General features: G+C 48.0%; 3 protein-coding genes, 1 long non-coding RNA gene and 2 other non-coding genes across 7 annotated transcripts; 2 read left to right on the top strand and 4 right to left on the bottom strand.

Annotated features, from left to right (window-relative positions):
• Positions 1 to 16,020: 16,020 nt before the first annotated feature.
• On the bottom strand, positions 16,021 to 16,092 carry TRNAG-UCC (transfer RNA glycine (anticodon UCC)). Its single transcript has one exon. It is a non-coding gene; the product is annotated as a tRNA-Gly (tRNA).
• A 3,348-nt stretch (positions 16,093 to 19,440) lies between these two features.
• On the bottom strand, positions 19,441 to 19,513 carry TRNAR-CCG (transfer RNA arginine (anticodon CCG)). The gene has a single exon. It is a non-coding gene; the product is annotated as a tRNA-Arg (tRNA).
• Positions 19,514 to 24,735: 5,222 nt separating this feature from the next.
• LOC149359469 (RNA-binding protein 4B-like) lies at positions 24,736 to 49,816 on the top strand. Its single transcript, XM_089569054.1, has 6 exons — positions 24,736 to 24,876; positions 44,765 to 44,787; positions 45,587 to 45,787; positions 47,232 to 47,335; positions 47,444 to 47,502; positions 49,601 to 49,816. Exons 2-5 carry the CDS (start codon positions 44,785 to 44,787, stop codon positions 47,499 to 47,501), a joined length of 366 nt encoding a protein of 121 aa, XP_089425180.1. The 5' UTR covers positions 24,736 to 24,876; positions 44,765 to 44,784; the 3' UTR covers position 47,502; positions 49,601 to 49,816.
• Positions 31,689 to 33,674, bottom strand: LOC149359470 (endothelin-converting enzyme 1-like). Its single transcript, XM_089575288.1, has one exon. The coding sequence runs from the start codon at positions 33,672 to 33,674 to the stop codon at positions 31,689 to 31,691; it is 1,986 nt and encodes a 661-aa protein (XP_089431414.1).
• Positions 49,817 to 53,596: 3,780 nt separating the features above from the next.
• Positions 53,597 to 120,778, bottom strand: LOC149359467 (sodium- and chloride-dependent GABA transporter 1-like). 2 transcript variants are annotated; one of them, XM_089571681.1, is made up of 12 exons: positions 120,348 to 120,778; positions 77,101 to 77,232; positions 76,260 to 76,494; positions 75,048 to 75,180; positions 67,400 to 67,534; positions 66,595 to 66,698; positions 65,977 to 66,101; positions 63,796 to 64,040; positions 63,018 to 63,120; positions 62,819 to 62,919; positions 61,032 to 61,202; positions 53,597 to 59,231 (listed from the first exon to the last, which is right to left on the bottom strand). In XM_089571681.1, exons 1-12 carry the CDS (start codon positions 120,676 to 120,678, stop codon positions 59,100 to 59,102), a joined length of 1,947 nt encoding a protein of 648 aa, XP_089427807.1. In that variant the 5' UTR covers positions 120,679 to 120,778; the 3' UTR covers positions 53,597 to 59,099. The 2 variants fall into 2 exon arrangements, with proteins under 2 accessions (XP_089427807.1, XP_089427808.1); XM_089571682.1 differs by lacking the exon at positions 120,348 to 120,778 and adding an exon at positions 81,975 to 84,863.
• LOC149359468 (uncharacterized) lies at positions 96,619 to 99,859 on the top strand. The gene is made up of 3 exons (XR_016288782.1): positions 96,619 to 96,801; positions 97,918 to 98,162; positions 99,256 to 99,859. It is a non-coding gene; the product is annotated as an uncharacterized LOC149359468 (long non-coding RNA).
• Positions 120,779 to 130,709: the final 9,931 nt, after the last annotated feature.

The following is a 130,709-nucleotide window of genomic DNA, read 5'->3' as shown; positions in this document are numbered from 1 at the left end:
AGCTGGTAGTGTAGCTGGTGGTGGTGCTTGTGGTTAGACTTGTGGTGATGCATCGGTCATACAATCCAAACCAATCCAATCCCATCCAATCCAATCCATTCCAATCCAATTCAATCCACTCCAATCCAATCCAATGCAATCATCTGCTATCCAATCCAATGTAATCTACTGTAATGTAATGTAATCTAATCCAATCCAATTCAATCCACTCCTATCCACTGCAATCCAATCCAGTCCAGTCCAATCTAATCCAATCCAGTCCAATCGAGTTCAATCTAATCCAATGTAATCCAAAGTAATCCAATCTAATCCAATCCAAACCAATCCAATCCCATCCCATTCAATCCAATCCATTCCATTCCAATGCAATCCAATCCAATTCAATCCAATTCATTCCACTCCGATCCAATCCAATCCACTTCAATCCATTCCAATCCAATCCTATCCAATCCAATCCAATCTAATGTAATCCAATCTAATGCAATCAAGGTCAAATGAAGGTCAATGGTGGTCACCGCCGCGGCACGATGGTGGTCACCGCGCAAAGTGCAAGTAGTATTGCTTTCGCAATAAAATAAAAACATCCTTCTCGAGAGGGGCTTGTGCACGTCACATAACATCAGTAAGCCAATGAGACGACAGTTCCTGCATTTTGTTTTCGGGCGATTCTGCCGGATGATGATGATGATGATGATGTCCTCGGGCTGCCGGATGCTGGCAGTATAGGCACTTCCTCGTTTTTGACAGACGCATCGGCGTTGCTCCTTAGCGCGTGGTCACGCGATCGGGCCAGAGAAGAAGAGGATTCTTGCACGAGCTGCACGCTCTGTGGTTGTCCCTAGGGCCAACGCCTCGCTCCCCTAAGAGAACGCCGACGGCCACCTTCAGGATTCCTCACTGCCCTCTTAGTTTTCGTCGGGTCCTGCGGGCATGACTAAGAAGACGAAAGGAGAGAAGCCGGCTGCCGGTGACAAGAAAGGCGGTCGCCGCAAGGAGCGTTCGACCAAGACCGATTCGGAGCCAGCTAACCCTAGCACCGGCAAGAGCGAGAAGGCAACGGATCCCTCCGGCCCCCTGTCTACCACTACTGGTCTCGGGGCTGAGGGCGCCAACGCCGGTGAGGAGACGGCAGCTTCGCCGGGGCAAACCCAAAAGACGCTGCCCACGACCACAGCAACGACCACAGCCGAGGCCTCGGCACAAGCGAAGCAATCTGGTAGCGAGGAGCCAGAATTGCCAGGAGACCGGCCCGCAAGTGACGCTGCGCCCGTGCGTCCGCCGCGGATTGTGAAACAGTTGAGGGGCGCCGGGACCACGTCGCCCCTGCTCTCCAGCCCGGCCGGCTCGGTCGCACCGTCACCTAAGTCCCCGGGCTCGCCTGCCTCGCCATCAGGCAGGGAACCTGGGCCTCAAGCGTCTGGTGCTCGCAGCGACGCGGCTCGCGCCAAGTCCCCTGCGGCGTCTTTCGAGGCGGACAAAGCAAAATCTCCCCTTTCATCCGTCGCATCTCCGGCCACCAAAGCGCTCCGAGGAGCGGCGACAATCGTGAGTGAGCCGCGCACGCCGTACGTGTTAAGGCTGGTTCACATGCAAGCGACTGAGCGATTGAGCGGCGCGTCGCAGCGAAAATTTCCAACTTGTTGGAACCTCGCCGCTCATCGCAGCGACGACTCAAAACAGGTTTTTCCGTCGCGGTGACAGGATTCGCTAGCATTTCCGCTTGCATGTGAAACAGGCTTCAGGTCTCTCTCTAATGGCGTCATCTTAGTAAGCAGTTCCAAAAGCTGCAGTATGCCGAAAGTATGCCCACGAAATAAAAAGCACTGCCGACTAAAATATTGAGGGAGCACATATGCTACGATGTCGGTATCGTAGCCTATAGCACTACTAAGGCTGAACTCTGAAGTATGCAGGAATACACACTTCCAATGAAGTGCTTAGGAACATTTGTCGGCTCACTTGTGCGAATCGTCTCCTTTCTGGGGTGGTGGAATTCAGGTCGGCTTTTCATAACTTCATGCTTTCTCGGCCATTTTATTCGCATTCAGCTTGTTAATTCACTTACGATGAATTAGGCCTTGGTACGTTCCGACCTAAGTGACCTGAGCTGGAGACCGTGGTTAGCACATATATTCCTGGCAGCTGGAGACCGTACTTAACACCTATATTCCTGGCGTCCTGTAAGTAGGACGGATTTTTGAAGCGAAAAGCTAGGCTCCTCAACATTCGCATGAGCCGTATCCCCGGACCGACGTCACGCATCCCTCGGACTGACGTCACGCATGGCGCAGGCTACTGCGCATGCGCGCCGCCGCTTCTCCTCCTCGCCACCGTTTGCCCTTTCGCAGCAGCCGTGCGCATTTGAAAGGAGAGGTATATAATGCGCGCTTGCCCATAGAACAGGCGCAGACACTCGCCATGGAAGGTGGTGGTGGTAGTGTGACACTTTTATTAGAACATCCTTTCTATTAGGCGTTCAGTACATCCTGGGCCAAGGCGACGAGGGCACGTTGCAGCCTGAGATCCAAGGAGGCGAGCCAGATGGGCCACGGTGGTGGTGGGGGGAAAAGATAGGCGGGGGACTGGAAGGCTGCGTGGCACTGTGTAAGGCAGTGTTCTATTTCTGCATATGTGTGTGGACAGTTTGGGCACTGAGGTGTGGAAGTGTGCCGGTATAGACGCCATGGAAGGAGAACAAGAAGCAACAGACAGTGCGCCAGGAAACTGTCATATCTCGGCGTACACCCGAACTGCGGCGTAAGGGAAGGAAAATCAAAAGAAAATTGGTTTTAAGGAAAGGAAACGGCGCCTGTCTCTCTCATATCTCGGTGCACACCCGAACCGCGCCGTAAGGGCCTTAAGGAAAATTAAATGAAATGAAAATTGGTTTTAAGGAGAGTAAATGCCTCTCTCTCATATCTTGGTGTACATCCGAAAGGAGTGACGTCACACGCGGCACAAATTAAAAAAACAAAAACAAATGGCAAGCAGTGCGCCAGGAAACACACACACATCTCGGTGGACACCGCGCCGTAAGAGAAGGAAAATGAAAAGAAAATTGGTTTTAAGGAAAGGAAACGGCGCCTGTGTCATATTTCGGTGGACACCTGAACCGCGCCGTAAGGGCCTTGAGGAAAATGAAATGAAATGAAAATTGCTTTTAGGGAAAGCAAATGCCTGTCTCTCATATGTTGGTGTACACCCGAAAGGAATGCACACCACAGTACATGTCTCTAAAGCAACCTTCTAAGACAGCACCGTATCCACTACACGCGCGGCTCCTCCTCCGCCTTGCCGCAGCTTTTAGCTTCGAGATATCCAGGCTTAACCTTAGCTAAGCCAAAGCGATTTTTTTTTGCGCACTAACTGTAAAAGATCAGTGTGTTTAAGCTCGCGCTCGCTAGCGTATGTTAAAAATGTAAAATTTTATTGTACAAGGTTGTATGCGGAGGGGGGAGACCTCTTTAAAGGACTCACCTACTATCTGTACAAGGGTTGTGTTGTGTGCGTTCAGTTTTCCGAGTTGTGCGCGTTCAGAAAGATGCCAGACTTCTCTGGAAGCCATTTTTGAAATTCGACTCCATCGACTACATTCCAGCATTCCAGTTCTGCAAGAAAAACAAATCGCCTTTGCTCGTTGTCATGAGGAAACCACCGCGCATGAAAACAAATGTGATTTTAAAGTGGATGTCAAATATTTGAAGCTTTACCACACGTAACAGTTAGCGAATTTGCCTAGTATCCTACATTTCAGGACGGCTTAAATGTCGATGTTGAGGCCATCAATAAAAATTATTTCTTAACTGCTAAGTGAAATAAACATTTTATACCGAAAAAATTGCTGTTTTTTTTTTCGCATTTCTAAAGTTTCAGCATATATATGGGTCAAGTGTCGCAGGTAGTACTGCTTTAAATATCCTTTATCAATTATTTTTTTTTAGTAGGCGAGCCCCCAGCTACGAAGATTAAAGGCAAGTGTTTTCTAGGTACAGTAATAAGACACTGAAAGAGTAGCGGACAATATATTCATCAGCAGTAGTTGAGCCAAACAGCCAAAGAACATCTCGCTCATTTTCACCGACCACACGAAGATTATCCCTTCCAACCACTTTAGGGGGCTGTCAATGAAACACGGAGCACGCATTCTCGAACCATCCACACGCAGTCACTTTTAGAAGGCAAGTCCAAACCCGCCGTGCTTAGGTCTGCGGCAACGACTACCGATAGCGATGCTGGAAACTCTGCAAGTGCAGTTTTACAAAGTAAGCGACATGCAGCGGTGCCGGTGCTGGCGAGAGGCTGTATCGCTGAGTACTGCGACCCATAGAAAAAATTCAGGGGGGCACTTTGTTCACCTAAAGTGCGGTGAGGCGAAAGCCTTAAACGCGGTGTTGCTGCTTGTGTCACTGATGCGTTGTTAAGATGTTAGGCTTCGCCACTGAGTGAAACGCCACAGCGTCTTGAAACGCTGCCAGGGAGTCCACAGAACGCCATCTCCCGTTCGGTTGCACGCCTTGCTCGTCGGTAAATTGGTTTTTGAGGAAAGGAAATTATCTGTCTCGCATATTTGGGTGGACACCTAAACCTCGCCGTAATGGGAAGGACGGAAGATGGGAGTGAACGAAGACGCCGTATTCACTAGGCGCGCCTTTTTTCATTCCAAACCATCGAGCTGGCATGGCGGAGTAGTTAGCATGCTCGTCTCGCACTCCGGAGACCGGGGTTCGATTCCCGAACTCGACCAATTTCCTACTCAGTTTAATTTATTTATCTGGCCTGAATACAAGGGTTAATTAGGCTAATTGGGTAATTAAGCAATTAACTAAACTCAGTCCCACTTGGAGCATCACTATACGATCCCTTTAATTGATTGCATGGTTACTATAATAGCCAAAGTACAATTGGCCCCGTTGGAAATTCGTGCACTGTGACGTCACGACCGTTTCGACCAATTGAAAAGCGTGACATTTCTGTCGACAACTCCTGCTTACAACGATGAGGCATTAAAGGCTTCCGCCTTAATATGTGCAAGCAAAAGTTACCAAACCAAGTATGTTGAAGTTGGCAGAGTACGGATAAAGTGTTGACGCTCCTTCAACCTACATCTTGAAACGCTACGTGAAAAATTTGTAACCTGATTTTTAACTGCAGTGCCGGCCTGCCAACCACTAGATTGTATGGTAGCACTGAAGGTGCCATCAAAACCTTGAAAATGAAAATGTGGAGGCGCTGAAGCAACCCCATTATTAACCGATGAAGCAGGGATTGAAGAATTCGTGGGTACATTACGCGCTAATACGTGAGGAAAGCAAAGTTAAACGTCACACGACTTACGGAGCAAAGAAAAAGATTGCCGACGAGCGACATGCGGTGTACAGAGAGGGTAGCTATTATGGAACTGCCTCAGTCAACCGCGGCACTGCGAACGGCCGCTTGAAACAGTCGCACACAGTATACGAACGTTATTGGTTGGTTGCGGCTGAGAGAAGGATGAAAAGTAAAAGTGCACGGGCCTGCGAACTGGCTCAAGCCGAGCCACCACCGCTGCCACGAGCAGATAGGAGAGAGTTGGAAGATAAGAGGACAGAGTACAAGAGAGAGAGTAAAGACGCGCGTCGCAACAACTGCGTCCGCCGGAACGGACGCTGGCTGAAAAAACAGATACACGGCCGCAGCCCGAAGGCTGCAAACCGAATCGCCTTGAAGCACTTGATAAGTGATTTTAGTGCACTCTGATGCAGGGGACAGCGCGCATATTTATTAATTAAAGCACCAACAAAAGCAGTTGCATTTTAAACACCCGGCAGAGTTCCCGCAGGAAGATGAGGAGTAAATTTCAGGGAGTGCAATGAGCCGCACCCGTGGTGGTTGTCTGAAGCCGTTCCAGAAGTGGCGCCTCGACGACACACCTCGGATAGGTGCGTCTGTCTCAAGATGCTGGGCAGTGATCAACAAACGTTCATAATTTCTGCTCATTGGATGGATGGATAAAATTTATTTTAGAAAAGGAGGCGGAGGTTTTCGTGGCTTAAGGTGGTCAGGGCCCTGACGACCTCCATGTCTCGCTCCGTGGCCCAGCGTTGCACGAACCAGTCTCAGATGAGCAACGCGGCCTCCCACTGCTCGAGATCAGCGAGCTGCTCTACGGGGCAGTCCCACAAAATATGCGGTATGTTGGCTCAGGTGCCACGCTGTTTGCATAGGAGTGTGGGGAGACTGGTACAAGGCAGTATACTGGGCCAGGGTTACGGAGCGAGTGGGTCTGGAGCTGCCGCCATGTGACCTCCTGCTGGCGGTGTGCTCCAATTTCTGCCCATACCAACACAACGCAGAGAGGGTTCAGGCATGAAGCGCAGGCAACACATGTTCCCTCCTCTTTCCCCTGATGCCCACTAACTTCACACCTTCTGCGATGTGGCTGATAATGATTAGCAGTCTATCCGTCTGCGAGAGTAGAGGTTAGCATGAAATGGGCTGTAGGAAAGGTGTACGGTATTGCATAGTGATAGTCGTTTCCGGAGCCTCCATCCTCAGCCACTTTTCTTTTGTTAGCTTTGCTTCATTCGAAACCTTTTCGACGTGGGTGGGGACCGGCGAGAAAATTAATTTGGAGGAAATGAAAGGACCCGCCACGGTGGCTAAGTTGTTAGGGCCCTCGGCTATTGATCCGCAGTTCTCCGTATAGAACCCGGCCCCGGAGGCCGCGTTTCGATGGAGGCCACGCGCAAAAGGCGCCCGTGTGCTATGGGATGTCAGTGCACGTTGAAGATCCCCAAGTTGTTGAAATTATTCCGGAGCCCCTCAACTACAGCACCTCTCTTTGCTCTTTCACTCCCACCTTCCTCCCTTCCCTTACGGCGCGGTTCGGCTGTCCGCCAAGATATGTGAGACAGTTGCTGCGTCATTTCCTTTCCTCAAAGCCAGTTTTCATTTTCATCGAAATCAAAATCGCAAGCGCGTCACAAAAGCCTACGAGTTAAACACGCAGTGCGAGTGGCTGTACCGATGGTTGGGTGGTCTGCGAGGTGGAGCTAATATGTTGGTGCCGGAGCCAGCGGTTCAAATCCCGCTCGCAGATATATGTATGGCAAGTCTTTCCTCCGCTTTCTTTCATTCCAACTGAGAAGTTCGGAGTGTTTCGGTTAAGTTCGGCTTCATACTCTTCTCCTGGTTCGGCTTCATGTTCTCCTTCAACTTCAGATGCTCGGCCGAGTTTCCCGAGAATGGAAGCTTGAAGCATTTCATGCCTGACAACTGTGTTTATGCTAGTGGCATAAAGTATGTAGTCGTCCCGCACGCGCAAATAACCGACCGATGTAATAAACAATGAAAACAGAGAAACCTGATCCCACCGATGTTAGCTACTCTTTGGAAAATACTCTCGCTTCGCAGCTGTCACCACGTGGTGAGCGGCCTTGACTGTCAAGCTCTTTCAGTACTTCTAAGCGACGTATATCACTTTTTCCAGGAACTACGCAACATAAACCCCGCAAAATTTTATAAATTTAGGGATTTTAATAGATCTTTCGAGTTATAAGTTGCAGACTAGTTTCACTTCAAACAGGTAGGTAGATAAAAACTTTACTGATGAACCAAGTACGGGAAGGAAGTAGGGGAGGTTTGGTTGGCTTGGTTCTTAATCCCAATTGGCGGCCATCAGTCCATGACTTCTGGTGACCTTCTCCGCCCATTCCACCAGCCACTTCAAATAAAATCAGATCACACACGGCGAATAGTCGCTCCTCAATGGAGCCTATATAACCATATCTCCTGGACAACACTGGAAGATGTCCCAGCTGATTGTTTTACCCTAGCAATAAATACCCTTCTTTTTTCATTTACAACAGCACCCCTTGAAGACTAAAAGGTGCCAAAGTATTCATTTCTCCTTCTGAAAAATATACCTTAAAGGCTTACCGTGCTTCCCCTAGGCAAAGGGTGAAATCGATAAATGCTCGAAAATCCATTGAAGAGCTTTTAAATAGACTTTCGGTGTTGCGTGCGAACGTTTCTCGCCCCTTAGAAGCAACCACATCAAGAACCACGAGCTTTAATTCAGCCCTTGTAGAGAGTGAGAGAGAAAACTTTGTTGTCAGCAATACGTTGGTGATGTTCTTTGGTACTTTAGCCGCTCCAGGTGGCCGGCAGTTTTGAGACTGTCGGCGACCTCCTTCGCTCTTGCCGTGGCCCTGGACTGAACGTCCGGGTCCGGGCTAGCGGGAACAGCTTCCCATTTTTCAAGCGTGGAAGATGTGACTAGATCTGCCGGAGGCGGATCATCCGTGCAGTCCCAGATTATGTAGTCTAAGGTGGCAGGCTCGCCGCACAGCTGACAGTACGGATTTACCAAATCTGGAAAGATATTGGAATATGTCCACGGGTTTGTCTGCGACCGCGTTTTCAGTCGCCTCCATGTGGTAGCCTGTTCGCGGCTGAGCGAAACGTGCGAAGAAGGCAGGCTCGCTCTAAGCTGCCTGTAATAATTTGTTATAGCCTGATATCTAATTAGCGTCTCACCACTTGGGGCACCAGGGTCCAAGACCCCCTCACCGGCTCAGCTGACAAAACCTCGAGCATACTGGTGAGCGGCCTCGTTCCCTGGAACAGCCGCATGGGCTGGGACCCACACCAGATCCACTTCCTTCCTATTGTTTGGCATCGTAGGAAGAATTTTGTACGCAGTGGCAGAGATACGTCCCCTCGCGAAGTTGCGAAGGGCTGTTTTGGAGTCACTGAGAATTTTGCTGGTGCCTTCTTGAACGATCCCTAGTGCTATTGCAGCCTCTTCGGCGTCTTTCACTCGGTCCGTGACCATCGTAGCCGCTACCCTGCGGGAGATGCTAACCGCGCTCACAGCGAAAGCGTCTTTGCCTGTAATGTTATAATGGGCTGCATCAACATACACGGCACTATCGTCCCCTAGGTAATTTTTGCTTAACGTCTTCGCCCTGGCCCTCCTCCGGTTGTCGTGACGGTCCGCTTGCATGTCCTTGGGGATAGGTCTGATCCGACTGCGTTCGCGCATCTCTGTCGGTAAATTTACCTGGCCTGAAGGGTCCTTGCCCTCTATGCCTAATCTTCTCAAAATGTAGAGCCCCGTATCTGTCTTCCTGAGCCGCTGCTCTTGCGATGCAAGTTGCGCCTCAGTCAGCTCTTCGAGGGTGTTATGGATCCCAAGAGACAGAAGTCTCGCGGTGGACGTGTTTCTGGGGGGGCCGAGAGCCGCCTTGTACGCCTGCCTTATCAGGCAGTTCAGCTTTTCACTCTCTGCTCTTTTGAGATCCAGGTAAGGGGTAGCGTACACGAGCCGACTGACGACCAAAGCCTGAACCAGCCGACATGTGTCGCGCTCTCTCATGCCTAGTAGCCGAGCCGCCACGCGCTTAATGAGCCGTATGGTCTGCTGGACCGAGGTCGTCAACCTGTCCAGCGTTACTTTGTGGCATCTGTTGGATTGTATATAGTTGGGTCGGGGAGTCCGAGCCAGGACATCGCACAGTACACGGGCCTCTAGAGAAATTCTAGAGGCCCGTGTACTGTGCGATGTCACTGCACGTTAAAGAACCCCAGGTGGTCGAAATTTCCGGAGCCCTTCACTACGGCGTCTCTCATAGCCTGAGTCGCTTTGGGACGTTAAACCCCATAAACCAAACCAAACCGTTTTAAACCGAACGCTTAGGAAGCGCTGCATAACATCTCGAGCTCCGCCAACTAGCTATCGCATCATCCATACATGTTATGAATAGCATGAACACGGCCCGACATAATGACAAGGCTCTCATTTTTTTTTTTTAGAGCGCAGCTCTTTCGCGCCCGTTTCTGCGTTTTGCGGCGTCACCGTCGCTGTTGTCTGTTTTAACCAGCAGTGGACACCTTAGTCACGCTTTAAGCTGCGAAACCAATGGAGCGGGAGCTTGGAAAGCAGAGGGTAAAATTTGCAAATTGGATTTTAAGCAAAGAGAATGGAGCAGTATCTGTCTCACACATCTCGATGGACACCTGAACCAGAGGGAAGGCGCATAACTGCCCTCTTGGACACCTCAGCCATGTTGTAGGCTGCGTAGCGGTAGTGACAGATGCGCGCTGCGTGCGTTGGCATTAACATTGTGTCAGAAACGCGGCGCTGAAGCCATAGGCCGTCGGCGTTCGTTGTGTTCATTGGCGTCGGCGTTGACAACGTTTTACATTCCGATCATTTTAAGAAAAGGGAGTGCGCATAAGTGGCTCCCTGGGTCATTGGACGCCTGAATCGCGCTTATAGGTACGTGGGGTGATGAGAGAGAGAGATGTGGGCTGTATGTGTTAGTGCTGACGACGGGGAGCGAACACTCGCGATCAACCATTAACTGCCACTTACTTGCCTGGGTGGCAGGGTGGTGGTGGTGGTGAAAAACTTTAATCAAAGAGAGATTGAGGGTTAAAAAAAAAATAAAAATAACCCTGCTGCATGGTCGGTATCCTTAGTCCGGGACACCGCACGACGAGGCCCCGTCTCGCGCCCGCTTGACCAGAGCCCTTTGGGACTCCAGTTGAGGAGGGCAGTCTCCCATGCCTCTCGGGTGGGAGTGGGGGAGGGGGAAGGTGAGGATTCTGAGTACATGCCCACACCATGTGAAAGATATCGCAGATCTCTCCCCAGTGCGGGCAGCGCCCATCTGTGTTCGGATCGAAGTGTTTTGCTATTGCAGGACAGAGAAGGGTTCCTGTCTGCAGGCGCCGCAGAGTTCGCTCCTCCGCCTTACTCAGCCCCTTGGCAGGTGCCGGGTAGAGACGGTGGCTGTCGCAATAATAAATTAGGATTTCGCGGAACCGCAGAAGGGTTTATGAGCTTCTGAGCCATGAGAGCTAGGATGAGGAGCCCGGTGTGTGAGTGCTCGGGCGGCCGCATCAGCGGCCTCATTGCCTCGTAGACCCTGGTGGCCAGGAGCCCAGATCACTTCTGTGCGAGTTGGATCGGCGAGAGCACGTCTTAGAATTTGCGAGGCCAGAGGTGATATTTCGCCTGCAAGATAATGTTCACAGGCCCGGCGAGAGTCTGTGATAACCGTTTTCGATTTTGGATCGGCGGCAGCGAGAGCTATTGCGACTTCCTCCGCTCGTGTTGAATTTGGGGCCCGAAAAGATAGCCCATCGACATTCATTCCCCGGTGGACTACGGCAGCCGTGAAGAATCCCGCGGGCGACAGGGTGGATGGGGACTTTAATGTAGATATAAAGACAAATAGGAATTTCTTACCACTTAAGCGGGACAGCATCCCGTTCCTCTCGCTCGTAACGCCTGCCACGGCTTTAACAACGTCGCAAAATACTTGCACAGACCTCGTCTTTGGGTCAAGGACTGTTAGTGGAGTGTTTCTTGAAGAAGGATTATGTGTTAAAAATAAGTTGTCTGTAATTGTACATACATGTATTGCGCGAATTCTTCGCCTCGATCTCCCGAAAAGCTGGAACAGCTGATGAGCAGCGCTCAAATTTCCGATTACGTAGTAAGGCAATCGTCGGAAATTTTTATTGCGTAAGCAATACCGCGCCAGGTTTCGAGCCGTCTCGTAGCTCCCGGCGGTGGCCACGGTTGACCTTTAGCCGCACCGAGGTCAAAGAGATGGAGATGGAGTGCCGTTGCCATAGCAACCGTTTCAGCGTTACGGCGTCACTACATAAAAAATGTGTCGAGGTTGGGAATCGAACCAGGGCCTTTGGCATTTGAACCGGAGACCCTGGACAGGCCTTTGCCGTGCAGTGGGCGTAGTCAGGCTGTTGATGATGATGACGACGACGTCTGGTAGGGTAGTAATAACCAAAAATAACCTTTGGTTAGCGTTCCTGTTTTCACTTCTTTTTCCTTTGAGAGTATTTCATAACTCTCGTCTAAGCGAACGTTCTTGCTGTTTTCCACTTTCCAGCTCAGGTCACCTGCGATCTCCGCTGCTTCGGCCGACCAAGACGCAAAGAAAAGAAAGGTGGGCCTAGTCGTGGCAGCCGCTGTGGTCGCCGTTGGTGCCATCGCACTCATGGCTTTAGTGGCAGAAGTTCATTTGGGCAAGAAGTATAAGAAATACTGCGACTCAGAGGACTGCATCTCCCACGTCGACATGCTCACTGCCAAACTGGACGGGAACATCGACCCGTGCGAAGACTTCTCAGCATACGTCTGTTCAGCGTGGACGCGGTCGGCCGAGTACAGAGAGCAGGTGAAAACGCCCTTAGATGCCATGCTGTACGCTCGACTTATCGGCTTCAGCGCGATGCTCGCCGAAGGAACGCAGAAGCTTCCAGTAGGCAACAAAGCGCTTGCCATGTACGAATCCTGCATGAGCTCCGACACCACGAAAGGGGCCGACCTGGACAACTTCCGACGTCTTATGAGGGCAATCGGGCTCAGCTGGCCGGAACAACCCGCAGCCAACGTCAGCGCCCTGGGAACGTTGCTCGCGATGGCGTACAAGTGGCAGCTGCCATTATGGATGTCGATCACAGAACCAGTCACGAGAGACACAGAGAAGTGGCGGCTGCAGATCAAACCAGGGCATTACATATCCATTCTGCGAAACCAGTACGAAAACGTCAGGAGCGGTGGCGGATACACACATTACTGGCAGGGGTACTACAATGCGTTTCGCACCAACTCCACGCGACCCTTAGACGAACCCTCGATCGAAGCCGTTGCAGACGCGGAAGGTGCTATTCTAGAAAACCTGAAAAGCTCTTTCGTTTCACTAAAAAAAATTCCCGGCGTGATCCAATTCGCCTCTATCGGCAACTACACCGCTCCTCTCTCTACTAAAGCGTGGCTGGAACAGTTGAACCTGCACCTGGATTTAACACCGCCAGTGCTTCCGGACCACCAAGTCATCACAAGCGACACTGGTTTCCTCACTACAATAGGAACCCTGTTTGCGAATTACACCGGCCAAAGGCTTCTCAGCCAGTTGTCTTGGTCATTCGTCCAGCTGTACGCGCCCATCTCGAGCCCACAACTTCACGTGGTGCGCTTTGGTGATCCCTGGAAAGCGGACCTGTACAGGCCCATCTTTTGCGCCCACCACGTCGAAGAGACGTTCAAGCTGCTCGTCTTTGCACTCGATTATGTGTCACGCCTAACGCGACAAGACGAACTTGTTGTGAACATGGGCTACACCAGCCTCATTATGACACTGCTGAGTATGCTCAACAGCTCCACGTGGCTTGACACTGAGAGCCAGAAGCACGCCGGAAGCAAGGTGTCTTCCGTGCAAGCCCTTCTGTGGCCTTCATCGAGCGCGATAGTTAGTGAAACTCTGGAGGAGCGGTACAGTGACTACCCAACCAAGGAAGAAACGTTTGGGGACTACTGGGTAAATGCCCGCTTTGCAATATCAAAGCACAACAGAACAGATTGGTTCGAGGCGGCCCAGTCCCTGCCGATGAACGTTCCACCTGCTGACTTCGAGTATGACTACGTTCTTAACAACATTGAAATACCGATCGGAATTGTAAGCAGTCCTTTGTACTACAGAAGTGGAACAAAGGCCATGTTTTATGCTGGGCTTGGATTCCAGATGGCTTTAGAAATACTAAATGCACTGGACAAGGAGGGACTCCGTTGGAACAGCGCTGGAGAGCCCGTCACTTCCATACTGTCCGAGGAGTCGATGAAAACCTTCCAGTCTAAGGACAGCTGCCTACAAGACGAGGGCTTTGAGAGCATATTTCCCGAACTTCCAGCGGTGGAGCTCGCCTACTCTGCCATGACACGCGCCATTCAGTCCGACAAAGAAGCTCTCCCCGCTGAAGGCTTGTCAGAAGATAAAATATTCTTCATGACCATATGCTATATGATGTGTAGATCAACGACAACTCCGGACACCATCGATACTTGCGGCAAAGTTGTTCGCAACTCGCAGGCTTTCCAAAACACCTTTATGTGTGGCAACGGTACAAAAATGAACCCGACGAAAAAATGTGTTTTTTTTACGTGATTTTTCCTTGACGTTTCGAGGCTTCAGAGACGGATTACTATCATCGTATTAATTTTTAAGGGCACTGGGAATGATCGCCCACTCTTGCTTCATTTCCTTATAGCTGTTTATTTTTTGTCTGTTTTCTCTGAGATTTTTCTGTTTAATTTATTGTTGTCTCAACCCTCCGATTTGTATCTTCGGATGTTTCTCTGAGAGCGTTTGCCTTTAATTTTTCTGGCTTTGGTTTTAAGGACTCGTGTCTTACCCAGTGGAGCCCTCACAATAATTTTTTTCACGCGGATATTTTGCTTCAGCTAGTGGCAGTTTCTGCAACTTTACTTGCTTTGCGAAAAATGTATGTTAGTTACGCCTAGTTTTGTGCGTTTCTTGAGATATGCGAAGCATGACTGTAACTAACGCATCCTCAGTGATTGACTGGCATTTTGTCAGTTTTCATTTTATTCAGCTCTTGTGTGCACCTTCAGCAAAAGAAGTAACAACCAGCGTAATGAAGTGGCCACCCTACCATCACAGCCTGTGGTTCGAAAGTTTACGCCTGGACATTATTTCGCGCATTATTTTCTAAAGCGGTGTGGCACGGCGTGTGATCCGTTTATGTACTGAGTGCGTGCGCCTTGTGGTAACACTGTTTTGCTAGCCACAGAGGAGCCCGCGATAGTTACATCGCCTTCCGTTGCAAACAACGAAACCATTTTGTGAGATAAGTGAAGCTGAAGCACTGAAGACGTGGTGTATCATCTGCTGATGTATTGTAACTGTTCTGCCTGTGCTGACTCTCGTGCACATTTGCAAGACGTCTAGGAACCCTCGAGAGCAATATATTGTTCGGTACTGAAATCAAAATGGGTTGATTGAAAGCATGTGACACTGAAAGGGGCGAAATGTTAACTTTTTTCGTTGACGATCCATATGGTTCATGAAAAAGTCACATTTCTTGTCCTACACAAAGACAGCTAATTTGTTTTGTCCTGCAAAAATGACCACAAAAAAACCTGAATTAAGCAAAATATAAGATTTCTGCCCGGATTTGAGCTCAGATATCGTTGAAAATAATAAATGAGCACTAATATCAAATCACATTTGCTGGAAATGATCCTAAGAACACTCAAGAAAGCAAAACCCCACGAAGCAGAATAATAACGCCCACAGTTTTTAACGCACTAAAACACAGCCAAAAACTTTCAGAAATGAAAATGGCGCAGTAACTATCACATCTTGGTATGCACCTCAACCGTGCCTAAGGGAAGATGACTTGATTGGATTTATTGGGGTTGAACGTCCGAAAGCGACTCGCGCTATGAGGGACGCCGTAGTGAAGGGTTCCGGAAATTTCGACCACCTGGGGTTCTTTAATGCGCTCTAGCATCACACAGTACACGGGCATCTGGAATTTCGCCTCCATCGAAATTCAGCCGCCGCGGCCGGGATCGAATTCGAACCCGCGTCTTTCGGGCCAGCAGCCGAGCGCCGTAACCACTGGCTCAGTGGAGAAGGAAGGAAGAAGGAGAGAAGAGATGAAGGGAGTGAAATAAGAAATGAAGAAAGAGGTTCCGTAGTAGAGGGCTCCGAAATAATTTCAGCCACCCGGGAATCTTTCACGTGCACTGACATCATACAGCCCAGAAGCGCCTTTTGCGGCCGCGGCGGCCCGGGTTCGAACACGGGTACTCCGGCTCAGTAGCCGAGCGCTTTACCAAGCCACAGCGGCAGGTAGTTTTAACCAGGCGATGCGCGGATTATGCTACCCGGAAGGAAAACAAAGATAGAAAAAGGAAGGAAAAAAGCAACGAGAAATCTCTGAGGGATGGTGAGAAACTAGTTGCAGCGAAAATGGCCGGCTGATAGAAGAAAGGGTTGGTAAAGAAAAAGTTATCCATATTGTGTGTTCCCGCCACGTCCGAAAGGCAATCACTTTATGGAGAGCTAAACGCTGAGCAAAAAGCAAGAAATTGTGAGAAATTTTGCTCGCCAGGACCGGCACCGGCTCGCATTGCGCTATCCCCATCTTAGGGAAAAGAGTAGCACCTTGAAACTTTTTTATATACAAAAAAAAAATATATGCGTCGGCCGGGAATCGAACCCGGGTCAACTGCTTGGAAGGCAGCTATGCTAACCACTATACCACCGACGTTTTTTTTTTTTTTTTTTTTTTTTATTTATTGCCTGACTTCACACACACAAATACACAAATACACACATACAAATACACAAATACAAATACAGTACACAAATACACTTACAGAGCGCAATGAGCAATAATTAACAACACTATCCGCCCGGGGGTGCGTGGCTTCGTCATATTAAAACTCCTTAAGCGTCACCAAAGGCTCGACTCTTTCGAGCCACTCGGGAGCTTCAGGAGCAAGTTTCTGAACTTCAATATACTTATGCATGCACTCCCGAAAATAGATCCGTGCTGGCCGTGCATCAGGATCGCAATGATATCCTGCCATTCTGGAGCGCCAAATACAATGGAGGCCCATTAGCATAATGAGGTCGAATGGTGTCCCATCCTCACTCTCTACAGGCAAGTACCGGATACCATGAGCGTCGAGCGGAAATTCCTTTTTTAAAGTCCGTTGCAAGATGTCCCAAAAGTATACCCCCTCCCAACAGTGCAAAAAAACGTGGTCTATTGTTTCTGGTTGTTTACAAATTAAACAATGTGATCCCCAAGGTAGAAATAACTGCTTCCTTTCCAAGAATTCCTTTACTGGTAGTGTTCCGGTATGTAATTTAAAGAAAAAAGTTTTTGCACTTGGCGGCACCTGCATCGCCTTCACACGCTTAAGTACGTCGCGTCCCTGGCCTCCATTGTATAAGGCCCTGTACATAGGTTGTGGAAGAACTACATCGCACAAATCTTTATACAACTTTTTCCTGCTAACAGAAGATAAATATTCATACGAAAATCGAACCGACAAGAATCGAACACTCGCGACAACCTCTCTAAAGTAACCAAAAATACGTCCCGAGAAACTTTCGGTTGTGACAACAAAGTCCGGCAGTGCATTTCCGAGCCTTAATTGGCACACAGTGCGCAAAAACGGATCGCTTACATCGCGCACAAAACAAAATCTGCTTACAATCTGCCGCAGAAATAAGTGTCCCAGACTCAGGCCGCCATCCTTCACCCGCCTAAACAAATTGGTCCGGCTGCAGCGTTCCCAGTCCGCAGCCCACACAAAAACGGCAAAGATCCGGTGCAGTCTCTGTACGTTCATCCTTGCACAATGCAACACTTGCATCACATACCACAGCCTAGACATAAAAAACAGATTGCACACTGTGGCCCTTGCGAAAATTGAAAGGTGTCGCCCTTTCCACCTTTCCACCTTTTCACGCGTGGCTTGCGTCTGTGCTTTCCAGTACGAATCGCTATCGCGATAACCGTCCAGTGGAACGCCTAAGTACTTTACTGGGGTCGTCACCCAGGACACGTTTGCAAAATTGCCGGGCTTCGTTGGCCATTCTCCGTGCCAAAGCCCCAGGGACTTTGACCAATTCACTTTACTACCGGTGATCGTGGTGAATTCTTTTACGCATGCCACGGCCTCGGTTATACCTTCCCGGTTCACTGTGAACACCGCGACATCATCCGCATAAGCCAGCAGCTTAACTTCTGCTGCCTGTAGCTGGAATCCTCGAATTTTTTCACTTTCTATGATATTCAAACACAACGCTTCAATGTAAATGCAGAACAGAAGAGGGCTGAGGGGACAACCCTGGCGCACCGAACGCTGCAGGCTAATGGGGGCCCCCAAACTCTTATTTACAATTAATCTTGTCGTGCAGCTCCGGTACGCCAAGGCCACTCCCTCGCAAATAATGGACCCTAAATTCACATGGTCGAGTATGCAGAACAGGATATCGTGCGAAACACAATCGAATGCCTTCTCAAGATCTAGCTGAAGTATGGCTACACAGCTATTTGTGTAATCACAACATTCCAGCACACACCTCGCTTTATGAATATTGGAAACAATAGAGCGTCCCTTGATCCCACACGTCTGGTGGGGACCGACTATATCCTGAATTACTGACTGTAGTCTACGGGCTAAAATCTTCATGAAAACTTTATAATCCACGTTTGTGAGGGCGATAGGACGATATGCTGTGACCTGCTTTAACTTTTCTGCGTCATCAGATTTAGGGATTAGCACTGTATGTGATTTACCATAAGACGGGGGCAATTCATTTTCTTTGTAGGCTTCGTTAAAAACTGCTGTCAGTACTGGCACTATTTCGTGTTTATATGCTTTGTAAAAAGCGGCGCTTAACCCATCAGGTCCAGGAGATTTTCCCAGGTTCAAATTTTCTATCGCTTGCTCGACCTCTGACGCAGTTATCGACAGCTCCAGCCTTTCTTTCTGTTCGTCATCTAATCGCGGCAAAGCGCCAAGAAACTTTTCCTTGAATGCGCTCACATCCACTTCTTGCTTTGCAAACAGCGCCTGATAATATTCAAGAAATGCCTGCTGGATATGCCCGCTTTCTCCAGATAACGCCCCGCCCCATTCAATCTGTTCAATGTGGTTTCGTTGAGCATGCGTTTTTTCCATTCCTAGCGCTCGTTTTGAAGGTGTCTCCCCATCAGCTATATCTTGCGCCCTAGCCCGCACCAGTGCGCCACGATAGCGTTCTTCGTCAAAGAGTTCAATCTTATTTTTTATTTTCCTAATGTCATCCATCCATTTTCCAGGCTCTTCGCTTTCTCTTTCGAGAAGTCTAGCTAGTAAAGATCTTAAATTGTCCTCCTCACGCTTCTCCTCTTGTCGTATGCAGCTTGACCTTTCAATTGCTGCTATTTTTATTTGTTGTTTGCAAAGTTCCCACTGCTGCCATGCCCGCGGTTTTCGAGCGTTCTACGGCACAGTGAAAAAGTAGCTGCAGCCCCTAGAAAAAAAAGTATAAAGAACACAGCTATGCTATGCTTGTTGCGTCCATAGGTTGTGTCTCCCCGCCGTGTCCTGAACGCTGCAGCAACCTCTATTGCTTTCGCGACTGCTAAACGCTGAGCCAGAATCCAAAACTTGTGCTTTCTACGAACTGCCGGCATCTCAGGAGGTCGCCAACAAGTCAGGCAGACATCGTGGAAATAAGCTGACATTTTGTGTAGCCATCTATTTTGGAAGTGTAGCCCACACAAAACATAGACCACGCCCTCCTCTCGGTGTAGTACAATGTATTATGCGGCTTGGTAAATATATTGAAGTAAAAGTAAAGTATTGTATGTAGTACCGTACACAAGAGAGTGCAATTTATAATCCCACGAGCAGCGTGGAATTTGTGGTCAGAATAGTACCTCCGGGCCGTTGCCTGATAAGCAGTCAATTAAACAAAAGGGTCGTGAACACGACAGGTTATGGGGCGCTCGCGCTGAGGCGCTAGCGGCTAAAAACAGAAGGAAAAGGAAGTTATATGTGCGCAAAACCACAAATAATAAAGTACGATAGAAAAAAAAAAGCAACGATAAATCCGCCCCTGGTGGGACTTGAACCCACAATCTTTGGTTCCGGAGACCAACGCCTTATCCATTAGGCCACAGGAGCACAAGTTGAACATGTGCGTTAAATAGTATATCAATGCGGTTGCACAGTTCTTTCGCAATGTTTGTAGGGCGCAATATTCGATTTTTGTGATATATCTCTAAGCTTCCACCGATGCACCACAGACTCACTATAACGCAGAACAGACAGCCAAAAGGCTGCCTGTTTTCTTTTTACTGAGCTAGCCGCCAACAATAATTTGTATTACTGCAGCAAATGCTCGCTAAGTCCCAGCTGTCGTCTCTGACAGCTGTGCTTTATTATTGAAAGTTTACTTGGGCAGGATTAGTTACCGTAAACGAAGAATTCATGTGTAATCTGGCGGCGTGAATCCGGATACGTGGCTCATAAATCCTCGAATGCAAGCTGGCTCGCGAGTTACATCTCATTCAACAGGGATACCTCCACGTAAATGAATGTCGCTCCATAAAACGATGAAAATGACAACTCTACGCACAAACCAGTAGCGGTAGCACCAATTTGTGAAGAAATGAGCAGGTCATTTCGGGATATTCCTGCTTAGAATTTAACGACGGCATTCAAAAGCAATTCCACAACTGCAAAGGAGCTAGCGCCACCTTCCGGGATTATTTATAAGCTATTCAAAATGAAGCGAGGTCGCGTCGCTTGGCGTCGCGGCAGTCGCGCTTGAGTGGCGCCCAAGAGTGGCGCCCATGTAGAGGATACGAAATAAAAAAGTGCATGGGAAGACAGCGGCTCTTACGAACAAAAAAGAGTAGCCTCCAACTCTCGGCTGTGTCGTACTGTTGGCCGGACTAAAGATTTTACTGTCGTTCACACAATTCTACTCATACGAGATCTAGATCCAGATGTGATGTATACATCTCTCTGTCCCGACCTTTGCGCTGTTTTAAGCATAAATGTTCAGCAAGCCTGATTCGCTACACTTGAGATCCGAGCTACGGGTGAGATCCGAACACAATTCCTCCATTAGGCACTCACTTTGCAGGGCTTATAGTCAGCGCATATCGCTGTATCGCAGTTACAAGCTGCCTTGCGTGGTCTATGAATGGTCTACACGTTCACGCATAGGACGGCGTCAAAGATCTTTTTCAACATTATGTACAGCGCGAAAAACGAAGACAGGGGAAGAAACACGCAAACAAACAAGCGCTGACTATCAACTGAAATTTTATTAGGAAAAACTCGTGCTTTTAAAGGCCTCAACCCAGCACGCGCAGGCGCACAAAGCATGAAACAACAGAAACAGCAAACCAAACCACACGTGCGCATTAGCCTTATTGCACTGCAGCAGTACTCTCAAGATATTCCAGTTCCACCTGGTGTAACGCCACCGAAGGTTTTGCAACGCATGGAATGCGCGATGTGGCGATCAGATACGCATCTACTATTTCCCGGCACTTCTGATTCATTTACCTGAAGACAACGCCAGCACGCCCCAAATCAGGAGTTGAAGCCTTTATAAGCACGAGTTTTCCTAATAAAATTTCAGTTGATAGTCAGCGCTTGTTTGTTTGCGTGTTTCTTCCCCTGTCTTCGTTTTTCGCGCTGTACATAATGTTGAACGTTCACCAACTCGCCCAGTTTTCGCTTCTTTTTCAAAATGATGACAGCTGTACAGATGAGTATGCTTGTTTGAAAGCTCCTTGACGCTTAGTCAAATAATGAGCGAATTACGAATGAGAAGCATCGCATAACAAGCAGCAAGCAGCATTCCAAGAAATGTGAGCATGCTTTAGTCTATCAGCATTACATTTAAGGCTAGTTGGTTATTAGCAAAGTTTAGTACTAGGCTGATACAGACTACAAAGATGCACCGCTTCACCTTGTCATCAGCACATGCTTGTGCTTAGTAAGAATCACCGAGACAAAGAGCTGATCCTAAATAGAGCTGTAGCATATATAATAGAGACGTTTGAATTCGATTGTCATGAGTTCAGAGGCATGTACCCCTAAGTGGGGTTAAGGAGAGGCAGATGAACTCAACAAACGGAACGGCACTTGCAAATGGAACTCAGTCGAAATGAAACAGGTGGTGTTTGATCAATGGAACATTCTTCGATGATCCACTTTGTGGCGCTAGTAACAGCCAGTCTTCGATTGCAGTTTAGCTAATACAAACTAAAGTCTGGTAAAAGCTTTGCTAATAGTTCGGCATACCGGATGTTTAACCGATGTTCTGCAGTTTTGGAAAATGTTTTTTTTTTTAATTAGAAGAACACTCTTTTAGCATTGTGAGCTGTGTGTGGATCAGAACACATCAAAGACATCCTAACGAGTAGGCTGGTTAACTAATGTTGAATTACTGTTAGTCTATGACTAGTAGTCTCGCTATTTATTGAGAGATGTGTATTCAACCAAAGTATTACCCGTATCAGTTGTTAGAATTGCGAAAAATAGTCACCCTTGGCGCTGTGGCCCAACAAAGTTTGGCTATTTCGACAAGTTACGTGCACTGGATAGATTGTTTTGTCTGAGAGCTTTTCGAAAGCACATGTATTTTGGCGAGATCTAGGCAGCATTTGTTCGGCCACATCACGCAGAGCATTTTCGAAAATTTAGAAACAGATACGGGTACTACTGACGGTGGACTGCACGCATCTCAATCAATATGGTGACCAACAGTAATAGTTGAAAGTGTTCAAATAGTTCAAAGTGTATTTGAAGCCATCCTTCCTTTGCATGCACACAGTTACAACTGAGCACTTAGCCCTGGAGAATATGGCTTGTTTGCTTGCCTAAAAGGATAAAGTTGGTTAAAGCAGTGATGGCGATGGCATAGCGGTGCATTCAAGTTAGTAAATATGTGAAAGTGGTCTAGTTCGTATTGCATAATTGATCCCACTTAGTGCTCTGCTTTGAGTGACACACTGCTGAAGTTGATAATAGTACTTCGAAGTGCACCCTCACCCCAACAATGTCTTTGAAGCCTTCGCATATTTAAAAAAAAAATGCCGCCACCGTCTGCAAGACGTTGAAGTAACGAGCATTAGCTAGTTCTTTTCCGCGTGCCGCCGGCGCGCCTACTGGCTGATGCGGGTCACGTGACTTCGCGTTGCCATCTCCCTTCCAAGCGCGCTGGCGGAATACATGCCTTCTGCGTGAGTTCCTTTTTTCCGTCTGTTCGTAGACGCGTAAATGCGAGAAATTCCAAGGCGTCATGCCTGGCCGCTGTGCCTTTGGGTTCAGCAACTGGACTGAGTCAGGAAAAGCGTTTTTCTGCATCTCTGAAGGAAAACAATGATCGGCAACGATCTCGGGGCGACTTCGGAATCTGTTACTTGCTGTACTGATCCCAAATTTCCTCCCGAACTTGTGCAAAACGTCGTTGTTTGCTTCCAATGGGCCTTAGAAATGCGCTCCTTTTATTTCTCACCTTACCATGCCTATTCAAATCGTTAATTTTGAATGTTCCCGAAAATTGGTCCATTTTGTGTGATCTATTTTCGAAACCCTCCATGGGGGTGCACATTGCACGTGCTCAAGTCTACAGTAAGCATCATGGCGTCTTAGATCTGCCGGAATATTCAACGAAGAGGGCGTATGCTTGTCCGAGTAGCCACGAGCGTAAGACAGTAGTGCGCGTTCACAACAGTATGTATCTGGCTACCTCTACGCAGCAGAAACCTGAGGAGGAGGCAGTCTCCACGGTCCACGCAGGATGGCGACGCACGGCAACACGACGCCAACTTTCTTCGCATTGCCGCAATGGATGCGGTCGTAGAGTCGCACCGGCGAAGCCACGTACAGCGGAATTTTCCATTAACCGAAGCGTTCATGTTCTTACAAAGCCGCGGCAGCGTGCTGTTGTCACGTCTTGCCTCGGCCGGAATCTAGTTGTTGCAGGGCTGTCAGTAGGAACGACACGCTAGAACGACCGCGAGAGAAGTAAAGATGGAAGCCGGTAGACCTGAGTGAGCCCAAGAAACATACGTTAAGCAAGGTGGAAAGCAAACTTTCGTATTGGCAGCGTACTGGAATTTCTAATGGGGCAGCAAGTCAGGAATCCACTCATGGCGTTTGAGACACGGACCTTCCCTCGCACCACTTTCAAGCGAAAAATAAAAATCGAGAGGAGGATGTGCTGGGTGCAAGAACGGTTGACTTGTACTTAGCAGGACATCTGAGCAGCGTCTACAAACAGTCAGGGTGCGAATGAGTATACTCACAGGCTGAAATACTACCTCATGCGCCACGGAGAGGAGGTAACAAAGCCTAACGGTGCGGAAATGTTTGAGTAACTATGAATTTTAGATTTTTCGTCCTTACCTTCAGCGTGTGTGTATGTGTGTGTGTGTGTGTGTGTCATTTTTTCTTTCTACTCTCATGCGCTACCCGAAACAGCTGCCATTTCGGGTGGGGGCAATGCCCCTGTTACAACAAATAAACTATAGTTGCGTATTCTAAACTGCAAACTCAGTGTTACCGCGCAATAAAGGTGAGATGAAAAAAAATCATACCGTCTTCAAAGAGCAGTTTTTGAGTTAGTACTAAAACTCAAACCACGGAGTTCATACCCAATTTGATCAATATAATCATTTTCAACAACAGAGCGCAAAGAGAAGCATTGAAAGGCCTCCTTTACACAGAAATTCACTGGAAAACCTGGTTATTGTGCTTTTCAGCGCAATAACCAGCACAATAACCACTGAAAACACTTGGCAGCGCACGGAAAATGAACGCTTGCTTCGGAACGTTTTGAGAAAACCGCATGTGTTATCGTATCAATGCACGGCTTCCATAACCTTACGCTATGTCTTTGACGCTCAGGAAATACAATTATTTGAGATTTGAAAACTTGGTGCGCACCCCTGCGACGACTATGCGAGTGGCAACGTTTATGGCCCCACCACGATGGCCTCAGCTAAGTTGGCTCTGTATCTATCTATCTATCCATCCAGCCTCCTTTGCTCTCTCCCATTTTAGCTTTCCTCTCCAACCCCTTTTAAAGCGTCCACCATACTGCTGGTAGAGGATCTTCCAAGGCCGGGATCTGGGCAGCAACCTCTTCGCCACTATAGGAAGGGAACCGAAGTCGCAGACATGCAACTTCTTTTTTTTTCCAACAGATGAAGCACAGCCACCTCCTGACTACGCATGCGCAGTAGCAATATGCTATTTATTTCCGATTCGATCTGTGGCGTTATCCGATGACAGCGTACGTGGAGTGGGAGCGTGGGTGTTCCTGACGCATGTCGCGAAGAGGGAAAGGATGACAGGATGCGAGTAGAGGAGGTTGGATGAGGAGGATCGCACGCAAAACCCGGCCGCATACCCGCGACTGGGCTGTCTTTCTTCGGGCTTTCTGCGCTGCGTCGACCACAGCTTCGCCAACCCTCGTGGCCGGTGCAACGCAGGGCCTCAGCCGTCCGTCCCCGTTCACCGTGAGTTCATCGTACTAGTGGGCAACTGCGTCTTGTAGCTGACGAGGAAGCAGTACGTATGCAAAACGACGTCCTGTTGTCCTCTACTGCGAGTCAGTAAGTTTATACTGGGTCTTCTTTGGTGCTCTCGTAACGTCTGGCTGCAAGCGAGAGTTACTTTAAAGGGATCCTGAGAGCAAACATTAGTTGACCCGTATCTTTGGGGTACCGCGTTCTAATCACAGATACCACTCTCTCAGAAAACGGAGCTGTTATGAGATAATCATCATCGTCATCAGCCTGACTGCGCGCATGCAGGGCAAAGGCACCCATGTCTCTCCAATTAATCCTGTTCGTTGCCAACTGCGCCCACCGTATCCCCGCAAACTTCTTAGTCTCATCCGCCCACCTAACCTTCTGCCGTGCCCGGCTACCCTTACTTTCTCTTGGAATCCACTCCGTTAGCCTTAAGGACCAGCGGTTATCTTGAATGCCTTCGCATTACATGCCCTGCCCAAGCCCATTCCTTCCTCTTGATTTCGTGTAGGATGGCATTAACCCGCGTTTGTTCACTCACGCACTCTGCCCGCTTCCGATCTCTTAACGTTACACCTATCATTGTTCTTTCCATGGCTCGCCGCGTTGTCTTTAAGCTGACCCCTGTTCGTTAGCCTCCACGAAGGAGAGGTGAGTACCGGTAAGATACACCTGTTGTATACTTTTCTCTTGAGGGATACTGGTAAACTACCATTCATAATCTGAGAGAGCATGCCATATGCGCTCCACCCCATTCTTATTTTTCTTTATTACCCTCTCATGATCCGGATCAGCGGCCACTACCTGCCCTAAGTAGACGTATTCCCTTACCACTTCCAGCACCTCGCTACCAATTGTCAATAGCTGTTAAGTTGAAATCCTGGTTGAAGTCAAGAGGAAGAAGTGGGCTTGGGCAGGGCATGTAATGCGAAAACAAGATAACCGCTGGTCCTTAAGGGTAACGGAGTGGATTCCAAGAGAAGGCAAGTGTAGCAGGGTGCGGCAGAAAGTTAGGTGGGCGGATGAGATTAAGAAATTTGCGGGGATACAGTGGCCGTAACTGGCGAAGGGCAGGGTTCATTGGAGAGACGTGGGAGAGGCCTTTGCCCTGCAGTGGGCGTAGTCAAGCTGATGATGATGATGATGACAGGTGGCGCCGTCACCGGCCGGTTTCGCAAGTAAACTCTGCGGGCGGACAATCAGTTCATTTTCGGGTGCTGATCCCAGAGGCTACGCTACACTGCCATTCACTTCAACGCGGTGGCAACCCGTCCTTTTCGGCAAGGACGTCACGAGTTTGAATCGGCCCTGCAGCGGGAAGATTTTTTAATTCAGCTTCCTCATCTACAAATGCGTCTTAATTTGCTGCCGGACAGGCGTAAATATAGCCGGGAATAGCCAGAGTATCTATTTTTACTGAAAACAGTAATTGAATTAATGTATACTCAGTGTCCTTCAACGCTATACTCTGTTACAAATGTTTACAGAAGCGATGCACATGGAGTGCTTCAGTATAGAACCGCCTTGTTGCTGACAGATGCGTTGCAATGCGGAAGGTAACCGCGCATCACGCTTCGCGTGCATTAGGTTAAAGTGGACGATATCTGATTGCCTGCGCAGTGCCCTATACGCACGCAGTTGACTCCGCTGAGAATGGGCTCGAAACATGCGGTTTTTGCGCCGCAACATACCAGGACATGGTGCTGAACGTTCCTGCTCTTCGTCTTTACAAATACGAAGTTCTGCAACATACCCTGCTACTCAAGGGGACGCACAGTAATGACGCATATACGCGTATTTATGGCTAGCGCAGTGTATAAAATTTGTTTGCACAAATGCGGACAGAAATATATGGAGCACGATTCGGCGGTCTCAGTGCGCTGATGGTTTACCTAAGAAAAGTTAGCAGATGCCTGATACTTATGCAAGTAAACAAACTTTTTATTTCCTTTATGGAACACGTGTGAGAGAAGCACTGGAACACCGAGACGTTGTCCGCATTATCGAGTTACAAACAACATACTGCAATTACGTATGGTTATCGCAGGAGTAACATATATTAAGAGGTTGCGCTGATACACAAACTTCCTCAAGAACTCTTGATCGCGTCCGAAAACTCGTTCAGTGATAAAGTCGCGTATTTATGGGTATATTGTCTCCTACTTTCAGTTCTGAAACGGAGAAAAAGTATTTTAGCATGTCAGGGGCGGAATAATCATTGAATGATAACTGCTAGTCGATGGCGCGATTGCAAGCTAATAAAGATCATAGCTGTGAGGCGTCATCACATGAATTGTGGAAATCTACGTGACTACTAAGGGGCGGGCATGTACTGTGCTATCGTGGATTGGAGGACAGGCGAGAACTGGGTGTGGGATTCCTCATCAGTCAGGATACAGCTGACAACATAGAGGAGTTCACTAGTATTAACGAGAGGGTGGCAGCTATCGTAGTTAGGCTTAATAAGAGGTGCAGGCCTACGCGCCTACATCCAGCCATGGTGACCAGATCGTTGATGATTTCTACGAAGACGTTGAATCGGCCATGAACAAAGTAAAATCACAGTACATTGTACTGGCGGGCGACTTCATTTCGAAAGTAGGCAAGAAGAACGCCGGAGATCAGGTTGTAGGCTACTATGGCATAGGCTCCAGGAATCGCAGGAGGGAGTTATTAGTAGAGTACGCAGAGAGAAATAATTTATGTATCATGAATACCTTCTTCCGAAAACGAGAGAACACGAAGTAGACGTGGAAGAGCCCTAATGGTAAGAATAAAAATGAAATAGACTCCATTCTATGCGCTTATACCTGGTATCGTGCAGGATGTGGAGGTCCTCGGAAACGTGCGTTGTAGCGACCACAGGATGGTAAGGTCTCAAAATAGCAGAGACTTGAAAAAGGAACGGAAGAAACCAATAAAGCGGAAGCCCATTAGCGAGTTATCGGTGAGATGGAAAGTAGTGGAATTCAGGATAGCGCTGCTGAACAGATATTCGGCTTTAACTGAGGACGACGACCTTAGTGTTCAAGCAATGAACGATAATCTCGCAGCTATCATTACGGAGTGCGCTGTAGAAGGAGGAAGTAGGATGGTTCGACAGGATACCGTCAAGCTATCTCAGAAGACGAAAGATCTGAATAAGAAACACCATAGTATGAGAGCGTCTAACCCTACAGACAGAATAGAACTGTCTGTGTTATCATTAATAAATAAGCGCAAGGTAGCCAACATAATAAAGTTTGATATGGAAAGAATCGAGCATGCTCTAAAGAACGGAGGTAGCCTAAAGGCGGTGAAGAGGAAACTAGACATAAGCAAAAACCAGATCTATGCATTAAGAGACGAAGAGGGCAATGCCATCACCAATATGGATCAGATAGTTAAAGTAGCCGAAAAGTTCTACACAAGTCTGTACAGTAGCCAATGTAATCAGAACGTTAATGAGAGACAGTAGCGCACAGCAATGGGACGTCTCGCCAGTAACGAATGAGGAAGTAAAGAAAGCTTTAGGAGCAATGCAAACGGGGAAAGCCGCTGGTGAGGGTCAGGTAACAGCAGATCTGTTGAAGGACGCAGGAGTGATTGTGCTAGAAAAACTGGCCAGCTAGTATACGCAATGCCTTACGAACTCCAGCATACCAGAAGCTTGAAATTAAGTACGCTAACGTTATTCTAATTCACAAGAAAGGAGACGTCAAGGACTTGAAAACTTACACACCAATCAGCTTACTGTCCATTGTCTACAAGGTATTTGCTAAGGTAATCGCTAATAGAATCAGAGAGAGAGAGAAAGGTGGTAGAGGAACGGCAGGGAGGTTAACGAGAAGAATGTTCCTATTGGCTACAATGCACTGGGCGAGAGGGATGAAGGAGAAGTAAAAGGATAAGAGGAAGTAGATCAATGCGGTCCGTAGCAAGCGCGACAGGCAATGACACATGCACTGAAAGTCAGAGGCCGCCGCAGCGGTAGCCTGCACAACTTTAGGGCTGCCGAGCGCTTCGACCTGAGTAGAACTCATCGACAGTCCTCCATCACTAACACAAGGCAGCTTTAGACTTCAATCATCCAAATGATCAGGCAGGCTTTTGTAAATGATACTCGACAGTAGATTATATTCGTAGTATAAATCAGGAGGTAGAGAATTGCGTAGAATATAACCAACCCCTGTATATAGCCTTCATTGATTACAAGAAAGCATTTGACTCAGTGGAAACCTCAGCAGTCAGACATAGCGGAATAACGGCGTAGAAGATTCTTATGTGAAAATACAGCAAGATATTTATAACGATGGATAATACCTTAGTAATCTGCGATTCACTGATCTCATTGTCTTGCTAAGTCAATCAGGAGATGAACTGCAAAAAATGAGATAGGCAGAGAGGAACGGTGGGTTTAAACATTAACATGCAGAGAACCAAAGTAATGTTCAACAGTATCGCAAAGGAACAGCAGTTGACATTTGGCAGTGAGTTGCTGGAAGTGGTAAGGGAATACGTCTACTTCGGGCAGGTAGTAGCCGCTGAGCCGGATCCTGAGAGAGAAATAACTAGAAGAATAAGAATGGGATGGAGCGCATATGGCAGGTTCTCTCAGATCATGAATGATAGTTTACGAATAACCCTCAAGAGAAAAGTATACAACAGCTGCATCATACCAGTACTCTCCTATTGGGCAGAAAAGCGGAGGCTTGGTACGAGGGTTCAACTTAACTTAAGGACAATACAGCGAGCTATGGAAAGAAAAATGATAGGTGCAACTTTAAGAGATCGGAAGCGGGCAGAGTGGGCGAGTGAAGAAACGCGGGTTAGTGACATCCTAGTCGAAATCAAGAGGAAGAAGTGGGCTTGGGCAGGGCATTCAAGATAACCGCTGGTCCTTAAGGCTAACGAAGAGGATTCGAAGAGAACGCAAGCGTAGCAGGGGACGGCAGAAAGTTATGTGGGCGGTTGAGATTAAGAAGTTTGTGGGGATACAGTGGCCGCAGCTGGCAAAGGACAGGGTTAATTGGAGAGAAGTGGGAGAGGACTTTGCCCTTCAACGGGCGTAGCCAGGCTGATGATGATGATGACGTGACGACGTGATACACTTGGCATCTAGTCGCCGACCTTTGTCCGAATCGCAACAGTTGGCACACTGCAGAGGACGAGGATGCCGCGGGTTCACGCGATAGACAATTGGCTAAATTTTCAACTCCGAGGAGCACTTGCGACCAGCAAAAGTTATTATTGACTCTGTAGCAACACACACTCCAGGCATCTCGCGCGAACAGAGGTATACAGAAGTAACCCCCCCCTCCTGCATCCTGGAATTCCTTCAAAATTTCTTGGGCGGTAGATGACGGGTCCACTCCACGTACAATGCCTTTAGTGCACTCAAGCTGTTGCGGAATGAAGGCTTTAACAGGAATAAAAGTTAATCTATTACACGTGAGCAGATCTGACACACACTCAATGTTTGCCGACTTGCAAACAATACCACGCCTCTAGAAAGGTCGCCGTTCAAAGATGTTTAGATAGTGATTCATCAGACCTTTGAGTTGTTGCTGGATTGTTTTAGGATTCTTCATTTTCAGTATTACATCACCTAACGGTACCAGCGCCACTGGAATTGCATCGACACCATTCTTTGCAAACGAAATCAGAGGCAAGCTTTCGACCGGCAGGCTGGCGAACCAATAAGCTGCCGATCAGCCACCCGGGGAGGTGAGATACATGCCTACAAACAGCGCGACGGCAGCCTCACATTACCCAAATCTGCGGAGCTACCCTGAAACCTGACCAAAAACCCCCGAACGTGGAACTGCCTCACCAAAAAGAAACGCCCGGCACCACCAGGAAACGAAGCAGGCATGCCAGACAGGGACACGTCACCTTCTTCGTAGGTCAAACATCAGCTTATGCAACAGAACAGTTTCCTTGTTTACGGGAGGGAATTTCATTAACACATCAGTGGAGGACACACCATGGCCTTTAGGTGCTCGTCAGTTATGCAACACAACTGTTTTTAAGGGAGGGAACTTAACTAATACATCAGTAGACGGCACATCATGGCTTTAATGTGCGCGTCACATACGCAGCAGAACAGTTTCTTTGTTTACAGGGAGGGGGCCAACTTCACTAAGAATAACTGAGGGTTGCACTGCAGTCAGCGCATAGCCTGACGCTGCCTAAGAGAACTACTGCTCGCAGGAGCTTGCCCATACATCCTATTACGCACCCACAAATAAGAGCGACCGAAAGTTCTGGCATCTGCGAGAATTCAAGGTCCAGGGGCCGCTACAGTGTAGTGAATCTTTAATTGCCCAGAGTTTTGGTGGTTTACAGCGCGTACACGCAAAAACAGAACTGATGAGATCGCAGTCAGTCACTTGGGGTTCATTAAAAACAAACTTTCGCAGATCTGTCACCCGTCATAATCACCGCGCAGGCATGTAGCTAGGCCTAACTGACATACATTATCCGACCGCTGGAAAAATTCCACCAACTGCAGCTAAACGTTCGCTTGAAATAATTTTGGCCATGCGGTTCCCGGCATAGCACAAATGTCTCTCACGACTTCAGGTAAGTGCAAACCCAGACCCATCAAAGTCGCAAGCTCTCACAAACAAAAATACCAAAATACGTGTAATTGTTACAGTCATTTAGGCGTAAGCACACCTCGAAACGTTACGACAGAGTCAAGTAATAAGGCAGACAAGTAAATGCAATGTGAAGAGGCGGTCGCTCCCGAAGCACATCAAAATGGGCACGACACTACAGTAAACCCCATGTAATGCATCCGTCCGCAGGATACATCAAGTTAAAAAAACGCATTTTTTCGTTGGGTTCATTTTTGTGCCATTGTGGCATCTGAAGGTCTTTTGGAATGCCAGCGAATTACGTACAATCTTGTCACAAGCGTTGTAAGAATCATGGGCTGTCGTTGATGTGCACATCATATAGCATATGGTCATGAAGAATACTTTTTCTTCTGACAAGCCTTCGACAGTAAGAGCTTTGTGGTCGGACTGAATGGCGCGCATCATGGCAGAGTAGGCGACCTCCACTGCTGGCACTTCGGGAAATATGCTTTCAATGCCCTCATCTCTCAGGCAGTTGTCCTTGGCCTCGAAGGTTTTCATCGAACCCTCGGACAGTATGGAAGTGACGGGCTCTCCGTCACTGTCCCAACGAAGTCCCTCCTTGTCCAGTGCATTTAGTATTTCTAAAGCCATCTGGAAACCAAGCCCACCGTAGAACATTGCCCTCGTTCCACTCCGGTAGTACAAAGGCCTGTTTACTATGGCGATTGGTATCTCGATGTTGTTAAGAACGTAGTCGTACTCAAAATCAGCTGGTGGAAGGTTCATCGGCAGTCCCTGTACGGCATGGAACTCGTCTGTTCTGTTGTGTTTCGCCATTGCAAAGCGGGCTTTTATCCAGTAGTCTCCAAACGTTTCTTCCTTGGTTGGATAGCCACTGTACATCTCCTCGAGAGCACCACCGTCGAACCAGTGAGGTGAAGGCCAGATAATTGCCTGCACGGATTTTACCTTGCTTGCGGCGTGCTCCCGGCTCTCCAAGTCCAGCCAGGAACTGCTGTTGAGCATAATCAGCAATGTAGAAATGAGGCTGCTGTAACCCGTGTTCACAACAAGTTCGTCTTGTCGCGTTAGGCGTGACACATAATCGAGCGCAAAGGCGAGCAATTTGAATGTCTCTTCGACGTGGTGGGCACAAAAGATTGGTCTGTACAGGTCCGCTTTCCAGCGATCACCAAATCGCACCACGTGAAGTTGTGGGCTGGAGATGGGAGCATACAGTTGGACGAAAGACCAAGACAACTGGCTGAGAAGCCTTTGGCTGGTGTAATTCGCAAACAGGGCTCCTATTGTAGCGAGGAATCCGGTGTCGCTTGTGATGACTTGGTGGTCCGGAAGCACTGGCGGTGTTAATTCCAGGTGAAGGTTCAACTGTTCCAACCACGCGTCAGAAGAGAGAGGAGCAGTGTAGTTGCCGATAGAGGCGAATGGGATCACGGCGGGAATTTTTTTAAGTGACACGAAAGAGCTCTTCAGGTTTTCTAGAATAGCACCTTCCGCGTCTGCAACGGCTTCGATCGAGGGTTCGTCTAAAGGTTGCGTGGAGTTGGTGCGAAACGCATTGTAGTATCCTTGCCAGTATTCCGTGTATCCGCCTCCGCTCCTGACGTTTTCGTACTGGTTTCGCAGTGCAGTTATGTGATGCCCTGGTTTGATCTGCAGCCGCCATTTTGCCGTGTCCCTCGTGATCGGTACTGTAACCGACATCCATAATGGCAACTGCCACTTGTACGCCATCGCGAGCAACGTTCCTAGGGCGCTGACGTTGTCTGCGGGTTGTTCCGGCCAGCTGAGCCCGATTGCCTTCATAAGACGCCGAAAGTTGTCCAGGTTGGTCACATCCGTGGTTCCGAAGCTCATGCACGATTCGTACATGGCAAGCGCTTTTTCGCCTGCTGGAAGTTTCTTCGTTCCTTCGACGAGCATTGCGCTGAAGCGGATGAATCGAGCGTACAGCAGGGCATCTATGGGCGCCTTCACGTGCTCTCTGTATTCGACCGACTGCGCCCATGCTGAGCAGACGTATGCTGAGAAGTCTTCGCACGGGTCGATGTTCCCGTCCAGTTTGGCAGTGAGCATGTTGAAGTGGGACACGCAGTCCTCCGAGCCACAGTATTCCTTGGGCCTCCTGCTGAACTGAACTTCGGCCGCTAAAGCCATGAGTGCGATGGCGCCAACGGCGATTACGAGAACTACCATGGCCACAGCCACCTTCTTTCTCCATGCGTCGTGTTCGGACGTAAACAGGTACGTCACAGGGGACCTGAGCTGGAATGGAAAGATAGTAAGAACGTTTACTTGGACGCGTGTCTTGAAATACTGCCAAACGAAAACGAAAGCAAAGGAGGAACACTAAACAAATGTTGTTTTTTCTGCCAGAAGAGACGAAATGTCGTTAAATCTTAGTTTTCATTGTGAAATACTTATATTAGCAAAAGAAAAAAGCTCGACGATCGCTGCCTGCCTACTAGCCTTGGCTCCCCTAAAATTTTCTGCACCTGGAAGTTGCGGTATACTGAGGTTACCGTTCATTCATTCATTCATTCATTCATTCATTCATTCATTCATTCATTCATTCATTCATTTATTGTACCCTTAAAGGCCCTTTTCGGGCATTACATAAGGGGGGGGGAACAGTTGAAATACAAAGTAAAGAGAATAACAATGTTAATACAGTAAAATACAACACAATGCAATGCAAGAAGAATAAAAAAAAAAGAACTGGAGTACACTAGGAAATGTTAAAATGCAGTTCTAATCAATACATGGTGGCGGATAGGCTAAAGGAAAAGAGCTGAGAGTTGTTGCACGCCGTGCTTATGCGTCTCGCAGTGCAACATACGTTATGCAGTAACTAGTGGGTGGCAGGCAGCATGATATGCAGCATCACCCTTATACTACAGCTGAGTCCAACAGAAGGCAATTCGAAGCACGGCGCTATCGAGCTATCTGTTTATACAACAATCCTCCGAGCGCAAAAAGAACTCGAATAGAAATAGTGTAGCTAAAAACCAAATCGAGAACGAATCTAATATTTCAGCCATTGTTACCTATACTTGTGAGAATATTTGTACAAACGAGCAGTCGTGCAAAACACTGACGCGCCGATGAAGAGCTTGCAGTACGGCGCTCTAACTCGTGGAGTAAAGCTACAGCTGTTAAATTAAGACATGAAAGTAGTCTCCACTAAAAGGTGCCAAGAAGGAGTCAGTAGATATCGAGAGGTGCGCTTATTCGAATTTTACGAATAGTGAATCGATTATCGTTTAATTCGACTCGCTGAACGAATTAATTAGTGCATGTTCACAACTATTTCACTGCTCAAACCGTTCCCAAGTTTCGAATAGCTTTCGAATAATTACCACCAAGTTAGGCCCGTCGTGGTTTCGTTTGAAGAGTATTTCAAAAACAGTGCTCGCTCCTACACTGCACAGCATTGTGGCGCCATCTCTCCGTGCGGGAATGATGGTTCGGCGCCGCGACGCGGTCCATTTGGGTGGCGGCATTCGTAATGCTCATACATAAGGCTTTCAAGATTGGGCGACGCGACAGAGGTTTAGAGAGAGGTTTAGCAAGCCCTGTCTTCATGCCAGATATCGGAGGCGGTGGCTCAAACTCTTGTCGACTGATATTTGGCGCTAGACTGTTCGCTGTCATTAAAATATAATAAACGGCAATTTTTTTATAAATATGACGATAGCAGCAGAATTAATAAACAGACTTCGTGTTGCGTGTCCCCTAGTGGAAATCATTGTTGCTGCTTTCTTCAGATATATTTTTCATTCCACGACTTACCGCGCCGCCACAAGGGCTTCGCTGTTTAGTTTGAATATTCCTAAGTTCTTACGCATTTTCGCACAAGTATAGCGAATATAATCGCACAAAAATTCGATTCGTATTCGGTGCAGTTTTTGACTGCACTATTCATATTCGATTCGGGTTCGGAAAAGTACTAATTTCACACCCCTAAGAATATTAGCTCTATAATCATAAGATTATACATACAGGAAAATTAGGTTTTGATGTTGATGATGAAGAGAGTAAACTAGAGCTGGACGTCAGGACGCGAGGCGGGCGACAGCTACGTATGAGCCATGGCATTCGTGATCGGACATCAAAGCAGGGTTTGCTAAACATGCTTGAGATCTACCGCGTCCTACATTTTCAAACCATTTCCAACGCCGCCACACGTATTGGCCGCGTCGGGACGCTGGACGCTTCATCCCGCGCATAGAATATGGTACGTGGTGACGGTGTGTATGGACCCTGTATTTCGAACAGACGTCTTCAAAAATACGGTGGGCCATATTCTAACCAGGAAAAATATTCCAAGTTTTTAAAACATATTCGATTCGTTTCGAATAACTTCGACCATACATTTGGTTCGTCCCAGTAGTCGAACAGAAGGATATTAACGCGATGTCATTGAGGAGCACGTTTCTCAGAAAAACCGGCTTTGTCGTCGGCACCATTGGCGTCTTTTACAGTGAGCGGAAACTCCACGAAAAACCCCCAGAGAATCAACCTAGGAGGGAGGTGAGCCGCCTAGGTTACGTAACTTGTGACGTCAGCATAACTTGCCCAACGGATTGTGAGCAAACTCCGCAGCATGGCAGGTGGCAGTTAAATTAACGACTGATCGCGGGAGGTCGCTCGGGAAGAGCAACCTGTAACGCACAAGCACCTGCGGGGACAGCAAACGTCATCGCAGGGCAGTGGCGCATAGCTCAACCGCTGCACCACTGTGCCAAGAGTAGTATGAGAACTCCCAGCTATGAAAGTGGAGAATTCATAAATTTTGCAACAGGCTACACAACGAGTACAACGAGCAAAGAGTGACACAAAGATGGCGCTGAACTTACAACTCTGTTTTATTGGGAAAAAGCACGCATCTTTGTATACAATCCAGGAATCTACGAACATACGCACCGTCAGTCAAAACGTCGCACCTAAACGTGCCTACCACGAATAAAATCACCACAAATCAAAGGTGCGTTCCCAGAGGCATTATCTACTGTGCAGCAGGCTCATTTCCTTAGCTGTTATAGCTATGAAGCACTGACACACACATTTTTCTTTCTAATAATGTGGAATGCATCGGCCAGTTCCCTAGTGCGCATGTCCGTGTGCCCATACAACAACTCTGTATCTGCAAAAAACGGACTGCATTGACACGTGAAGCAGTGCTTGGCTAAATTAGTTTCCATCTTTCCTAATGAGTTAGCATGTTCCATTAGCCTCACATTACCACATCGGCCAGTCTGGCCTATGTAGGTGCGGCCACAGGAAAGAGGCGTTTGATAAACCACACCCTTGCTACACGGAACGTATCCCTTTACATGTTTAAGGTGACATCTGTTCCTCCTGCGTCCTTCGAATATCCTTTGAACGGCCGCGCCTATCTTTTCTAGTTTGTTAGGGGCTGAAAAAAGGACATCCACATCGTGCTTAGCACCCACTCTCTTTGGCCTATGCAATAGGGCGTGCACATATGGCATGACAACCACTTGCTTGCGTTCTTTTGACGCCCTTCGCCGTTCCTAGCCATTCTCCGATGACTTCAACGTGCGGGTAACTTTGTCTGCGCTCGACACAAGAACAGAGTCGGGATAGCCCGATTCTTTGCACCTCTTAGCTTGTGTTGCCAGGCTACTTCCTATTTGGTGAGGACAGGACCTCTTAACTGCCATGGTTAAACAGCTTTTTACTATCCCTGTTTTTACCAGCTTGGAGTGAAATGACTTATAGTTCAATAGTGGCTATTCGCTTCTAGGGGAATACTGCCAGCAAATATTGGTCGCGTGAACTGTCAGTTTTAAATCAAGGAACTGGAAGATGCCTTCCTGTGGGACTTCATGGGTGAATTTCAATCCCGCACCATTTCTTGTAAAGACGTCAAGGACCCTTGTCACATCTTCACCTTTGAGGGACTCGGCAATCACTAGAAAATCGTCTACATATCGGAAGATTATGAAACCATTTCCGACGAGATCACCCTCTATTTTCTTATCAACTTGGCTTAAGAAAATATTGCTGAGGACAGGGGCTACCCGTGACCCTATGCACACTCCGGACTTTTGCATGAAAACTTTATCGTCCCACACGACATAAATACTGTTGAGGTAAAACGAAAGCAATTCTAAAAAAGACGCAGTTGTGATCCCGCAGTTATTTTGGAACTGGCATTCATCGTTGTCACCCTCAATACATATTCTTATATATTTCATGAGTTGGCTACGCGGGAGTGAATAATACATATCAACCACATCTACACTGAAACAAGGGAGTGGTGCAGGTCGGTTATCCAAGAAGAACTTAGTCACAACTTCCGAGTTCTGTATCTGGAAAGGGTCTGTTATCATTAAGGAGGACAAATGTGTTGATAGGAAAGAAGACAACGAATTACCATGAGTTGTGCTCTGAAACGATAGCTATGAATGGTGTGGCTGACAATAAAATTTCCAGCACTGAGACCTCAGCTTTTTTCACCCTCTTAACCAAGCCTTCAAGGCTGAACCTTTGTAATAATTCTTCAGCCTTCGGCTTACACCTCGTCGGGTCCCTTCTAACTCTCTTGAAATTCGTTAGCATGGCGCCATTAGCCTTACTAGCGAATTTGTTTTCAGATAATACGACAAAGAACCCTTCTTTAACAGACTTCACAACGCGCAAGCGATTGTCACACAGGTAGTTGACTATGGAGCGAAGCTGATTGCGCTGCTCTCTAGTCCGGCCACTACTAGCAACAGCATCAACATAGTAAAAAGTTGTTTAACCATGGCAGTTAAGAGGTCCTGTCCTCACCAAATGGGAAGTACCCTGGCAACAAAAGTTAAGAGGTGCAAAGAATCAGGCTATCCCGACTCTGTTCTTGTGTCGAGCGCAGACAAAGTTACCCGCACGTTGAAGTCATCGGAGCATGGCTTGGAGCGGCGAAGTGCGTCAAAAGAACGCAAGCAAGTGGTTGTCATGCCATATGTGCACGCCCTATTGCATAGGCCAAAGAGAGTGGGTGCTAAGCACGATGTGGATGTCCTTTTTTCAGCCCCTAACAAACTAGAAAAGATAGGCGCGGCCGTTCAAAGGATATTCGAAGGACGCAGGAGGAACAGATGTCACCTTAAACATGTAAAGAGATACGTTCCGTGTAGCAAGGGTGTGGTTTATCAAACACCTCTTTCCTGTGGCCGCACCTACATAGGCCAGACTGGCCGATGTGTTAATGTGAGGCCAATGGAACATGCTAATTCATTAGGAAAGATGGAAACTAATTTAGCCAAGCACTGCTTCGCGTGTCAATGCAGTCCGTTTTTTGCAGATACAGAGGTGTTGTATCGGCACACGGACATGCGCACTAGGGAACTGGCTGAGGCATTCCACATTATTAGAAAGAAACATGTGTGTGTCAGTGCTTCATCTGTAGCTATAACAGCTAAGGGAATGAGCCTGCTGCACAGTAGATAATGCCTCGGGGAACGCACCTTTGATTTGTGGTGATTTTGTCCGTGGTAGGCACGTTTAGGTGCGACGTTTTTACTGACGGTGCGTATGTTCGTAGATTCCTGGATTGTATAAAAAAGATGCGTGTTTTTTTCCAATAAAACAGAGTTGTAAGTTCAGCGCCATCTTTGTGCCACTCTTTGCTCATTGTCCTCGTAGTGTAGCGCTGTTGCAAAAGTTATGAATCGGTACCAACTTGCCCAGACTTCCATTATTCTGCACGTGGGGAATGAACAGTTCTGCGTATATGGACATTGTTACGTTACCTTAAGGCGGAGCTTAAGTGCCCCCCAGATTTCTGGACTCGCTATTCAAAATATTCGAATATTCGCACACCCCTAACCTTTGGCCACACCAGTTGCAATACTCCGATTGGCAGCCTGACTCTTCCGTATGGCCATCGCACACAGGCAAGCCGGAGGCGGCGCCGGCAAGCAGCGGCAATTAAAAACTGCCGCCGTTTGTCGTCATTGTAGAGTTATAGCATAGCGCGATCAGCTACCGTGATCCGCTGGCGCGTGGCTCCACTGCGCATGGGCATACCTCCCTCAGGGCGCCAGATGACGCTTGGTGCAGGCTAGCTGCGGGGTGCCTCGATATAACGGCGGCGCTGGCATCGTGGCACCCACCCGTGACACGTCGGGACCAACCAGCGCTTGCGCACTGACGCTGCGCGGAGGCGGGTCACATTAGCCGACCGCGGCTCGCGCTATGCTATAACTTTTTTAATATCTGAAGTGGTGAAATATATTGCTTGCTTTATCTTGTAATTTACTTGTCAGAAGACCACATCTGGGCATTGCCGCTGCATTAATTGCCGTGATTTAGTTGCCGGGCACCAGCACGGCTATCAACCATACCGCAGTTTATCGTACAGAGTTTATTTTACTGCGGACAGGCAGCGCGACGATCTGAAAACCTTCCAGTTTTGCTGAATCGGACCGCTGCATTTTAACGCATGGACACAACGAGGTGCCTCGACAGTCTGGTAAATTAGTCTAGTGTTAGAGCTAAAGCTACGGAGTACTTCTTCCGGCGCAAGAGGTGCCGCCCTCGGGATCTACGTATCTCTCAGTAACCTGCTAGCGTCCGATTAGTATGACACCAAGTGGGCTTCGGCCGCGTGGGTCTTGGTGTGGGTACTCCGATGGGGTGGAAAGCGGTAATGTGGAGCACCTATCGATGTTACCTTTTGTCTAACGTAAGGGCGGTACTATAGGTATTATGCTGCTTACTATCCTCAGTGGACTATGCGCGAAATTAATAATCACTTGCTCGTACAAACAGTTCGGCCAGGCCAAGTGTTCGCCAATATACTTTTCACGAGCAGAAATGAAAATTGCACTTTTTTTTCTGTTGCGAAGGAACGCTGCTGAAAGACATATTTGGCTTTCTTTTTTTTTTACAATAGAGCGTTTGTAAGCACGCAATCGGAAGCGTTTATATCGGCACATTTCAATGATAACGAGTTCTAACAGCTGAATACCGGTACGCGATGTTACCAGCGAGGTAGCATAAAACACTCCTGCGTGTTTTAGTCGTCAGAAAATTTTCTATTGTGCGGGCATACTTGGCATACCGCAGCTTTTGAGTCTGCTACGATGGCGCCTTCGAGGTAAGGATCCAAGACCGCTGCATGGGCGGCTCACTCACTATTGTCGCAGCCTCTGTGATCGCTTTTGTCGCCGGGGAGAGATCGGCTAAGGCAGAAGTTTTGACCGTGGCTCTTCCGTCCGTCCCGGGGTCCGCGCCGCCGCGGCCGCCGCGGCCGCCAGTCGATTCCAGCCGCTGCTGCTGTCCGCTGCCTTGTACGGGGCCTCCTTGCGGTTCTGGCTTCGAACCGGCAGAACACTTGTCTTTTGCCGAAGCCGCCCCGGTGACAGTCGCTGCTGGGATCGTGTCCTGCGTCTTTTGGGTTTGTCCCGGCGAACCCGCTATCTCCTCGCGGACTTTGGCACCGTCAGCTCCGGGACTGGTAGTGGTCAACAGGGGGCTGGTGGGATCCGCTCCTTGCTCGCTCTTGCCGACGCTATTAGCTGCCTCCGAATCCGTCTTGCTCGGGCGCTTCCTGAGGTCATTGTCTTTCTTGTTGGCCCGTTTCTCACCTCTCGGCTTCTTAGCCATGTCCGCTGGCCCTCAGCAAGAAATGAGAGGGCAATGAGTCCCGCTGAAGATGGCAACCGGAGTTCCCTTCAGGCAGCGAGGCGTCGTTCTTGCGTACAGAATCACAGAGCGTGCGGCGCATGCGAGAATCTTCTTCTTCTCTGATCTGAACGCGCGGCCACGCTCTGTGGGTAATGCCGATGATGCCTGGTGAGAATAAAAGCTCGGGCATAGCAAAGGAGGCCCGGGAGGCCCGACTAACCGGCCCCTATCCGAGGACTAGCTCATGCTGGGGGACAAGACGCGGCGAATGGCCCACGACCTCCTGGACTAATTGGACAACGTCCGCCTTGGGCGAACACTCTTGCATGCTTATTTGGGCAAAAAACTTTATTACTACTACTATAAGCAAACAAAAAATGAGAAAGAGTGACGAAATATGGTACAGTCGAAACGCAATATATCGATCTCTTAGGAGATCACGAAACAGCTGGATATATCAATAATTAGATATATAAAAATAGCGATAAACAAGCATGCCTGTAGCCTAGAAGCAAAAACAAACTTCCACTGACCGCAGAGAGGCGCGTCCATCAGCGACGTGCCACCCGCAGGCTTGCTGGCAGCGTACAAATCGCCATGCGTTGGTATAGGCCTAACCTTCTTAGGAAAGAAGCCGCTGCGGACGATTCTTTGGAACTAGCCACTGCCTGTGATAAGGAGCCTAATCCTTTTTTCAGTACACTACAAATCGAATAATCACTAATGAAAGTTAAGGCATAGTTGACTGCCCCAACGTATCCTGCAGCGAAGCAAACCAGACGAGAGCCGCCGCTGTAGATTTTAGTTAGGTTGGCTTCACCGCACGAACGCAATGTGGCGCGGAAAATTTGTGCAAGAGATCGAAGGCCACCCTCAAGCGCACGCCACCTTCACCTTGCCACACGGTTTCACAGCTCTAGCGCTGCCACCAAGAGCCCAGGGCTCCGCACTGTCATACGCTGAAGAAAAAGAAAAGGAGAAAAATTCGCAGTAGGCGCGCTTTGTCGGCTCAGTTGGACTAATCCGGGTAGTAAGAAGAAGACGAATAAGTTATGTGCATAGCACTAACACACACTCTATGCCATTGCATAAATCTTCCGTGCCGTCCGCCGGTTCATTTTACACTGAGAGAGCGGGAGCACCGCCTGCACTGGCAGCCGCCGAAACCAGAAGGCCTGTCATGGCGGCATGATCATGTGGCCACGTAGGCGGCACCTATGAAGGAAAGAAAGAATTGAGGAGAGTGTGTTAACGCGACAGCGTTTAAGGCCCTGCTGTCCAGGAAATCCGTTGTCGCTGTCGGCATTGTGAGCGAAAAATAACGAGCATTGCTCTGGGAGGTGATGTCCATAGAGCATCCTAGGAGGCAGGTTGGCTACCTACGTCACGTGGCCCTGCAGCGTCATCCCAACCTGGCCATTGAATAGTGAGTAAACTGCCCACCATGGCAGGTGGCAGTTAAATCAATCATTAGCCGATCAAGAAGAGCAGGCATTTCGTTTCAGTAACCTAAACCAATCATGTCCTAAGAAAAGTTGACTCTCTGACCCCTGTTCGTGAGGATGATTAGCAAATATTTAAACAGAATGCGGCAAACTTTTTTCATGCAATCGAGAACTCCTTGTGTTTACATCTATAAAGCTGCCCGTTCAATTCGTCGTATATACGCTACCAGGCATACCTTTGAACCGTGCAAAACTGGGAAACATATCAAGAAAATATAAAAGCGACCCAGGTTCCCCTGATGGCAGCACCTGCCATCGCAGGGCAGTGGCACATTCCTTAACCGTTGCGCCATTGAGCCTGGAGTGGTATGAGGGCTCCCAGGGACATATGAGTGTGGAGTTTATAATGACGTCCAATTCCGCATATATGGGCTCATTAACGCTGTAGCGTAATACCCTTATGGCGGAGCTAATGTGTCCCCTTCAAGTTTTTTTTTAATTGATTTTCTTTGCACGTGCAATCTCTCAAATGGTTGTAGTACATCGCAGAGGCTCCCATGGCCAGAGGCCTCCCTTGGCGCCAGCAACAAGACTGACGACACAGTGCTTTCCTTGAACCTTCTTCTTGGAAAATATGGGGACAACGACCACAAAGTTTCTCATATGTGGGGGAAGGCATAAGCCTTAATTGTGCCTGTGACTGAACAAAACCCAGCACATGGATTTGAGAACAAAGGTATCATTTCAGGTATATACTAACAGGCGCATATGTTTAACCGGCCTTACGAGGGTGATAGGGTTGGGGTTTGAGCATTTAACAGGGTTTAATGCTTCGTTATACGAGGGTCGTTTGATAAGTGTGGTAAAAATACAAGAGATGGCGCTACAGTTGTGTTTTCTTCTAGGTGGCGAGTGAGAAGCACATTTCATATGACGTCAGAACACGTTTAGGCTTGTGCCGGCAATTAGTAAGCTTTCGACAGCCATTGGCGTAGACCTGTGTGGTGATTGATTCCCGCCAAAATGGGAAATTTCGAATTTCGAGCAGTGATCAAACATTTTAATTTAAAACAGTGGACGGCTGCTCAAATTAAAGCCGACTTGAGCGAAGTTCATGGACACTCTGCACCATCACTAAAGACAATTCACTACTGGATAAATGAATTCAAACATGGCCGAACTTCGACGCAAGATGAAGCACGTCCTGGGCATCCAGTGCAGGTCACCACGCCAGAAATGGTATCGAAAATTCATGGAATTGTCATAAAAGACCGCCGAGTGAAAGTACCCGAGATAGCTGAAATTGTAGGCATCTCAGCAGAGAGTGTTCCCAATATTCTTCATGACAAATTGGAGATGAAGAAGGTCTGTGTACGTTGGGTGCCGCGATTGCTGACGATCGACCAAAGGCGCATCAGGACAGACATCTCGAAGGCGTGTTTATCGGCGCTTGATCACAATCCTCAGGACTTTTGGCCAAGGTTTGTGACAACTAAGGAGACGTGGGGGCATCATCACACTGCAGAGTCTAAACAGCAGTCACAGCAATGGACTGGGCCTGATGAAGGTGCGCCAAAAAAGGCAAAGACTGTTTGTTCAGCCGGAAAGGTGACGGCGACCGTCTCTTGGGATTCACGTGGAGTAATCTTTGTAGACCACTTGCAAAACAGCAAAACTATAACAGGACCATATTATGCGACAGTCCTAGACAACTGAAAAAAGAATTGCGCACTAAATTACCTGGGTTAGCACGGAAAAAAGTCCTTTCACCAAGACGATGCTCCACCCCACATATCCCTTGTTGCAATGGCCACATTGCACGAGTTACGCTTCGAGGTTATACCTCATCCACCATATTCTCCGGATTTGGCCCCATGCGACTTTTTCCTTTTCCCAAACCTAAAGAATTGGCTGGGTGGAAAGAAATTTTCTTCAGGTGATAAGTTGTCTCAGTCGTGAATGACTACTTCAAGGGCATCGCACCGTTCTTTTTTTTTCTGAGGCAATGAAAAAATTGGAGCAGCCCTGGAAAAAGTGCGTGGAATTGGAAGGGGAGTATGCTGAAAAATAAAATATTGTTTTCAGCAAACCTGCTATCTTTAACTTCGTTTCACCACACTTATCAAACGACCCTCGTATAGCAGCCACAATCGCACAGTGGGCCTTTATAGCTAATAATGTTTTCTTTCTTTTTTTCAGGCACTGCTGAAGTAAACGCAATGGTGAGTTGCGATCTTTATCGTGTTGGTCTTGCTTTATCATTCGTCGAGATACCCTTTTCTTTATATGGTCGACACGACTCGAGACCTTTGTGAGTTCGGATCCCGCGGAGGCCGCAAGTTTGGATCCCACCGGTGGCATGTGGTTGTTTTTCTTCTGCTTTCTAATCAATTATCTTTAAGCGATGAAATAATTACGCTATTAATATTCCATTCATCAACGCAACAAAAAAAAATGGCTGTGATTTAGCTCTGGCTAAACCTGGAGGATTGCGAAAGACACATCTGCTCGTAGCCATATATGGTTACGTAAGCTATGTTGCCCACAGTATCGCCGTTTCGCGTGATTCTGCACGACCATACTGCGCATGCGCGTGGAGCAAGTGTCGTCACTACGCACAGCTAGCGTGCCGGCGCCCCCGGCACGCTAGCTGTGCGCCGCTACAGCGCATCGGAGAGGAGAGAGAGAGAGGCGATGGAGAGCGCGCGGCAGCAGCGGCGGCCCCTGCCCGCTGGCTATGCGCCGCTACTGCGCATGAGTAACTGGCGAGCGCGGCGGCGGCACCTCTGAACCACCTGCGCAGCGACGGCGGTAGCGCGCCAGTTGTGTGCCGAGTGACGTCACTGCTCCTCACGCATGCGCAGTATGGCCTTTCCTCGGCTCCGCGAAATGACTCGGGGACTAGCTTAGTGTTGCTTTTGCAACAAAAAATTCCCATATGCTCCTTGGTTTCGGTGACTGTTGGCGTGCTTCATGTATGTCGTACCGATAACCTCTTTTCCTCTTCCTCGTCTGTTCCAGGGCAAGCTGTTCGTCGGAAATCTGCCTCCGGACTGCGACAGGGACTCGCTTATAAAGCTGTTCTCCAAGTACGGCACAGTGGAGGAGTGCGACATCATCAAAAACCACGCCTTCGTGCACATGAGTACCGTCGACGAAGCAGCCGCCGCCCTTGTCGGTCTGAAATACGCCACATTCATGGACCGCATAATAAGGGTTACGGTGAGCGAACCGCACCTTCGCAGCATACTCTGGGACATGAAGCGTTTTAGAGCGAAAGATCTATCACTATTGGTGCCTCCCAAGGTCAGTCTTGACGCGCGTTTGACCTTGACTCCCCGGAGCGCAGGCTAACCACGTGACCCGCCAAGCAGAGGCGCACCTTGCGCGACACAGGCAGAAGGAAAAGCAGGGTCGCACAGCTGGCTGCTAAGCTAGGCAAGATGCCACTGGGAACCGTGGCCTACACTGATGCCGCGGTAGGCACGCTAGGAGACACCGTCTCCGTAGCCGTCGGAACCACAGGCAGAACGTTAGGCGTTGTAAGACACCTTGACTTAAAACCCGTTGTGGCGGAGGAGGTTGCAATAGCGATCGCTCTAACTCAGCCAGGTACTAAATACGTAGTAAGCGACTGCAAAGCCGCAATTACAAATTACAGCAAGGGACACATCCACGAAATGGCGGCTAAATATCTAAAAGACTTCACCCCAGCCCACAATATTATAATCATCTGGACCCCAGCCCACTCAGGTCTGGTTGGAAACGAGGCCGCCCACAGGCTCGCCCGCTCCTCTTTACCCCGGGAAGCCGTGGACAACACCTCATACGAATTCAGCACTAAAGAGGAAATCAGCACCTTTAATTGCATCACAAACAATCAGAAAAAGAGCAAAATGATCTATCCTCCCCCGTATAGATCGCTTAGCTCGGCTGAGGCCTATGACTGGGGAAGACCCCAAGCTAGAAACTTCGCATCCCCGCTTTGGAGGAGCTGGACAGGAGGTGACACGAGGGAGGATGTGGAGGTGTGCGAGTTCTGCGGGCATACCACTACACCCGAACACATACTATGGAGATGCCCCAGTGCCCCAGGATATGGCAGAATTAATAATGCAGAGGAATGGGAGACCATACTCAGAAGTGGCCACCTTAGCATACAACGATACGCGACTCGCCTGGTAGCAGAAGCTGCGCGACTATATCGTTGCTAGTCTTCCAGATGCGACGCTGCCCCTCCCCGGACGCCTGCGTGCGGACCCGGAGGGGCACAGGTCTTCTGGCGGAAATAGTTTCTTCACCATGACCTCACCGCCTTGCGCGCGCTCGCCGGCTCCGCCGCTGTGATACCACGTGATTAGGAGAGGGCAGGCAGGAAGAGGCATAGCTGCGCTTCACCATTGTCATACAATACCACGTAACTAGGAGAGGGTGTAACAGTTGCTACGTCGGCGATTTCTCCTTCAGTTTCGCGATGGATGAGGCGCGCGCCGAATTGAGCTCGCTGTTATAGCTCGCCGAGAAGGTGTATTGCAGAGCGAGCTAAACGAGCCGCTGAAACCGAGGAGCAAAGAGGAGCCAGACTTGCGAAGTAATCGGAATAGAGCTTTCGCTCTCCATAACTAGGTTCAATAAAGTTAAACCTAACCAATTTTTTTTTTCGCAGGTGTCTAAAAGCAAGCTGCGACGGGCTCCAGGCATGGGAACGCAAGGCCGTTGCTTCCGCTGTGGTGCCCTCGGTCACTGGTACAAGGACTGCCCAGAGGCTAAGTATGGACGCAAGCAGTCTGAGCTCCCATTTGCTTTGATTACTTAACCATTCGGCTGCTTGTTAAGTCATGTTACTTTTCCAAGCGTTCAATGCATTTCTTTCACCAGGTTTTCCCGTCACTTCCGCGGTTTGCACCGTTTTCGTGGCCTGGCTGGATGCAGATAAGGCAAGTTGCTGGAAGGGAAGAGTTAAAAGCAGGGTATCATCATCATCATCATCGTCATATGTATTTCAATGTGCGGTACATTTCATACATGAGGTTATTAGTATTACAGGAGCAGGGGGGGGGGGGGGTAGTTGCTGTGGCTGAACGCGCAGGCATGGCCGTGATGTCCATTCCAGGAGCTCTGGAATGAAATACCTCGGTGGAAAATTAAGTTATGCACTCATCCAAGCCAGTCATTCCAGGTCCCTAGACGTGGCATAGGACATGGGTGGCGTGGCGAGGCACATGTTTTTCAGTGATCGGTGTGACACATTTGTCTAATTTTAGGGTCATTTTCATCGACAGATTAAATAGGCTGGAATGTTGGCTTGGTTAAATAGCTGTGATTCTAGATGGTTAGTAAACATGTCGCATTTTAGACGTTTTCAACGCAGTATACAAGCAACTTGTAGGGAGATACTTTTCCTCTCGTCTAAACGATTATGGTGTCCTTACAAGCACGGTAAAACATGAAATCCCTTGAGTGAACTAGTGCAGAAGTCTGCTGTTTAGCAATTAAAAACACGAGTTCATTTGTTGTAACTAACTAGTGCTTCACGATATTGCTTATGGAATATTTATAGCGTTATCGATATTTGTCTGAGTAATCGGGATTCAGGACAGGGTTAATTTGAGTGACATGAGAGAGGTCTTTGCCCTGCAGCGGGCGCAGTCAAGCTGATGATGATGAATCGGGATTCAGAAGTCTATTTTTTTCCCACGCACAATTTTTTTTACAGCAGTGTTGCTGGCGGATTGACTCGTGTATGACAAAACAACTTTACCTTATTTGTTGGATGGCAATCTGTATTCTTCGAGAGGATTTAAAGTGGTACTATAAATAGAATTTCGTCGAACCATCGCCCACTTGAAGGTCCCTAGACCATACGCATTGCTTTTTCCAGCGAAAAGCGTCTTCATTATGGCCGTATGCATAATCCCGCCCTTCCAATGAATGAACGAGCAATTCTAAGGATCTGTATTAAAAAAATAAATGTAGGTGAATGTCCTGTGGCACTCGTCCGCTTGTCTCCGATCATGTTACTTTGTTTCAGCTAACTGTACGGGCAGTTATGTAAGCCAGCGCACTCCACCTCAAGCCAACATGACAATATCATAAGCAAAATATATTAAGGAGTATAGACGCCTAATATTGGTGGCATGTTTTCTTGTTTGCAGTGATGCGTATGACATTACCATATATGGATCCCCGCGTGGTATGCACCTGCGACCGTTGAATAATTTATAATCGAATTTCCTCTCATGCTTCTCGGTTTCGGTTTGAACAGCTCTATGACGTCAAGGTTGCATTTAGGTCATATGAGGCACGCGAAAACTGCAGTATAATTTAATATAATATAATATAAAACTCGAATGACAACGAATGAAGAAGCATAGATTATATTGAATTTTTTTTTCAAGTTTCACGTTACCTCTACGGAACTTTGACGTCACAAAACTATTTAAACCGAAACGGCACGACAGAATAATTCGATTATAAATTATGCATCTATCGTAGGCAAATACCAGGTGCCGATCCATTTATAGTATGTCTTACACATCACTGCAATGAAGTAAACTTGCCGGCAAAATTAGTTGCGTATACTCCTTTAAGTCACACAAGCAGTTCACGACAGCGCCATTGTCGGCAGGGGTTTTCTTGATTGCTGCGTTTCATAGACCAATGAAAACCTGAAGTCCCTAATTATGCCTTATACAGCTTAACGAGGGAAGTACACCCTCATCCGGAAATAACTTCGTTGCCCGTCGAGTATGATTCACCCCTCAATGCGCCCTCATAGGCACTCATGTATTTGCTGCTGTTATTTTTATCATATTTGCGGATCTATGTACAGGATATCTGCTTCTTACGAAGTTACTGATGTTCCCTCTTCCTGCCCCAGATCTGTCGAACTCTCCGATGATTCTTCAGAAACAAGTCCAATTATTTTATAGTTTAAACACAGGCTGTTATAGCGTTCTTGCCTCACGAAAACACCACATGAAAACTCATTATTTTGTGTGCCATGCACTAATGGATGTGTGTGTATTGTTCCAGGCCCAAGGAATTGCGGATACATGTGCTGAAAGGTGGCGCTGTAACGTCGAAATGGGTCAAGTTTTCAATTCCCTCTGGAAATTTGTAACAGAACAACCCTTTTCTACTCTACAAAGCGCACCACCTCGCTACTGCTTCAACACTCTCCTTTGCTCCTGCAAGAAGTCATGCTACAGTTTATCCCTGCATACGTAATAAAACATGCAATGCAGCTGCCCAACGCCTCTCGGCTGACTTAATTATTACATGAGCATCCATTATCGCGCACCGAATTGTGCGGATACTGATGGGACTTAATTTCTAGCATTAGTTTCGATGGAAGACAATAGACGGTTCTCATTTGTGAAGCTCAGTTCGTTTCAAAGCTGAACAAAGTTCGAACCGTTCGTTCAAAGATGCTCGCCGTCCGCACGCAATGCTTTATCTGCTGTTCCACGTGCCCACCAGCGTCGGAGCTCTGAACTCGGTTTGACCTTTGAACTTTTGCCCGATTTCGCCAGTGCACCTGGCGTTCAAGTTCGTGGACCAGGACACGTGTACTGGCGCGAACTGTCTTAATTAAATAGAGTACGGTAGTTCACACATCAGAACCAATTTCTGGTTCCATCTACACAAAAACAATGTCGTCTGTACAAAAACAACTTACAAAAACAAAGTGTATATCTGGTGTATCGATTCTGTATCAGATATGCTGAAACGTTGCGATCTGGAGCTGTTAGAAACGCGACGAGAAAAACAACGACTGAAATTGTTTTTTTCAGGTAACTAGGAATCAAACCAAAGTCAACAACGAAACGTATATTCACCCTCCTCTAAAACGCAGCACGCGTTTGAACCACAATGCCACAATACAGTCTTATCATGTACGCCTAGATGGCTTCCAAAACTTTTTGTTCCTTTTTGTATTGACTTGTAAAATGGCCTTCCGGACTGCGCTGTAACAACACAGAATGTCAAAGAGTTTGGGAGTTTTTTTATTTAGAATTGTACTATAGGCAACGAGAGAAGTAATAATTTATTGTATCTCTAATATTGCTTTCATATTTTTTTTTAATCGTTGCTGTTTCTGTCTTGATGCTTTGACCATGTTTTGGAATGCTGTATTGTCGGTATCTAAAATACTTTTTTTTTTTCACAATTCCCCTCCTGTAATGGTTCTGAAGTGAGGGCTAGAGTATTCCTAAATAATTAAATTAGCCGAGTCGCTTCAGCTGCAGAAATAGAGATCGATTTCCTGCACAGCCAACTATTTCGCGCATGGCAACTTTTGATTTCAGCTTTGAGTACGGTATACTTGAAGCCATTTCTTCTATATATCTCGTAAAATTTTGCTATGATTTTTAGTAAAAATCAGTAACATGTTTTCTAAAATCCGGGACTGTGCCCGTCTCCGTGCGCCTACGTCGCTAATTTTAATGTTTTGTACGTTACAATTCAAGCTTTGCAGTAAAGTTTTATTATCTTAGTTTTATTAAATTTATTTTAGAAAACTTACAGTGCATAAATTCCGCATGCTTCAGATAATCTGCGAAATGCTACTAGCGGCACTTACCCTCAGCAATGCATTACGAGCCTTGCCTTCCCTGGAACATCGCATGTCATATACTTCGTCTGTCCTCGAAAAGGGAATGCCCATTTTCTTTTTTTTTTCTGCCCTCCGCACAACGGCAGAGAAGTGGGTGAGTCACAGTCGCCACCCAGCGCGATAGGGGGAGTCGGACAGCGGAGAATTTTAGGGTGTCTTGCTGTCCGCTCGCCTCGGCTGGCCATCGAAGCACCCTGGAGGATTTCGAGAAACGGGAAAGGTCAAACCCCTCCAGAAGCGCGTACGAAAGGTCGCATCCCATTGTGCACGTTCTTGCGGCGAGGCGGGCGCACGCGGGCGGCGACGAGCCATCACAATCCGCGTCGCGTGGCTTTTGTCCCACCTCGTCGACAGCTTGAGCTGCAGACACGAATGACCGCTTATTAGCATGAGTCAACCTCAGCTCACATGACACACGAGAGGCGTGCGTTGTACGACAGCTGGTCTCTCCGTCTACTGTGATGACAGTTTGTGAGGGACGGCGCCGAATAGATGGGCCTTTAAGATTGCTTTTCCTCGAACCTGGGTTTGCCTGAGGTTGAAACAAGTGGCACCCGTGGGAAAGCGAGTGTTCGCGAAGCTCACGCGGGAGGAAAGAGGGTACTCAGATTAGTACTGGAGAGCGTACATACTCGTATAGTGTTGGTCTAGATGACTTATCTTCTTTTCCCAATCATTGATTTGCTGTGTTTTCCTTTCCCAATAGTTGATTGGTTATGTTTTCTTTTTTCCCCCATAATTTATTGGGTGGATGTTTGTGAATTTACCTAAATGGTTGTCTCAAGCAAGGGCGGGGACATAGGGTTTAAAACCAGCAGTTTCGGTGGAGACCTAGGGCTGGTTTCGTCAGGTAAAACTACGAGTGAGTCAAATGTAAATAAGTTTTCTCCTTGCTTGTATCTTTCTTTGTTTTATCAGTTGTTAATAAAAAGTTAACCTCTCCAGAAATGTCCTCGAGCAACGTGATTGAGCAATATCGAATCTAAAGAACAAGCATCCTTTAGCCATCAGAGGGAAAATCAACTAGAATGGAAAACACCCGGTTGCTTCGGATTCATGCAATCTCTACATTGCTGGTCAGTTAATATTTGCCAGTTACATATTGGTCAATTAACATTGGTGGGGGGTTGAGACCCCTGTGACTTTAAGCACTGCACAAACTGCATGCGCAGCCTCGTTATTTTGTTAGAGAACTTCGCTTATTACCGATTCGCCACTTTCACTGTATGTATAAGCTTGTCCTCATGATATCCGTTTGGAGGTGAGTGAGTTGCATGTATAGGTTGTGCTGTATTAATAGAACTCAAGTGTTACCCGCGTTGTTGGCTCTTGCAAAGCATTGACTGAGTTATACACTCAGTATATATACGCCACAATTGGCGTGCCTGCACGCTCTTTCAAGGTTACCTTACCATATTTCTGAGAAAGTCGCACTGCATTGCTTAAATTTTCAATCAAGGTTATTCCAATGTTGGTTTGTAACACTTCATAAACATTAGAAAAAAAGACATTAAGAGTAGTGTATTAAAATTTGACCAAACAAAATAGTAACATTGTTGTAATGTATATGTAGTGTCTATAATAATAATAATCAATAGTACGACGAAAATATGTCTGGTCAGGCAGTGAGTTAAAGGAAAAAGAATACGGTCACTAACCAAGTCAAGAAATTTTTGAGACATTTATGTAGTTTCTGTGCTAAGTGGGGCAGCACACCAGGACTGCCTACCGCGACACAAAAACCAGTTGCCTACGGCCTGGTCCGGTGTGCTCAGTTTGCCTTTCGCACCCAATCACGCTCCATGCTTCCCTCGTCACGTTGTTTCACGCTGTCTTCGTGTTGCTATAAATAGCACTGCCAGCAGATGTCCAGGGGACCGCGTAGCTAACGCAGCTCAATTTCTTCCTGGTTAGGTCGCGCAGCGATGCGGCTTTAGGCTCGAAAGAGGGCCGTGTGGGAGTGGCGCGGCGTGGCGTATAGTTAGATATATTGATTATTTCGCTGGAAGGAAGTTCTTTAATTGAGTAGAATGCTGCTATAATATAGAACACGACTTTCAAGATTTGTGACGATTCGATACGGCCTGTCATTCGACGTATCCGAAATCTCGTACATTTTGTTTTTGACAGCACTTCTTAAGTTTGGTTCTAACAGCCTACTCGTGCATGCGGACACATGTAGCTGACACCATGTCTTTATATTGCAGCAAGTGTAGCACATGTAACTACAGATACTAATGGGCCTTTTTGTATGTTTGAAATATTTGTGATATTCCCAAACATTAAAACATTAAAAAGCTCAAAGGTGATTATTTTGTATAACTAAGGATATCTGATGCTGTTATCTGGTACCAGCAAAAGCATCAGCACTGCATTCAAAGACCTGCAGTTGAAACATCACAGTGAAACGCTTCTTTTCACATTGCAATTTTATTTCTATTTGGGTGAACTACAAGGGATGTACATTGTGTGCCTTGGGACTGAAGATACAAGTAGTGCAAAATAATGTACCAGTTCACAAGATGGGTTCCTCCAAGAAATGCCTATATTCACAGAGGAAAGCCAACTGCAATTGAATTTCAAAGGTGCTAGCATAAATTATTAGCCTAAAACAACACATCTTGCTAGATCAATTCATCATGCATGCACAGTGCACTGACTATCAAGTAACAAGTAACACTTTTTGTCTGACTAGCCAGTGTGTGGTACACCTGTGCAGTCTATAATAGCACCGCAAATATTTCCTTGAAAACTATATAACTTTTATGTACTTTTCAACTGCACAAGTAAACAGAGATCTGATACTATTGATCTGGCCCTGTCAACAGTGGCACTATAATGCACTTCTTTAGCTGCAGGACATATGCTTACTTCCCAATGAGCACTGAAACTCCCGTGGACGTTTTGGACATCTCTGGGACGTCCAAGGAAGTTTCAGTGCCCATTGGGGTCAGCAGGCCATGGCTGCCATCTCTCACACTTCATGCCTATGACAGTTCCAAACAACAAAAATTTGCAACTCATGTTGGCCAACCTGCAACCTAATTTGTCAGACCACCAAGTCATACCTTTCTGATTAGTGAGCTCTGCATGAATTAAGAACTGTACCACTCCAACGAATGCATGGCAACGAGGTTGCACGTTCTTTATAATGCTTCTCTGTTTTACAAAGTTTTGTGTGGTTGTTCTCAGTGAACATGAAAATGTTTTCGGACACATGTTGCGTTTGACATCACAAGTTCATTTTGGGACTTCAGCAAGGATTATCACATTTCTACAAGCCACAGAATATTACAGTTGTTCATGACTGCACACTGTGCTGTACTTGGCGTTGAAGACTACAAACAAATCGCAAATGGTGCGCTTCTACCAGCCTCTTTTAGTAAATAGTGTGCAGAATGAATGTAAGGAGGGTTTCCGATCATAGAAACAATTTTTGAAGTGAGCATTAAGGAATTAGGGGCCAGTTTCTTTCTACTTCAGGGCTTTTGTTTACCTTTACTTTAAATGCAGATAAGGTGATTCAAAGCACCATGTCCTATGTCTGCACAGCAGACTTAGCACACTTGTCAGATGCTTATCACCCTGGAGACTAGGGACAGATACAAGCATCTGAAGATGCCAGCTCTTCATGTAGTTCAGATGTAAATTTACATCCCAAGACCATACCCATCTGTAAAGCTTATTGTTTTACAGAAAAGGACACAAAATTCATTTCAACCACATACTCTCCCTGGCGAAAATCTTTCCCAGCCCAAATGGTTTATGGAACAATTTCCAGTTGGTTCCAGTTGGAACCAACTGGGTCCCAGTTGGTTCCAACTGGAACCAGCTGGGAATTGTTCCATAAACCAGTTGAGGTGAGAAAGATAGCTCTCAGCAGTCTAGCCCTTAATATGCACTCTATCTCAGCCTGCAAGCCTTTGTGCACTTCACTTACATTGCAATACAATATCAAATCCTGAAACTTTTGCTCAGCAGCTGAACACCATAGTCACTGAACCATCATGACTGGTCGTGAATAACTATAGAGTCATCGCTGAATAATGCTGGCAAACATGCTTTACCATTTTTGCTTACAGTTCTCGTCTGTGTGCCCATCTGTTGTGTGTTATCGAACAATTCAGCAAGCACCTTTTCACATGTCACACACCAAGCTAAACAGTACAAAGTTAATATGGTGTCCTCCTTGTTTACCAAAATACTTAACACTGTTTACTTTTTTAGTCTTCGTCAATTACATCCAAGGCACTGTCCCTACTTGACACTTCAGCTTACTAGAGCACAAACAGGTACATGTACGACTTATATACAAATGTTGCTATGTACAGAGTATCCCACTCAGAGTTCACAGTGGACAGAAGTGAGCAGAAACAGTCAGACGTCACTTGAATGCACTGCACTTTAGAGGCGATGAACTGATCAGAGGTGATTCAGACAATCATAGCTGAATGTATTGTAATATGTGGCAAGCATTTCAGGGTAAATACTTCTACGGCTTGTTTTTATAGACCCTTAAATGTGTACCTAGACTGTTCAACCAACCCACTGATGCCAAGCCAAAACCAGTGTACATATAAACAAAGAATCTGGGAAGCAAGTTCTTTCTCTGAACACGGTAATCAACAAGATAAGATTTTTCAGCACTGTTTCTGTCCTTCGGGAGCAAAAATACTCGTGCATAATATCGCCCAAAATAAGACTAAAAAGCCAAGTTATCTTTTAGCACACGCATGAAATAGTACAGTGCTTCTGTATTGCCTGTTCTTGGGATAAAATACAAACGGATTTTCCAGGGAATTTTGCCCTAACAGGTAATATATAGACGCCCATGGAAACATACATGCTGTAGCTATGTCGCAAAGCTATGTGACTGCATTCTTTGAGGGTATTATATGCTCGAGTAAAATCTGTACTCAGATGCCACCGGTGAAGTTCATTCAAGTGATGTGCTACTGTTCAGGGAAATGCATACAAAACTGGAAAAAAGAAAATAAAAAGCAGTGAGGATTGTCACACAAATGAAAATGCAGACTTATATTCCAGGAATACATGTGTTGACCATTCTAATGTCAATTCGTTGGTCACAGCGTTTTTCACAGCAGTGCAAGTTGAATGCAAAAATAAAACTCGTGCGCGTGAATGGTTCATGAATAACAAATATGTCTTTACCACTATTAATAAAAATGATCAAAGATTAATATTTACAACATGTTCCTCATATTACCCCTGTTTGTTGCGTTCTCTTGCAATTATCTTAATGAGTCCATGAGCGCACACAAGAATTTGCATGAGGAACTGTCTTGAAATGCTGTACTGCATTATAAATGGTCACGACCGAACACTCCAACTCTGAAATACTACCTGCAAGCCAAAGCATTTTAGCAGTATTCAAACTTTAGTACGGCTGCTGGTTTCAAGTGGAAAACATGAATATGATTGCTATTGTAGACAAAGGCCCAATTTTACTCACACATTAGCATCATTTTCTTGGTATATATTTAATCTACACAAATGCCAGGAGATTCATTGGTACTCTGGCAGCTAGCTATCTAAATTTTTCGTACTGCCTTGTGTCAAGAACAAGAATTTATTTAACATAATTATGTCCCCACTTTCAGCGGACTGAATGGCTATCATGATACAGGCAATTTTCCAATAAATCTGTCTGAAGTGCATGTGCTCATGATATAATCATCCAGAGCCATTATTCTTTCCTGCATACTTTCTTTAAGTGCACTACCTGCAAGACAGAAGGAATACGTTGAACATTCTCTTGCCCACCTTTCCTAGAACAGGCAGAAATAAGTTTCGATACAACACTAAAGAAAAACAAAATTCTCCACGCTGTCCATACACATTCATGCACGCAGAGGTGCATGTTACGTGAGTTGGTGATAACTTTTCCATGCTATTTACATGTCATATACAGATGCTCCACAGGACAACAGTGATGAAAAGAAAATGTAATTCTCACAATTAGTACTTTCCTGTGACAATGCAAATCTGTCTGAAAGGATGGCTGACAGTTAATGTAACTTGAGCAATCAAGTGAAATATATTGCAGTGTTGGCTTTTTTTAGTTTTGGACCTGAACGGTAGTTGAATTTTGCTGCTGACAACAAATAGTAAGTATGTCAGATGCAATGTGCATGATATTCAGGTATGCAAACGTTCATGCATTAAACACTTTTGCATTGCTGATTGTCTCCCTTTAGCAACAGGTGAAAAGCAACAAATGAGGCATATATATCTGTTTTAGCAGCTGCTAATGCGTAGCAGAGATTCATCCATGGAATGGCAGACATAATCAGCACCACATAGGATTTGTAGAAATACTGCTGTCCTGTGTCACGACAACATAAATTTCGCTAGAAATATTGAGATGGAAGCATATCCTTGGATTTCGAGAAAAATCTAGAAGCGCATGCACATTTTACGCATGAAAGAAGGAAAACGCTGCAGCACAATTTAACATGACCCAACCAAACAGTGTCCCAGAGCAGCCTTGGATTTTGCCCACAGAGAGGAATGTAACTCTCTTCCCGAGAAACCTAGGCGTAAATTCTTATCAGCACAAGCAGTATTTGAGCTTTTATCATTGCTTCACAGCCTCAAAGAGTGGCAGCGTCGCATACTTTGGAGGAATAATCACAACTTGCGATGTGAGCTGTGAGTGCGCACAAAGTTCTCTAGCTACTAATCGACACAATCTACTTGCCGACACTACAGTATCACAATGACAACTGGAAACCTGGAGTGATGCAGGACATTACTGTGGAAACTACGTGGCATAACAACAACAATGACAATGTGGCTATTGTTGTCTTTTAATCCCCCAGGCCCTTGGTAATCCAGGCTTATCACATCACGGCCACAATGCATGTCTGCTGCACTGCTGCATTTTGGGTCACTTGCGACATGCTAGGTGCAAACAAATTTACGCTGTGACCCCTGCCATCACTGCCAGCAGTTTCTGCCCCTGTATCGACCGCAGTGGAAGACCAGCTTCTAGTCAAGCTGACAGCACATGACAACAGCCAGGGGCAGGGAAGCACGATAGCTAAATGTTTTATTATATTATGGAAGCAAATTCAACAGATTTGGCCACCACATTCTCGCTGGTTAGACAATTTTCCTCACCATCACCTTTCCACATGCCCTATGCGAGAGCAGCATGTGGGATAATAGCATGCAGCATGTTGTTTTAGTACTGCTGCTTTGCAGTCAAACATTGGTGGCCCTCTCTGTGCACACATTACAGAATGGTGCGGCAATCACAAGGAACAACATTGTTGTGTCGCAGACCTTGAGATGGCTGAACTCTTTGGTTGTTGGAATCAGTGCCTACCACTGCAATGACAGTCTTCATTGATTCTTCGGTTTTGCTTCAAAATAGCAGCATACTCCCACTACCCCCCCTGTCACGGAACATCATCTATGACAGAAATAAAACTGTTCCGGATCCTACTACACTAACCACGAGACGGGGTATTCTAAAACCGTAAACAACAATCGATCGGCGTTGTTGTCATCTATGGTGGCAGCAAGTGATCGAATGCCTATTGCTGCACCCTGGGGCGAGAGTGGCCCTTGGTTAAGCACACGAGTTGCTTCTTCGGAAGGACTGGAACGGGCCGCGAACCGGTGTTTGTTGTTGGTTTTGTATCCGTTACACGTGTTTGGCGAATTTCAGAAGGACAAGAAGAAAAATAAGGGTGGCGAAGAAAAAAAAAAGAGAGAATAAGGTGAAGAGAAGACAGCGTGTTCTCGCCGAACCAACAGGCAGAGAAACAAGCCGCTGTCAAGTTTCGCCAAACCGGTTCTCGACCCCGCCTTTCCGCACGTTGTAGGGTTGTCGCAAACAAGTCAACTGAGGTTCAGACCAAGAAACTGGTGGCGTGGTGACTGTGATCAGGACTTTTCCTGCAGCAGCACTCGCACTATGTTGGTGGGCGGCTCTAAGGCCAGGCTTTCATCCGAGGTGGGGCTGCCTTCCTGGACCTTGCGTGGCACAACCTGTGGGGTCACTCCTTTCTTGATGCGCTGCAAAAAGAACAGCAAGAGGCTGCATTATAGCAACTTGGTTTTTGCAGTGTAAGCTACACTACGCTGGTTGGAAGGAGCTTCGCGTGCCCTCTGCATCGACCATACTGCGCATGCGCGGCAGCCGCGTGACGTCACGAGAGGCGCATCTGCGTCGCCCTCGCCGCCGGCGCGCGGGCTCCTCTCCGACGCTCCGCCGGTCGGCGCATTCCAGAGCCGTGACGTCACAGCCACGTGCGCCCGCCGCTGCGCTTACGACGGCCGCGCGCTACTGCGCATGCGCGAGGAGGGCGCACCGTGCGTATACAATGCGCGGGACATGCGGTTGATGCAGTGCGCTCTACATGGAAGTTAAAGAAAGTCGAGCCACTGCCAGTCGGCGGAGAAGACTGGAAAACCTCAACTCAGACCCCGAGGTCGTCGCTTGGCAGTTAGCCGCTTACGCTTTGTATATCCTCATAGCAGAGCTAAGCCACTGGCATTTTTTTTTTGCTCTCTTCAAGCTGTGAGCGCCACTAAAATACGGTCGCAGTGCAAGGGAACAGAGCTTGTCGAGAGGAGATTTCACATTGCTGCTGACCACATGCCACACGCATTAAAATTAATTCCATCTAATTATTGTTCCCAGTAGTTGATTGCATGGCTTTTTATGATTCTGTTAACATTTGTCCAGCGGCAAAAAGCCAATTTATGGCTGAAAAAATTAAATTTTAAAACTTGCCCAACACTTAGTTCAAAGTTGTCCACTAAGAGAACAATTGGTTGCTGCCATTTTGAAGTGAATGGCAGCATGGCATAGCCTCTGGGATCCACAGAAGAAGTTTGATGTTGACACATGCAATTTACTTGCAAAATCAGCCGGTGATGGCAACACTTGTTTTTCATATTTTGGTCTTTTCTAATATATTAAAGCTTCAGTTGTAGTGAGAGCGGTCTTTTTGTCGCTAAGACTGCTTTAGTCTATTGATACAGGTCAACTTCAATTTGTCCTCACTGTGTCTGTATGAACTACACATTTTTACCATTTATCAAAACAAAAAATTGAAGCCACAAACCGACAAAGGTCAACTTCAGTTTGTCCTCACTGTGTCTGTATGAACTACACATTTTTACCATTTATCAAAACAGAAAAATTGAAGCCACAAACCGACAAGTTCAGTTTTTTGCGCTTTGTCATGGCCCAACTGCTTTTCCAAATAATGCAACACATGAGATGCTGTGATGAACAGTCATCTCAGATCTTCCGCTAAGATATGATAAAAAGGTGCTAGTTATTGCAGCCTACAAGCAAAGGCACACACAGGACTCTCCATATAGGGGGTGGCCAAAGTTCATGGCAGCACTCGTTCCTTGTCTTCTGGGTAGCACCCTTCCGTATGTATATATTGCCTATGCCTACAAGTTCCTTGGTAGCTTGTTTGGAAAGTATCTGTCTGGACAAACTATACTGAAATGTAGAATGCACTGGTAGGCAAGTGTTGCTAGCACGTTTTTTTTTTCTGGAACAGATAAAAAGCTGAGCAATATAGGCAGGCTAACAACTGAACCTCACCACATACTGGGGGGAAATTCTTTATATAAGTAAGAAGTCAAGCAAAGGAATCGCACACAGAATCTCAGCTCAATGTATGACGGCTTTTTTTAATGCTCACACTTGAGCACTGGCTACATTAGTGCACATTCAGATGCAGTGATGAATTAATATGTCCGTGGCCCTATGTACATCACTCGCATAAATGTGAACCTGTCTTCCTTCACTGCATGGAGAAGCAAACAACGCCAGTACACATTTGCACACACCTCAAGGAGGGTTCCTGAGCTGTTCCAGAGGTAGTAGATGGCATAGGTTGGAATCCAGATGATGGAAGCCAGTGCCATGCCCCAGCCGATCATCTCACCCCACCAGGGGTAAACATAGTGGTCAGAGTACATCACCGGCTCAGGCACAGCTATGTAGAACACCAGCATACCCTGTGAAAGAGCAAGAGCTTAACTGCTTAGATTCTCTGGTCAGTAATTGCAAAATGAGTGCAATATAGCAAGTAATAAATAACAAAAAGACACAACAGAGCCTTGCTATGTGCCTTCTACTACTATCCTGCAGTTGCACGCAGGACAATAGCACTTCATATGGTGACACCTGACACACTACAGGCTTAAGGAAATTCATTGCAGCGAAAAGGAGCCTCCTACATCTGAGTGAAAGTACATCCAGATAAAATTGGCGACAAATAATGGATTTGCAGATTTCATAAATTCTTTCACAAATGTAGAGTCATTACAGTCTTTTGTTGGCAGCTACAAAGTGTCAATTTTTAGTATGTTTACTTGCACATACAGTTCTTTCCACAAATATATCCATCAAAACCAACTTTGCTATAAAAACCAAAGAGGGTCCAGAGCTCTTATAATTGCCTATGTTGGGGGACAGCTCTATTTAACAGCTGACACTTCGCCATTGTAATGCAGCAGCACTCAATTCTTGAACAACAGTCTACACTTCCGATCCTGTATTCTTTTTTACCATCTTGTCGTATGGCAGCCTTTGAAATCAGAACATTGACTGGCCCTCATGATTGTTGAAGCAAAAGAGTGAATAGCAAAGACAATGATATGCAAGAGGGGACTACAGTGTCACTGAGCAGTAGCTAGTGAACAACCTGGCAGTATCTCTTCCTTCTCAACCATTTACACAGCCATCGAAAACAAACAAAGTGCGGAGGTAAACAATGCTGACATCTTTTAGTTCTTGATTCTCGATTTGACATGCCTAAAAGTGATGATCACACACCGCTAGCATGAGTGTTAGTGCTAAAAGTTAGTTTAGACTGTTAAAACATGTACACTATATATGCACAAAGCGATTTTTCCTTACATGCATGTGGTGTGCATGTGCAGTAAGCAAGCCACAGTGATAGGCGCCTTATATCTTTTGAGCGATGCTCAACTCGATGTGTGGTAGTGAGAACTGGAGAAACTAGATGGCACAAGAGGTTGCAGAGCCATCTGAAGGGGCAGAGTTTGCTCCTACCACACTTCCGTTTCATTGTTTCCTCAAGAAATACACTTATTGACTGTGGGTGGTTCTATCATGCAGCTTGGCATGTTACTTGGCTTTTCGATGTTACTTTTCATGTGTGCATGCGTACAATGGCATGTTTATTGAAATGTATTCAAATTCATGCTTCTTTGAAATGCACCTTAGTTTAGAGTGGGTCTTCCATCTTTTTCTCGTCCCTTATTGTTGCAATGCTGCTTCTTTGTGAAAGTAAAACCACTAGTGCCCACTGTAGTGGGCAGTACCATGCTTAGCTGTCACAAATTACGAGCAACTCAACAACCGAAGCTGGCACGTAGCAGACCAATGAATAGCATTTTGTTAATGGCCATGAGTCTCTTACATTTAGAATGAATCTATGTGACATCTGACCGCAAAGTACAGCTTGCCAGATAATTTGAGCACTGAGCTGCAGGCACAAAGGATGTTTAAGTGTGTGTAATGTATACACACCAATTGTGGATCCTTTGAACAAAGAGATCGCGACAGCACATGCTCAATAGCAGCCAGACAGAAAGTTCACACTCACCACAATCACGCAGGGAGCAGCGAAGAGCCAGCAAAAGAAGAAGTACTTGTTTGGCGTGAAGCCTACCATGTCCTTGATGTTGGCGTAGATCCTTTTCGCACCTGCAGGCATAGGAGTCACACACCCGGTTGGCTCAAGTCCTCTCGCAGCATGAGGTGACAGCAAAACATAAGGCTGCCAAAGGGCAGCACTTGCCTACCATAGATCCAGGCAAAGCCGACAATCTCGAAGAAGACGACAGTCAGCAGTGAGACACCGCTAGCTGAGAAGAAGTCCATGAGCTGGAAGATGTACATGCCTCCCTGGAAAATATCAAAAAGAAGACAAGCACATTTATTCAGTAGGAGAGGAGGCAGTGCAAGGTGCATAGCATCGCTGACAATCAATTGCTATGCGGTCTAGTCCCCACAAGACCTAGAACAGCTTCAAAGCCTGTACAGTTTGCTCCTCTCCATCTCCACTCTCGAAAAAGATGTCACATCACTATGACGTGTCGGTGGAGACGGAATGCGAAAGATGTCCATGTTCTGTGCGATGTCAGTGCACTTTGAAGATCCCCAGTTAGTCGAAATTTTTCTAGAGCCCTCCACAACGGCACCGTTTTCCCTCTTCTTTCTTCATACCCTCCCGCCTTCGTTCCTTACCTCATGGTGCGGTTGAGGTGTCCACTGAGATGTGAGACAGTTACTGTTACCTATCCTTTCTTCAAAACTAATTTTCAATCAGTACAGACTCACTGCGCAGCTAGCTGAGAGTCACTGATTCACCAAACATGCCAAAATTGACTGTTGGTATTTGGCCAGATAAACGACCACTGTCACATGATCATTTGTGAAATCATTCCTTTTGAAAGACATTTCTGTCACATGAACGATGACCGTGCATGACCATTACTCTGCACAGCTGGCTGTTACTGTACATGACTGTTGCTGTTACACAATTGCTACTGTCTGGAGCCACACATGACATGCTCATACCTGGGTGACCAGGGGTAGGCCCAGCAGAAACTGGATGACAACGACGCTCAGGGTGAAGAGGCGTCGGTAGGGTCTCAGCGTGGAGGCAAACTCATCGACGAGCCCCGTGACAAGTGCCTCGACGGTGCAGAACTGGCTGTCGATACCCAGCACAATGAGCATGAGGAAGAAGAGGACTGCCCAGACCGGTGCAAAGGGCAACTGCACCACCATCTCGGGGTAGGCCAGAAAAGCCAGGCCGGGGCCTGCGCAGTGAGCAGATGCAGAGCAGTTTGGGTGAGTGCACACTTCACTGGTGAAAAAACCTGGATGCACTCAGAGTAGACCATTTGAACTTTCGTAGTGCAGTATCAATCTCTTGCTAGTGGCCACGATGCTCAAAGTGTGCAAGAAAGCGTGAACTTTCATTGTATTTCTGCAGGCTTACGTTTTTATACTGCCCAATATGAAGGCTGCAATTGGGCCTGAACTAAGAAACTTGCATTCTGACACGTCTCTAAAGGTTAAGAGAATTTTCAATGTAAATACCATCCCATTACATTTCTGGCGCATATGCACATATTTTTGACATCCACAATTGTTGGCTTTGTGACTCGCTGAACTTCCCGTAACAATCTTGTCCATCGTCTGTCTTCACGAGTCAGTTACATGGAAACAAAGAACAAAATGGCTAGTTTCTTCCTATATGTATTCATTTTATACCAACTTATTTTGACATCTTTGTGCAACTGAACCCAATAACCTAAGTGAGAACAATGTGCGATAGCATGAAATGATTATTGCATTTCTTCCGACCCATTGAAAACACCGCAGCTCGCCTCTTGCTGGCAAAAATTTTCCACATGCCCCTTATTTTGTTATGCCCATGCATGAAAGCAGGAGACAGGAGACAGCATGGCCAGCCTAGGCAGAAAAATCACTATGAAAGACATTTGAGATAAAATCACTGCTGGGCTGGGAACCGTTAAACATCAGAAGAAAAAATTTGAGACTTAAATTCTTCCACCGCATCTTCTATAATCAAACAGGAATTGATAGCCGTAACTACCTTTTGAAACCAACTTACGTCTCGACTCGGCACGACCACTCCAAGAAGGTGCGCGAATACAATACTAACACAAACAGTTTTTCTAAATCATTCTTTCCACAAACTGTGAAAGACTGGAACTTGCTGCCGGAAGAGTGTGTTTCAGTCTTTGATAATCGCGATTTTTATTGTCGACTGTATTCCTGACAATCTAATTCTTTCCTACTATTGTTCAAGATTTCTGTTACCTTTAATAATGTTCACTTATTGTTTTGTTTTACTTTGATGTTAACTTCGCTTAATGTTCTTGTTGCTTTTTGTGTGAAAATGAATACGTTGTTTTGAAACTGTCTCCCCTGCAATAATGCCTTCGAGGCGACGCAGGTATTCTGTAAATAAATAAATAAATTTCCACTGCCATTTCTCTCCCTTACACAGCTAAACTTTGCATGAGGTGTTGCCGTCTACGTGCCACTTAAACAATAAAACAAATTTGCTACAAATTATATATAGACACCAGCTCATTAGTCTGCTGCGCATGCTACGCTCTGTCATGACATGGTCATGCGCTGGGCAACATTTTTTAAATCACTAATGGCTATGCATTAAGGAATGTAAAATATTGCTTCTTCTTAGCTTCTCCTTTCCTCAATTATGCCGACCATCTTACTGTGACAATGCGTAATGTTTTACTGTGTCACTGTGACAATATTCCAATATTCCTGTGATAATATTCCGATGTGTTGGATAGTACTGTAAATTAATTTACTGTACAATTACTTTTGAACATAAAGCAATAACCTGTGGTTGGGGTACTGGATTGTTAGAGGCCCTTGGCAAATGAAATTTTCAAGCAGCATATTATCCAGTGCAAAGAAGCAACAATATATCATATAAATCAATAAATAAGAATTCTGTACATGCCTTACTCGTTAGAATTTAAAACATTTATACAAATTGTTCTCGTGCGATTCCTTGATATTGTGCAAGTGTCAGTAACGAAATAACAGTGAAGGCAGGGCAGTCCAAACAAGATTGCAGTGAAAACCTAAACAGTTTTGCTCTGGCCGTGACCAAAGTATTCTGTTTAACATGTCACATGTTCAAGTCACTGCCTAAAAACTGTGCGCAAAGCAATCTGGTGCACAGCCTACCGGATCGTGCAACCTCCGAGACATCTTTGCCTTGAAGGTGGGCCATGTGACCTAGAACTGAGAATATGACCAGGCCAGCAAAAAGACTTGTTCCACTGCAGATGGAGCACACTATCATGGAATCCCTGCAAACAACAAACACAAAGTCAGGAATGTTGCATGTGATCGTAAGAACATACATAATCCGATATTGTTTTCAAGCCATATACATTAGCTATGGTATCATGTCTGAATTCTGAGGCTAACTCATTTCCTCTTGGTGTCATTGCTAGGCAGACAAATGAAAAAAAAAAAGCGTTTATGTGGTATGTGTATAAGTAGCAGGACTGATCTGAAGAAAGCATCTGATTAGAACAAATGTAGCTAGCAGTCAACCTGTGCATTCCCAAAAATGTTGATAGGCTGTGACAATTATAAGTATTAAACAGAAAAATAGTTACTTTAGTGCTTTTTCTCACCAAAAGTTGAAAAGATAGAAATATCCCCCACTGAAAGTAACTCTGAATTAAATCTCAAGAAGCATGAAATAACTTCCAAGTTCACAAGCATGCTTAGTAAGAGCAGCCACCATTACCGCAGTTATCAGTTATAAATGTAAGTTTGGCCATCAGCACGAACCTGTAAAAGTTGTGGTTGTATTTGTTGTAGCTGCCAAGCGCAACATTCGCACCAATGCCGATGCCATACGAGAACAACACCTGCGTCCCAGCAGTGATCCAGACCTGCAGACATGGGAGACATGTCAAGAAATTGAGCTGTCAGCCCTTACTGTCATTCACCGCTCATTCACCGCCCGACAAAGGGGCCCCATTGTCAACAAAGCACATCCAAGGCAGTGAAGAAAAATAACAAAGAAAACGTGTACACTTTGCTTGACAACAATGTGAATGCTACCTTGCATTGGCCATATGACAGTTAATTTTAGCTCGTGCTCATTTTACGGGTGGAATGTAAGTGTGAATGAATATACTTTGTTTGTAAAGAGCAGGTGTTGTGACTTTCTCAAAGGCAAGTGATGTAAAAAGGCTGTCTGCCGTACCTGAATACAGACTGTCTTACATTTTTTGTTAACCTTTTGGGCTGCTCAATGCTGTATTGTTTTCCTTAAGCATTTGTTTGCTGTTAGTTTTATTATCAACAAGAAACTACCTGTGTGACATTATATTGTACAAAAAAACTAACACAACAGAAGTCAATAAAAATGACACATGTAATGGGCCTGGCCCTATATATGTGCTGAACCAAGCCAGACTGCATGTCAAGAAATAGCAGTATTAAAATGCATTTGTTGTAACAATATTTTGTATGTTTTATCTTGCTAGTAAAGCTAAACTTGCACTCAACATATCAGGCATGAAGAGTCTGAAAGCATCACCAGACTTCTCCACATTCACCAGAAGTAAACTAAAGGAGTTTAACATACCCTTGGATCTTTTAGCTTGCTCCAGTCAGGACGCAGGTAGTACAGTAGACCTTCAGAAGCCCCCTCCAGTGTGACTCCACGAATGAATAAGATGAAGAGAATGAGGTACGGGAACAGTGCTGTGCACCAAATAATCTGGAATATGCAAGGACAAAACACAATATATGTGAGGCACAGAAGTTTGCACTACGAAAAACTGCTTTCTTGTTTCTACATTCCATGAAAACACTTAAGCCATTTATCTTAGGCTAAGTTGCGTATATGTATATTCATCCCCTGAAACATACACATACAACCAGCTAAACCAGCTTGGCATCATGAACATGCTCATGTATGTACTTCACCAATGTTCTCAGAAAGCTTAATCTGGAATATTCGGCCTGTGGTCACATTCGCATCAACCTTTACAAAGATTGATCGCTGCATTTGTGTACCAGCATATGCACTTTATAGAATGAGTAAATTTCCCTGAACGAAATATCTGCCAGCTCCCCAAGTCAGTGGACTGGTGGACTGCAAACAAATGCATGAGCAAGAGTCGCCAGCCAGTTCTCTCAATGCCTGACTCTGGACTGAGGACACTATATTGATACGTTTCCACAAGCAGCCACTAGGCGGCTGCTCTTCGCAAGTCGCGTGCACCGCCGAGTGAAAGAAGAAGAAGATCGGTTCCGGCTTCCTCTGGGTGCTCTTGGCTTGTTCTCCGGTGCCGTCCACGTCAACCATTAAAGCGTTTCGGTTACGAGCCCCAACGGCTACGTAACACTGGTGGAGGTGCATTCAAGATCCCATGTCCCGGACCTCTTCTCGCAGCGGTTCAGCGAGTCCCGACCGACTCCCGCTGGTATCTACACCCGTTCATCGCAGCAGCCGCCGCGTTCACGGCCTCTCCCCAGAGTTCGGTCTCCTTCCCGACCGCCGCCCCGTTCAGCTTCATCCCATGGCGCAGGCGAGTTCCCCTCATCTAACCCTCCAGCAGCCCCGTGTACCGGCGAGTTTCCATGGCGCTCCTACTGAAGACGTCGACGACTGGCTTGAACAGTTTGAACGTGTGGCCAACTTTAATCAGTGGAGTTCTGCCATGAAGCTGCGCAACGTATACTTCGCGCTGGAAGACGGCGCCAAAACCTGGTACGAGAACCGGGAGACCGGTCTTCAAAGCTGGGATGCCTTCCGCCAGCAGCTGTGCGATACGTTTTCCAGCCCCGACCGCCGCGACCGAGCGCGCCGCCTCCTGGAAGCCCGTATCCAAAAGCCCAACGAGAGCGTCGCCATGTTTGCCGAAGACGTGACCCGTCTTTGTCGGCGGGCTGATCCCGACATGACGGAGGCCGCGAAGTTGCGCCACCTGATGCAGGGCGTAAAAGAACATCTTTTCGCTGGTTTGGTGCGGAATCCCCCCCAGACCGTTGCCGACTTCATCAGTGAAGCAACCCTCATTGAGCGAGCCCTCCAGCAGCGTTCCCGACGAAACGAGTCTGCGTACGTTCAGCCCTTCAGCTCAGTGGCCGCTTCGTGCAGCGCCAGTGAACATTCCTCTTTGCGAGAGTTGATCCGAGACGTAGTTCGCGAGGAGCTCCGGAAACTCCACATCATCTCGCCTGATCCCACACCCGCTGCCCTCACTGAAGTCGTGCGCGAGGAGATCCGGCAGGCGTTTGCACCGCCTCAGTTGCTGCCCGAGCCACGCCCTCTGAGTTATGCAGCAGCTGTCCATCAGCCCGCGGTGTCTCCCGCGCAGCCTATCCCGTTCGACTCGCAGCCGCCGTCCGTACTGCCGCCACCCTCCTACCAGCGGCCACCGCAGCAGGGACTCGCCATGCAACCACCGGTCCGGAAGGCCGACATCTGGCGCACTCCTCGTCAGCGGCCGCTCTGCTTCCACTGCGGGGAAGCCGGCCACCTGTATCGGCGCTGCCCCTACCGTGAACTCGGGCTTCAGGGATTTTCACGTCACGCCCCGCGCCCACGGTTCGGTGAGCGACCTCGGGAAATCGAGGAATACCTTGCTGCCCAGCAGACTTCACCGAACGGCCGCCAACGGTCACCTTCTCCCGTCCGCTACTCGTCACCTAGCCGTCGTACTTTCAGCGATACGCTGAGGGGGCGATCGCCAAGCCCACGCCGGGGAAACTGAAGGCGGCGACCTCAGGGGGGCAGGTTGCTGAAAAACGAAACCGACGTCCCGAAGACCCCCCCGTGACGACGCAGCGTGATTCCGTGACAGCGACGCCGCCGCAGCGTGATTCCGTGACTCCGAGCTTCCCTCATACCAATGACACAGCTAGCGCCGACCTTCCCGTGCTTGTTGACGGGCACCCAGTGACTGCTTTAGTAGATACCGGAGCAGACTTCTCAATAATCAGCAAGAATTTCGCGGATCGGCTCGCAAAAGTTCGGACTGAATGGCCTGGACCCCAAATTCGTACTGCTGGTGGCCACCTTATGACACCTTTAGGGCGTTGCACTGCACGAGTCACCATTGCCGACTCCGTGTTTGTTGCGGTTTTCGTTATTCTGCCCAACTGTTGCAAGGACCTCATCCTCGGCCTTGACTTCTTACGACAGCATGGTGCCGTCATTAACGTTCCTCGCCGTTTGGTCACGTTTTCACCGCCTGCACCGACTTCCGCAGACGCCGAACGACGCCACGCACCTTTGCGCATCCTTGACGCGGATGTAACCGTGCCGCCACGCTCATGTACTCTCGTTACCGTCAGGTGCGACGACCAGTCGAGTGCTGCAGGGGTGGCCGAACAGAACACTGAGCTGCTGCTCCATCACGGCGTCTGTGTTGCCCGCGGTATCGTCCATCCGACCAACGGCCTCGCGGATGTACTCCTTACCAATTTCGGCAATGAGCGACAACGCATCGCCAAAGGGACCACGGTCGCCTACTTGGAAGATATCGCCGAAACTTCTGATTGCATCGCACTCCAGACCGGGACATCTGCCAGCCGACCGGCCCAATTCGCCCTCGATGTGAACCCCGCTCTATCACCTACCGAGAAGGATCGACTTGTCGGGCTGCTCTCTCAGTTTCAAGACTGTTTCTCGTCTGCCTCCGCGGTCAAGCAGACGCCCCTCACCAAGCACCGCATAATAACCGACGAACGTATCCGACCAGTCCGACAGAACCCATACCGAGTGTCACCGCGGGAACGCGAAGTCATCGCTCAGCAGGTAGACGAAATGCTGAATGACGGTGTCATACAGCCATCGAGGAGTCCCTGGGCTTCACCTGTCGTCTTGGTTAAGAAGAAAGACGGCAGTCTGAGATTCTGTGTTGACTACCGCAAACTCAACCAGGTCACAAAAAAAGACGTCTACCCGCTACCACGCATTGATGACTCCTTGGACCGGCTGCGCCATGCGCGCTACTTCTCCTCGCTCGATCTCAAAAGCGGTTATTGGCAGATCGAAGTAGACGAACGGGACCGTGAGAAGACTGCGTTTGTCACACCGGATGGACTATACGAGTTCAAGGTCCTACCGTTTGGATTGTGCTCCGCTCCAGCGACATTCCAGCGAATGATGGACGCAGTCTTATCCGGCCTTAAATGGCAAACTTGTTTAGTATATCTGGACGACGTTATTGTGTTTTCCCCAACGTTCGAGGAACACCTCCAACGCCTTTCCACCGTGCTACGGGCTATAAGATCTGCCGGCCTCACGTTGAAACCTGAAAAGTGCCACTTCGGTTACGAAGAGCTCCTGTTCCTGGGCCACGTCGTCAGCCGTCGAGGTGTTCAGCCCGATCCCGCCAAAACTGCAGCCGTCGCCAACTTCCCTACTCCATCCGACAAGAAGACAGTCCGGCGTTTTTTGGGACTCTGCGCCTATTACCGCCGATTCATTGCAAACTTTTCACGAATTGCTGCCCCATTGACGCGTCTCACCCGAGATGATGTCACCTTCGCCTGGACAGAAGAACAGCAAAAGGCATTCGATGAATTACGGCACCGCTTGCAAACACCGCCTGTGCTTGCCCACTTCGATGCCCATGCCGAGACCCTGGTTCACACGGATGCAAGCAACGTAGGCCTCGGCGCTGTGCTCGTACAGTGGCAGGATGGCGCTGAGCGAGTCATCGCGTACGCTAGCCGGACTTTGTCTCGTGCTGAAACCAATTATTCCACCACCGAGAAAGAGTGCCTCGCTGTTGTCTGGGCAGTGATGAAATTTCGCCCGTATCTTTATGGCCGCCGCTTCCAGGTCGTGAGCGACCATCATTCTCTTTGCTGGTTGACGAACTTGCGCGATCCCTCCGGACGCCTTGCACGTTGGAGTTTACGTCTACAAGAGTTCGACATGACCATCGTGTATAAGTCCGGACGCCAGCACAACGACGCCGACTGCTTGTCCCGTTCGCCTATCCAGTCGGCGAATGAAGACGAAGAGCCCGACTTCCCTCTTATCGCAACTGTCGACACAGTCACTGTTTCGCAGCGCCAACGTGAGGACCCGGGACTCGCTCCACTCATCGACTTCCTGAAAGCCCGTACTACGGAAGTACCCCGTCCCTTCGCCAGAACGCACTCCTCGTTTTGTCTCCTAAACGACGTGCTCTACAAGATCAACTTCTCTCCCACGGGAAGGGATTATCTCCTCGTCGTGCCAGACACTCTCCGCGACGAAGTCTTGCAGGCATGTCATGATGAGCCCACCGCCGGTCATCTCGGCTATGCTCGAACTTTGGCTCGCATTCAAAAGAGTTTTTACTGGCCCAAACTTGCGGCGGCAGTGCGCCACTATGTACGAACGTGCCACGATTGCCAGCGACGGAAAATACCGTCTGTAAGGCGAGCTGGTTTACTGCAGCCTGTCCAAGTGCCCAGACTTCCATTCGAGCAGGTTGGCATGGACTTGTTGGGCCCTTTTCCAACTTCCTCCTCGGGCAACCGGTGGATAATAGTCGCTACCGATTACCTCACGCGATATGCTGAAACAAAGGCCCTCGAACGAGGCACGGCAGCCGAAGCAGCGAAATTTTTCATCGAGCGCATCGTCCTCAGGCACGGCGCCCCGTCAGTTGTCATAACGGACCGAGGCACAGCTTTCACGGCCAAGCTGCTGGAATCCGTCATGCAGCTGAGTGGCACTACCCACCGCAAATCCACCGCCTACCATCCACAGACGAATGGCCTGACCGAACGTCTCAACAAAACTCTCGCCGACATGCTGTCTATGTACGTGGACGTTGAACATCGGTCTTGGGATGACATCCTACCGTACGTCACATTCGCGTACAATACGGCACAACAAGAGACAACGCGCATGACGCCCTTCTCTCTGTTGTATGGCCGCGAGGTGTCCACCATGCTAGAGGCCATGTTGCCCCATGACGGTCGTGACTCCGAAGCTGGTACCGAGGACTTTACTCAGCGCGCCGAAGAAGCACGGCAGCTTGCGCGACTGCGCATCCGGAACCAGCAAGGCCGAGACGCTCGGCGTTACAATCACCGCCACCGAGTAGTGACCTTCGAACCGGACGACATGGTGTGGGTGTGGACTCCGATTCGACGCCGAGGGCTTTCCGAGAAACTGCTAAAGCAGTACTTCGGTCCGTACAGAGTGGTCCGTCAGCTCAGTGACGTCACATACGAACTTCTTCCAGACGGCTCTTCTACTTCTCATCGCCGCCAGCAGAAGCCCGAAGTCGTCCACGTCGTGCGAATGAAGCCGTACTTTTCGTGCGAGCACCGCTAGCAGCCTACCGCCACGCCATAACCACATGCTTCTTGTGACCGTTCATTTTCGCACCATCCTTGCTTACTAACTGCTTATTTTCTGCCATGTTCTTGTGAACTGCTTTTCTTACCTTCTTTTCTTGCGCATTCATCGGGTCGATGTTTTTTTTTAGGGAGGGGGGTAATGATACGTTTCCACAAGCAGCCACTAGGCGGCTGCTCTTCGCAAGTCGCGTGCACCGCCGAGTGAAAGAAGAAGAAGATCGGTTCCGGCTTCCTCTGGGTGCTCTTGGCTTGTTCTCCGGTGCCGTCCACGTCAACCATTAAAGCGTTTCGGTTACGAGCCCCAACGGCTACGTAACAATATTGGGCTCAATGTCTCAGCCTTGATTGGTTTTTCACACAGTATTTAGCTGCATTACCAACATAAATAGATCCACCATAGATATATGATTGTGTAAGGGCTCACCCCCCCCCCCCCGCTTTCTCTATCCTGGTGCAGCCATTTTCTATCCATTCCCTGACAGCCAACACAGATTATCAGACCTTAGAGCAGCAAGCTTCAAGCCTGACTCTTGGCCTTTCCTTTTATACAACAGCACCCCGCTACAGTAAACTCAGATATAGTAAAAACTCAGATATAGTAAATTGAAACTGCAGTCCCATTTCACCTCCCATTGACGGCTGTACATTTTGAAGCGAAAAGCTTCATTAGGCTCGTCAACACCGCGCTTCGCGTGGGCCACCCCTGGGCGCCGCTGCGGCGCGCCCTTCCTCCTCCTCGCCACCCCCTCCCTTCTCCTTCTCGCCACCGGTTTACCCTTCGCCGCTGCTAGCGGTTCTTATCGCGTTCTTATCGCGTTATCTCAAGGCGTTGCGATGACGCCCGAGCGGCGGCGGCGGACATAAAAGAGTCGTTACTTCTCCTCCTCGCCATCGGTTAACCACTTGGGACGGTTGGGACGGCGGTCTCCGTCCCAAGAGAAGGTTCTTTCGCAAGGCGTTGCGATAACGCACGCGTGAGCGGCGGCGGCGGCCGTAGAAGCCTCGCAGACATTCACCATAGAAGGAGGAAAAGAAGACCCAGAAGTGGTAGGGAGGGAGTTGGCTCAAAATCTACACCGCTGCCGTGGTGCTCCCAGTGCATTGTGCGCGAACTGCGACAGCGATGACGTCAAACAAAGCATAACTGCAGCTTTTCGCTTGTATATCCAGGCTTAACCAGAGCTAAGCCACTGCCAATTTTTTTTTTCGGTTATAGTAAAGATATTTTTCAAAAAAAATGGTTGTAGTAAAAAGCGTGTGGCCGAGACGAAGTACCTCTCACGGAATGACGACTACGCGGTACGTGTGAGGTCGACATTCGGAGCTAAATGCATACAAAAGACGAAAAAACGGTGCTCGTTAAGATAGTTTCACCACAAAGCTCAAAAGCTGTAAGCAAAAGCCAACCTCTTAAAGTCCTTGGGGCCTTGACGCAAGGCGCGCGGCGCGCACGGAAAAAAGAAAAAAAAAACAAAGCTGGCAAAGAACGCAGAAAGAAGGAGGCGCGGGTTCCCTTTCTTAATCAATCATCATCTCAAAGTGGTCCAGTTCGCTAAAACAGGCGGCTACGCCACCATAACGCGGAAGTGGCTCGTTCCAGCGTTGGTGGCGGCACCAAGCGCCCTCTTTATGAAGCAACAAGATGTGCGTCAGACATTTAAATATTTTCGCCGATAGAGCCCACATCCTATGGGATTGCCACGCTGAACTCCCCGAAACCATGGCTGCAACTCAGTACTTCTGAGCAGTGGCAGGCGGCGCTGATCCCTGCCTACTCTCCGCCCGAGCTGACCTGCCCGCTGTCGCACGGAAGGCCAAGAATAAGAACATGATATCGATTATTGTGACCTACAGTGGCGCTTCCCAAAAAGGCACCTCGTAATTTGTTGTGCAATGAACTTCATGAGACCAACCTTGCCGCTCTGGTGTAGTCCCCTCCAGATAACTATGTACACGAGGAACCAGGCCAGGAGGAGGTAGAGGGCGAGTTCTGGTCGCAGAGAACCAACTTCTTCCAGACCATTGGTGATTCCCAGCACATTGTTCCTGGAAACAAGAGGAAGGAAGAACTTGCCCGTTGCATTTATCGTCAGGCGAAGGCGCAACAGTTTACCATGTTGTGACAAATGATTTGAGTTTCTTCCACCCGAGAGCAGACATCGACCAATTGTGATGAGCAAAGACGCCCGTTCAGAGTGATACTGAGCCCGAAACCTAGATGAGCTAAAGTTATTGCCTGTACAGCTTCCATTGTGTTTTATTTCCCCTTTTGATGGTATCTTTCAGCTCGCCGAGCTGAAGGCCAACAGGCTTACTAACACTTAGGCAGGATTTCAGACCACGAAGTCATCGTAGCGTGACACAGCTGACGAATTCATTGCGCACTGAGTTTATTGCACCAACGTTTGTCCCCTAGCAGTCTCTTATGTCAGCAGTTGACTGAGGGGCCAGTCATATGAAAGGGCACGTCTGAACAGCCAGCATGATATTTCCGTTTTTTTTATTATTATTATTACATATTTACGCAGCCTATATTATATCGAAATTAAACAGCAGGACTGTTGTTTTTCTTCCTTCTGGGCCCGTTTGTCAAGCAATAAAAAGAAAATGGAAGCAGACACGACTGAGGGGTAAGGAAAACAGCAACTTGTGCGTGCTTTTTTCCTCCCCTTGGTTTCAGGCTTTCTGTAATTTTATTGGGCGTTAACAACGCAACGAATGCTTAACAACTTGCCCAAATATCAGCTTTAATTTCTGTTCGTTTGATAGCCAGCGATAAAAAGCTTCTTCACTAATCACTAAAATTCAGCCTTAGATGGATCAATTAGTTCAGCTTGCAACGATAAAATGCTAAGATTTATCCAGTTCCTAGGGAAGACATCAATTTGGGCAAAAACAGTGTGCAGGACCGGCAGCAACTAGGGTGAGAAGGCTTAAATTCGGTTGCCTCCCCAGCCTCGGGACACCAGTAGTTATTTACGATCTCGAGCCTAAAGTGGTTCGCACAGTGGATTTCAAGAATTTGCATTCGCTTGTCCGCTTTGTCTATGCGAGGTCTGACGACGGTCCCATACATCCTTGGTCTGTACGCATTCAAAGCCCATATAACCAGGTCATGCACTCACTCCCAGTACTCCTTGACGGACGAGACGGCCTGGGCGGCCGTGAGGTTGCGGTCGGCCAGGCTGGAGAGGTTGTCGCGGATGCCCAGGCAGCGCTCGGTGTTCCAGTCATTGCCGCACTGCTCCCAGGGCAGCGGGCTCCGGAACGAGGCGACCAGGTAGTACAGCGTGTACGCGATGAGCACGATGTAGTAGATGTTGCTCAGCCCGATCATGGTCATGGACGCGAACCCGACACCTGCACGTAGTAGGAGAAGAAAATAAAAAAAAGGAGCCAGCACTGTTTATAAAGGGCGGTGAAAAAGGGCTCTTTTGTGAAGTCGGTAGGGCACTACGTCTCGATTACGTAGCCTTCTTATTAAGGGAAGCGAAGGCGCATGCAGAAAATGAGGTGACTGTGTATTCTAGTTAGCTCACAGGCGTGCGCGTGTCTATGCCATGAACGTCTTCGAACAAAAATTCCCCTTGTGCCTAAACATTCTGACGAAGAACGTTGAACATGTTCGGTATCAATACATTTTTTTTTCTTGCAGTCATCCACCATAAAGCTACGTTCGAACTGCCCCCCCCCCCCCCCCCCCCCCATTCCTAAACTTTGTTGGGGCGTGTCTGGCCCGTGGGCGTCCTTGGCGATCCTGACGTGGAGTAAGTCCTAGGGTGTGCATTGATCGAACGTTTGGACGCAAAAGAAAAGGCACAAACTTAAGGTCAAACAAAAGTTTCTAGCTATACGCTCCCCCCCCCTCACCCCCTCCCTACCCCTACTTAAGCGTCTGGGTGCGCCCTGGTCTAGCAAGGAAGGTGGGGCTAGACGTAAGAGCGAAAGCACTGTGAAAGAAATTACCTTTGAACATAGGCACGAGGTTCCATATACCGACGCCTCCGGTGTTGAGATACTGTCCGATAGAGACTTCCATAACAAACAAGGGTATTCCGCACAGGACGATGCTAATAAAAAATGGCACCAGGAAAGCACCTGTAAAACGAAGCACACGAAACACACACAAGAACAGCGGAGAGTTAGAAAATTTGAATCTGTGCGCAGCTCAGCACAGTTTTATGAGATCACGCAGAGCAAATACGCATTCAAACATTCACAGTTGGCGGATCAAGCACTGCAAAAGAAAAAAAATGCCACAGCCATACACAGCCACTTCAGTGAAAGGTTCGTTGGCAGCACTTGATCTGTTTTAGTTGATTTACATTGGGTTCTATCAAATCCAAAGATTTGATTCCACTCTGCGTTGAATTCTTAATTTCCAGTTGTACGATCAACCCCAAAGAACCTTTCAAAGGCAACCCCGCCACCCATTCAGAACATGTACACAGTGGTAATAGAAGAATACAGCCACAAATCGTCAAGGGAAAGGAAAAAAAAAAAAAGAAATAGCCAGAGGCACGAAGGTTCGCGCCCTGCTTGCGGGACCGAGAAGAAAGTCCCGCACTAAAGGCACCCGGGATGCGGATATCGCCGGGTGTACGCAATCTAGTTAGACGCGCTTGACATCCCCACAACATCTTGCTCGTCTAGATCGCTCTGCAAGGAAACAGCCCGCAAAGAGAATTAATAGAGAGACCGGCCCTCATGGGGCCCACAAAAGTATACAAGACACAACAAGCAGCGCCGCTGCACTGTCGCAGTCACGTGAAGCCGAAGGGGCATGACATGGACGCACACGGAAGCTTCGGACAAATGGCCTTTGCTCCTCCGGACTTCCGTTAGACAGTGGCACGCACGCGAAAGCTGTAACGCGACGTAACACAACACTACAGCGAGTGGGTGTCAGTTTACTTTGTTTTCTTAAACGCTTTCAGAAGGTTAGCTTAGCTGCAGTGACTGGGCAACTAGAGCCCTTTATCTATCCTCGGAAGAAGCACAAGTGAAATAAGGCAGCTTCAGTGATAACAAAGAACCAAGGACTTTTGATGACAGCTAGCGCAAATGGGGACGAGGATGCCGTGTTTTAGGTTATTCGCGGAGCAAACTAGGGCCAGTCGCCACACGTCAGAAGTTACATTTGTATTTATCCTATTTAAAAGCCCGCCGTGGTGGCTCAGTGGTTAAGGTGCTCGGCTGCTGACCCGAAAGACGCGGGTTCGATCCCGGCCGCGGCGGTTGAATTTCTTTAGAGGAGAAATTCTAGAGGCCCGTGTACTGTCCGATGTCAGTGCACGTTAAAGAACCCCTGGTGGTCGAAATTTCCGGAGCCCTCCACTACAGCGTCTCTCATAGCCTGAGTCGCTTTGGGACGTTAAACCCCATAAACCAACCAACCAACCTATTTAAAACATCCCGGTTTTTATTCCAGTATTCCCAATGTTGGGGTGTAAGTTAATCATTGCTCATTTAATTAGACTTCGGAGGTGTTGTAAGAAAAGCACTTTTCGAAGACATCGAGCCATTACTCTGCCGGGTATGTTTGTCAATGTTTCCATGAACTCTAGTTCACTAACAAAGTTCTTTCCTTCGCAACACGGCAAAAGCAAAGAAGAAATTTCGCATATTGCGTAGTCGTTCAGTATGCTCAGAGGAAGATGACACCTTTTAAATAAGAGAAAGCTCACTACGCACCACGTCACCGTCCCCCAAGCGACCTTCACATTATGGTCGCTAAACACGTTAACACGTTAGTCCGCCATCTTGTGTTTTGTGCAAGTGGCTTCAAGTGACTGCGGCAGTGCAGCACATGCATAACACCACAGGACACAACACTCAAAAACAAATGTAATGAACCAGGTAAAAAGAAATGCTGACTACTTCAAGCATATCGAGAAAGAAGTAGACTGTACCTACACATTTCGTACCTTTAGGAAGTTAAAGTTTAGGCTTTCCATTAATTAAACAATATCTCAACTACTTGTTGATCAGATATGTAGAATATTTGCAACTAAAAGTGGCTATGGACACTGGCTACTGCTTCAGAATATGTGTGCCACATTTTAGTATTAAAAGTGAGCCTTCAGACAGAATAACTGCTGTTAAAATGTTTGAAATTGTATTCGGTTATCATTGTAGCCAAGGCATCATATTAAATCCTTCATATTGTACTGGCACCTGTAGCTTTTATTACTAGCATTGCTTGCCTGCAAGTGAAAGTAATTATCTAAATTGTATGCAAAAATAGTAATAACTATTACGGGTACAGAATTTTATTTTCTAGACCAACAGCATTTACTTCTAACTGCTTCATAATTTTCCTAGCTCTGCACTTCCGTTCTTCTAACCGTAACTGCAAGCTGGCATCGCCACACACGTTACTTGCGTTAGGTGAAGCCGCACTTTAATTTTTGCCTCGCGCGCAGCAATGTTATTTAATCGCATGTTTTCCATAGACTTCGTCAACATGTATTGTTTTCTTGCGACTCCAGGCTTCCGCTTGTTCAGTGCTAATAATTAACCTGCTGTATTCATTAAAAAGTGAATACCTAAAATGCACGTTACAGGTCAACCAACAAGGCCTCTCCATTAATCTTCCTCTTTAAGTTACATGATGCGACATTACTCAGTGGCCAAGACTTCTGCCAGCGGTTGTTGTCATGGTTTTGCATCCATACCAAGAATGGTAAGTCAGCGTGAAAAGCTCTCGGTAAAAGTAAAATTACTTGCTGAACTAACTGTTAGGTAACCTGCATTCGGCCAAACGGCTCTGCTAGAACCAAGGACAAAAAAAAAAGATCTCAGAGTAACATAAGCTTCTAAAGCTGCGCCCAAGCTCTCCGGCGCCAAGATGCTTCGACGAGTGAATCTGTCTTAGTCTTGGCACAGCACGGCGCAGTTGCACCACCTAGCTGGGCCCTCATCCAATTTATTTTTGCAGAGTTTTGCGGGGAGGTCTTAGCTTTCCCTCTGTCTCATCAGCGGAAAGTGCCTAAGTCAGCAGGTGCAGCTTGTCGTTAGTCTAGTGGCGTAAAGTGCGCCCTGTCTCAAAGATAAAACTGGTTGGATTGCTTCCGCCTGCCAGATGTAGAACGAGCACCCGACCAAAATGAACTAGCGACCCTCGTTGCTTGCAAACATTCGGTAGTGTGTTCTCTATGTTGTCAAGCTAGGGCATTGCAGCAGTTATAGGAGCACTGCTTAGAGTAACTAACTAGAATTCATCGCTGCTCCTAGCTCAACTGCGTCGTCAATTCACGTAGTGTAGCGTACAGTTCGCCTAATTAGAGTCCAATTCATAATAGGCGCCCGTCAAGAGCGGTTGGATCTGGCGAATCCGCTTTGGGCTTGCTTGAGAAGAGTTGAATAGGCCCGAGCTTGGCAACGCTTGGTCCAAGCCACCGAACAAGCCGCTTTACGTGACTTCAACTTCTGGCATAACTGTCTGGTATTGAGCTGCCTGTTCGAATAGAAGTTCTGCAGGATTCTGCTGGCATGTGCTGTAAGCATATATCGAAATGCGAAGTAAATAATTTGACCAGAATACTCCCAGTTAAGATTGCACCTTAGCCTGTGGAAGGAGCTGATATGATTAGTGTTCTGACGTGGACAGATGCCTATAGTGCACGGGAAGCAGTTTCTTGCAGTGCAATAGTTTTCACCGTTCGCATTTCAATTTATGCGCACCGTGCACATACAAAACGCTAAAATAGCGACTGTTAAAAACGATGAAAAGTTGAGTCGGGTATGTGCCATTAAGCCTGAGCACATCATCATCATCATCATCATACAGGAGATACCGTCGCATCAGCATACTATGCAAAGATGTCTGACACTGGAAGGAAGAGTTTAAACAACAAAGGAGGGAGAGCCTGAGGGAGAAAGTATGGTCATAACTGTGTCTCTTCCATGCTGAGAAGTTTTGCTTAAAATATTTTTTACACACCGCGTCATTTTTTGCAGCTATAACCTACTCCGCTTACGCACAATAAACGACAGATCAAATAAAACCAGGCCATAAGTGCTTCGGGACTGAAGTATAACAGCACATTGTTGGACAGGCTTCGGGAAAGAAGTATGATTGCAGAAGTCAGGCCAATTCTTACTAGCTGCGTATCTTTGAAGCAGCTGTTCGCAGGAAATGACAATTAATTACGACTAAGGCACCACAGTGGCGCCATCACACAGCGTTTATTCAAAGCACCGAAAGAAGTTTGTTTAACGTCTCCATTACGCCTGTTATGCCAGGTTCATGCAGGTGCTCAAAATTTTCATAACGTGCATTACGGATGACATCACAACGAATCTCTGTTGAAAGGCACAAGAAATTTAAATGCATACCGAAAGCATATAATACTTACGATGGGAACATCACACATTAAATCGCACTCAATTGAAACGCAAGTTTGGGCAATAGCTTTCGCAGCCTGTTCTGTCCATTCCTGTGCGCTCTGCACATTGGTGGCCTCGCTTTGTTTGATCTGTCGCATTAATTAAAAAGCAACAAATAAACGAACACACATGTCTACTTGGTTTTTCAGAGCGCCACAAAAGCATACACACGACACCATGTGTGGCCGTCTTCAGAATGCTATCAAATAGAAGTTTTTAATGAAGCCATACGAATTGGCAAGATACTCATATGGACTATAAGGTAGTAGGCATGATTTCATAAGGGTGCCTTATGATTTCAAACGGTTTTCTTCAAAGCTTTTTCACTAGTTCTATAAAGAAATGATGCTGCACGCGCTAGTGAAAGAAGAAAAAAAACAGAGACAGAGAGAGAAAGAAAGATGAGAGAGAGAGAGAAACACGGGTGTGGTGCGTCCTCAGGGACTGACCTGTTGTTGCGAGCGGCGTGAGCGAGGAGGAAAAGGCGCGCCGTGGAGTGGCGCCCCCCACGGCCCGCTTCTTCGCTCCTCGTCCTGAGCTTCGCTCTGGTGCCAGAGCCCCAGGCTCGGAGCGGGGCTCTGTCGCCTGTCCCCAAAACACCCACCACCACAGAAACGCTCGAGGACGCTGCCACCGTCTTCGGCGAGACCTCTCGCGCAACGTCATCGCACGGAGGAGCCACCGTCGTCGGAAGAGAAAAAGAGGGGGAGAGCCTCAAGAGAAGGGAGAGGGGGTCGGTCGGTCAGGGGGGAAGGGAAAGGGAAGCGGCGAGGCGGGAACGGGAAGAGCGGGATCGTGACCGCCCGTGCGCACCGGGGATTTCGGGATTAGGGAGAGCGCCTGAGAGAACGCGGGTAACGGGCGCGGATCTAGAAGCAAACAAAATTAGACATGCGATTAAGCTGAGCCTGATATGTGAGCTGTGCTGTCGAAGGATGCCAAGCAACGGACGGGAGCGCTAAGTTGAGGGTGTTAGGTTCGCTTAGAAAGGCGGCGTTCCGGTTTTAGAAACGGCTACGAGTGTTTTCCTTGAAAAAAAAATTAAGAAAAAGGAGATATCGTAGATGAGCAAGTTGTCCATGCATAGCCCGCTATATGGGAGCCAAGCTCGTCAATGAGTTAAAAATTGGGGACTTCCTTCAAGCACTACGATCGGAGTATGCAAGTTGAACTGTTAAAGTGCGTAGTGTAGAAGCGTAGCCAAGCACTGCCAAGAAGGCCGACATGGCAAAGTACGTAAAGTTTAAAGCGGCAATGAATATCGTAACTAACACGTTGAAACTACACCGAGGCGCGACAAGCTAATGAATAATGACGGCGATACGCAGAAGCTTGATAAACAATACATATATTTCTAGGCACTTATTGCACACAAGGGCAATAAATATTTGATCACTCGCTGCATATATTTCGATCGCCTCTTTCTCGATTAATCGTAACAAGCGTAACGACCGGTCACGACAATAGCGGCCTGTTGTCGCTGATGCCACGATAAGCACTAAGCACGATTGCAACGTATGTTACCATTACTACGACGCACGCTACTACTAACCTTCATGTTATCCACTACGGTGTTTCGGTCGCCATCCGGAATAACCTAATTTGCGTCTCTTGGACGGTGATGCCTCTGGTACCCCCGCGGTAACCTCGTAAACTGAAGCAGACACCCGAGCGCCGGGACATAACCCGATTTCCCGACATAACCCGCGACGAGAACGCTGCGTTCGCCATCTCCCATTCTCCGTCCCTGCATTTCTCGGCGACCTAATTAGCGCCGGTGAAGGCCGCTACCATGCACGAAATGGCTACAACTGGCCCCCGGCAGTAACATTCTGCCGTCTCGTGCGCAGGTCATTCTAAAAGCGTTAACAGTGCTGTGCCAAGGCCTCACAAATGGCAAAAAAAGAAGAAATAAGTATGGTTGATGGCTTAAGGCTTCTACATTCAGGAAGTGCCGAGCATGCATAAGAAGCTGGTGCAGGAAAGCGGGCGATGGACGAAGTATATTTTGATAGTTACTGTGCACGTCTTCCGTATACGTTGTTCAAGGGAAGGGGAGGCTATTTTTCGGGAATGTTTTTCGGGAAGGTCTCCGGGAGGGAAGGGAATGAGGGAAGCGAAATGCAAAGGCATTGGGGATATGGAAGATGGAAGAGAGAGAGAAAAACGGGGGAGAGAGGGACCAACAGTTTTCTCTCCTCTCCGACCTAAAAAGAGAGGAGCGCAGTTTAGGGCCACGAACTTTTTCGTGACCCCGCGCGCATTTGACGCGTGTTATATAACGTGCTGCACGCGGTCTTCAAATGCGAGAAGCACAGACAAAACATCGCCATAGGCAGCGGGAAAAAATAAATAAAGTGCCGCTAAACACGTGTTTTGTTCGAGGTGTATGGGGGATCACGGTGACCACCTGCATGCCTCGTTCCGTTGCCTGCTCTGCCACGTTCTTGCGTAAATGTGAGGGTGCTTTGCGCTCGCCAGCCTGGTTTCTCTGACACCGAAGGGATTTTCTGCACTGTTTCAGTGTCGCACAGGAACAAACGGCAAACGTCGGCTGCTTAGCGACACATTCGCAAACACACTCTCCGGTTAAACACTTCGCTCGAAATCGACACCAGAAATCATAACATGTTCACGTAAAGTCTTGAAGCATGCATTGATTTTTTTGGCTTTCTATTTCACCTTGGGTACATAATATAAGGAATACAGGAGAAGCCTTTCGGCCATTGATAAAGAAAGCTGATGTGCTTTTGCAAGAAAGTGCGCCGTTATTACTGGATATTTTTTTTTTGTAACATAAGTGATTATAGTCTGGCGACAATGCAGCACTCGCACGGCCCTGCAGCTCGTAGGCAACACCAACTTTAAGCAAAAAACTCTGAAAACGCACCATGTTAAACACACATCATGTATAGAACGCAGACTACAGGTGCATAGGCCCTCGAGAAAGGTAATACGTTTTTTCAATCACCGAGTTACAAAAGAGGGATTCGAGAGCCTGTATTTTATGGGTTCACGGCCACAATCCTAGTTTGAGCAGCTGCTGACTTCCGACATCCAACAATCCAACTTTCAAAAAAACACATTGCGCCGTGTACACTGTACAAATACGGTTGTAGTGATACAGCTGCAAACACACGGATACAAAGAGACCAGGCTGGCTGATACACGTCTCAATATGTTTGCTCGCCTCAGCGAAATGCTGCATCTGCAATCAGTCGACCTGTAAAGCGAACAGATTTCACCCATTCAGCCTCGGGCTGCTACCACTTAGCCCTTCGATCGCCAGTTAGTGCCATAGCCTTCAGATTAAATTAAACTACACTCTAAATCCGAATACGCCTATATAGGAGCAAAAAGGGACTAAGCAGTCCTTTAGTGCACTCCCATTTATAAAACGGGGTGCATTAGAGGACAGCTTACTCCCTTTTTACTCCCCTCTGTTTAGAGTGTAGAGCGGTACTGCCGCTTCACATCTAGCTATCTTGCTTCTGTCTCACGCACTAAGCAGTAAACGGTACTGCTGCTTCACATCTAGCTATCTTGCTTCTGTCTCACGCACTAAGCGTTAACGGTACTGCCGCTTCACATCTAGCTATCTTGCTTCTGTCTCACGCACTAAGCAGTAAACGGTACTGCTGCTTCACATCTAGCTATCTTGCTTCTGTCTCACGCACTAAGCGTTAACGGTACTGCCGCTTCACATCTAGCTATCTTGCTTCTGTCTCACGCACTAAGCAGTAAACGGTACTGCTGCTTCACATCTAGCTATCTTGCTTCTGTCTCACGCACTAAGCGTTAACGGTACTGCCGCTTCACATCTAGCTATCTTGCTTCTGTCTCACGCACTAAGCAGTAAACGGTACTGCTGCTTCACATCTAGCTATCTTGCTTCTGTCTCACGCACTAAGCGTTAACGGTACTGCCGCTTCACATCTAGCTATCTTGCTTCTGTCTCACGCACTAAGCAGTAAACGGTACTGCTGCTTCACATCTAGCTATCTTGCTTCTGTCTCACGCACTAAGCGTTAACGGTACTGCCGCTTCACATCTAGCTATCTTGCTTCTGTCTCACGCACTAAGCAGTAAACGGTACTGCTGCTTCACATCTAGCTATCTTGCTTCTGTCTCACGCACTAAGCGTTAACGGTACTGCCGCTTCACATCTAGCTATCTTGCTTCTGTCTCACGCACTAAGCAGTAAACGGTACTGCTGCTTCACATCTAGCTATCTTGCTTCTGTCTCACGCACTAAGCGTTAACGGTACTGCCGCTTCACATCTAGCTATCTTGCTTCTGTCTCACGCACTAAGCAGTAAACGGTACTGCTGCTTCACATCTAGCTATCTTGCTTCTGTCTCACGCACTAAGCGTTAACGGTACTGCCGCTTCACATCTAGCTATCTTGCTTCTGTCTCACGCACTAAGCAGTAAACGGTACTGCTGCTTCACATCTAGCTATCTTGCTTCTGTCTCACGCACTAAGCGTTAACGGTACTGCCGCTTCACATCTAGCTATCTTGCTTCTGTCTCACGCACTAAGCAGTAAACGGTACTGCTGCTTCACATCTAGCTATCTTGCTTCTGTCTCACGCACTAAGCGTTAACGGTACTGCCGCTTCACATCTAGCTATCTTGCTTCTGTCTCACGCACTAAGCAGTAAACGGTACTGCTGCTTCACATCTAGCTATCTTGCTTCTGTCTCACGCACTAAGCGTTAACGGTACTGCCGCTTCACATCTAGCTATCTTGCTTCTGTCTCACGCACTAAGCAGTAAACGGTACTGCTGCTTCACATCTAGCTATCTTGCTTCTGTCTCACGCACTAAGCGTTAACGGTACTGCCGCTTCACATCTAGCTATCTTGCTTCTGTCTCACGCACTAAGCAGTAAACGGTACTGCTGCTTCACATCTAGCTATCTTGCTTCTGTCTCACGCACTAAGCGTTAACGGTACTGCCGCTTCACATCTAGCTATCTTGCTTCTGTCTCACGCACTAAGCAGTAAACGGTACTGCTGCTTCACATCTAGCTATCTTGCTTCTGTCTCACGCACTAAGCGTTAACGGTACTGCCGCTTCACATCTAGCTATCTTGCTTCTGTCTCACGCACTAAGCAGTAAACGGTACTGCTGCTTCACATCTAGCTATCTTGCTTCTGTCTCACGCACTAAGCGTTAACGGTACTGCCGCTTCACATCTAGCTATCTTGCTTCTGTCTCACGCACTAAGCAGTAAACGGTACTGCTGCTTCACATCTAGCTATCTTGCTTCTGTCTCACGCACTAAGCGTTAACGGTACTGCCGCTTCACATCTAGCTATCTTGCTTCTGTCTCACGCACTAAGCAGTAAACGGTACTGCTGCTTCACATCTAGCTATCTTGCTTCTGTCTCACGCACTAAGCGTTAACGGTACTGCCGCTTCACATCTAGCTATCTTGCTTCTGTCTCACGCACTAAGCAGTAAACGGTACTGCCGCTTCACATCTAGCTATATTGCTTCTGTCTCACGCACTAAGCAGTAAACGGTACTGCTGCTTCACATCTAGCTATCTTGCTTCTGTCTCACGCACTAAGCAGTAAACGGTACTGCTGCTTCACATCTAGCTATCTTGCTTCTGTCTCACGCACTAAGCGTTAACGGTACTGCCGCTTCACATCTAGCTATCTTGCTTCTGTCTCACGCACTAAGTAGTAAACGGTACTGCCGCTTCACATCTAGCTATATTGCTTCTATCTCACGCACTAAGCAGTAAACGGTACTGCTGCTTCACATCTAGCTATCTTGCTTCTGTCTCACGCACTAAGCAGTAAACGGTACTGCTGCTTCACATCTAGCTATCTTGCTTCTGTCTCACGCACTAAGCGTTAACGGTACTGCCGCTTCACATCTAGCTATCTTGCTTCTGTCTCACGCACTAAGCAGTAAACGGTACTGCCGCTTCACATCTAGCTATATTGCTTCTGTCTCACGCACTAAGCAGTAAACGGTACTACCGCTTCACATCTAGCTATCTTGCTTCTGTCTCACGCACTAAGCAGTAAACGGTACTGCCGCTTCACATCTAGCTATCTTGCATCTGTCTCCCGCACTAAGCAGTAAAGGAGATATCCCTGTGTGCTGGTCGATAAAAAAGGGTATGCGTTTTTCAGAGTGCTTTCAAGTTACATGTTCGTGGACCCAGAATGGATTGCTCGATTGTGTGAACCGCGCAGGTGCGTGTCAAAGGCAGCCCGCAGACGGGCTTTAGAACGCTTGCTGCGTAAGGTCAACCTTCCGTGACCTTTGGACGCATTCCGCGACACAATCAAAACAAGAATCCCACGCACGTGCCGACAGGGGCTCTCCAGGGGGCGCCTCCTGGCCTCAACTGTGTCCCTATAGACACAAACTCCGATACGCTTTCGCCGGCATGAAAATGCAATGGTTGCTTCCATTTTTTTTCCTTTCACCGCACATTAATCCAGACGACGCCGTTCCGTCGCGTCCTTGCATCCAGTTCAAGGCGTCCGGCTCACACTGCTCGCAGACGGCAGCGTATTTGGCCTTGCTTGGGAGAACTATTGAGCGCGCCTTTTTTAAGGACGCGTCAAGGGTCGCAGACAGGCAAACAAGCTTCTGTACTAGGACGGCGCTTAAACTAAGCTGTTATGGTTTGTCGGTTAGCCACGACTTGAACGTTTTGTTTGTTAGCCCCGAGGCTTCTTTTAGGTTGGGGTGTTTGTTGACGGCGCTTGCTGAACTTGAGGCACGTGCGCTAGAGATAGACGCGGAGGAACGGCGTGGCGGAGTAAAAAGAACGTTCTTTTTTGGTTTGGTTTGGTTTGGTTTATGGGGTTTTACGTCCCAAAGCGACTCAGGCTATGAGAGACGCCGTAGTGAAGGGCTCTGGAAATTTCGACCACCTGGGGTTACGTGCACTGACATCGTTATTTTTTAATTCCAATAAAAGGAAGACACACTTTAGTTGACTGCAGTGCCCCTATGAGGATTCTTTGTTGGCAAATTTTGCGACAGATTATTTAGAAAGCAGGAATGGCGTCAAGTACAGGCTCTGAATTGCCTTCGCGTGGAATCAACAGTAACAGCTAATAATGATTGTCATGGAGGGCTATCTTTGGGCTGCTATAGAAGAAGATTATTTTTCTACAATTCACCACATGATGTCCTAGATGGGCGAGACAGTTCTCAGATAGCCCAGGCATGCATTGCCTTAGTCGTCCTGAGGATTCGGTGCAGACCACCGCGGAACAACCCCGTATTTGTCGCTGCCATTTACGTGTTACGTGCTAGCGCAAGTTCTTATTAATTTCTTTCTTCATGAAAAATTAAGAAAGATGATCACGCTACATGCTCCTTGTCCAAGCGTCAAAGATATTTTTATTTTTACACTACCCCATAAAGCAAAGTGCGCTCAAAAGTTCGAGCCCCACAGGTGGACAGTGACCGTTACCGCGCTATCCAGATCTTAGTACGCCAGGCCTCCCATGAGAGCCTCGACAGCAAGGTCAGTTTCGGTAGCTTGTGAAGCGACCTTCTTAGATTTGATAAAGGCTGTACATACGGTAGGCAGTAAGTTTCAAATATCAGCGGTAATAAAGGTATCCACTCTAGAAAATATTGCGTGTTCAAAGCGCCCGATGTTATTTTTCAGCCTACATGCTTAGAGTTTTGCGACTACGCAGCTTTTATATGTTATAACCGTCATTTCGCTATAGGCAGTTTGCCTATATGGCGGCAAATATGAGGCCCTTGTGTCCCGGCTTTGTTGGCGAAATAGGAAACGCGCGTGGCAGAGCAGAGCACCGGAGGGCAAAAAAAGTAAAAAAGAATAAAGGCTAGGTTCGAACACGGTGGGCATGGGTAAATACATAGCATATATACAGTATATATAGTATGGGCGTGCAGATAGATACCTATAGAGAGAGAGAGAGTGACAGAGCGACCGACACATGATCTCTCGGTATTCAGACGTGAGTGGGCGAGCACATGCTCGCGCCGGTGACGTCGAAGCGTCGGCGTGTTTTGGCTGGAACAGAATGCGAAACAGTCAGCAGGGCACTCGCGACACTGCACCGGTTCGGGCTTTACCTTGACCGGGCAACCTTACCTTCACGCACACTCACACAGACCTGAGGTGCGCGCTCATCACAGACACACACATGTTCGAGGTTCAAATGATCGTGTGCGCCTCTGTCGTTTACACACCTGAAAACAATACATTTCTCGTGGTGAGTGCGACGTTGATGCCGCCGCCCCCCCATGTTTTATTCACCGCCTGTTAATAATCCACCCACCCCACCCCCACATCCCGGCAGGTTTTGCGGATAAGACCCATGCTACAGAAGCGGCAGTTGTTTCGCACACGTTGTACCGAAAAGCTCGGGAGGAGGAAACAATTAATAATAATTGTAGAGAGAAAAACACAACAGAAAATTTTATACTGTCACAACAGATATATATTCCTGTAGTATTTCGGGACCTGGCAACAGAAATTCTTGTAACAACAGAATTTTCTGTAAGCAGTCTCCTGTCGTAACGACAAGGAGCCAGTTCTGTCGCAACAACAGACAACTTCGCGACGCTACAGAAAAATGTGTCGTAACGACAGGACGACAGAAATTTCTGTTGTATCTGTTGTACTTTGGGACATGACGCGCATTTAGGGCTTCGTGGAGTCGGAATGCAGTAGGCGTCACGTTGACGGTTAAATGACGTCACTATTCAGTATAGTTACTGGCGAACAGACGCGAACAGAAGCGGACCCTACAATTCGATTCCAATATGGCGACCTAAAGAGGACAGCAGAACGGCGTTCTTTTCATCGGCCCGTCTGTGCGCACATCGCGTTGCGCAAGGAAAGTTGACGACGATGTATCGATTCAGCGAGGCATGCCCACGCGAGGTTTTTATATGCTGCCCATATCACTGTCGAGAGCACAGCTAGGTGTTTCTCACTGATGCTATAGCGCTTCGAGGTTCGCAGTAAAGCTTCCTCGAATGGCGCGTATAGAAAAACAGCTTCAGACGCTTACACGTACAGCCTTTGTCAAAAGTAACCAGGCTCCATGGTTTGCTTCTCATTCGTATAACAGAACCCTTACGGCTTCCCTAAAGATCAAAAAGTTCTTTGAAAGTGAGGGCAAGGGTTCTTCTTAGCATACAGAGATTTAGAGCTTGAGGGCTGGCATAATAGCTTTAATATACGACTGAGAAGAAAAATGTGCAGCCTGGTTACTTTTGACAGACTGTACATGCGCGGTGTATATAGAGCATATGTTCACGAGCATCTTTACCAGCATCACATAGAAAAGGCCACAGATCGAAACTGTCGACCACGAGCGTTCATTAGCGGCAGCGGCGCCGATAGTCTGGATGACATCATAAGTGATGCCATTACATTGTACGTGGATAGCGCTGCTGTCGGTTGGAAGGAACTACGCGGTGTCAGGTGACGCCGGCGGATACTGCTGGAGGACGGGATGAGGAGGGCCCGTTCTTCACGCAAAAGACAGAAAGTGGGAAATTAAAAAGAGAGAAGGATGCCAGATCACAAAGAATATAAAGGGCCCACAAAGGAAGAGAGAGAACTTATTTATTTCCCGCATTGCCCGCCGTAACAATTCCGGCCTTAAATTGCTCAAGTTTAGACGGCTCATACGAGTTACTGAATGTGGAGATCAGCGCCTTAAAGGGATAGTGGAGCGAAAGGACTCCGCGTGATCCCCTTTTGAAACTGAATGGCGGTGTAGTCTAGCCTCCGGAAACCGCCACCACCCTCCCCTCTTAAAAAGAAAGCTATCTTGACGTCACGTCCAAAGCGTCCGGTAGAGGCGATAGTTGTGGAGGCGATACATTTCTTAACCTTTTCTAGCTCACAGGACCTCCGTTTTCAGATAAAGCAAACTATCTGTGAACAGAACGCGGTAACGTATCTGCAAAGGCCAATTTTTGTCCTTAATTTTTTTTTTGTCTTGAATGTCTCTTTAACACCCGTAAGAGTTGAATAGCCTTACGCTCAGTCCAGCGGGATTATGGGGGCAACAGACACCTTTACCATACCGTACGTGTACCGTGTTACCGTCACCGTTACCGGTGTACCGAAAGCCCGCCCACCGCCATTGCGCACGCTCTGATTGGTTCAGATGTGCAGGTACCTGGCGCCATCTAGCGCCCTCAAGGCGAACTGCGCATGCGCACTGACGGTGGGCGGGCTTTCAGTACTCCGGTAACGGTAATACGGTAAGCTAAAGGCGTCTAATAGTCAAGGGAAGCGAGGTACGGTAAACGTCCAGTCGAGGTCATATGCACGAAAACTGAGGTATATTGCTGCCCTTTTTCAGTAAATCCTCACGACATGACACTTGGAACTGTAAGGCAAGATTAGCGGCTAAAAGTGGTTTAAATGCCCTTTAAACAGTTCATACGGCTGAGCGGACATGTCAGTTTCTGATTTGGTCGCTCGCTCTGTCAAAGATGAGACCCACGCGCTTATCGTGCTAAACCTGATGCCGGCTGTGTTAAATCAACGCGGCGCTGTAAATGGCCTCTGATAACCGCGCCAAAAAGAAGGCTCATAAATAAGCGGGAAATCGAGGTGCAAAAAAAAAGTAATGAAACGTTAAATAAAGCATGCACAATTTTTCTCCTATTCGGTGCTTCGAGCTAAGTGGATGGGAACGATAAACTCCGCGATCAGAAACCAGCTGCGGGCGGTTTTGGAAAAGTCGGTCACGTGGCACATTCGACAAAGGCTGCATGATGAGCAACATGCGCTACAGAGCGGCTGCGAAATGAAGCGCATATTATTGGATCCACTTAGTCGGGGAGTCGTTCTGTACGGCACGTGTGTAAATAGGAGAACTCGGGACACACGCGTCCGACCCATACCGCCGAAGGCAGGGCGGCACGAAACACGGAAATGTCAAAGGCAGCTTAGCTCGGTAAGCCTCTACCAATGCTTTCGTGCCCATTAACGTGAGCGGTCTTTCGCCATTCTGTTGCACAGCTGGCAATCTGATTCCCACGTTAGGCCTATGCTGACGTCATGCTACGGAGCACCTGCCCCCTTCCACGCGCGAATGAACGCAGCTTTAGCGAAACGCTGCTATCCGGGGTGATTCTCGGTGCAAAGTTGTATTCCTTTTTACATTTTTATATTCTATATTCGCAGCAGGAAACGCGTCGCGACAAAAAACGACGTCATACTTTTCGATCCAGTGCCTCTCCATTGTTCCGCCACAAAGAAATGTACATGTGGACGTTGGTATAACGCTTACAGCCTTCAATACCCAGAATAGTTTCGTCATGCCAAACGCAAAACTTCGCTTCAACATCTGATCCGGCCATTTTCTGTGATGACTTTCCGAAAGCTGCAGACGCCCTACAGTACCGCCTGTGAACGCTGGCGTCGACTATCAGCGGTTTCGCGTACCATTTGTGTGGTCCTGGGCAGTTAGCTATGCTGCCAGGGGTGATGTGACAATTATAAATGCTTTGAAACTTGAACGAATGTATACGGTGTTTCTTAAAACATGAGGCCAATAAGAAGTTTCGCTAAGGACGATCCAAAAGCCCCACTCACGACCGACTCATACAGCTCGCGATGATCATTTGAAAGCTTTGCCGCATTCTGCATAGCAGCCGAGCCTTCACTGTATGCAACTAGAAAAGAGGATGCACAAATCATTCGCGACCATAACTGGTAAATCGATGTGCAAGGTGAGGCTCACGAGATACCTTAGGTTTAACAAATCAATGCACTCAGCAACGGCAGTTTCCCAAGCGTGTTTATATCGCTCGGTTTCCTGGCAAATTAAGCGGAGGTTGGTGGTTTGGGGCGGATTTATGTGCATCCGTTAGAAGGGACAACGGAGGGTGGAGGAGGGGGAGGGGGGAGAGCTCTCCTTGCAGTTGAAGAAATTCACAACGCATTTATTGAAATTTCGGCAGGAGCCAATCCCTGGAAGATTCTTGCTCAGTTTCGACTCCTCCCCCGACCTCGTCCAAAGTGTTTAAATCCGTCCATGACGATGGTACGACCGCACAGCAGTGTTCTACCATTTTTATCGTTATAGCTGTATTCAGCGTGTGTGTGTTCCAATTTTTAGCGCACACTCCTTCTGGTCTTCATCTTTTGAATTTTTGAAATTTCACCTCATTCCGGACATTAGCGTTAAGGTCAGCTGCCTCTTAAGGAAACCAGCGCTTTTGTGCAGTATTCTAGGTCAGGCGATAAGCGCAATGTCGCATGTCGTTTCGACTTCGCTCATCTGGAGTAGCTGAAGTCATCCGACCTAGTATCTTCGTCGCGTTCGAAAGAGGCGCAGTAAGCCTTTCCATTTGTAAGTGTTCTTAGCAAGTGACTCCGGCCGTGCCAGAACCTGGCTTTCGCAAGGACTGAGTTTAGCGGTCGTTCCTCTCTTCTTGTTTTAATTTTTTTTCCCGCATATTATAATGCAGCGACGCGCGCCGCCAAGTTTGTCCGGTTGGCGATATGATCGAGCAAAAGAAGTCCTGTTGTAAAGCGCCACGCCTCGTCACCGCTTGTCTTCGGCGCCGCCGCGAGGTGCCACAGAGTCTCGGCGCCTGGGAGGGTCATGCGAACTCCGCACTTCGTTTCTGTTTTATTTTATACACTCTTCCGCACCCCGTCACTCTCGGAGGACGCCCCGCGCCGCTTCGGCCGCGGCCCAATCTAGCCCCCGCCGGCCCGCTCTGAAAAAAGAGTGCGACCGTGGCGGCCGCAGGACCACGTGGCCCGCGAACGCCCGCGCACAGGCCCGGTGCCAGAAATTGCTCCGTCGAGCAGCCCCGGTGCGAGATGGCAGTCCTGGTGCACGAGTACCCTACCGCCCCTGTTCAGTTTAGACATCGGAAACCTTTAGCATACCGCGTACCATGTTACCGTTACCGGTGTACCGGGAGCCCGCCCACCACCGCTGAACACGCGCTGATTGGTCCCAATGCTGCAGGCGCGCGCGCAGCTGCCGGGTACGTGGCGCCATCTGGCGCCGTCAAAACGATTTGCGCATGCGCATTGGCTGCGCACAGGCTCCCGGTACTCCGGTACCGGTAAAGGTAACCCGGTACACGGTATGCTAAATGTGTCTATCTTTAGCACACCGCGTTACCGTTGTCGTTACCGGAGTACCAGGAGCCAGCGCGCCGTCAGTGCGCATGCGCAGATCACCTTGTGGACGCCAGATGGCGCCAAGTGTCCGGCAGCTGCTGCATGCCTGCCGCATTGTGACCAATCAGCGCGTGTTCGCTGGCAGTGGGCGGAATCCCGGCACTCCGGTAACGGTAGCAGTAACACGGTATGCTAAAGGTGTCACACGCGGGATGAGACTTACAATCCGAGGGCCCATAGGTGATGTAATTTACGCTGCGGGACTGAGCCAGTTACGTCTGCTATACTTTTGTCTTAAATAAAAAGCAAGCTGCGGGAAGATTAATGTACTCCATCTTACAGCTACTGCACATCTCCGAGTTTCACACCAGCGAGGTAAAGAACAAATGCGAGGGGAAAGTGGCAGGGAGTCCATTGTGATATAACAAGCACGGAACTAAAGAATGGAGTGTCGAAAGTGAGCGGAAGATTGAATCGAGACCACTACAAGAACGCAGGACCAGAGGAAATGAAAGAGCATGTAGCATTTTGCGTTGCACTGCTCCTCTGCGGTTACGAATCACGTGTCATACAGCTTACTAATAGCGTCAATCAGGCAGCGAACCTTTCTTTGTCTCATTACAGTGAATGTTATATGCCACACACGCTCGCACACTAACGGCCATGTGGTGGAATGCGTGCAAAAAAAATTGGCAGTAGTTCAGTTCTGGTTAAACCTGAAAGATTGCGAAAGCAACGAGGAGAGAGAGGCGATGGAGAGCGCGCGGCAGCGGCGGCGGCCCCGGTACGCTAGCTATGCGCCGCTACTGCGCATGCGCAACTGGGGAGCGCGGCGGCGGCGGCACCTCTGAGTCACCCCGCGCAGTGACGGAGGCGGCGCGCCCGCTGTGCGCCGCGTGACGTCACTGCTCCTTGCGCATGCGCAGTATAGCCTTTCCTCGGCTCCGCGAAATGGCTCGGCGACTAGTGTACGTAGTGTTGCTTTTACAACAAAAACGCCCAGGAAAACTAATGCACTAAGGTTTAAAGAGCGTTGTCCTGTGCAGTCCCCGACCCTCCGGTGCTTTCAAGCCCTCACTCGGTGCAGTGGCTGCCTAATGGAGAGGGCACAGCGCTGTTTTTTTTTTTTGTCTCCTTAAAAATCGTTTCCAAGAGCCGAAAGTAGTGTTCTGGAAGGTTCGTTCTTTTGGCCCCTACTCCCTTTACGCCGGGTTAATAAAGCTTTCTGTGTGAAGCTTGGCAGCTCTTGAGTGTTTGTAGATATAGTGCGGCAGAGCGCCGGCGGTTTGTCACAAACAGATGTCGAGTGCGGAAAGCTTATGTTTCTGGTTCCCTTTCTTTGATGCCAGGTAGTCAAGAGTTTCGCGACCTGTTGCTTCTTTATACGAAAACCCATCCGTGTCGTCTTTGTGTTCCGCTCCTTCTTAACGGTTCACAGCACGTGCGTTGTCTAACCGATGAAACCGCTCCGCAATCACGTTCAGTAATCATGCGCCTACACTTCGAAAATTCTGTCCTGTTATTCGACTTCATCGGTGGTTTGTTCTAGGTTACAGCAAGAGAGGTGCATTTCGTTGTCGAAACCTCAAAATTCCACACCAAACACTACTGCAGTAAAACATTCCCGCAACGCTCTGGACGCTCTACACCGTCACGTGGGGAGTCCTGCACCAATCGCGACGCTGCATCGACATAGACAGCGCACGCGGAGTGAAAGAGCGGTTCTGGGGGAGGGGACGGAGAGGCCAAGGCTCCACCCCGTATATCTCTGTCTTCTCTCTCTCTACGCCCCCTCTTTCCCCGGAGCTTTCGAGCAAGTGAGCAAAGAGCGGGGGCGAAACGCTCGTTGGGCGTGTGCCTGGAAGCGCGCTCACACCAACGCACGCACGCACACGCGAGCCACCGGCAGTGTACTATTCTCAAAGGATGCGGCGGCCGCGTGACCGAGAATAGCCCTGGCCACCGCAGGCGCCGCACGTACGGCGACGCAAGCGCGTCTGGCGCGCACCTCGGCAATGTAAATAGAGCGCCGCCCGCGGCGGCTTGCGGAGCGATCGCGTCCGGAGAGGAAATTGCCCCTGGCGGCTGCCTGAGCGCCGCCTTTGTTCTTGGAGAGGGTGCCACTGGGAATCGCTAGCAGGGTGAGAGTGGTTCCGGATTGCTATCTTCGCAGTTGTGACGGGAAGAGTGCGGCCGTATATGGCTACTCCCTTTTCTTGCATCTTTTATAGTCCGGTACAACTCAAGAGCGAAGCGGCTATACCCCGTCAGAGTGCCCACTTCCGGCCAATGGCGCCGGCCAAGATGAACCTGCTAGCGTGATAATGCAGGGAGTGGGAGATGAAAGAGAATAGTCCCCTTCCTCCACGGTCGGGGATAGTCCTTCCCTGCATTGCCACGCCACTCCATGCATTACCACACTAGCAGGTTCATGAGCATTGGCCGACGACATTGGCTGGAAGGGCGTCCTTTGACGGGGAAAAGTCGCTTCGTTCTTGAGTTGTATCTGATTGAGGTCGGGCAGTCGACTGCAGAGCGTGGGAGGACGTTGCTGACGCTTCTCGTTCCGTCAGGCGTCTACAGTTTGTCTCTCCAGTCGGCTTCGCTCGAACTGCGGAACCCTCGTATTTGCGGCGGCTCCTATTCCCTGCTTCGTTCCGTTCGTATCCCCAGTCGGCGAAGCTCGAACCTTGGAAACCGCAAGCTAGGCAGCACGAAGATCGGCGGCTCTTCTTCCATGCAAAGTTCCGATCGCCATTCAACGCGTGATCCTTGGAGAGAATCGTATGCTGGGCGCCTCGTGATTGCCGCGGAGTAGCGTTAAGTGTCTTAGGCCCGTGATGGGTCGGCGTGACGTTCGAATAACAGGAATGCTGAGGAAAGAGAGAGAAGGCAAAGGAAACGCGGAGGGTCCGGCTTCCTGCCCAATACACATGGAAAAGGGGCAAAAGGAACAGAAAGGCATTAAGGAGAGGATAACACAAGGCTTGGCTTGGGAATACAGGCGGATTTGCAGCTCTTAAGAAAGCATAGCATTTTCCCGAAAATGCCTGCGGTGTTCTTTGAAGAGCTGCTCTGCTTCATAAAATCCATAGGCTTGACAGACCGGCATGGACGATAGGTTTGAGAGATAAGCTGTGCACCGCCTATCCTCCCATTTTCGATAACAACGCTTTCTTTTTCCCTTCTTTGCTTCTCTTCACTCTTTCCTCCCTCGCACTCTCTCTCTCCTTTCGCCCTAACGTCTCTCCCAACAGCATAGGCACATCAAACCTCTTCCGGTTACTCCAAGGCTCCCTACTCTGTCTCTACGCTTGACTGCCTGATGACCGGTAACGGATCGTCATCGGGACAGGACATGGAAGACTTGGCCAGAATACCCGAATACTTGGCTGGAAATCGCTTGATGCCGCCCACAAGCACTTAACGTTTAAGGATAAACAAAAACTGAGCAGGACTCGAGGCGAGCGACGACAGAAGACGCAAGGCGAAGTTCACCCCCGTGCGTAGGCGCAGCAACTCCGTTTACTCAACGAGTGCTAAGTGCCCGCCGTTTGTTTGCAGCTGTTGATGCCTCCCACCGCTTGTACGAACGCCCGGTTTTACTTTTCGTCAGATGCCTTAGCACAGTCTTGAAGCTGACGTCAGGATCCCACGCACAGGGGGAGCTGAGATCTCACTTTCCAGGTTCTGGCCCGTTTCGTGCGTGGCCGCAGTTGTTTTTTTTGTTTTGTTTTTGTTTTTATTCCTCTTCTCGACCGGAGGCTTTCCCAGGAGTGGCTGGCTCTGTGTTTGCCCTCTCCCCACAGCCCGGATATTTCCAGCGTCGCTGCAGTAAATAGAGCGCGCTTCACAAGAAGAGGGAGGGCCCAGAATTGAGGGGAGAGGAGGGGGGGGGGGGGGGTCCCCTGTTCCATATTTATCTCAGGCCGTAGGTCTTCCCTCCGCTTTTTTCCTCCATTTCTCTCCTTATACTTCTTGAGATCCCGACCAAAACAGAGGGGCGAGCCGCTTGTTGTAGGTTCAGCTATACTACGTGACACTGTCGCCTCTTGGTTACGTCACAACCACAAATTCGCTCCTAGGGCTCTGACTGGGCTTTACTGAGAACAGTGAACCCCATATGTGTACAGTTCAGTCACACCTCTAAACCGCTGCGTATACCAGGTGTTAAAGATACGAAAGGTTGGCACTAAGCCTCGGTCGCCGAATTGAACGGCGTGCACAGAATTAATAGGGAGGACAGATCTGCAACATCTCTCGGAATACCGTTCCGTTCACCTCGCTTTAACGCTGCGTTGTGTAGCAGTTAAAGGGGCGCTGGGGATAAATTGAAGACGGCCTGAATCGCTACCGCACTGCGTTCTAACTTTTGATTACAATAGAGACTACTCTGCCCGAAAACAGAGCTCTTCCTGCGTGGTTGAGCTCCGCTAGAAGTTTTTCACCAAATTAAAAGTACTTCACCACCACCACCGCTTTCATGCTCTGTTTTCGTTTCTTTTTTTTTCCGAACTTGTATTTTTGAGCCTGTTGCGTTTAGCTTGCATGCATGGGTTTTGTGCATTGATTTTTAGTTATTTTTCTAATTACAGGTGTCGCCACCACCGGCTGATATTGCAAGCATTTTGCATGCGTCGACACCGATTTGTTGGCTCGGATCCCGGAGGCTTTGCTAAACCGCCATTTTGTTCAAATATGGTGGCAACCAGACCTTCTCAGTGTAGGGCGTCACAAGTTTGAATCGAGTGGCGGGAAAATTTTCAAAAGCAATTTGTCTCAGCCATAAATTCGTATTTTGCTGTCATACAGCCGTCAACATAGCCAGAAGAGCCATAAAATCAATTTTACTGAGGAAATAATTGAACGGAGTTGCACATGCAGCGTTCCTTTAAATCGTACACTGGTAGCAAAGGCAACGAAGTGTCAAAGGAAGCGTGGTGAATTTCTGGCCAGAATGAATGTGGCGCGAACTTGATTACTTTTGCATTATGTAACTAGTGTAAAAAAGCTCTCCCCTGTCCTTTCTTGCTGTCGCTCCCCTCTATACTTCCCCTCACGATCCTCTCCCTTTCCCTTTCATTTCCGCCGGCTGCAGCTCGGGTGCTTAAGGTATTAGATAGCTATTGCCGCGGCGGGCAACACTCTTTTGCTTCACCTTTTCTTATTTTTTTTTATTTTTAAAAATAAACCCCTACCACCCCCACCACCACTGTGGTGACAGTTCAATGTGGCACTTATGGATCTTCTACGCACTCCTGGCAGCGTACGAGGTCATCCTTTCCCACAGGGACAGCCGCAGAACTTGGAGCATTTTTGTGGGGGGAAAAAATCCACTCCCCGCACGGTTGGGCAACGGCTCTAAGTGGAACTGTCCACCGATACCAGGAGAGAGGATTACCGGGCTATAAGCCGAGGACTTTTCCTTAATCTCCGTCGCTACAGCTCATCTTTCACGGTTGAAAAGGGCGGGACGCGATAAGAACAGCGTCTAAAAGGGCCTCGCGGAAGGTCTGACATTAGAGTGAACGACTTTTGATTGCACAGTGGACGAGAAAGAAGACGGGACCAGAAATCGAATAAAGAAAATGCAACAATCAAATGAAGTAGTGTTAAGAGAAATTCTGCCCTGGTCAGGCTCTCAGGTGTTTCCTTTTATAGCTCTGCGCAAAGCAAGCAGCCTTCGGTGAAAAGTGACAGTGTGTTGAGATATGGCCCCTTGAGAGAAGTGGATTTTTATCTTGAGCAAAAAGTTTAACCCTTCGGATTTTATATCTGTATACGATATATACCAGAGCTCTTAGATCATACCGGCCAGTTGCGAAACTCCCGTCTCAAAAAGCGACTAGTCCCTGGGGCCATTTTGCGAAGATTTACGGATGGTGGAGCCATCTGGAAGTGGCCACTAAAGCTGTCAACATACATCACCATTATCTTGTGAACAGCGTTTTATTTTGTATTCTTTTGCCTCTTTAATATATGTTATCAGACTGTGATAACCACATATTTTGGTTACTGCCATAGAGTTTATTACTATTACCTAGAGGGAAAGCTGGCGGCGCTGCACTTCAGCCACCATGAACGTTCCACTTCACTTCCACTTCACATTCCACTTCCAGCCACTTCAGCCACCATCATGAGGCGGTGAGCTACTTGTTGCGAGACAGTCGTAGTTTTTCAGGAACACGGAGTGGCATTACCGAGATGATTCATTCCGAAAACGCTGTTCGTGTGTGCGCAGACGACTTTCGAGCGAACGCAGTGTGCAAAAGCCATAGTAGCGAAACCACAACAGCATACGACGCCAATAAAAGGTTTCTTTTTTCAAAATGCCATTAAAAAAACTCTTAAAAGTATCTAAGCAACAAATTTTTTTTTGAAAACATATTTACTTTTAATGGTGCGCCTGTTAATTACGAAATATTAGTTTTTGTAGTGTTCATTACTTGGCCAATAGGAAAGCTAGCCATCTCTTATTTTGGGCAAACTTTGCACTTACATGCTTTTCTGCTCGTTTGTTGCAATCATTAGACAAGATATTGAATGTTAAGATATTTTTAGTTATCAAACAGCTTTATTTTTCTATTATTTTTTGGCCAAAAGTTGTAGTTCTGCAGTCGGTAGCTCATCGCCCCATGATGCTTTGAGCGCCCATGGTGGCTGAAGTGGTCTCGAGGGGTCTCCACGCAAACTCCCATAGACGGGCTGCCAGCTTTCCCTCTAGGTAATAGTAAGAAACTCTATGGTTACTGCATCTGTTTCACCGATTTTGTTGCCAGGCTGTTGTGGGTTTATTAACAGTTTCGGAGCCTGTAACATGAACACCGTTTACATTAATGACCACGGGCGTCGCAACAATTCGTAAACCCCAAAATTTTTGCCCAATCAGATTACGATTGTTGTACACTGGCCCTGTGAGAAGTGGGGACCGATCCGATGTCACAAGCATACGGCGACAAACTGAAGCGCCTCAGGGGGGCGCAGTCGGTCCGCTGGAGGCAACTGCAGACAAATACCTTCCCAAACCTCTTTGCTCTTAATAAATTCCCCCCAACTATGTACCGTAACACATGTCCTTGTATTAATGTTGCCGGATCGAGCTCTGCACTCCGCCTGCTTCTGGATAAGCCGCTGCAACGAGAAGATCGCATCGGTGCCTGGAAACGATGAACGAACGTTGCACCGATGGGTTGCTCCTGTGACAGCGCGGAAACATTCTGACTTAACCGATTGCGTCATGACACTGTTAGTTCTGCGACAGGTCTCACGTCGAACAATGAGCCAGGGAAGGCGGGACACGCGGATAGAAAACAAATTGCTCTTAACGAAAATACAAGCTATTAAATTACCCCACGTGGACAGAATAATCGTACAGCTAGGCACGGTACAAATTGCAGAGACACTAGTCAGTCAATCTGTATAGTGCCTGAAAATTTAGTTCGGAATATCGGCCACGTACGTAACGATGTGGGCCTTCGTTGAAACGTCGACCTTCAGCCATTCGCAGCCTATGTATAGTGCCGGTGCAGCACATAACAAAAGTGCACGGGTGACTGCGGTCGTCACCCTACCGTAACTGTGCTGGGGATGTTGTAGCAGGCTCGAATGACTCAGGAGGAACTTGACAGCCAAAGTTAAACTGTTTATGTAAACAATCGGTACCACAAACCACCCGAGCGTCCGAACTCTAATGACGTCTGTTGTTTGATTGATCGATTGAGATTGTATTCATGTTTATTAGCAATGAAAGTCCTCCCAGTCCCAGGCGTCCTCCACGGCGCAGACCCTTAGCGCTGTTTGAACTACAGTGCTAGAGCTGGGCATCAGCGCCTCCTACTGCTCCATAGTGGGAACATCACAGCGTGGGGTTATATTTGCGGACATGCCCACAGAATGTGGGTTAGGTTTGCGGGATCGTTGCGAAGTTTACACGCGTTAGAAGTAGCGGTCGGGATAAATGGGGGCGTACAGAGTGGAGTGTATGACTTCTCAACATATGTGACAGGCTGCACATTTCTGATGCATACTGAATTATCGCAGCGCCCATTTCACTTTTGGATGCACAGACCATCTCAAACGGTAAAACCTAATCAAGCGAAGGCGATGAATAGTTATTTTCTGTCATATGACGACATCATGGCGTGGATTCCTTCCACGCCACTTAATTACGTACCCATTGTGCGTGCACCCATCGCAGCAGCGATTCCGCCGGAGATTTCCTTGCTTTAAATGCTCTCGGTAACACCCGATATAAAACACAAAAACTACGACTTGGGCTCGTTCCGCGTTTCTTCGAATGTTTCACGTGATGCAACTTGCGGGCAACTGTGGAATACATATATCTCGTTCGCTTCGCTCTCTGTTTCCTTCGGGCAGTCTTATCTCGCCTATTTCTCCCCGTCTACGAAAACCGGACGCTGCTGCCGTGGATCTCGTTCGCCTGTTCCCACTTTTTGTTCCTCTCTCAGTCTCGGTGATTCTCGGCTGACGCAAAAAGCTGCAAGATTTCAATGACTCTAAAAAAATGCACGACCTGTAGTGTGCTTTTCTTTTTTTTTTTTGCGCGTCAAAGGCTGCCAACTTTCGCTTAATTTGCATCAACGCGGCTATCCTGCGCCGTTTTCGCGTTCTCTGGTACTGAATTTCACGCCCTTACTTGCATGCCTCAGAGAGAGAGAGAGAGAGAGACTCTTTAAAATGAAATACAGAGAATTTAGCCGGCGTTTAAATACCGCTGGCATGCTACTCTGCGTAGGGAGGGGAATTTGGGAGATAAAGACCGAAAAAGAGCAGCGTGGAAGAGGTAAAAGAAAAAAAAACTAAGATAAAATGCGGCCATGAAATGGGTGCTAAGGATGCAATGGCGAGTATTGATGTAACCTATGGAATGATGGAGTGCATAGTCCGACAAATGGGCTGACGAAGTTCACTGCATGAAGAATGCATGAAGGTAACGTGCAATGCCTCATATTACTGAAGCGTTTCATTACAGCCCAGCCTGTTTATACACTATAACTGACAGCTTGCAGGTGACGTCGTCAGGTCATCCGATGAATTTCCCCATTACCTACTAATAGCTCTAGGCCTGCGAGCTTGTCTCTGTCACGAGAGCGACGTCACATCCGGTAAGGTAACAGTGGCGACGCCTTTCCGGCGTAAAAAGCCACACGCATCCACATGTCAGGCTGACAGCGAGCGCAAAGATGTGCTCGGCGGAGAATAATTAACGAAATTCGCCCCGTATCGAAGCATCGTTACAGCCTGCCACCAGCTGCGAGCATGGCGCCTTTCTTTTGTTCCTTTTCAGTCCGTTTGGCGTCGCCACCTGCCACATACAACTTAGCTGTTGCCACGCTTTAAGCCGGCGCTGTCCTAGAATGCGCCGTGGTAGCACGTGTCGTTTTTTGAGCAACGCGTCTTAAGCTCTGCAAGGCCTTGACACCCGTGAGCACAAAGGCTATTTAGAGAGCGTGACTGGGACGCTCTCCCGACCGGCTTGTTTTCACAACTTTCACGGGGCGCAAGATGCCAAAACGCACGGCAGAACCGCTTTGTAAAATACGCTATCGTTTCTGCTTTTACGCGGCCGCGAGTGTAATGGAATGATTTTCTAGGCGGTGTACGTTGTATATGGAACGAAGCGATGTGAACTGTGTTATGACATAAACATTGGCCACATGAGTGCCGTACGCATGTTACCACTCAACATGTTTTGAACCACACGTTCGCAACGTCCATTGCACGTGGTATGCCCACAAACTTTACAAACGAGTCATCTTGGACTGGATTAACCTGTAAACCTATGTAGTTGATACTCAGGAAGCCAAGGTTCAAAAGAAGCAATGGAACTAAGTGTCATAGAGAGTCACAAAGCTCAGGCATTGCGAACAAAATTAAGTAGTAGACAACTGCCTCACGTCTCCCTTCAGGTGTCCTCAGATCCAGAGGAACGTGTTTGCACTCGTAGTAAACTCTTCCCAAGGAAGGGAAGGGAAAACTTTATTTACACTAATGGTTTTTCCTGCGGTTTGGGGCATCTTCAGAGACGTCTTGGTTCTACCCCCAGGAGCCTTCTCTGTCGAAGTCGTCCGCCTCTAATCAGTGGTCGGTTGCCCTCAGTCCAGGGCTCCGCTGGCCACTGCCGCCCGTTGAGCTCGCTGTACCAGACCTTGTTGGTCTTCGCAGCGGTCGCTGGACAGCAGTCTCCCACTGCTCCGCACTCGGGTTTTGTATTTTGGGGACCACGTCTATGTTTTGGCAGGCCCATGTGATGTGGTATAGTGTAGGTTTTTCGTCGCACCAGGGATATTTGTTCGTGTATATCGTAGGGTGCATTTTGTTTAGTATATGTAAGTTTGGGAAAGAGCCTGTTTTCTGTCATAGATAACTCCAGAGGAACTGTTTTTAGAGTCGGAAGCCTGCGCATTCACTACCACGGCTGAACAGACAGTCTAGGAAGTAGCGCTCCAGCTCACAATTTAAGAAACGAAGTCTTCCCGAAGGTGTTGTATTATTACTCGTGTAAAAAAAAAAACATGAAGCTAAAGAAAGGGTAGGAATTAAGGAGATGTATGAGTTTAATATCTTGTAACAAGGGCAGACTGGCAGAGGAGCAAGAAAAATCAGTGCGTACAATGGGCATGAACAGAAAAGGAACACCACAACTGCTGAAGCAATGTGTGTGGCACATGCGGCGAACAGCAGCCGTCAAGACTCTCGCGGTAGAGGGTGATTTTGATTTACCGCCGGCTTTGAATTTGAACTTGCGCGCTGTCATACGTGTGCCTCATTCCGTTTCCCGTTTCTAGCAAAGGTCACCCACCACATTTTGTTTTTGATCAGATTAAAAAGAAAAACAAAGAGAAGCCGTGCTCTTGCGCTTTGGATCTCTTCGCGACAGTTTTTTTTTTCTCCTCTTATCTTCAGATCTGCTCTACTTTGCATCGCGATGCTTTTGCAGAGCGCTGGACATTTGTGTAGAGAGACCTGCCAGGACAGCAGCTGCAGAATGGCTGTTACGCACCGTCCAGACCTTGAACGAACTGGAAACAGCAAAGCTATGTTCGAACAGAGAGATGGGTGACATTTAAAAAATGTTATATACAGGGAGGGAGAAAGGTCATTTTATTCGTACAAACACGCGCGGCCGTTCGCTCCTCTGTATACAAGTTGACCCAGATATCTGGAAGACTATTCCATTAAACGGGCAGAAACATCGAAGTTTTCATTGGGTATTTTGTTGTCTAATAATGCGTAAGACATTAGTAAACTGAAAAACCATGTGAAATTCTCGTACGCTCACTACTTCACTGTATTTTATTTTATTCTTCCATGCAGTTCAGGTTTCAGCATTTCAGCAGTCGAGAGTTGCAACGTCACAAGTGAGCACAGGATTACGTAAGGCATGCATATAAAAAATGTCCTATGGCCGGCTATAAGCCTTTCCTACGGCCATCTATAGCAGTAGATTAAGGCGGATATACTTTTCTATCGACAGCTAAAAACATTTGCATGGTTATGGAATGAAGCATCAAGAAGCCCAGATTCTAGCCTGCAAAAGGAACTGACCCAACTGGCAGCTGCAGCATCCTTAAATTTAAGTGTTAGTGTAGTAGTAAATAAACCCATTACTCCTCTACAGGAAGCCTGCGTGCCGTGTCAGAGATTTGGGGGGGGGGGGGGGGGGGGGGAGCTTTGAAACAATAAAGTTATTTTGAACTAAACTGAACTGTTCCGAAGCTCTAGCTCTAGTGGCCACATATTTTTCAACAGCTGGCAATAAGCACCGCTTTAGGCGTGTATAAACGATCATGAAAGGTCATAGACGCACATCGCTTTTTCTATTGCCGCCCATAGGCCATTTTTGTAGCATATAACAGCTTTTTGTTTACTTGCTGCTATTTCGCTTCTGAAGTAGTTTAGCTTAAGAGCTTAAATTCATTGCAATGACACAGCAGCGGTTATATTGCAGTTTTTGTATGCCTCACGTGATCCCACACTCACTCATGACGTCGCAAACATCGTATGGCAACTGAAACCGAAATTGAAACGACAGAAGAAAAAAATTCAATTACGAATTACTTGTTGAGCGCGGACGAATTCGCGCTGTGATCCATGGTTACCAATGTTGTACGCATCATTACAAAGCAAGAACTCACCCCGAAAAATTTGGTGTCTCCACGTTTTAAAGGGCGCTTTTTATTTTGCCTTTTTCTTTCTTGTTCATCCTTTCTTTCTGCGTTCTCGAACCGTGGCTGTGCTGCTTTTGGCTTCCTCTAATCCGCGCGTTCATACATTTGTTTATGGTTCTTTTTTTTTTTCATGTCACCAATTATAATTTTCGGTATTTTCGTCTCAGTAAGTATTGAATTCTTTTTTGCACGGCTTGCTCACCTCGTGGTATAGACAGGGTGTTCCACCTAAGACATAACACAACTTTTAAAGATAAGCTATTTGAATTAGAAGAACGCTTTTCTTCGGCATAGCATTGCCAGCAGTGTAGTACACGCGAAAGCAGCTAAGACGCGCTAACTATTAGGCTGGTTAACTAATACCGAGTACATAACTTTTTAACTATTAGTCTTAGCCTCCTTAATTACTGAGAGGAGTGTAAGCCCACTATAAGTAATATCCATATCAGTTTTTTAAATTTCGAAAACGCGGTTACCATCGCCGCTGTGTCCCAAAAAATTTTGGCCATTTCGACGAGTTACCTGCACTGGAGAGGTCGCTTTTCCTGTAAGCTTCTCGAAAGCGCATGTATTTTGAAGCGATGTTGCGAAATTTGTTGGGCCATAACGCCGAGGGTAACCGAATTTTCGAAATTCTAAAAACTGGCATAGATATTACTTACTGTGGGCTATACGCCTCTCAATAATTAAGGAGCCTAACGGTAATAGTTAAAAAGTTAGCTATTCAGTATTAATTAACCAGCCTGCCAGTTAGCACGTCTTAGCTGCATTCTGATGTACTATAGCACATACAATTGTGCTACACCACATACAGTTCCATGTCGAAAAAATCGCTCTTGTATATAGCTCAAAAAGCGTATTTTTAAAAATTGTGGAAAGTCTTAGGTTAAACATCTTGTATACTGTGCCGTGTATTCGAGACCACTTCAACGATGACAACGTCGCTAAGTTCACGGACAACGTTGATTCAGCGTTGAGTTTCAGGAGGACTTGTTCCATTAATATTTTATTATTTTTACTTTGTATACCATCTACGTTTAGAGACGGCTGCTTCCAACCGGACACTGACCCCGTCGCAAGCGCTGCACTGGCTGACATTAATGTTTTTATTTCTCTATCCAGTGTGGACGTCCGACGACAAAGGAAATTCCCCACTATGTAGTAAGCTTTCGTCACGCATGCCCTTCAAGTTCGAGCCATTATGAAACTCGGCGTGACCTCGTATTAAAGTCTGCGAAGCGATAGCTGCAAACTGCCACGATTCAGAATGACGCACGTAATGTCGAAAGAGAAATGCGGTGAATTACGATCCAACTCTGTTGCCGCGTTTCAAGTTTAATAACAGTTGGGTGAACCTTTCAAAGCAATTATAAGGTCGTGACGCGGGCTGCACTGATGAACAAAAGATGACAGAGAACCACAAGTAAACAACAGACGCTAACGTCCTGCGGGCGCTTTTGCACATCAGCACAGCGCTCCTCATACCGCCGTAATATCCACGTAGGTTTCAAAAAACAAACAAACAAAAAGGACTCCCGCCTCCGGACAATGGCGCGATATGTAGAGCATCTGCAAGCCTGCAGAAAGCAGGTTACTGTCCTAACCTAACCTGTCCTAACCTGTCCTACGCTCGTCCTGTCTGCATCTTTTCTGTGTCCTGTCTCCTGCGTAGTTTTATGTCTTCAGAATGTCTTACCAACTAGCCTCTCATCACACACTTCTAACCTAAAGGCTAGGCGCGGAGTGGTCCTTAGTTTATCTTAAATAAACACTGTAAAAAAGTGATATGGAGAGGGAAACACGTTTCGAGATCTCAGATGCCACATGCAAAGCATACGCCACGTCGGCGCAAGTTGAGCCCACATAATGGATACGTCACGTCTGTGTCACTGCAGATAAGCCCCTACTTGCAAATATTTGGCAACGTAAATGGTCACCCTATCAAAAAATACAACAAGCAACAGATTGTCTTGTAGCATTTTGGGACCAGACGACAGAAGTTCGTGTCGTCACAACAAGATTTCCTCATTTCCTGTCGTATTGTGTAGCCCGCTGCCGTAACGACACAGCCTGTTCTGTCACGACAAAAGACAACTTCGCAGTACTACAGAAAAGGCTGTCGCAACGAGAGAACGACAAAGCATTTTGTCGTATGTTGGGGCCGGTCCCGTAGTATTTCGTTTCTTAATTTTTACCACATATGTTGACAGGCAGCAGCCAGCTGAATTTTATAGCTGCAGGCTGCGGCCTCCAAGGAATACCTGCAATCAGTATTGGAATCTGTTTGGTTTATTGCTTTATTGGGGTTTCACGTCCCAAAGCGACTCAGGCTATGAGAGACGCCGTAGTGAAGGGCTCCGGAAATTTCGACCATCTGCGGTTTTGACATCGCACAGCACACGGGCCTCTAGAATTTCGCCTTCATCGAAATTCAGCCGGCGCGGCCGGGATCGAACCCGCGTCTTTCGGGTCAGGAGCCGAGCGCCGTAACCACTGAGCCACCGCGGCGGGGCAGTATTGGAATCTGTATGTACGCGGAGTTCAAGGGAGCACAAAAGATGCGAAGTTACAATTATTCTTGAAGACGCTTCAGTGAGCTAGTCGGAACTGATGACGTTTTTGTTAACTAGTCTATGGTAGTCAGTTGCTGCAGGTTATAACAGCTTACAGCCACGTGTGCCTGAAATAACTTGTAGCTCCTAATTATTTAGTTGGAGACAGAAAATCCGTCCTATCACTTTTCAGCTTCAAAAACTGGCTGTCATAGTTAGTTCCACAGAAAACTATAACTTTCGGCTCCCTTAACCATTCTGCAACCTCCAGTACGCTGTCCTAAGTATCCAATCAACTTCTTTTAATGCCCCATCAACTTAAGCTAAATCGTTTTCGACTAAAAGGCAGTATCTTGCACTGTTAACTACAAGAGTAATGGTACTACTGTAAGCGCAAATATTGGTACAAAACTCTATGGCGCACTTCGCGTCGGTATGTGTACACGGAGTTCCAGATTTCTGAAGAATAGCCGTGTCAAATGGCGACGGAACCGGTGCATACGGGGCTAAAAGCGAGATGCCATCAAAATTAAGTTCGCGCAGACTAGATGGTACACGTGGCTTACGCAGAAAAAAAAAAGAAAATAAAAACAGCTAGAAGCAAGGACAAAGATACGACAGATGGGCCTCCAGCACTGGCCGGCAGACGATCGTTTTATTGCTTGTCCGTTCCTAATATAGCTTGCTTACATATGCATCAATATTTCTTTCTGGTCGAGTAGGCCTGCTATATAAAGCGCGAGAAGGCAATATAGTGATTGCTGGTTCGACCACTTGTTATGTGCCTTTTATATTGGTCCTGCTAATAGAATATCTTTAATCATCGTAAGTAATTATCTACCAGGCTCTCCAAGCAGATTTATATACCAGGCAACGACCAGACTACTAGATTTTTCTTCGCGTCGTAGCAATTAAGGCACCAATGAATATAAAAGTAGACACCAGTACAGAACATTTTCACTGACTTTCGCTCGCTTCAGTTCTTGACCGCGCGAGCATTCTTATGAAGTATTTCTATGCTCTTTCTCTTCCGCCTCTTTAGCGTTTCGTTTTTCACGCAGTATACAACGCTTAATACAAGTGTAAGTGGCCTGCTCTAACCGCCGCGTCCGGTGTAATCGGCGCGACGGTTCCAGTGACACCTACTACAGGCATCGGACGCTGTGAGACACCTGGTCCCGAAGAGTGAAACGATCGGGGCCACGATAAAAAAAAAAAAATGTCCTCTCTCGCAACGCGTGCATGGCTCACTGCCTGTTATAACGCAACCCCTGTAATTACGCGAATTGTTAGGGGCGCCCAGCTTTTCTACATTCTTCGGCGGCGACGGAGTCTTGCCAAGCTTGTTACAGGGTCAAGAAAGACAGAAATTCCGCTTTACGACGAACGCAGGTGCGGTTAGTATAATGGCGGCGGAAAGAAAAAAAAACTGAGGAACACGCGCGGAGGCGCCATCTTCGGACGTCGACTGGCGGGAATTCTCAGCCAGACTGTCGCCGACACTGCATTATTCCGCGATCGTTATCGAGAGGGTCTCGGCTTGTTTTAGGCATAACCAAGACTATAAGCGAGCCGACTATCCCTCTGACCGTGGCCTTGGCGACGCAAGCGAGATGTTATTGACTGCGGCGCCCCCATCGGCCGTGGTTGTCGGCGTCCCTACAGAGCGCGCTGGCTGGCACAGCGTCGGCATCGATCAATGAACGAAGAAAGAAGAGCGAACAGACACGTACGACGAGCGGACTCCTGCGCGCAGCTAATTCAGTGCAACGCCGCCGAGGCTGGAACTATAAAAAACACCGTTATTTCGCCGTGGTCACACGAGGTGTTTTCCTGACAGACGGGCCCATACCTCGCCTACTGGCCTCGATAGATTCTCTCGTTAGCTTTCCACACTATATGCTGATGGCTCGTCTCACTGTTGTAGTGTCTGGACACTGCCTTTTTCAACCTTCGCGTGTTTTGGCTGTGTTGAGGATCAATGCAGTCACAGTTGTACTACCTAGATTCGCGCCTACAAGACGCATAGCTTCGCGGCTGTGCGCTCTCTTCTTTCAGCGTACACAGTGCTGCGCGTAACTGTTGTTAACAACAGGCTCGGCATGCGGGCGCGCTGCGGTACACGTAACCCTCGCCACTCGTCTCCCTTTCCCTTCCCCTGTTGTGTCGGCGGTGCAACGGCCAGGTGCACCGGGGTGCGCTCTACAACGAAAACAAGCACGTGACAGACAAAAGGGCCGAGCTATAAATGAGACTGGGCCACGATGTGAGCTGCGGCGCACATGTGGATGTTCCACTCTCTCTCTCTCACCTCCCACTCCTCCTTCTTCCTTTCCGCTACCCTCGCAGGTCGGTCCGGCGCAACGTGTGTAGCGTACGCGATCTGTGTACGCATGCTGGCAGCGGCCTACGCGATTCAGACGGGCTCTGTTATTCTTGCTTCTTTTTTTTTTCTTTTCACGAGGCGGCCGGAACCGGCGTTTAGGCGGGGAGCGCACCCGAACCGCTTCGTGCGCGCCGTTGCGTGTTGAATGCGATAAGATCAGCGCCGGGAGAAACTTGCTCGCGACCATTCAACAGCGCGCGTTACAGCATTAGTCTCTTTTTAACGGCGACAGAGAACCGGAATGCGCACGTTTCAATCCGCCATCAATGAATCACGCCAGCGAGAAAGATGAACAGATAAAGAGACACGTCTGCGTTAAGGCAAGATACATATGAGGCCTCCATGCAAATAAGCGCCAAGATCGGAGTCAGAATGAAGACGTGGCGAAAGCGACCTGCCCGTACACCTCATCGAGTCGCAGAAAAGGAAAAAAAATGCGGATCTACCATTTAAACAATGTGTCGCAACTCCTACGGAAATATATTTCCAGTGACTTCGCCTGCGATCGACTACTAAATACCTGTCGCGCTCTTTCTGTGCTCTCTTTTCCATAAAATCCGATGCATTCTATTGCTACATTCTTTTTCTTCGTCTTCGACTTTCTCTTCTTCCAAACTCATTAACATTGCACTGATAACCTCTGCTTGTACTTATAGGCAGCTACGTATTCGGCGCATGCTAAACGTGGCCGCGTGCGGAGTGAACGCGTACAAAGACGTGGATGCTCTTTAGTATTATTCACGTAATCCCAGACCTGGATTTTGTCGAGGCGAGCTGTACATTTGCGAAGCTGAAGTGGTGCTGCGAAAATCTGGCACTCAATTCACAGAATACATTTCTGTATTTGAAAAAAAAAAAAGGCAGTCATAAATATTGCGAGGTTAGAAGGTGACTCGTGAAATCTATAGCCGCAGGGCTGACCCATGCACAGGCTGTTTTTGTCGCTCCGGCTATTAAGTGATGATGGCATCGCATCAATTAAGAGACGTTGCAAAACGCTTGGAGAAGCAGACCTTTTCTGAATAATTTATTCACTAACCATTCTTGTCGACTTACACACATATAACATCCAAGCAGAATAAAATTACACATATGGATGATTAATTAACTACCAACTTGTCACGCTCGTAGTTTCAGGTTTCAGCAGGCACCTAAAAGATGGATTAAAGGTGCACTAAAGAGGATTATGAGCTCGCCTTTTCACCGCGGGAACTCGATCTGCACGCTCCAAGCATTCTTAGAAGCTCCGAATCATTGTCCAGTGTGGCCGATTTCCCTATTGTATCGGATTAAACGTCCCGGCTCCCGCCTTTTTGTTTAACCGACCTCCGAGAGTAGGAGTCAACTATCGCGTTGAGTGCCTTTCAGGCAGTCGCGTGACGGCTTGCCGCTCTGCCATCGGCGGAGTGATACGTAGTAATACGCGGAGTGATCCGCGAAAGCAAAGAGTACACGGGTATTTTTATTTCCGTGGGCCTAATTTGCGGCCATGCTGTCTGCGACTGAAACTATTTAATCACAGAAACATAAAACAAAATAAGAGCGAAAGTGAAGCCGCCACGATACTGGCTGAAAGGCACTCCATGTGTTGGTTGACTCCCCAGAGGTCAGTTCGAAAAAAAAAAAAAAAAGGAAAGGCGGGAGCCGCGACGTTTAATCTGATTTATTAGGGGAATCGGCCGCACAGGACGATAATTAGAAGTTTTTTAAGAAAGCTCGCGGAGCGTGCAGGTCGAGTTCCCACGGTAAAAAGACGAGCTCGGAATCTTCTTTGGTACCTTTAAATCACAGTGCGTTTGCGCTACAGCAGTCTTTTTGTTCTTCTTTGCGACCATCTCAGGCGTGAAGCTTTCGTAATCTGCATTTCGAACGAGAGTATAAGTGTTACCTCCGCTCCATACACCGCTGCGGTTCAAGGAGTCTTAATTGACCATGAAAACTGTCCCATAAAGAGCCGCACGCAGAGTTTGAACGGCAAGTGAGAGTTGATTTGGCTCACAGGACTTCTGCCGGCTAATGGGCTTTAAAAATATTGCCCGCATTTGAAGCGTTAATTGATTAACTCGAAGATTATGCGATTGATCTCTCCGGGGCTGCTCCGGTGAAATATTTCAAGTCGGTTGTATACGTGCGACGCATACTTCGCCTAGGGCGGTGAAGTGTGTGTCAGCGAACTGTAATTAGCGTTGTTGCAGGTCCTCGCCGCTCGTTGGCACACGTTCTGGCAGGTGGCCGGAAATATGTCCCCGCCTACTATTCGCGGAGCGCTCAGTACTGTGCAGTTCGCACGTCACGTCGATGACATCTCCACCTACCTAGCATGTGTGTCGCCTCGGCGTTCCTTATTTGTTTATTCATCGCGGGAACTGGTGAGAATTCACGCAATGTAAAAGGTTCGCCAGAGTAGCCAAGAGTTAACGAGTCAATGAACGCGCGGTTATGTGGTGAGGGGTCGCCAACTGGAAGGGTTGCGTGAGCTGAGAGATGTGAACCACGTCGGTAGCGCAAAACAAGGCTGCACAAAAACGAAGATGGCAGCACCGGGGAGACAATTGGCTGTCTCCGGACGTTAAGTTTTGTTGTAGAAGAAAGCGACATCAGGTGACCATAATTTTCGTGTGCTCTCTGAAACTTTTCATACCTTTCAATGTGTAATGCGCTTGTCTCAGGGCTAACACCCTTTAAGGGTGCTCACCAACACCTTAAAAGTGTTCGTGAACCCTCTTATTATGTTAGCGCATTCATGAACACCATAAAGGTTTTCATGGACATTATGGGGGTGTTTGTGAACATCCTTAAGGGTGTCTATGAACACCCTAAAAGGTGTCATTCCAGGGACACTCTGAGGCACCTTTTTGACATCTTTAACGGCATACATACAATGATTTATGCTCCCACTACACGGGCGTTTCGAATGCCGTCCAAACGAATGACATTCGACTCGACTGCCAAAATTACGCTGCTACACAAAGTTTTTCTACGGCATTCAATTCAGGTAACATTCGAGTCGACAGAGCTCCTCGGAAATATTCAAGATTTTGGAATGCCTTCCAAACGCGAACAAAAGCCGCACCGGCCAACAGCCGTTGCCATAGCTTTGCCCCGCCAAAGCCGCGCGACTACTTCGGCTGAGTGGCTTTTCGATATCCGGTGCTTGCTTTTCTCTGCTGTTTGTTTACATCGCTGCGTACGAACAACTAGTGCTCGTTTGCATTTTCTAAAACTAAATCTGCGCTTTAGTTCCATTAATAAAAAAAAAACTCTTCTCTTTGTATCAGTTGTAACCGTGGTTGTTTACGCAATGCGAAAAATTGTAGGAAGCGCCGCTTAAATCGCCCGCCCGGGAAACACTTGACAGCCGGTTTGCTGACATCACGCAGAACCGGCGCTTCTCGCGACTTGTCCCTGCTTTCTCCGACACGACCAATAGTTGATGTTCAATCACTTTACCCAAAAGTATGTTCGGTGAACATTCGCATTAACTTAAACGGCATAATTTGTTAAACTACAAGCGACGGCGACGACTGCTGCTAGCTGCCTAAAGCAATGGGTCACACGGGCGCTTCCCGTTCATTGGATGCGCGTCCTGCGATGTAAGTAATGGTGGATTTCAGGTCACTGTTGTCAACACTACACTCGATGGCCATTTGGATTCGCTAAAACCTGTGAATTCGCTCTCGACAACCGCCGAAATCACACACCGGACTTTACACACTCACTGGGCAAGGCGGTCGTCGTAGATTACAATTTAAGAATTCAGCAAGCGTTTATCGCTGGTGAGTTCTAAAGTGTGCAAATATGAAATGTATCCGCTTGCATTTCTTATTTCTAATTTGGATCATGTAGAGACAAACATGGATATAATCACACCGTCGCCTCATTAGGATGAAGTTTTCGCTCAGCCGAGGACATGAAGGATGACCGCCCACCGATCGGACTTGTCTGTGTTGTTGGACTGAAAAAACATGTCACACTACAATGATACGCTGCTATTGATCACGCTGGTGCCGTTGTAAGGCTATAGTGTCACCGCTGAAGTCATCGTTGTACACTGAAAACGAGCTGAAGCTTTCGAATGCGTTTATAAACTGTCGTACTACACCGCGGGAGTTTTTCGAGTCCGAATGCCATTCGACTCGGACGCACCCGTGCAGCACGGGTTTCAGAGTGTGTCCGCGCTGTGCGTTCCGTTCATCAGCAATATGCTGTGTGCCGTTTCTTCTATGCGTATACCGTTGCTTCGAGTTGCTGCAATTCGGAGTGGACCACGAAAACGAGGGCGCACTGCTCCTCTTGGCATGAGCGCTTAGCTGAGCGACAGAAACACCCGTAAAGTAAAGACTAATCTAGAGCCCGCACGTACTACAGTCGCACGCAGCATAACTTGCAACATGATAGATGCAATCGAAGATTCTCATGGAACAGATATTAGTGTGGGCTTAAAAATAAATAATAAAAAGTGCCCTGCCCGCACCGTCTTACGACACAACGGGCTCAAACCAATAAACTAAAGTGAATAAAAAAAAAGAGAATTTTGCATTTCAGAAAAGAAAGTGTAAAAAAAAAGAGAGTGAAAGGAGGAGAGAAAAAGAAAGGAAGGGGAGAAGGGGTAGTACCACCAGCGAAACCACCGCCAAAGGAGCCGGGCCGGGCAACCTCATGGAACAGTGGGAAGAGGCTGGATGTGGTGAAATATTACACGTCTTGTTGCTCATCAAAAGAGCAAGCCTTTCTGCAGTATGTGCTAAGGGCGCAGTGGCCGAGGGTCGCAGAATCGCTATGAAGCACGAATCGCACTGCTGTCGCCGCTGACGCGTTGCAGGTAATACTGTGCGTGACTGTGCGCATGTACTATATGTTTCATAATTCCTGCTAAGTCCCGCAACATTCCACACAGCGACGTCCTTGCGAAAGGGAACGTATTCCCTTTCTTCGTTGCTACTGCGTTGTTCCAAGCGCGGACAGACTAGAGAAGAGAGAAGAACGCCTACTCGGAACAGGCTTTATTGTATTCAATTTTTTTTTCGCACTTTTATATAGACAGAAAATGCAGTTGCCATGAACGTTGCTAGACAAACCGGTTTTTGCACGAGCTGCTGAAACAATTTTAGCCCATAGCACAAAAAGAAAGCTCATCTTATACCTTCTCGCTCAGAGCGTAAATGTGAAACGGCTTTATTTGCGCGTTAAGAAACATCTCTAAACGCAAACCGAAACTTTAAAAACCCTTACATCACCTATGAGAGTTGCTTTATTTTTTTGTCTTAACAGACTTTCTTCGCGTTTTACTTTTGCGCTGATATGTACAAATACACCTTGTTTTCCTTGAATATTGAGCTTTTGAATTTGGCGCCTTGAGAAATGAGTTCACTACCCTCGCGCAAATTCTTGGAACATCTTGTCTCTTGGTATTAGAGCGAAAATTCCATTGCTTTTCTTTGTGAAGGTATTCTTTTCTTTTTCCGCAATATCCTCACCAATGCTGTGAAACAATAAATAAAAATATCACTTTCCCTATTAGCAGCGGCCACAGTATTCTCCTCTCGTTGAGGCAAAATACACTGGGGCTGGACTGCGTGCTCGGTATTAAGTACATCCTGCAGTGGCGACAGCTATCCGACCACCACTTTCCTTCCTTGAAGCGGGCTCGAGCAAGTTGACAGGTGCGACGCGTATTTCCAGCTCGTTTGTTCACGTATAGGCTATTTCGATGCAATGCACATCTGACTAGTTATAACGCGAAAAACTTGAAAAAGCGCAGCGTCTAAAAACCAGCTGAACTGCGGTTAAGCGGGTCCACGATCTGCAAGATTTAACAGTCGTGAGCCCGGCGCAAAAAGTGCATTAACACATGCCGCACTGGTTTTGTTTCCCACTTCTGTTTTCTGTGAAGCTACGCGCAACCGCAATAAGATTTCTTCGCGGTTCTTTTAACAATACGCTAAAGTTCCCTCTTTAACAAAGCCCGCCGCGGTGGCTCAGTGGCTACGGTGCTCGGCTGCTGACACGAAAGACGCGGGTTCGATCCCGACCGCGGAGGCTGAATTTCGATGAAGGCGAAATTCTAGAGGCGCGTGTGCTGTGCGATGTCAGTGCACGTTAAAGAACCCCAGGTGGTCGAAATTTCCGGAGCCCTTCACTACGGCGTCCCTCATAGCCCGAGTTGCTTTGGGACGTTAAACCCCAAACAAACCAAACTAAATCTATAACAAAGCTATCAAGAAGTGTAATGCATACGTGTTCAGCAACAGCAACAACAGGGCGAGAATGCAGAACAAAAGAACAGGAACGCCCTTCGCAGGTGCGGAGAGAAAAGCTAACAAACATTTACGAGCGCTCCAAACGATTGGCATTTCGCACCCCCTCATTGTTTTCATTCCGGTAGTACGCAAGATAGAGAGCGGCTGCACTACACAGCTTCCGGAAACACACTGCGCCCAGCCCTGGTCCTGCACGCCCGAGCCGACGTCGCGTGCACAAGTGCCAAAGGCGTTCGACCGACGCTGGAATTCGCGATCCAATCTCGGCCTTACGAAACGTGCTTCGACTCCACCGTTCGACGGCCGAGGCGGGCAGTTTTTACCCAAGGAAAAAATGCCGATCGGGCGACTGAGCGCGCGTGCAGGATTTATTGATAGCGCCGGCGGTAAGAGCTGCGGGATTAAAGCAACACACAGACAACCGAGCGAAGGAGCAGAGAAATATGGAGGCGTCTCACGCACAAAAACACGAAGTGCGGGCGTTCTTGCCGCGGTAACGACCTCGGAGAGACCGTCGGGTCCTCGCGACCGCGGAAGCACCGCTTTCTCTTCTATAGCGAAACGCATTCCTTTCCGATTCTAGGCGGAGAGTGAGAGGGCACTGAAAGGGGTAAGTCCGGGCATCACTCTGTCGGTGCCAGACGGGGAGGAGGATTGGGCGCCAAGTGCAGTGCATTCGGAGGGGGGCTACTAGAATAGAAAACGATCAACCTTGGGAGCGAAAGCCCGCAAAACAGCGACCACGGGAGCGGACAGAAGAGGAACTGGGCAGCAGCAGGTTTTGCTCAGCACGTTGCCGCAGGAACAAGAAAAATGAAAGAACCGAGCGCAGCGGACGCGAGAGACCAGGGCCCCCAAAGAAGAGCGCGAGCAACGAGAAGAGGGTAGTTTGGGAGGCGCGCCGCCAAGCAAGCGAGTCCGAGACGAGAGCGGCGCGCGCCGCGTATTCGACCTTCAGACAACCCTGGGAGGAGGGCCGTTCCGCAAAGCACGTATTCCGGCGCGCGCAAACGCCGGCGCCGAAACGCGATCCGGCGGCTTTCCCGACGAGCTTGGTTTTTCGGCGGGGCAGCCAACTTCTCTCTCCCTCTACCTGTCTTACCTAGACGAGCGACAAACTAACAGAGAACCCATCTTTCCTTCTCACCTCACCCACAACTTGTCCCTCTCTCACTCGAAAAAACCTTGGATCTGGAGGTTATGCCAGGCTAACGCTAGACGGAGGAGCCGTCGTTGTTCGCGCGGAGAAATCTCGGTCAAGCATCGCGTTTTGACTTGCGTGAATGACAGGGGGGGGGGGGGGGGGGGGGGGGACGCGGTTACGAGGATGGTTTGACTGTCGTGTGCTTCATTCATGACAAGCATCGCGCGATGTGCCTTCTCTTCAGATCCAGACAGACTGGCGCGCAGTATCGATCCGCTCGCTGTCACCGCAGGCGCGGCTTTCGGCAACGCTTCACTGCCGCTGGCTCTTTCACTCGTCCGGGGACAGAGACTTCGGCGCGTTCCTCCTCCCGAGCATCGGTTTGTTTACACAGTGCCGCTTACTCAACGCGACAGCGCTAACGTGTCACTGCCAAATCGACCGTTTAGGCGAACAGCCGGGCAGCAAAAAAAAGTCTCTCTGGCTATTGTGAATTCATGCCATTTTTCCCCCTTGTTTCTATTAGCAAGAACTGAGCCGGAGACTGAAAGACAGTGGTCGCTAGGGGGGGGGGGGCGGCCTGTACAAATCAGCGGCGGAGCACAGAGCGGCAAATGTCTCTTTGAATGCCAGGCACGACATGTCAACAACAAAGCACAGACACAACAAAGCGCGGCACAGTGCCAAAGACAGTACGCATCACAAAGCAGCCGTGACAATTCCTAAGATGGAGGGTCTCCGTTGAGCAGCGGAGAAAAGTACTTTTTATCCCGTTTTTTACAAATACGCCTTCCCAGATATGTGAGTACAGTTAGAACTAAATGAATACCAGCCCCTCATTTTAAGAGGCCTTGCAAACGCTTGTGCTTTGCACATCCCCCTTTTTGTCCCAACCTCTCCATAAAGTGGTGGGGAAACTGGGAGGCAGCTGGCTTCGATTAGATAGCGTTTCGCGCAAGAACAGCGATAGAATACGTTTTGAGTGCGAGAAGCACGAACAGGGCACCGTTCTCTGATCCATGAAGCCATCGCTGTCATGTAGATCATTCAAACCGGACACATCTGCGCGCGCAAGCCGCAGCGCCCCCCGTAGAGACCGCACCACTACAGCACTGTGCACAGAGAAGTCATACAAGTGGGAGGCGGGTACTGACCTCCTCCGTTCTCGTAGGCCAGGTACGGAAAGCGCCAGACGTTGCCCAGTCCGACAGCGTAGCTGACGCAGCCGAAGATGAAGTCCAACTTGCCGCCCCAGTTGCCGCGCAGCGGCAGGTCCTCTTCGCTGGAGCCCAGGTCGTCGGCGCCGGCGCCCGACTCGGGCTTCGCGGGGAGCGCGTCCACATCGAGCAACACCTCGTCGTCTACGAGCACCGCACCGCCGCGCGCCTCTTTCTCGGCCGTCGGGGCCACCTCGTAGTCGCCATTGCTGCGGACGACGCCGAACGGCGAGCCCAGGGCCTCGAGGAACTTCTTGTCCGTCTTCATGCGTCGACCGGCGCGCTCACACCGAAAGCACTGCTCGTCCGCTCGGCGCCAGATCCGCTCTGCCGAAGCCGCCGACTCTTCCACCGCTCCGGACTCCGGCGCGGCGTGCGCGGGAAGCGATGAAAAGAAGAGAGAGAGAAAAGAATCTCTCTCTCTCTCTCTCCGTCCCTTAGCAGCTCGCGCGCGCGCGCGCCACCGCCGTTGTCTGGAAGAGGAGGAAGGGATAGCGGTGCGTAGGAGAAAGATAGACGCGCCTCTCTCCTCCTTTCTTCCAGCGCGCGCCTTCTTTCCCGGCGCGTAAAGAAGGGAGGGAGCATCAAAGTCGCCCTCTTTTGCTCTCTCTCTTTTCTCGCTCTCTTCGGCGCCAGACAAGGAGAGAGGACTGTTTGGATCACTACCTTGCGAGCGTTCTTTTTGCTCTTCGCTAAAGCTTATTAAAGTATGCCCCTTCTGTACAAGTGGAGTAAGAAAGCATAAGAATTTAGCGAAGAATCTTCCCTCACTTATGTGTCCCTCCCCTCCTCTTTCTCACTAAACGTCTGCTTTAAACTGTCCCTCTTTCACCCCTGTAGAGATACCTCGGAATGACAAAAATTATTCGAGTACTCCTCTCTCTCGTTCTGTCTATCTGTCTATCCTGCGCTCTCCTCCACTGCGGGTCTGGAAGAGATGGAGTGTCGCAAGAAGAGGGGGAGGCGTGCTTGCTAGGGGACGAGCGCCCTCTCGGGAGCGCTGTGCTGGCAGAAACTGGCACAACTGTGCGCTCCAGTTTGTTTTCTTCATATCCTCCGAACCTCTCTTCGAACACTCACTACTCCCATGACCCTCTCCAATCGTCTCTTCCTCTCCGTCTTCAGCGCAAGCGCGACGCCAGTTACAAAAAAAAGAAAAGCGAAAGAGAGAGAGAGAGAGAAGACAAATTTCGGACAGACAAGCTGAGTGTCTGTGTGTGGGTGAACGACAAAAAAATGGCTGAGGCTTAACTTGGTTAAGCCTGGAGAATGCGAAGCATCATCGTGTCGCGTAATTTGGAGGCGCACAACCACAGCGACGGCGCGAGGTGGGCCCCCGTTTCTCCACTGTCGTGACGTCATCGTGTCACGTGGTGTGACGTCATGTATTACGTGTTTGGAGGCGCACAACCACAGCGACGGCGCGAGGCGGGCCCCCGTTTCTCTACTGTCGTGACGTCATCGTGTCACGTGGTGTGACGTCATGTATCACGTGATTTGGAGGCGCATAACCACGGTGAAGGGCTGAAGTGGTAGCTAAAGTAGTATGCTTCGCATAAATGGCGCCCCGTCACAGCCGCCACCATGGCCGCCACCAAGTTTCGACTTTCGCGCCCCCAAGCGGAGAACGAGGTTCTGGTGCCAGTGTTGCGAGTGCCTCACTAACCCCTTTTCTGACCCAGGTGCCGCGCGTAAAGTACCCTCGTCTCTTCCCGCCGATTTTGTTTTTTAAATTTACTTTTTTTTTACCAGTCGCTAACCTCACTAAATGCTGCTTCCCTCCACTCGGTTACACGCGTAGCGCACGTTTTTTATTACCGTGAGTCATTCCCAGTCGTGTGCGCCGGGGCCCGCTCTCAGTAGTAGTAGTCACGCCACACGTTCGAGCCGTTCGTCTCTTGTTGCCTTTCCGTCTTCCTGCCATTGAGACGCGGCCGCCGGATGCTCTGGCCGACTCCGGAAAGAGATCGCGGGACCCCCTTTCCGGAAAAAAGAAAAAAAAATACCTGCGGCGAACTTATCGCAATTCCGCTGAAAGACAATGTTGCACCGTGTGCTTTACGGGCTGCTAGTGACCCTGAGAGCATCGGGAAAAATGGAAGAAAAAAAGGAACTGATTGCTTCTGGTATTCTCGGCTTGAGATGACTGAGGCTCTTGTGATCGGAGCATGGCTACCACACTGTGCCGAATGTGACTGCAGTTTAAACCTTATCTGTCTCTGCAATAAAATTGTGAAATTACTTAATTGTTTATCATTCTGCAAAAAAACAAAAGGTAGTGGATTTGGAATATCTTTTCTCCTCAACGTAAAGCAGGAATTGGGAGCACGGAGGGGGAAAGTACGCTGATATCATCTACACTTGTGAGATAGCGAATGCGTTTGCAGACGTCAGTCTTTCTCACAAAATTTAACGCGGTTATTTATTTTTTTTTATTTTCTTTATCGGTTCGAGCAGGGCAATTTTTTTTTCCTTTACGAATGTACGACTTCTTTACTGTACATTCCGTAACGAATGTGGGAGAGGAGAACAACGAGAACAGAGGCCGAATTACTGAAAGATCCCAATCTAGAAACCAAAAACAAAACTGTCACAAAGCTCCGCTCGTAGTGGTGGGTACAGACTGGCGGACATATCGACCAATAGGAACGGAGTTAATGGATCTGTTTGTGACAGGTTTGTGATTGGTGTCTGATTTCATCGTTCTAGTTCGGCCCCATAGCTATTTTGTAACAGGTGTCGGCGCCTAAATGCCGGCCGAATGCAGCCTTTTTTTTTTTTTAATCACTCGAGTGAAAGCTAAGAAAAAGCAATGAACGTTCACGGCGCAACAGGCGCGAAGAAATGACAGCTCATCGTTCCAGGTCGAGTCTGCAGACGCCAATCCGCAAAGCCAGCCGCGGCAGTTAGCGTTGCGTAAGCGACCCGGAAAACAAACAGCCTCTTTAATAACGTTCACCTCGTGAAGCCGGGCTTAGCCTTATCGCCTACGCCGTGTCGTCAGCCGGCGCATCTTTGCACGGCGTCCGCTAGAGCAAGCGCAAGAGCCGCCCCTAACTGGCGTCCGGATAGACGGCTGTCTCCACCGCCTCGCAGGCAAACCCGGGCTCCCGTCGACACGTGACCGTTTATGGGATCGGCTGACGTCATTTGCTGACGGGCAAAGCTGTCTATGCGAGAAGCGCTCGGTCGTTCGACAGTGAATTGCGCCATTATTGGGCTTGCCGTGCGGGCAGCGAAGCAAATAACAAATGAGCCAGTGGTATATACGAGCGAACAGATAAAACAAAAGAGAGAACTTCTGAGACGGGTGTTTGCTTAATCGCTGTTTGTGGTTGTGGGCTGCGACGGCAGTCGCTCTCTGGGCATCTCGCGGACAAAGTCCGCGCAAGGCCCTACACGACAGATTGTCGGCACGTCTTTAAACTCTGTGGCGTCACTACTAAGGAGTCAGGTCGTCTGACTGTCACACCACTTCTGTCCTTGCAAGCCAGTATAGGCAGGCCAGTATAGGCCTGCAACTTGTCTTTTATTTTCCTCACTGCGTGTGTCAATGTTCGAAGCTGCTTGCTGGAGCCGCTGGAGCGTAAAATCAATACCTCGTTTCCTCTTTTCACTGCGAAAGAAAGTAGAAAGGAGTGCTTTGTTACCACCAGAGACGGGCAGGCAGCGACATATGAGCTTCATTTTCCTACTCGAACAACATGCACAGTGTCAAGCATGGCGTTTGTTCCGTCGCTCACGTCTGGCGAGGTTGTCAGGTCTCGATGCAATGCGACGTTCTCGAAAGGGAGCTGCACTGCATTCGACACGTGCGCGGGGGAAAGACCATTCTTCTAGACAGCCCTGAAGCTCGTCGTTTCTCCTCGTCTGCAGTTCTTTTTGTTTTTTTCTTACTTTGTTACACAACCATCCTTTGCACGCATGTAGCTCTTGTAGTCACTGCTAAGGAGTCAGGTCGTCTGACTGTCAGAACACTTTTGTCCTTGCAGGCCAGTGTAAGCCTGCAACTTGTCTTTTATTTTCCTCACTGCGTATGTCAATGCTCGAAGCTGCTTGCTGCAGCCGCTGGAGCGTGAGCTCCCTTTCCGCACACGCGGAAAAGCCTGTCGAGTTCTAGCGGTAATTTTTGTCGTCAGAAACATGGGTGTCTGGACTCTGCAGAAGGTCGTAATTAGACCATCGTGAACACGTTGGCTGCAAATAATAGTTATTCAGTTGCTCACTGTTTAACTCACTTCGAGCTGGTTGGTTGCTCATTGAAGATTTAATGGAGCACAAGAAAACACACAGATGACCTTTCTCATGCGTGTTTTTTTAAGCTATGTTCGATCCTCGCTGTCCTCGGCTGCACGAACGTCCTAAAGACGAGATAAGATCTTCACACCTCTTGTTATTTGGCCACAGACTTTGACTTTGGGTTCAGAATCTAAACTGCGGTAAGTACAGTTTTTTTCCTTGAGTAAGTATAATGACGATGAGCTTTTATGGAGCAAGGAAGCTTTGGCCAAACAGCGACATGGCGCAAGGCATTTTCGCCTAGAAACGGTGGGGTCAACGTCCCATCATGTTCCGAGCACTTCACCCGAGGTAAGCCGAGCACCATTCCAGGAGAAAGCTTGTAGCAATTACATATTCCGGGTGGTTACGTATAGGAACTGGAAATCGAAAACCACACCATGCTCCAGCATGCTTCTGGAGTAAGCAGAGCATTGCGCGCATATATTAATGCAGTGCCTCATGGTATGGCTTTTGATGCCTTTCTACCTGTTAAGGCTCTTGAAGTCGGAAACACTACCAACTGCAACGTCATATATATAGAAAATATATATCGAAGCGACTGGACCACGATTTGAAGGTCAAGGAATTTTCTTGTAGGGGTGACGTCTTGCGTTACTCTTCTTCTGTTACAACTGTGCGAGAATGGAACAGTTTGCCATTAAGCACTGTGTATATTCCGATGAACGATGCTTTTTACTATGCGTTGAAATAATATGTAAAGTGACAGTTAACGGTTTTTAGCCCCCCTGCTGTAATGCCCTACGGGTGATGCAGGTATCCAATAAACAAGCAAATCTATATTCTTTATGGCACAGCGGTCTCTTCACTTTCGACAAACGCTCTATTCTGAGCATCAAAATAGATGAAACGTCGAAAAAAAAACACATACAAAGTGTTTCGCAATGGCCACATTCGGTGTCGTGCCGGCACAAGCGCTCTCGACGGTGATAATAAAGAAAGATAACAACAAACAGACGGGCGGGCGAAACTAGCCGCCTGAGAACAGCTGCCCAATGGTGCGGCAACCATGCGGGGCGGCACGAAGCTGCATATTTCAGCAAATCCGAGCCGGCACACGTGTTCATGCATAATCACCAAAGCTTTCGTTCTTGGCCTGTGTATAGCGTGTTCGGACGGAGAGCAGTTTCCATAATGCAACAAGTCCCGGAACAACACGGGCTCGCTCTTCGTAATAACGTCTGCTCAGGCAAACTAGATGAGCCGCGTGAGTGCGTACTGTCGTTTGCGTGTTTACGCGGGCACATATATACACCATATATACGCATATATATACTGTCGCGGGCACATATGTACGCCAGCCGAGAACGAACGAGAAGTTGCGTTTGGTCAAGCACGTGAGAGTTTGCGATAGCGACGTTTTTGCGGCGCTTTTGCATAACGGATAAACCTTACCGCCTTTCAATGTGTTTCGAGCTAGACGGTCTCGAGCTACCGAGCGCTTGTCACGTGTGAATTCTGTGGCCGCGACTTCTCCTGCAGCAATTGAGTTTATAAGTGCAAAGGCGTATGAAGAAAAGCTTGTTTTCTCTGACTTTCTGTGAGTGTTTTCCTTGCGTTGTCTTCGATTTATATTCAGTGACGCGTTTGGCCAAGAGCGAAAACCTGTGCTTCACAAATGTGCCACCTAAAGCCTTGAACGCTGCGTTGCGGCAAGCCTGCGCTTAAGAAATTGAAACGTTTAATCATGCATATGAAATACCCTTGCAAGATTTAGTCAACTTCGAGATTCACAGGCGCTGCTATAGCTTGGAAGCACTATTGCAAGGCTTCTAGTTATGCTTTATACCAGCGAATGTGAATGTGTGAAGTGCAGGGTTGGTCAGTATAAAAGGGAACACGGGAGCGCATGGCCGCCGCACTACGCGAAGCGTTGCAGCCGACAGCCGGCGTGAATCGGCGGCAAAGATGCGGCCCAATGAGCACGGCGGGCTGCTCTTTCCACGCGTGCGCCTGGTGCCGTCCATTGCTGTCGGCGTTCGGCGGCAGCGCAGAGGCCACGCGCTCCCGTGTTCCCTTTCATACTGAATGACCTTGTACACAAGAACAGACCTGCCGGAGAACAAGATGTTTAAGGCAGCCTTTGATGTTCGAAGCAAAAAAGCGAATCGTTAGTAACGTTGAGTGGCTTTGCAATCGATTCGGAGCCGTTTTGGTCGAAAGGAACCCTACGGAAGGCTCACATTGTTAGGTGGAAGCACTGAATTTGCCAGCGACTAGTTTATGAACGCTCGATTACCGACAGTGTTAATAAATATGCCGAACATGAAGCTCACACGTGCAGAACTCTTCTTCACGGTAGTCGCCATGCGAGTATTGCGTTTCTTGCCTATAACTCAGCGATTCTTGTACAGTTATAACAGTAGAGAGATTTCCCTTGGGTAAACAGCGTAGTATGCTCGAACTGAGGATTGCCGCGTTCATCTCCCGACCAATGAGAATTTCATCTAGTATGAGTTGGCGCTAAGGTCAAATATACCAGGTGATTAACGTCCTCATTAACGTGATGTGTACATGCGGAGATAATGGGGTTGCGAGTAGGCGCCCTCGTTGGACCTACCACTCACCCATCGCTCCTAATTCTCTCGGGGGACAGCGGAATTGGGGAAAACTTGCCTTTTTTCCCCCTCAATGATCCCCGAGACATCGCTTGTTTCATGCTTGTTAATATATGTCAGGGTGTCAGGGTCGACCTCATGTCCCGCCTTAGCCGTCTTGGATAGCGGGTTAGGGTAGCGAGACGAACACAGTATACTTCCTCTTGTCGTTAAGCCCGTCATATATTTCCCTCCCCATCTTTCTCAAAGCTAGTCGGAAGTAGCCATCTCAGAGTTGTACAGCTCGTCTGTGCCTCCATGTCGTTAGGAAGGGCTTTGTTTCTGCTACGGGAAGAAAAGCAAGGCTATACTGGGTGCAGCCATTATAGAAAAAAAAAAAGAAGCGTTGAAAAACTTCTCGCGCGCTTTCTCAACAATGTTTATCACCAGGAATGTGGTTCAGCCTGGCATGCACTCCATCTCCATTCCAGGAACGCAGAGCAGTTGTGTGCAGTGAGCGACATCTTTCTTACGGTGTGTTCCCCTTGAGGCGTGTGCGCGCAGCAAATGATGAAGAGGCTCGGGAACAACGTTCGTCTCTAACCGAAAACATTAATAATAATGATAACTGGTTATTAATTGAGGAAAGTAAATGGCACATTATCTGTCTCACATCTCGGTGGACAGCTGAACCGCGCCGTAGGGAAAGGGAGGAAGGTGGGAGTGAAAGAGGAGAAAGAGAAAGAGGTGCCGTAGTGGAGGTCTCCGGAATAATCCAAAAACACAGTGACGACACACCGCCGGGATTATACAGTAGTTCTATTCCTGCGTCATTCCTCCTTTTTTTTTTTTTTTAATCGTTCTTCATGGAAAGCAACTGTCACGCACAGTGATAGCAGGGACATGGCCTCAGTGTATTTACGGCGGAGGAGAAAGTAATAAAAATAAAATGCAATCAAGTGGAATCCTTTCTTTAGCCCTACCCGATGAGGCTGTTGCGCGTACTGTGGACTGGCAAGCCCGTTTCATGCACTTGCCTCGGGAAGGAAGGAAGGGAAAACTTTATTTACACTAACGGTTTTTCCTGCGGTTTGGGGGCATCTTCAGAGACGTCTTGGTTCTACCCCCAGGAGCCTTCTCTGTCGAAGTCGTCCGCCTCTAATCAGTGGTCGGTTGCCCTCAGTCCAGGGCTCCTCTGGCCACTGCCGCCCGTTGAGCTCGCTGTACCAGACCTTGTTGGTCTTCACAGCGGTCGCTGGCAGCAGAGTCTCCCACTGCTCCGCACTCGGGTTTTGTATTTTGGGGACCACGTCTATGTTTTGGCAGGCCCATGTGATGTGGTATAGAGTAGTTTTTTCGTCGCACCAGGGACATTTGTCCGTGTATATCCTAGGGTGCATTTTGTTTAGTATATGTAGGTTTGGGAAAGAGCCTGTTTGTAATTGTCTCCAAGTGACAGCTTCCTCTCTGCTGAGAGATTTGTGCGGTGGGGGATATCGCATTCTTCTGCCTCTATAGTTTTGTAGTATGGCCGAGTATTCCCTGGGTGCTGGTGCAGTTTTTCTTGGGCTTTAGAATTGCACCGTAACTTTTGAATGCTACGAACACCTTCATTTTGAGAGCAGGAGAAGCCGGCGGCGGGAACATTAATGTCACCTCTTGTTATAAACTATAAAGCATGAAGCCCTTTTTCCGCAAGGTTTATTGTTGCGAAAGCAACACTACGCTAGTCGCCGAGCCATTTCGCGGAGCCGAAGAAAGGCCATACTGCGCATGCGCGAGGAGCAGTGACGTCACACGGCGCACAGCTGGCGCGCCGCCGCCGTCGCTATATACGGTACAAATTTCGTTTTATACAGACATCTACATTATAAACACATTTTGATGCCAACATATGCAGCATGAGAAGACAAATCGTTTGACACCACTTCGAATGTCCTACGTCAAGTAGTTTGGTTGTAATTGACGGCTGAAGATCCAAGAAATTGTGGTTTTGGAGATCAAAGGTCGTCGGTTCGAATCCATATAATGCACTAAGCTTTGATTCTTGAGTATTTTTATGCTCCATAACGCGCTGAATAGTTTGATGCCACACCGAATATTCTACGCTGATTGGGCGGTTCACAATCTGTGTACCAATAGTACCACTCAGTGGTCCAATTCGAAATGGCTGTTAGCACACTGGAGTGTACACAAAGAAACGAAGGTATAGTAGTATATTCTCACCTGTATTCGCCACTTGGGTGCTTCTTAGCTCGTCGTTATGCAACCGGTTGGGTCAAATATCGCATGCTACCACCCTGGTACCTGTTGGTGCACAGTATGGTATCTGGTGGTACACCACCTGGCACCGGCAGATAAGATAAAAAAAATGAAAAATTTGGTCGATGGGAATTGTTTTCACTTAACCCACTTCAATTTACTGCATGCAGAAAAAAGACAGCAATTTACGGAAAGAGCTGCGAAATCAAATAGACTCAAAATTACATGTAAATCAGCTGTGTGTACGTTAGAATCCATCTGATGAGGTACAGGGTGGGTCAAAAGTTCCCCGGCCACAGGGTCTGCCTCTCAGCGGCATATCCTGCCATTTATGATAGCAACAAAGATATCAAGGTTCTCAGAGGTGAGAATGATACTTCTCCAATCCTCTACAAAACATTTTTGGCTTCGGGGCTGTCGTAACTACCCGACTATAGCGCTCTAAAGCAGACTCTGTGGCCCGGGAACTTTTGAATGATCTTGCACATTTCACATACTCTCCTCATCTGCTAATCTGTTAAACAAAAAAGGGAACAGGACTGAGCTTTCTAATAGCTGACTCTTTTTCACACTGGATTTTTTTACTTGAACTCGGGAAGTGATCGCTCCCTCCATTTAGCATTTAGCTACTATTTCTGCCTTAGGAAGAAATAAAACAAATGAATGAAATCAAATTAACTGGACGTGTACAGTACTTGCGTTAACTCTACATCAGAAGTTCCTGGAGCCCTTTCAAAATATCCAATAGACAGTCTGTGGACTATCTTTTGCCTGCCTAAGGCCCCTTATTGAAGTTTTTGTAAGGGAAGAATCAGCAATGCAGCTTGGTTGAAGAAGTTGGTAGCGTAGCATTAGTTCTTTTCGCAAATGAGCCTCTGTTTCAGAGGACAGGGCATTATTCTGTGTCGACGCAGCTTCCGAAGTGCTTCCTGGCATAATTCATATGCCATACTTTATATGCTTTCAAGTTTAATAACTACAACGGTATTTCCTTCAAAGTTTATTAACCTAGTGTCCTGCATTCTTGTGCGGGAAATAAAACATAGACTTGTGCATCAAGTTTCATTGTGCCACTAGGCGTACACGAGGAAAAGGTTTGAGCGGGATAGAAAAAAAAGCCAACTCAAAAGCAAGATAAGACCGCTAGGACATCCCGAGATGAAGTCATAGGCGCCATAAAGCGAGGCAGCAAACTGGTAGG

Source organism: Amblyomma mixtum, chromosome 2, assembly GCF_055824585.1.
Source record: "Amblyomma mixtum isolate Tamu chromosome 2, ASM5582458v1, whole genome shotgun sequence".
NCBI lineage: Eukaryota > Metazoa > Arthropoda > Arachnida > Ixodida > Ixodidae > Amblyomma > Amblyomma mixtum.
Note: the sequence above shows the minus strand (reverse complement) of the source record. Positions and strands in the feature narration are given on the sequence as shown.

Coding starts and splice junctions, on each gene's coding strand:
- LOC149359467 (XM_089571681.1), bottom strand. CDS start 120,678: ATGAAGACGGACAAGAAGTTCCTCGAGGCCCTGGGCTCGCCGTTCGGC. Junction 66,102..66,594: donor TACAACCACAACTTTTACAG/GTTCGTGCTGAT, acceptor TGTTGTTTGCAG/GGATTCCATGATAGTGTGCT. Junction 62,920..63,017: donor CGGCTTTGCCTGGATCTATG/GTAGGCAAGTGC, acceptor CTATGCCTGCAG/GTGCGAAAAGGATCTACGCC.
- LOC149359469 (XM_089569054.1), top strand. Junction 45,788..47,231: donor ACCGCATAATAAGGGTTACG/GTGAGCGAACCG, acceptor TTTTTTTCGCAG/GTGTCTAAAAGCAAGCTGCG. Junction 47,336..47,443: donor AAGGACTGCCCAGAGGCTAA/GTATGGACGCAA, acceptor TTCTTTCACCAG/GTTTTCCCGTCACTTCCGCG.
- LOC149359470 (XM_089575288.1), bottom strand. CDS start 33,674: ATGGTAGTTCTCGTAATCGCCGTTGGCGCCATCGCACTCATGGCTTTA.